General features: G+C 43.4%; 1 protein-coding gene across 2 annotated transcripts; it reads left to right on the top strand.

The window, feature by feature from the left end:
• The first annotated feature begins 385 nt into the window (after positions 1-385).
• On the top strand, positions 386-51,226 carry NDFIP1 (Nedd4 family interacting protein 1). Of its 2 annotated transcripts, XM_004280224.4 has the most exons (8): positions 386-653; positions 30,445-30,532; positions 34,216-34,346; positions 37,481-37,568; positions 38,540-38,664; positions 40,602-40,668; positions 43,818-43,923; positions 50,189-51,226. In XM_004280224.4, exons 1-7 carry the CDS (start codon positions 591-593, stop codon positions 43,919-43,921), a joined length of 666 nt encoding a protein of 221 aa, XP_004280272.1. In that variant the 5' UTR covers positions 386-590; the 3' UTR covers positions 43,922-43,923; positions 50,189-51,226. The 2 variants fall into 2 exon arrangements, with proteins under 2 accessions (XP_004280272.1, XP_033262442.1); XM_033406551.2 differs by lacking the exon at positions 43,818-43,923 and having other exon boundaries at positions 446-653.
• The last annotated feature ends 70,670 nt before the right edge of the window (positions 51,227-121,896 follow it).

Below are 121,896 nucleotides of genomic sequence, written 5' to 3'. Positions count from 1 at the left end.
GGGAGTGGAGAAGAACCGAGATTCTGCAGCCAGATATTAGGGATCAGATGGCTGCTGCGTGAGGCTGTCTCAACCTCCCTGGGCGCCAACGACCTCTGCAATGGGGCTGCGGCCCCCGTGTCTGGGGTTTGTGATGAGGGTTAGAAGTGACACGCAGGGGAAGCTCGGTGCTTGGAACGAGGGGCCCATTTACAGCGTCGCCCTCTCTGCGGTGACCTGGGAGCAACCGGGTTTCAAGCGGAACCGACTCCGAAGCCTCAGCCTCGGGGTGCGGGAGGAGGGGCGGAGCCCACCCGGGGCTGCGGCACCGCGGGGCGAGGCCTGGCCGGGCGGGCCGGGCGGCGCGAGTCGGGGGCGGGGCGGCGGCGCAGCGTCGTCGTCGTCGTCCCCGCCTCCTCCCCAGGGGCCGCGTCGGAACCTCGGTAGCCGCGGCGTTTACAGCCCAAGGAGAGCGGCGGGCCTGGCAGCGGCGGTGGCCACCCAGACCCACCCGAGGCGCGTCCCCGTCGGCCTCCCGGCGCCCCCAGGCCGCAGCGCCCGCGCACCTTCAGCTCGCTCGCTCGCCCTCCTTCCCTGCGGCCGGCTGCGCCATGGCGTTGGCGTTGGCGGCGCTGGCGGCGGTGGAGCCGGCCTGCGGCAGCCGGTACCAGCAGGTAAGCAGCGCCCAGTGTCTCCCCGGCCCTGCCCTACCCGCTGGCCGCTTCAGGCCTCCTCTCCGGCCCCGCCTGTGGCCAACTCGATGCCGCGGCTTGGCAGGCCGCGCTGGGCCTGGGCGGGCCGGGCGGGCCCCGGGCTCGAATTCGAGGCGGCCGCGAGCTGGGCCTGTCCCTCCGCCACCCGGGCCGGGACTCGGGCGGTGGAAAAACCTCCGCCCCGCAGTGTTTCTCGCATTTCCTACGGCGGGCGGGTCCCCGGGTCGGAACCCGCGACCCTCCGGAGGCGTCGACCAGGGTGCATTCAGTTTTCCTTTTTTCCACCTTGAATTTGATGTCACTGGAAAGAAAGAAAAAAAAAAGCGTGAGATGGGAAAGGAAACTGGGTGGAGATGAAAGATTAAAATCGCTGCTACTGCTGCCGACAGCTCTCCGCAGCGAGATGCGATTACTCAGGGTTTCAGAGCCTAGTCTGCTCGTCGAAACCCATCCCCCTCGCTTGCGTTTTAAGACAAAAGTCAAAATGAGACGAGGAACAAGTCTGCAGTTCGCAGTAGATTTGGAAAAGGCGATTAACTGGCGATGTCCCTATAATGTCGAGCTACGTTGCAGGCTGCAGGGCGTGTGCCTGAGTGTGTGTTTTCAGAGATTGGAAATGACGTTTAAAGAGATTGAATAGCATAGCTGGGGAGAAAATGTATAGGAGATGATTGGATTATTATCTCGGGTACGATTTATAAATTGAGGCCCTAGGGAAAACAGCTGCTTGTTTTACTCGCCTGTCTGTAGCCAGGTTTCCCTCGGAAATTCGGGAAGACATTTTGCAGGGTTTTTAGAGGTATTCAATCTAAGACATCGTAATTGTGGCAACTGAGCCAGCTGGTAACTGATGTTGATTGGAACTGCAGGTAACTGCTTACATTTTGTTTCAGATGCTTTCACTATAATTTGCATACAAATGGCAGTCGTGCTTTTATGAAATTAAATGTCCTATCATAGATGATCTACAGTTTTATGTTTTAGAAGTGAGGAAAACCAGTATGATTAAAACATGTAGATTAACCCTGGTGGGGCCAGTTACTGGGTTGTTTTGCTGTCGTCAGCCCTCTGTTGTAATTTCCTCCCTCCTACAGTCCGACTCCTGATATGACCGATTTTAAGAATTTAGCTTTTTGGTTTCATAAGCACGCCCAAATTGTGGCAGTGGAGTCTAGTCTTTAGATCTCTCACAGCCTGGGGTACATGCTTTTTTGTATGACCTTGGGCAAGGCCCTGGGTTCCTCCCTGCTTTAGTAAAATATGATTGACAGGTATCACTTAACTGTCACCAAGGTGTTCACAAATCACATGTACCCCATCGTGTGATTTAATTCATTCTTTTCATCCTGCCTTGGATAAGGCAAAGAAGCAAAAAGCTGTGGCTTTTCTTTGTACTGCCATCTTCTTGAGCTATTAGGTAATGCTGACATAACGCTAGAATACAAAAAATTTGGTGGAGTAACAAAATTACGTATTTCTCAGCGTAGTGTTTAATAGCTTTTAATATGCAGAACAGAGGTATGTTAAGGACAGGCCATCGTTTTTACTTTTTTAAAACTTATTATTTTGAAGAAATCTTCAAAAAAAAAAAGAATGAAAGACCTAATCTTCCTAGAAAAATTGCAAAATATGAAAGCCAAAAAAAACCAAAACCCCACACCAAAAACCTATCACATATAGATAACCAAAGTTAATATTTTGTGTATTCTTGTGGACTCATAGCTGTGTAAGTATACATGAGTGTGTACATGTACAGATAAGGAAAGTTAATATTGATTGAGCATTTATTATGTGCCAGTCATGGTACTAAGTGCTTTATATCCATTATTTCACTTAATCCTCACAAAACCCCTTCGAGGCAGGGTTTGGTATTGTATAGATGACAAGTCAAGACTCCCTAGAGGCTCAGTAACTTGCTCAAGGTCACAGCTTCTAAGTAGTGATTACAAGGATAAATACATGCTTACCTACTTAAAACACAGGCTTATGGCCCAAATATAAGCATATGCATTAGCAGATATATACATGTGCATATGTATTCTTTTATGTACCCATACATACATATACAGGCACATCTTTGTACATACGTGCAGTTCCAAGGGCCCCTGATTATACTTGCACACACTTTGTGCATATGTATGTTTACATACCCACATGTTCTCAAATACATGTGCATTCACAAATTTGCACGTGTATGTATTGTGCACATATATGTACAAAGGCACACAATATAGCTATATAATAAAATGGGTTCATATTTTAATGTCTGCAGAGCATGCAGTTGTATAGCTGAACCATAATTTAATCAATCGGCTATTGTTGGTCTCTAAGGGTGTTTATAATTTTTTTTCTGTCACTGAAGTTTCTTTTATATACATCTTCAACCATTTCCGTAGTATAAATTTCTAGCCACGTAAATGCTTGGTCAGAGAATATACATATTTAAAAGGCTTTTGAATTATGGAATGTTGAATTGTCCAGGTAACTTGATAGGAGCATGATACTCTTTGGTTGTCACAAAGGGCCGTTCTGACTTCTATTTGATCTGGTTAGTCAAATTGAGCCGGTCCTCTAGTGAAGTAAGTATAATGGAAAACTGTATGATTCATTCATAAATGCAAACAGTGGTTTTGCCTTTATGGCCTTTTGATTGGTAGAGCAATATGTGCACAACTTAGCATTACCACAGACTATACAGATAGGCTGGGCTCATAGGTTTCCTGTCGCTTTATTTTTCCCTTTTTGCATTTTGAAACTGAGATTGTGTGTCCAAACATTCTGAAGCACTGTTTCAGGAAGCTCTAGGTAGGCCCAGTGTTGAGAAACCTGTTGTGTTTTCATCTCTCTGAGGATGTTTACCCTGTTCATCCATTCCAAGCCTTCTTTGCCTCACTGTAATAGATCTTTGGCTATATCATGCATTTTGCCAAATACTTCCTGAAATGTTCTGAGATATTTGGATTTAAATCCATTGAAAGTAGGCAATGATGACACTGCCATATAGACTTAAAAATAGACTGCAGAGGGCTTCCCTGGTGGTGCAGTGGTTAAGAATCCACCTGCCAGTGCAGGAGACACGGGTTCGAGCCCTGGTCTGGGAAGATCCCACATGCCGCGGAACAACTAAGCCCGTGCGCCACAACTACTGAGCCTGTGCCCTAGAGCCCACGAGCCACAACTACTGAGCCCGCGTGCCACAACTACTGAAGCCCGCACACCTAGAGCCCATGTTCCACAAGAGAAGCCACGACAATGTGCACCGCCTGTGCACCGCAACGAAGGGTAGCCCCCACTCGCCACAACTAGAAGAAGCCCGTGCACTGCAATGAAGACCCAGTGCAGCCAAAAAAAAAAGACTGCAGAATGTTTACTTTTAGATCTGACTCCCTGTCTGCTAAAGAAGTTGCTCGCTTGTGGGCATCACTAATAAGTTTGTATTGTAGTTTGGTGACATTGTAAAGCAGTTTTGGGTAAGTTCTTTCAGGATTGTGAAGGAAGGTTTTGATAGATGAGGGAAAGAATTTCATCTCCGGCAGGCCAAACTTTTTCATGTTCAAGTGTTAGATGACGTCATGATCCTAGAGGAAGGAGTGAGTGGTGCCCATGTGGTTTTATTTTTTTATTTTTATTTTTTTTAGTTTCAGAAGACATTATAATTATATCATGGAATGCCCCTTAGGATGTCATGTCAAGATTTTGAGGTTATTTGGCGTATTTGTGGCCTGTATTGCCAATGATCAAAGAAAACTTTTATAAAAATACTGAGAAGATGGGTAGAATTATTTCTTAGAAGAATTTTTTTAGTTGTGGTAAAATATATATGAAGTTTTACCATTTTAACTGTACACTGTTTTTAAGTGTACAGTTAGTTCAGTAGTTGTTTTTTGCTTTTTGGCTGCACTGGTTCTTCGTTGCTGTGCTCGGGCTTTCTTCAGTTGCAGCGAGTGGGGACTACTGTTCGTGGCAGTGCGCGGGCTTCTCATTGCGGTGGCTTCTCATTGCAGAGCACGGGCTCTAGGCGGCGGGCTGCAGTAGTTGTGGCTCGTGGGCTCTAGAGTGCAGGCTCAGTCGTTGTAGCTCACGGGCTTAGTTGCTCCGCGGCATGAGAGATCTTTCCGGACCAGAGATCGAACCCGTGTTCCCTGTATTGGCAGGCGGATTCTTAACCAACCACTGTCTACTAGGGAAGTCCCAGTTCAGTGGTATTAAGTACATTCATATTGTTGGGCAGTCTTCATCACCATCCATTTCCAGAAACTCCATACCCCTTAAACAATAACTCTCTACTTCCCCCTCCCAAGCCCCTGACAGGCAACATTCTGCTTTCTGTCCATGAATTTGATTACTCTAAGTACCTCATATAAGTGGATCATACAGGATTTGTCCTCTGTGTCTGGCTTATTTCACTCAGCATAATGTCCTCCAGGTTCATCCATGTTGTGGCATATGTCAGAATTTTCTTCCATTTTAAGGCTAAATAATATTCCATTGTATGTGTATACTATATTTTGTTTATCTACTTTTTGGCCATTGTGAATAATGCTGCTGTGAATATGGGTGAACAAGTATCAAAAGAGTCCCAGCTTTCAGTTCTTTTGGATATATTGTTGAATTTGTATAATTTGTAGGTTTTACCATATGAACCAACAATTTGTAGAATTGTTTGTTCATATGGTATTGCTATTTTTAATTTTTTGAGGAACTGCCATACTGTTTTCCATAGAAATGCACTATTTTATATTCCAACCAGCAGTGCATAGGGATTCCAATTTTGTCACATCCTCATCAACACTTGTTATTTTCTGTTTTGTTTTTGATAAAACCATCTTAATGGGTGTGAAGTGGCATCTCATAATGATTTTGGTTTGCATTTCCCTAATGATTAGTGATATTGAGCATCTTTTTATGTGCTTGTTGGCCATTTGAATATCGTTGGAAAAATGTGTATTCAAGTCCTTTGCCAATTTTTGAATTGGGCAAATTCAAAAATTCGAATTTTTGAATTGTTTGCTTTTTGTTGTTGAATTGTAGGCATAATTTCTTTTTTTTAATTGAAGTATAGTCAATTTACAATATTGTGTTAGTTTCAGGTGTACAACATAGTGATTCAGTATTTTCGCAGATTATACTCCATTATAGGTTATTACAAGACACTGGGTATAATTCCCTTTATGTGAATATTCTTGTTGCTACCTATATTATATGTAGTAGCTTGTATCTGTTAATCTCATACCCCTAATTTGTCCCTCCCTCCTTCCCTCTCCCCTTTGGTAACCACAAATTTGTTTTCTATATCTGTGAGTCTGTTTGTTTTGCATATACATTCATTTGTATTATTTTTTACGTTCCACATATAAGTGAGATCACACAGTATTTGTCTTTCTCTGACTTATTTCACTAAGCATAATATTCTCTAGGTCCACGCACTTGCTGCAGATGGCAGTATTTCATTCTTTTTTGTGGCTGAGTAATATTCCATTGTATGTATATATTAAGAAGATAATGGTGTATGTGTTTGTGTGTGTGTATCTCACATCTTCTTTATGTACATTTTCAACTTTTTACTATGAAAATTTCAAACATGTACAAAAATTTAGCGTAATAAATCCTATGTACCCATCACTCAGCTTCAACAATTATCAACAAATGGCTAACCTTGGGACTTCCCTGGTGGTCCAGTGGTTAGGAGTCTGCCTTCCACATATACAATGGAGTATTACTCAGCCAAAAAAAGAAACGAAATTGAGTTATTTGCAGTGAGGTGGTTGGACCTAGAGACTGTCATACAGAGTGAAGTAAGTCAGAAAGAGAAAAACAAATACCGCATGCTAACACATATATGGAATCTATTAAAAAAAAAGGTTCTAAAGAACCTAGGGGCAGGACAGGAATAAAGATGCAGACGTAGAGAATGGACTTGACGACATGGGGAGGGGGAAGGGTAAGCTGGGACTAAGTGAGAGAGTGGCATGGACATATATACACTACCAAATGTAAAATAGATAGCTAGTGGGGAGCAGCCGCATGGCACAGGGAGATCAGCTCAGTGCTTTGTGTCCACCTAGAGGGCTGGGATAGGGAGGGTGGGAGGGAGACGCAAGAGGAAGGGGATGTGGGGATATATGTATGCATATAGCTGATTCACTTTGTTATACATCAGAAACTAACACAACGTTGTAAAGCAATTATACTGCAATAAAGACGTTAAAAAAAAAAAAAGAATCCACCCTCCAATGCAGGCGATGCAGGTTCGATCCCTGGTTGGGGAACTAAGGTCCCACATGCCACGGGGCAACTAAGCCTGCACACCACAACTAGAGAGAAGCCCACGCGCCTCAACGAAAGATCTCGCATGCTACAACAAAGATCCCGCGTGCCACAAGTAAGAACCGACACAGCCAAATAAAAAAGCAAACAAAACAAATGGCTAATCTTTTTCATTTACACTCTCTACCATTATTTTGGAGCAAATCCTAGAAATCATGTCATTTTGTCCATAAATATTTCTGTGTGTAAAAGATAATGGTGTGATATTTTAAGCAGACATTATCACATGAGGAAATATGTCATGAGAGCACTTTTGTAATTTGTTATGAATGTGGAACCAGGATTTGTGAGTGTCAGGAGCTGCAGATCTGCAGCTATCCATTGTATTTGACTCACTCTCTATGAGGTGCTCTAGGAAATCCTCGCATCATCTAAACTGATGCCACCCACTGGTTTGCCTGCATATAACTTCAAATTACTTTATCCTGGACACCAATTATATTACATTACATTAAATTCGATTATAAAATAAATCCTACCATGAGAGTAATTTTGTATTTTGTTAATTAAAAAAAAAAGGAAGACGAAGAAATTCAAGTGACAGTCTCTGATTTACTTGTTCTTAGGGCTTTAAAATAATTACTTTGGTTTCTTAATCATTTATTCTTACATTATCTGTGAACAAGTACAGCCGTTTAGTGGAATCATATTCTTGTAGTAGTGGATAATGCCCATTTAGTTAAAGCAACTTTTAACACTTTAATTAGAGATTACTGCTGAGAATCAACTTGGTGATCTTATCTTTATTCTCAAGTCATTTTTGCCAGTATGCCAGGCAGTTGGTGAATACCATGTATTGAATCTGTTGAATTTTACACATTCCAGTTGTAATTGCTTCTCGTGGCTGTCTAGATAGAAGTACAGTGTATGTTGTTGCTTTCACCAAGTGTAGTAATAAAGTGAGTGTTATCAGACATCACTTTGCACATCCTTCTGTAACAGTTAGGCTCATTTTTTCTGAATACCACAATTTATATTAAAAGTTCTAAATACCAGCTCTAAATATTGATCCAATTTAAGAACACTAGTGAAATATTTTCTGATTAAAGCAGTTTCTTTCACGTGTATTATATATTTCTTCTCCCCTAGCAATTTAGTATAATTTTGACAGTTTCTCTTTTAAATTTGTGTATTGCAATAATATCAGTTAGTAGTAAATCAGAGGCTTGAATGTGATTTGGAGGTCTTTCTGGAGATTGGATATTTATGAATAGACATACAAAGGTTTAGGGAGGGTTTCTGTTTAATAACAATTTCATTTTATTTGTCATTCAGTGTTTAAATGTGGCTTTAAATGTTAAACATTTCTTGTGATAAAATAGTACACAGATACATTCTTTATATACTGGAGTCAAACAGTAACTTGTAAAGGAAAACTTGACTTCCCTTCTAGTCTCTCCCCAGAGGTGTAACTGCTTCTCAGGTTTGGTGTGCGTTCTTCAGGCTTTCTTCCTTTCCTTTAAAAAAAAAATGTTAAAAGTGTTAAATATTTAAAAATAAACTTTACTTTTTGTAACTTTTTAGATTTTCAGAAACATTGGAGATAGTGCAGTTTCTGTATACCCCAGAGCCAGTTAACCCTTTAACATCTTATATTAGTGTGGTACATTTGTGACAATTAATGAACCAGTATTGATATGTTGTTATTAACTGAAGTCCATACTTTATTCAGATTTTCAGTTTTTATCTGTGTGTTTTTTCTGTTCCACATTACATTTGGTCAGTGTATCCCCGTAGGCTCCTCTTGACTGTGACAGTTTCTCAAGTTTTCCATGTTTTTGATGACGTTTACAGTTTTGAGAGTATTAGTTATTTGCAGGATGTCCCTGAATTGGGATTTTTTTTAAATTTACTTTTAATTAATTAATTAATTATTTTATTTTATTTTATTTTTGAGTCTTTGTTGCTGTGCGCGGGCTTTCTCTAGTTGCAGCGAGTGTGCGCTACTCTTCGTTGCACTGCGCGGGCTTCTCATTGCGGTGGCCTCTCTTGTTGCGGAGCACGAGCTCTAGGCGCGTGGGCTTCAGTAGTTGCAGCACGGGGGCTCAGTAGCTGTGGCTACTGTGTAGTTGTAGCACACAGGCTTAGTTGCTCCACAGCATGTGGGATCTTCCCGGATCAGGGATCAAACCTGTGTCCCCTGCATTGGCAGGCAGATTCTTAACCACTGCGCCATCAGGGAAGTCCAGGGATTTGTTGGTTGCTTTTCTCATGATTAGACTAGAGTTGTGGGTTGGAGGGAGGAAGACCACAGAGGTAAAGTGCCATTTTACATCATGTCATATCAAGAATGCATACTGTCCCCATGACTTACCACTGTTGATGTTGACCTTCATCTTCTGGCTGAAGTAGTGTTTGTCAGATCTCTCTACGTAAAATGACTCTTTCCCCCCTTTTGTACTGTGCTCTTTGGAAGGAAGTCAGTGTGGTCACTATGCACAGCCTATACTTAAGGTTTGGGGAGTTAAGTTCCACCACCTCATTGAGTGCAGTGTATCTACATAAATTATTGGGAATTTTTCTGCATGGGACATTTGTCTCTTCTCCATTAATTTATTTATTCAGTGATACTAGTATGAACTCATTAATTTTACTCTGGGTTATAAGCCAACACTATTTTATTTTGTTGCTCAAATTGTTCCAGCTTTGGCCATTGGGATCTCTTTCAGTTGGCACTTGTATCCCTTTGACAGAGCTCCATCTTTGTGGTTTTTTAAAGCACTTCCTTACTTTTTGGCACCAGGTTCACCATGTATATTTTCTGTGCCATCCTGGAATCAGCCATTTCTCCAAGGAACCCTGGTTCCTTTTATTGGAGAATGATGTTAGAAACCAAGATCTGTGCTCATTGCTGCTGGTGTGTCATTGTTTCTAGGCCTTCTAGGCTGACAGAGTAAAGAAATATATGTGTGTGTGTATATCCATAAACATTTCATATGTAACCATCTATCTATATTAAACTGACTCTAATCCATTACTACATGGATCACTCTAGCCTCCTCCCCTCTCATTTTTAAACTTCTACTCCAGCAATGAGAGACCTGGCTCCTCCCACCTGCCATCCATTTACTTAATTTAACTTCAGTTCTAATGTACATGCGTAAGTGTACATGTGTAGCAGTGTCAGAATTGTTAACTTACACCCCTGTGGGAAACAGTTTTATCAACTAGAGGACAGGGCATATGTAGTTTCTTTTGCCTTTAGTCTTATAAAGACTACTCATTTCCAAAGTTACTTAGGTACTTATGTCAGCATCTTTTCTTCTCACCCTCTTTAATGAGGTGGTTTCATAAATTTATAATACAGTTAGATTGTTTTGGCACATTCTGCATACCATCCTGGGAACCACCAACCACCTAACATTTTTTTTTAAATTTCACATACATTAAAGTTCATACATTATTTCACATACATTAAATTTTTTTATCGTATTCACATACATTAAAGTTCACCCCTTGTGCTATAAAGTTCTGTAGGTTTAGACAAATATAGGTTTTGACAAATGTATAGCATCCTTTTTGTTTTTGTTTTTCAAACTACTTTTAAAGAAAAATGATGAGTGATTTCTCATTCTTATTTTGCAAGTTTTCCACTAATGATCATGTTTTGCTTCTTTTTAAAAAATTCCTTAAAATTTTTTTTATTTGGAAGTAAATAAAAACTGGAGGACTAGTATAAAATAATACCATATAGTATGTATTGCCCAGATTCATCGTAAACATTAAGATTTGATTAACAATGACTACAATCCTATAAAAATTGAAAGCACTACAGGTAAAACTCAAGTCCTTTTAACCACCAATCCTTTCTCTATGGAACTCAGTGCTTATTTTGCTGTTTACTTTGTTATTAATTTTAAAAATTTGTTTTGTCCTTGTTAAATTTAGGTGAAATTTTGTGGACTGTGTAGTCAGGAATATAGTGTGCTTAGTATTTTGAAGCTTTCATTTTAGGAGCTTTATGATACAGCGTCCAAACTTTTCATATAACTTCGTGTTAAAAAGCAGTTTTTGAAGGGTGTGATGTACACTTCAGTATCTGGAAGGCTCAATTTGGACATTAAGTAGAGACTGATTCAGGAGAACAAAAAAGGACTTTATGAAAACATCTAATCAGTAATATATTGCCTGACTTCTGCAATGAAGTATGTAGTTGTCTTATGACTGTGGGCTAGAACTTCAATCTCTTTCTAGCTTTATTTTCTCCTTTCATAAAATGATATAGTAGTTAGATTAGATCATTTTGTCTCCTTCCAGCTTTATGATTGATTGTTTTTATTTATAGAAGTTGGTGGCTTTGATCCAAAGAGACAGCATTCTATTGATGATTTAGCAAATTTCTTTTATGATGAATAATTATTTTTGAAAATGATGTCAGTAAATATATATGCCCAGTAGATTTTTTTAAAATTATGCATGGTTTAAAAAATAGAAAAATCTCCTTAATATTATGTTTTAAAAGAATGAGTCACTGGTGAGTACAGAGTACTGTTTTGTAATTTCCCACTAGTTAAAACGTTCTGTTTGTAGGTCTTTCCCTTCTGGTCAGCTTCAAACAAACATGGTGTATCATGACAAAAAGTTAATGATATGGAACTTTCCTGGTGGCGCAGTGGTTAAGAATCCGCCTGCCAATTCAGGGGACACAAGTTCGAGCTCTGGTCCAGAAAGACCCCACATGTCACGGAGCAACTAAGCCCGTGTGCCACAACTACTGAGCCTGCACTCTAGAGCCCGCGAGCCACAACTGCTGAGCCCGCGTGCCAGAACTACCGAAGACCGCGCACCTACAGCCCGTGCTCCACAACAAAGAGAGGCCACCACTATGAGAAGCCCGCACACCGCCAACGAAGAGTAGCTCCGCTCACTGCAACTAGAGAAAGCCCACGTGCAGCAACGAAGACCCAACGCAGCCAAAAATAGATAAATAAATTAATTAAAAAATAAAAAGTTAATGATGCTTTTAGAAATCAGAAAAGTTAATCAATAATTTAAATTTTTTTCAAATAAACTGTTTTTAAGAGCAATTTTAGGTTCACAATAAAATCAATAATCTTTTAAAAGGAAGAAAATACCAATCTTAAAAGTTTTTTTAGCTTTTTTAAAAGAAACTGGCTCTTGATTTCTAGTATTCTTATTCACTGCTTTTAGCAGTTGCATTTTCACAAGTTTGGAAAATCTGCTCATGTTATTATAGAAATAGCATAAGAAGTATGAATTGAGGGTTATCTGCAGCCTTGGGGATCTTACACATGATTGATTGTTGATAGGAGATTCTTTTCAACACTTGTCCTTGTGAAGCAGAATTGCATTTTCAGATGTAATAGTATTTTAGAGTGTACATACTTAAAATCAGTTCTACTCAGTCATGCATGTGAGGGTGGGTAGCATTAATGCTCTCAAGCACATTGGTCCAATTTCATTTTAGGTGAGAGTTAATTGAGGTGATCACAGTTATGTGATGTTGTAAGCTTTACAGCCATCTTGTCACCATTCAGCTCTGGCCAAAATGACTAGCTGAGTCGAGGGGGAGAAAAGGCAAATTATGCTGGGCATGAAAGGTAATTATTGGCTTATTAGCTTCACCATTATTTGGAAGGTTAAAATATCTTATTTTCTATGTATCAGTTAGGTTTAAGGTAATCCAAATGCCATTTTATATTTAGGACTTCCCATTTTAGTGAAAATATTTAAGTAAGAATCTGTAATTGTGTTTGAAAGGATCTCAGCAATTTCCGGCGTATACCTTTTTAAAACTGATTTTGTATTTCTCTTAGCAGGTTGCTTTAACTATTATTTAGCTGTACCTAGTTACTGCTGTAGTTATTTCTAAGAAGTGAACTTTTTTTCCCATGAGAAAAATATAGACTGACTTTCAAATGCTACAGCGATATTACAAAAGAATATTTAATAATGAAGGAAAATTTCACCATGTAGTGAGTGAAAAAGGTTATAAGATGATTTGTATTCCCCCAGAAGGCTGGAAGGATATCTGAAAGATGGGATTGTGGTGGGTTTTATTTTCTTCTCTGTATTTTTGTCAGGTTTTCTCCTTGTGAGCCTAGGAATCTTAGAAAAAAGAATTTTTAAAAATCGCTGTGTGCTGTTTATTATTATGAAAATGTTACTTTTATGCTTGTCTTATGTATAGAGTATACTTTTTTCCCCCCAAATTTGTATCTTGGTTTTTAAAGTGTCAAGCTTCCATTCATCAAAGACTTTTCATCTTGTGAGCCATCTGCAACCTGCGTAATAAGGCATTTATGAAGTGCCAGCTTGTGTGTTTAAATATTATGGAATGCAAAAGGATGTGCCACGGGCCTTCCTACTTAAAAGTTGACTAAGTGCCTGTAGAGTGCTGCTTTGTTTGTCCTCATTCCTTCGCATCTTGCCTTCCTTTTCTTCTTTCCCTTACTTTTAGTACCCAGCACAATTTGATGCATATAGTAAGTATTCACTAAATACCTGTTGAGTGACTTCAATCCATGAGAATGTATTATGGTATTGATACAATATTAATTATATTAATTCAGAAAATAAGATAGTAGATAAAAGGCATTATCTTGAGATGGAAGAGATCACCTACTTCCAGAGACTTCTTAGGAAGCTTCTGAGAAGATGTAACTTGAGCCTGGCCTTGGAGGATAGGTAAGAGGTAGATGGGGGAGACCAGGACTTGGGAGAAGGGGTGGAGTTGGACTCTCATGATTTTTTGTTTCCCTGGGGAACTTGTTTCACTTCGTGGAATACATCACCTTCTCTGGCCAGGAGCTCTCCTGTTGCTCTACTTCCTCTACCTGGAATGCTCCCTTCTTCCCAGCTCCCCTCTCAGTTTAGGTAGTCTGTCCTAAGGGGAGTTTGAGTACCTCCCCTCTCCCCCAGTTAGGTTAGTTTCCCATGAATACGAGATTACTCTTTCATGACACATTTTGTAATCACATTTTAATCTTTTTAAATTTATTTTTCATATCTTACAGATAGTTATACTTACATATAGGTTAGAGTCAGATCGATCTTACAGGCTTATTACCCAACACAGCAGTCTCCTGCTTACTTGCCTGCTTCTTAGCGCTTTCTTTTGCTGTTTCGCTGTTATCTGTGAAGGTAAAAAACATTTATAGGCTGTTACTTCTTGATTTTTCAGTTTTCAGGGTTTAAAAATTTTTTTAATTGACTTACCACTAGGAGATTTAAGGATTTAGCTCTCTTTTACCACCCTCCCACAACTGCATGTACTCCCAGTTCCTGTCTCTCCATTTTTCTAGTATAGTTATATCCACAATGTAGTTAGATCAGTATTCAGTATTTACAGTAATATGTTGTATGCTGTGGTTACTTTTCCTTGCCTGAAGTACCTTATTTTCCCTAGTTAACAACAATTTTTTTTGTTTGTCTAATTTTCTACGTATATATCATAAATTGCTTATAACATGAATTCACCCTTAGACTCTCACTTAATAATCTTAATGGTTTTTGGGGTTTTTTTTTTTTAGATTTATTTTATTTATTTATTTATTTATTGGATGTGCTGGGTCTTCGTTGCTGTGCGCGGGCTTTCTCTAGTTGCAGTGAGTGGGGTCTACTCTTTGTTGTGGTGCGTGGGCTTCTTATTGCGGTGGCTTCTCGTTGCGGAGCACGGGCTCTAGGGGCGCGGGCTCAGTAGTTGTGGCTCGTGGGCTCAGTAGCTGTGGCTCGCAGGCTCTAGAGCTCAGGCTCAGTAGTTGTGGTGCATGGGCTTAGTTGCTCCGTGGCATGTGGGATCTTCCCGGACCAGGGCTCGAACCTGTGTCCCCTGCATTGGCAGGTGGATTCTTAACCACTGTGCCACCAGGGAAGCCCCTCTTAATAGTTTTTTGATATTTTCAAACACATCAGTTATTTTATTGATTTCATTGTTGGGGTGGTGTGTGTGGCTCTTTCCTGGTTTTTTGACTTGTTCTAGAAGGCTGTTCTCAAGGTCTGCTGTTTAGTTGTTATCCTAGGGATTTCCTTTTCCAACTTTTTAAATTGAAGCCCTTTCCCTTGATTCACATCTTTTTTTTTCTTGGTTTATTGTCTCATATCCATGGAACATACACTCCAGTATCTTTCTGAGGAAGAATGCATGGGGGTTAAAGTTTTGTTTTTTTTTAATCTTCACCCTTACTTCGACTTCTGGGTTGGAAACATTTTCCTTTAGAATTTTGAAAGCCATTTGTTGCATTGCCTTCTAGGTTCCACTATTAGGAAGACCGAAGCCAGTTGTGATGTCTGATTCTTTAAATGTGGCCTACTTTCTCTGTTTCTCTGGAAGCCTTTAGGAGCTTCTTTATGTCCCCAGTGTTGTTAAATTTCACTATGTTGTACCTTGGTGTAGATCTGTTTACATCTGTTGTGCTAGGCACTCAGTGGGTCCTTTTGGTCTAGAAGCTCATATCCGTTAGTTCTGGGAAATTTTAAAAAGTGTTTGATTTTTTTTTCTCTGCTTTAATTTTTTTTTCCTTCTCTCCTTGGATCTTGGATCTTTTGTACTGATTCTTTAAAATTGTTTATTTATTTAATTTTTAAAATTTTATTTATTTGGCTGCACTGTGTCTGAATTGTAGCACGTGGGATCTAGTTCCCCCACCAGGGATCGAACCCAGGCTCCATACATTGGGAGTACGGAGTCTTAACCATTGGAGCATCAGGGAAGTCCCTTAAAAATTTTTTTAACCTCTTCTCATATTTTCACCTGTTTTTCTCTACTTTCTATGAGAGATTCTCAATTTTATATTCTAACTCTTTGATAAAATTTTAATAATCTGTTATTTTTAATTTTCAAAAACTCTTTAATTGGCCCTACCCCCTATTTTAGTAGCACACTGTCCTCGTTTTATGGTTTTAATTTTTTTTCTCTTATTTCTCTGAGATTACAGAAAGTTTTTTTCTTTCTTTTTAAAGTTCACACCTTCCTGCATAGTTCTTTCCTCCGTGTTGCATTTATTCTCTTTGCTTTGGTCTTTTATGACCTTTTAGTTAGAAGTATGTGGTGGTCTCTGTCTGCTTGGTTAAGAGTGCACAATCAGTAAAGCCGTTTGGAAGCTCAGTACGCTTGATGGAACTTCTTGCGGGGGCTTCTTGCCTTCTAATCTAACTAGGCTGTTTCTTCGCGTGACAGTGTTTTTAAATCTTTCTTCTTGGGCTGGTCAGTTTCCCCAGAGAATAGGCCTGACTGTTACTGTTCTGGGAGCTGATTGGCGGAGGAAGACTGGGATATCTCAAGGTTTAGTACATAAACCTCTCACTTAATCACTCTTTTCTGATATGTTGTTCTTTCTCCTAAGCTCTGGTGTCTCCAGTCCAGACCTCTCCACCTCATTCTCTCCAGAGAGAGTCTTCTAATGGGAATTCCCAGAGCTGTGTTTGTTTAACTGGGTCTCCGGGCTTCCCTGGTGGTGCAGTGGTTAAGAATCCGCCTGCCAATGCAGGGGACACTGGTTCGAGCCCTGGTCCGGGAAGATCCTACATGCCGCGGGGCACCTAAGCCTGTGTGCCACAACTACTGAGCCTGTGCTCTAGAGCCCGTGAGCCACAACTACTGAGCCCACATGCCACAGCTACTGAAGCCTACGCACCTAGAGCCTGTGCTCCGCAACAAGAGAAGCCACCTCAATGAGAAGCCCACACCCTGCAACCAAGAGTAGCCCCCGCTCGCTGCAACTAGAGAAAGCTCGTGCGCAGCAACAGAGACCCAACTCAGCCATAAATAAATGAATGAATGAATGAATGAATAACTGGATCTCCAACTTCCCTTTCTGCTTTTAAATCTCATTTTCACTGTTATTTCCGCTGGTACCTGCTACCACTGATTCTTGAGCCTTTAGAGGGTATAGTGCAAGACAGGTTGATTTTCTGCTTTCTGGGTTAGGATTCAGGTTTCTTGGGTCTGCTGTGTACATTGTTTCCTGTCTTCCTGCTTCTAACTTGTGGGATTTTATTGCTGCTTCGTCTCCTGTTAATCGATTTTGAATTTTTTTTGGCCTCAAATTTAATAAAACTTTAATAACATTTACATTTGAGAGGATTTTGGAAGGTATAAGAGGCAAATGTGTGTGTTTAATCTTTAGCTGGAAAATTATGATTGTAATTACTTCTTTTGATGGTCTTTTCTTTGGTAAGCTTTAGACTTAGTGAGGTAAAAAACATCAGTCATGGCTGACATGTTCTTTGAGTGGTGTTAATTATAAAATGCAAGCAATTATACACTTGCATATTGGAACATTCTCTGATAGGGTGAAGGGACAGATATGAAATGCTTAATGAATCTCCCTCTTGGTTCTCGTTCTTGCAGGAGAAGGGGACCTCATGACCAGGCCTAAGTTAAGGCAGCCTCTTGAATAGAATCCCTTTCCCCATCCGTAATCTCTGTCTCAGTATGCTGTATTCCAGGCATCATCATCATCATCACATAATAATAATAATAATGAGCAAGCATAGCTGAGAGAGCTCTGGTAGCTCATGGGGCTAGCAGAGCCAAGCAGGCTGCAGTCAGCGTGAGTCTCTGGATTCTAGGCATGTCTGTCACTTTCTGGGGCTGTACATTTGACTTTACTATCTTATTATTATTTTTGAAATTATAATCATGCTTATTTTTCAAAAATATTTCTTTATTTTTGTCTGCGTCGGGTCTTAGTTGCGGTGCGCGGGCTTCTGTCTGGTTGTGGCATGTGAGCTCAGTAGTTGTGGCGTGTGGCCTTAGTTGCCCTGTGGCACGTGAGATCTTAGTTCCCTGACCAGGGATCGAACCCATGTCCCCTGCATTGGAAGGCAGATTCTTAACCACTGGACCACCGGGAAGTCCCTTTACTATCATTTTAATGTAGAATATTCCATTTTTTGGATATGCCAATTGGTAGTTTTTAGAAGGGAAAACTTTCTAGGAATTAGTGTGATCAATCAAAATACCAATTTTCCTTCATTTGTACCACAAACATTTACTGAATACCTATTTGTACCCAATACACTATGCTAAATGTTTTATTTCCTAAGAGCTGAAGGTTGGAGAGGTCTGTTTCTCTTTTTTGTTTCTTATACTCTTGTTACCATTTCTTTTTAAAATAGGTAACTCTGGAACCATAGTGTCGATGTATGTAATGCATAGTACTTTATGAAGCATGAAGTAGTGATGGGGATGCCACCTGCTGTTGATCACTCATGGAATCATCATCACTGTCCCTTCCACAGATACAGCAGTCATCTGCATGTGGCTCCATACCTAGCCTTATATTATTTGGTGATTTGTAAAGTAATATGAATAAGATAAATGTGAACTAGTAAGTCAAGATGGCATTAAGATTAGCTGCTATTTCTTCAGGTAGGTTTCTGTTAAAGCTACACCTCCATGCTTGCTTGAGTCAACATGTGCTAATAAGGTATCCATGATATGCCACTCACTGTTAAGTGCTGGGGTGAATACAGCAGTGAACCATATGAAGGTCCCAGTCTGCAGAGGGCTCACAGTCTACACTGTTAACCCAGCAAGGGCTCGTGTGCCTGTGGCACAGAAAGCCAAACTCTGGCAGCGGGTATTTGCAGCAAAACAAGGGTTTATTTGAAGGTGCCAAGCAAGGAGAACCGGGCAGCTTATGCTCAAAAGACCCAAACTCTCTGATGGCTTTCAGGCAAGGGTTTTTTTTTTTTTTGGCTGTGTTGGGTCTTTGTTGCTGCACGCAGGCTTTCTCTAGTTGCGGAGAACAGGGGTTACTCTTCTCATTGCGGAGGCTTCTCTTGTTGCGGAGCACGGGCTCTACGTGCACAGGCTTTGGTAGTTGCAGCACGTGGGCTCAGTAGTTGCGGCACGCGGGTGCTAGAGCATGCAGGCTTCAGTAGTTGCGGCCTAGGAGACTAAAGCCTTTCTTTCTGCAAACAAGAAACAAAGGACAGGCTTCCCTGGTGACGCAGTGGTTAGGAAGCCGCCTGCCAATGCAGGGGACACAGGTTTGAGCCCTGGTCCGGGAAGATCCCACATGCTGCAGAGCAGCTAATCCTGTGTGCCACAGCTACTGAGCCTGTGCTCAAGGGCCCGCGAGCCACAACTACTGAAGCCTGTGCGCCTAGGGCCTGTGCTCTGCAACAAGAGAAGCCACCGCAATGAGAAGCCCGCACACCGCAACGAAGAGTAGCCCCCGCCCATAGCCCCCGCTCACCGCAACTAGAGAAAGCCCGCGCACAACAACAAAGACCCAACACAGCCAAAAATAAATAAATAAATAAATAAATAAATTTTTAAAAAAGAAACAAAGGACAAGAAGAGCCTTTTGTACCTGGGAAGGCCCCACAGGGTCCTGTTTGGTATCATTTCCCCCTTTTCTTTGATAGCCCTCAATCCTGAGAGGAACAGGGGCAGAACCAGAAATGAAATAAAGTTTTGGAGAGAGATTAATCATAAACTGAGCAGGGGAACTCAGTTTTAGGGGGACGCGGTTTCACGAATCCTCTGCCAGTCTCCTTTTCTCCCCTTCTGGAACTGTTAGTATAATTTACATACAGAAACATGCACAAATCATAAATGTGTATTGTAGTTCAGTAAATTTTCACAAGCTGAACATGCACGTTAACTAGTACCCAGATCAAGCAACAGCATTACCAGCACTCCAAAAGCTCCCTTCATGTGCCCTTCCAATTGTGCCCCTGCCCTGGGTGACCACTCAGCTGGCAGACTAGGTTTGCCCGGTTTTGCTCTTTACATAAGTGTAATCGTACAGTAAATGCTCTTGTGTCTGGTTTCTGTTGCTCAGCATTATGTTTATGAGATTCACCCTTGCTGTTGTGTGTTGTTACAGTTTATTCATTCACATGGCTGTATAATATTCCATTGTGTGAAGTTGTCATTTAGTTACCCATTCTGCTGTTGATGGGCATTTGGGTAGTTTCCAATTTTATGAATACTGTTGCTTTGAATATCCTGGTATGTCTTTTGGTGAACATGTGTGTTTCTGTCAGGATGTATAACTAGAGTATAATTGCTGGGTCATACAGTATGTATGAATTCATCTTTAGTAGATATTGCTAAACAGTTTTCTGAAGTGGCTCTGCAAATTTACATTCCCAGTATGAGAGTTCTGCCTCAACAACATTTGGTATTTTCTGCTTTTTTATTTTAACTATTATCTGTGGTTTTAATTTGCATTTCTGTGATGACTATTGAAATGCAGCACTTTTTAAATATGTTTATCAGCCATTTGGCTGTCTTCTTTTGTGAAGTGTCTATTCAAGACTTTTGCCCATTTTTCAGTTTGGTGTTTTCCTTTTTGTTACGGCTTTTTAGAAGTTTTTTTTTAATGTATTCTGGATATGAGTCCTTTGTCCAGAAAATATGTCTTCTATTCTGGGTTGTCTTTTCATTCTCTCAGTAGGGTCTTTTGAATGAATAAAAGTTCTTAATTTGAGAAGCACATGTGGGTGAACATCTTCATGTCCTTGTGCTCAAAAAAGCTAACGATAAATGAAGAAATTGATAGTTCACTTTTGAAGATCTGTAAGATGGATATGTACTGCTTCTGCAGGAACTTGCTGATAAAAATATGCCATCCCTTGTGATGACCCAAACACTAAGCTGACCACAGAGTAGAAAATACTGACATATGAAAAACAAGTAGAGCCCAGAAGAAACCAGTAACTGTACCTAAGAAAGAATTTCCTTTGGCATTTTATTATAATGGTATATAGGAATAGTGCTTCTGTCAGTAGATTTAATGGAAAAGTTATTTTGTCCATGTTGACAAATGTTGATCTTAATAATTGTACATAAAGCATCATTTAACAAATTTCATCAAGTTAACTTTTTAATATCCCAAATTATCAGCCTAAATAATACTATTATGGCTTAAAATAGCAACCAGTCTTTCTAGTAAATTAATGAAAAAATGGAATTGTTCTTTCAGGAATATTAAGGGGTAATAGTCAAATTGGTGTGATTGTGGCATGTAATAGTGCTTGGTAAAATTTCATTGAATGAAATCATTCAAATTTCTGACTATCCATGAGGAAGGCTGTTGTGGGCTATTGCAGAAGAAAAGGCAGTGGAGAGAATGGAAAGCATGAATCACAACATATTTACATCTAATTCTATTCCTGTAGGTTATGTATCTACATTAATAGCATTTACTTTTATTTTTGGCTGCACCGGGTCTTAGTTGTGGCATGCGGGATCTAGTTCCCTGACCAGGGATCGAACCCGGGCCCCCTGCATTGGGAGCATGGAGAGTCTTAACCACTGGACTACCAGGGAAGTCGCCACATTTACATTCTAAGTACTCTTTCTGCAGTACAGCTGTTTTTCAGAAAAGTTGTACAAATCAAACTAATTTAAATATATTGCTAGATAGGCATGTAGTTTGATGATAGCCTTGCATTGTACTGATTTAAAAGGGTTGACTTCTTTTGTAATTTTAATATTGCATTATATAATTGTTTTACCAGTCAGGATTTTAGGAGAGACATATATATGTATGTATGGTATATATGTATCTTAAATATATGTATCTTTATATATATGTTTTTATATGTGTACATTTACACATACATGTATATGTGTGTATTAGTGTGTATATGTGTGTATAAAATCTTAATGGAGACTAGAAACGTTCTGCATGCCAAGTCCAAAATCCTTTCAGTTCTGTTGTGAGTTTATAAATAGGAACAGATAATTGTAAAAAATTGTTCTTGAAATTTAAAAGAACCATTGAATAGATGCCAGTGTAGTCCACGTTCTGTTGGGACAATTCTTTTTTCATAAAGTGTTGCTTAATATATCCTTTTAAGTGGTGAATAATTAGGAGTTCAGTTTTGCTTTCATGATGATATTTTAGAGCTTTAACGTATCTTAGAAGAGGACAACATGTAGGGTTTTAAAAACACAAACAGTATTTACCACTCATGGACTAGATTTTATGTAAACTATTTTAAAATGAATCTGATCTAGCTCCTATTTTCATATTGTTTATTCTGTAAACAAAAGATGAACTGTCCTGTCAGAGGCAAGGGGAACAAGCCAGGTGTTTAGTCTCCAGTTCAACTTGTCTTTGCTAGGACGTTTAATTCCTCTCCAAGTGGGTTCTGGAGCGCTGAACTAAGAACTGAGTTTTCTTATGGAACCAAAAAGTGGAGAAGAGGTAAGAATCAAGTCATGGATTGGTTAGTACATAGTTGGATGCTACTTCTTAAAACATATTATGTTCAGGGACAGAGAGACTTACCTATTTGAAAACCATGTGATTGTTCCTTATTTCCCCAATCTTTATAAAATCATGAAGCATGGCAAGGGGTGGGGGGGCACTTATCATTAACCTGGAAGGTTCTTGGCTGTAGATTTTGCTGAAGCTAGGTGACAGAAAACACTGGGCACCATTTACTTGACAGTGCCTTGGTGAAGCCATCAGTAGTGAAAATACTTGGATGTAAGATGTGGATCCCAGGGGTTGGCAGGTTGATGGCAGCTTTCTGGTGCCACCCCAAAATCTCACAATGCCACTATCATAGCCATAGTTGGCTAGTTTAGTGCCTTCATGGATGAGGAGTTATTTCTCCTAGTGCCTTGGCTTCTTAATAAAGTTGGAGTTGGTGATGAGTGGCTACTATCTTGCCTTCCTCTTTTCTCTCTGGATGGTATGCCTTCACTTGTTATTTGGACCTCAGGTGAAAAAAAGAAGAAAAGCCATCAAATTGGTGATCATAGTTCGTAGCATTTGCTCTCATTTCTAAGGACTAACATAAATACTGAGTTAGAATATTTTCTCTCCTTCCAAACCAGATTATATTCATCAGTTGTACTTATGTATGTTAACGGTGATAACCACAAACATCTTTAAATAGAAAGCTTTACAAACTGCTGGCCTTTCTGAGGAGATTTACTGTAGTATACTTTTCACCTCTTATTGCCATTGTCTTTTTTTTTTTTTTTTTTGCGGTACGTGGGCCTCTCACTATTGTGGCCTCTCCAGTTGTGGAGCACAGGCTCTGGACGTGCAGGCTCAGCGGCCATGGCTCACGGGCCCAGCCGCTCCGCAGCATGTGGGATCTTCCTGGACCGGGGCACGAACCCATGTCCCCTGCATCAGCAGGCGGACTCTCAACCACTGCGCCACCAGGGAAGCCCTGCCATTGTCTTTTTAAAGCATTATTCTAATTACTTTGCTTTGGTGAATTTTGATTTTTAATTGTGTTTTCATTTTGCTATTAAGAGGATTTGCATTTATCTTTTCCCTCTGCCATGAGAGCTGCTGTTGGGGATAGTCTAAATCCGGTGGTTGTTTGTTTTTAAAGTTATCTTTAGGTAAACAAAGTAGAAAAAAATCATGATGTTTATTCTCAGCTCTTAAAACAGATTGTTAGTCAAACTACCTTTAATTTCTTGATCCTAATATTTTTCTTTTCAGGAAAGGAGAATATTAAGGAATTTTTTAAAAATCATGATGAGGTTATAATTCATTGTGTTATTTTTCTTTTTTCTTTTTATCCATTCATATATATGTGTTCCGTGTTAAGCTCTGGAGATATTTATGGGATCAGGACCTATCCCCTCCCATTAAAGGACATAGACATTGATGTAGCAAGGAAATACTGATTTGGAATAGTCAATTTTCAGTGTCATTTTAAATGAAATGTGCGTTATACAGATTTGCAGTTTTAGAAAATACTCTTTTTTTGAGATGTAATCCACATACCATAAAATTCATCTTTTTAAAGTGTACAATTCAGTGATTTTTACTGTGTTCACACAGTTTTGCAACCATTGCCACTGTCTAATTCCAGAACATTTGAATCACTCCCAAAAGAAACATGACACTATTAGCAGTCCGTCGCTCCCCTTTCTTCCCTTCCCCAGCACCTGGCAACCACCAGTCTACTTTCTGTCTCTCTTGGATTTGCCGTTTCTGGAGACATTATATAAATGGAATCATACAGTATGTGGCGTTTTGTGACTGGCTCCTTTGCTTAGCATAATAACGTTTTCAAGGTTGACCCAGGTTTTAGCACGTATCAGTACTTTACCGCCATTTTTTTTTTGTTGTTAGGTTGATTTATTCCTATCCATCCTTTTGTATGGATATATCATATTTTGTTTATCCATTCATCATTTGATGAACCATTTGACTATTATAAATAATGCTGCTATGAACATTCATATATAAGTTTTTCTGTGAAAATTTGTTTCATTTCTCTTGAGTATATGTCTAGGAGTGGAATTGCTGGATCCTTTTATAACTCTGTGTTTAACTTTTTTTTGAGAAACAGCCAAACTGTTTTCCGCAGTGGCTGTACTACTTGACATTCCTACCAGCAGTGTATGAGGGTTCTAATTGCTCCACATATTCAACATTTGATTTTTTTCCTTTTTTTTTTTTTTTTACGCGAGCCTCTCACTGTTGTGGTCTCTCCCGTTGCGGAGCACAGGCTCCAGACGCGCAGGCTCAGCGGCCATGGCTCACGGGCCCAGCCGCTCCGCGGCATGTGGGATCTTCCCAGACCGGGGCACGAACCCGTGTCCCCTGCATCGACAGGCGGACTCTCAACCACTGCGCCACCAGGGAAGCCCCCCTTTTTTCCTTTTTTTTTTTTTATGGCCATATTCATTCGTGTGACGAGGTAGCTTGTGGTTTTGATTTGCATTTCTTTTTTTAAAAAATTTATTTATTTTTGGCTGCATTGGGTCTTCCTTGCTGTGCATAGGCTTTCTCTAGTTGCGGTGAGCGGGGGCTACTCTTCGTTGCGGTGCACGCGCTTCTCACTCTGGTGGTTTCTCTTGTTGAAGAGCATGGACTCTAGGCATGCGGGCTTCAGTAGTTGTGGCGCATGGGCTCAGTAGTTGTGGTGCACGGGCTTAGCTGCTCCGTGGCATGTGGGATCTTCCCGGACCAGGGCTTGAACCCGTGTCCCCTGCATTGGCAGGCGGTTTCTTAACCACTACACCACCAGGGAAGCCCCTGATTTGCATTTCTTGATGACTAATGATGTTGAGCGTCTCATGTATACTGGCCATTTGTATATCTTCTTTGGAGAAATGTCTATTAAAATTAGATTGTCTTTTTATTGTTGAATTTCTCTTTGTCAAAATTACCTTTAGCAGAGAACTATTCTTTTTTTTTTCTTTTTTTTTTTAAATTTATTTCTGGTTGTACCGGGTCTTAGTTGAGGTAGGTGGGCTCCTTAGTTGCAGCTCACCAACTCCTTTAGTTGCGGCACACATGCTCCTTAGTTGTGACATGCGAACTCTTAGTTGTGGCATGCATGTGGGATCTAGTTCCCTGACCAGGGATCGAACCCGGGCCCCCTGCATTGGGAGGTGGATTCTTAACCACTGCGCCACCAGGGAAGTCCCAGGAGAACTATTCTTGAATGTAAAGAATTCGGTGGTGGTAGAATATTTTATAGTCAGTATACTATATACAATTAAAAATCTACAAACAGGTGGTTGCCAGAGGGAAGGTGGGTTGGGGGGCAGGTGAAATAGGTGAAGGGGATTAAGGGGTACAGAGTTCCAGTTTTAAAATATAATAAGTAAGTCACGGGGTTGTAATGTATAGCATAGGGAAAACAGTAAGTAGTGCTGTAACAACTTTGTATGGTGATGGATGGTAAGTAGATAACGGTGATGATCATTTTGAAATGTATATGAATATTGAATTACTATAATGTATACCTGAAAGTAATATCATATGATATTGAATGTCAATTATACTTCAATTACAAAAAAAACTATAGTCTATATACAATAGAAAATTTATAGTCCTCACAAACTTCAGCTGTTTCTGAACATCACAGTAAAATAGCATACTCAGTTGTTTACCTAAAGAAATGTGCTTGTTTACTTTCTGGTAATTATACTGTCTCATTTGGTGGGATTTAAAGAGTACACAGAAATAGTGGGTTGGTAATGAGAGGTTTAAAAAATTGCATTTTAAGTAAAAGTTTTAGAAATTAACTCTAAAATTAGAAGTGGTAAATAGCACTTAAAGCTAAAGTTTAGGCTTTTCTGAGACTGTTACTAACTTAAAGAAGGGATTTAAAACTTACCAGAATTTTCTTGCCGTTTAACATAGGACTCACCCAAGAAAAAAATGAGTGGTGAAAATACTTGTAACTTTATGGACTTATCGGATAAGTTCAGCATTATTTTCCACATATTTGTGTGAATTATGAGGCATATTTTGATACCTCTTCTCATGGATTTATGAGTTTTTGGTTTTTCTCTTTGTTGTTTAGTAGGTTTTCTTGTTGTTCTCCCATTCTTAGTAAATAGAATCCAAGAATGACTTTTACGTAAGTGCCTTTAGGTACTGCCGTCCTGTACAGTTGTAAATGTTGGCCCTTACTTAGGCTTAATCCTAGCCCTTGCTCTTCTTTGCTTAAAAACAGCTTATTTCTAAATTGGAGAACATCTTTAGAACTACTTATGGGAGGGCAATGAGGAAGCCTTCTTACTGGGGTGGGAGCTCAAATAAGAATTTAAACCTGTAGGGTTTACGTGTCTTTAAACTTGTTAATTCAAGTTTTCTTCTATTAGAACTGGAGCTATGTATGATTTCTATATGGGAGATTCTGTTGTCCAACTAAAACACCGTATACTTATTTCTAATAGCAACAATATGGATAGGATACAGAGGAAGGAAAAACATCCTTTATTTTAGATGTGCTGTATTTCACAGGCTAAATCTAGAGGACAAAGCATTTTAGCACTTATTTGTAGGTAATTTTGTTTTTTCAACCTGAGGGCTATCAAGGCTAAGAAGTACCATAGGAGATTGTGACATATTTATAAAATGGGAATGTGGAAGAGTTTTAGGGTTCTTCTGGGGAGCCATAACAGAGTCTGCTCAGAGTATAAGGAGGAACGCAGGTAATCAGGAAAGTGGGAGTAAGGGCACTGTCTGGGGAGTGGCAAAGAGAAAGACCATCTGAATTTTCACATGATTGAATTATTCCTTTGTCAGCAGTGGAGACATACTTTTGTATTAAACTCAGTAGTTTATATGGCATGTATAGGTAATTGTATAATTCTATTTGGAAAAGTCACAGTTTAAATCTTATTTGGAGGTAAGTAAAATTGATGAGAATTGTTAAAAAAAATTATGTGACCGAGAAGAATCCAGAGCCGCGAAGGTATTTATTATCTGTCACAATTACACAATCAGAGGACCACCCCCCACCCCCCGCAGTAGGGAGAGAGCAGAAAGTCCCACCACTTCTCAGATTTGTCTCTCAGTATCCCCTACAACCAGGGATCTGTAACAGGTAGGTTGCACTCAGGCTTCCACTGACCCAGTTGCTAGAAGAGACTGGGCATCTTTCCAATGCCAGCCCCAAATTGACAGTGACACTTATTGTCTTAGCCTTGGGAGAGCCTGAGGATCCCTGAACCCCAGGGATATGGCAGGGAGGGCTGCACAGGAAAGGTTCCCAAGGACAGAAAAGGAGAACCTTAAAAATACATTTTGGGGGACTTCCCTGGTGGTCCATTGGGTAGGACTCCGCGGTCCCAATGCAGGGGGCCCGGGTTTAATCCCTGGTCAGGGAACTAGATCCCGCACGCGTGCCACAACTAAGAGTTCGCATGCTGCAACTAAAGAAGCCCGCATGCTGCAACTAAAAGATACTGCATGCCACAACTGAGACCTGGTGCAGCCTAAGTAAATTTAAAAAATAAAGAAATATTTTAAAAAATACATTTTGGAACCAAGTAACCAATTTCATAGCCTTATAGGTAAGGCCCACTCTAGTTCTAGTCCTCCCCACCTTTCCCCTCCCCCCCGCCCCTGTTAGTGAGTGCCTGGCTTGTTTGGCTGGCAGAGCCAAATTAATGGCAATAGATGCCCCCAAAGTGTAAAAAGATGTATAGTTAGGGCTTCTGTTATATAACAAGTTATTATTCACACAGATGGTGGTCACTAAATACTTCTTGAACGTGATTGCCTCTTTCCCTCCCACATCGTAGTGTTTCATTTTAAACTCCTTTCTTGGTGGAACCTAAATTTATCACGAGCATTATAGAAAACACCAGAGTTGGGAACCCTGTAGAGTGAGGTCCTAGGATCATCCCAGTATGTGGAGCCTCCATAATCATAGTGGGTGTTTTTTGTTGGTTATGTTTTTTCAGTTAGAAATAATATTAGTATGATTAATTACTAATGATTAATTAATAATAATATGATTCTGAAGTGGTGAATTTTAATGGAGTAAAAATTTTCATCTGGAAATGTTTCTTTTTTCCTCATCAAAGAGAAAATGGGGGTTTCTGAGCCAATTGGAATTTCTTTGCTTTGTTATCTGTTACCCTGGTGTGGAATGATCAAATTTCACATTTCCAGGTTGCTAGGAGACAGGCAACCTATCTTGTAGATACAGGCATTAAAACTCCATTATGCTTTATTTCTTAGAATTCTGTATTTCTTAGAATTCTAATGCTTTCTTTCTAAAACCTGAATTATGCAGAGGTAACATGATTATTTGACCAAGCTCAGGAGATAAAAGAATTATCAAATCAAAAATATCAAGCTGGGTTTAAATAAAGAACATGACTGGCTACAGTAAGTTAAGGCAACGTTCTTGAAAGTGAGTCTGTTTCTGCCTCTGCTTTTGCTGCTGACTCTTTTTGCTGCTTTTTGCAACTTTTTTTTTTGCTGCTTTTTTGTACTTTTTGCAGCACACGAGAGTGGTTAGGTAGGAGTAGGCTGAGAATACCCTGTCTAGAGAGCTACAGATGATGTTAAAAGTGTTCCAAGTGAACATGGCCCCAGGAACTCTATTTAAATAATTTACTGATTTGGTCTCCCAGGAACATTTGGATTTACTGTAGCTATTTTGTCCTTTCCTTTCTTTTGAAAGGAAAATTCATCTTATGTTACAATGCACTTATTTTGGGAATGCCTTAGGTTTAACATTAGATAACTAGGGTTCAAAAAACTGTGCCCAGATGGTAGATGTTGATGAAAATTTGGGAGAAGAATTCATTTGAAGTTGAATGCTTGGCAGTATTAATCAGAAAGGTTTTGTTGGCTTCCGATTTTGAATAGCATAGAGATTGGAGGCTGAGATATTACTTTAATATCTACTTCATGTTAGGACAGGTCAGGCTTTTCTCTTTTTCTGTTTCAATTCAGGATAGAGTTCTTTGCAGCAGTTGGTTTAGAGGGGTTTGTATTTTACAACTGGCTCAATTGGCTCTATATATCTTGATGTTACACAGCTGGGACGCAGACCCCCAAGTCTGTTACACTGATAAATACTCTGTTAGTACTTTACAGATTGACTCCCATTCTCAGCCACTTCATCTTTTTTTTTAATGTTTTTAATTTTTTCTTTAAAATTCCTTTGTAAAATATAGACACAGAAAGCTACATAAATCATATATATTTATATAACATTTACTAAACATTAATGGAGTTGACATTCACAAAACCAACACCCAGATCAGGTAATAATACTTCCATCACCTCTGAAGCATATTCCCATCTGCCCACCAGTAGACTGACTCTTAGCCAGTTCATCTTTTAAATGAGCTGTAGTCGTGACAGTGGAAAAATTAAATCACATGTCTTTGTTTATGAAGATGAGTTGCATAGACTATATAGACTGGCAGTGGTAGGAAGACACTTTCAGTGTCAGTTATCTAAAGTAACTGGAGCTGTAGATTTGACTAGTGAGAAAGTTACTGAGATATGGAAGAGGAAGATGTATTGACAGAGGTTATATGTAGAATTAGGTGGAATTTTACGTTTTTGTAAATATCTCAATTATTTAAGATATAATTTCTATGCACAAACTGGATATAATGGTAAACTTTGGTTTTACTGTGATTTGTCTTTGCCTTAACAGATTGTTATTATTAGATTATTTTTCTAATGGAAAAAATTAAGTGATAAATGTTCATTACAAGAAATTAGAACATACATATACACAAGGAAAAAATCCCCTCTAATTGCATCTCCTGAGATAACCAGTGTAAACTGTAGATATTTATCTTTATAGACCTGCTTTCCATCACATATCTGTCTTTCAAAACCAAGTTATATGATTCATACGGTTTGGTAAACTTAGCTTTTTTCATGTAACAGTACAGCACGAATATCTGTTCAAGTCATCGAATTTTCTTCATTTTCATTTTTGTGGTTACTTAGTAATCCTTTGTGAGATGAACTGTAGTTTATTTAATAAGTCCCCAATGATTGGTATTTAGGTTGTTCCTAATTTTTGCTGCAATAGCATTTATGGCTACCTTTTTTGCCTCTGTCTGATTACTTCCTTAGGATAAACTCCTGGGAGTAGAATAATTCGCAAAGGATTTGCTCATTTTAAGGCTTTTGAAACACATTGCAAAATAGCTTTCCAGAAAGGCTATTCCAGTTTTCAGGTTTTCCTCTGTCTAATTGGCTTTATGATTGCATTAAAATGTGAAACTTTTATTTAGTTGCAGAATGAAGAAGAGCCTGGAGAGCCGGAACAAGCTGCAGGGGACGCTCCTCCACCTTATAGCAGCATCTCTGCAGAGAGTGCAGGTAGGTAACAGGGTGAGGTGGCTGCTGAGCTCTTGAAATGCATCAGCCAGAGGCTTTTGTCTGCTATGTATTTGTTGGTGTTTGTGTTTGCTTCAGCTTTCCTTAAGAAATCTTTGACATTAGTTTTAGTTTGTAGTCTGAGGTGAAAAAAAGTCACTGTTCTGAAAAACAGATAAAACCCCATTCCAATGTGGCTTTCTTACGGAACTCAGTTTCATCCCAACAGACTCTTAATATAAAGGAGGTAGAATTCAGGAACCAGGTGATCACCTGTTTTTTCTGTTGCTGTTCTTTTTGTAGTTTGCTCATTAGTTGTTTTGCCTTTTTTTTTTTAAACCAAATCCTGTTCTTTTAATCATTTTTTTTTTAGATGTTGGGGGTAGGAGTTTATTAATTAATTAATTTATTTTTGCTGTGTTGGGTCTTCGTTTCTGTGCGAGGGCTTTCTCTAGTTGTGGCAAGCGGGGGCCACTCTTCATCGCGGTGCGCGAGCCTCTCACTATTGTGGCCTCTCTTGTTGCGGAGCGCAGGCTCCAGACGCGCAGGCTCAGTAGTTGTGGCTCACGGGCCTAGTTGCTCTGCGTCATGTGGGATCCTCCCAGACCAGGGCTCGAACCCATGTCCCCTGCATTAGCAGGCAGATTCTCAACCACTGCGCCACCAGGGAAGCCCCCTGTTTTGCTTTTTGATTCTAGTACCTGTGACCTGGAATATAGTATGTTAGATTTCTTTTATGCTAATAAATTCTTAATAAAAAAACTAGAAGTCTCGCAACTCTTTCATTTTGTTTCTCATAGTTTAAAACCATCCTTAATTAACCTTTCATCTTCCCATCTTATACCAGCTTATCTTTATAGTTTGCACACGCATGTTTAGAAGGGGTGGGGAGGAAGAAAGAAAATTGCAGTAGTTCAGGACTTTTGGTAATTAGATCTTTATGATAACCAGTTCTACTTTAATTACTGAAAATTGACCAGTTTTGATGGAACCTCTTCCATATTCTCTGAAACAGTTGTGGCAGAGTGGCAAGTACATGGCTGATGGTTAGAAATAAGAGTGGTGCACACATGTTGGCAGGGGGAAAAAAGGCACAAGTCACTATTTTGTATACTCACTTTACCTGTTTTAATTTGTGGTGTATAAATTTGGACAGTCTAACAAATACTGGATTTTTGTTTGTTTTGAATGTACTAAATAAAATGGAAAAGATTGTCGTTAAACTTTTCATGGAAACTTAAAATTATGTGAGGTGTCTATATTGATGGATCCCATTTTTAAAAACTCCGTTGAAATAGGGAAATAAAAATGTTCTTGATTTCCCTCAACTTAAGGTAGTAAGGGCAGTTCCCTGGTGGCCTAGTAGTTAGGATTCGGGCTTTCACTGTTGCGGCCTGGGCTCCTTCCCTGGTCGGGGAACCCAAGGTCACGCAAGCTGCGTGGCGCAGCCAAAAAAAAAGTTTTCCTTAAGGTAGTAGGTATCAGTTTTGTTCATGTATTCAGAATTACTGTGGCTGTGGGCGAATTCAGATTGTACCCTTCAATTTGTAAATTAACTTTTAAATTAAAAGTAAAAAGAAATTTTTAAGGAAATTATATATACAGTGTTTTATATACACATACATGCATGTATATATGTGTATGTGTAATGTATGTAAAATAGTTATTTTGACATAGAGAAAAACAAATTTCTTGAATTGGATTAGGTGGCAGCTTTAGTTTCAGTAACACATTTTCCTAATTTTCGTCTAAAACCTTTGATATTTTATTTTTCCCATTTAGATAGATGGGCGTTCCATCTGGAATTGTTTTTTCTGTGTAGTGTGAGGTAGTGGTCAAGGTTGTTCTTCCATATGGATATCCATTTGGTCCCACACCATTTATTGAAAAAGACCATTCATTCTTCTTCCACTGCTGTAATGTCACCTTTGTCGTAAATCAAGTGAATCTGTGTGTGTGTGTGTGTGCCTGTTTTATGGACTAAATATTCTGTCCTTAGGTCTATTTATTCATCTTTGTGCCTGTGCTTAACTTTCTTAATTCCAGAACTTTATAATCTTGATATCTGGTAATTAGGTCCTTTAGCCTTTGTGTTCTTCAAGATTTCCTTGATACTTCTTGGCTTTTTGTATTTTTATTTACATTTTAGAATCAGTTTGCCAATTTCCATAAAACGGATGAAACAAACAAAAATTCTGCTGGAAGTTTAGTTGGGATGGCATTGAATCTGTGTATCAATTAACATCTTTATAACGTTGCATCTTCCAGTCTATGTTAAATCCCTCCCATTTATTAAGATCTTCTTTAATTTCTCTCAATAATATTTTGTGAGTTTCAATATAGAGATAATTAGATTTATTCCTAGGTATTTGGTGTATTTTGGTGCTGTTATAAAAGGTCCGTGTATAATTTTATTTTCTCTTTGTTGCTGGCATATGAAAATACAGTTGATGGTTTATATTAACTATATGTTCAGAGACTTTCCTAAATTCATATATTAATTCTAATAGTTTGTAGATACTCTTGGATTTTCTACATATGTAACTATGTCATCCATGATTAAGGATAGATTTCTTCTTTTCCAATCCTCATGTCTTATATTTTCTTTTCTTTCCATATTGTATCAACTAGTAGTACCTCTAAGATAATGTTTGATTAGAAGTGGTAATGGTGGGCCATTTTTGTCTGATTCTCTAATCTTAGGGGAGAAAGCTTTTAATAATTTACCATTAATTATGATATTTACTCTAGATTTTTCATAGAGATTTGTGAGAGGTTAAGGAATCATAGTTTTCTTTTACAGTATTCCTAATTTGCTAAGTTTTTTTGTTATTACTAGGTATGTTATCAATGCTTTTTCTGCCCATGTGAAGACAGAATTTTTCTCCTTTTTTCTGTTAATGAGGTGAATTCCATTGATTGATAATTTCAGTAATATACTACAGTAAAATTGGAAGTTAGTTATAATTAACCAAAGAGAAAAAAGAAAAGAGTTAATCTTGATGAAGTATAGGAATTTTTTCAGAATTCTTAAGTGTTTTCAAAAATTGTATAGAAATTTAATCCATTTGTAAATAGATCTTTTCTAATAATAGATATTGAATCTTTTATAATAGAAGTCAGTGAGAATGAAGATGCAGTATTAGAAAGAAGGAATGCAAGATTTCCCACGAATAAATAATGGTTGTGTGACTGAACCTGTAATCACCTTAGGCATGCCACAGAAAACAATACGTGGCAAAAATAATGTGAAAGAATCAGAAGGGCCCAAATCTGTGAGAAATGACTTTTCACTGTTTTCAAGTTTATTTTCATGTTTATAAATGGGAGGACACCATGGTACAGATTTCCAAACACACAGGTGAATTATTTTTAGCTTAAATTTTACCTTATTCCATTATTAATATTACATGCCTTTTGTGAACACACCACATAAACAGCCAAAAAAAAAAAGTGTTCAGAAGCACTTGGGAGGGCAAAGTGAATGTGGAATTTAGATAACTGAAAAGTGGATACATTTAAAAATCATTCCCAGTCTTATGTTCATCTTTAAACACCTTTTGAGTCAATTATTCTATATGTACTGTTAGAGTGGCTGGTTTTTGTTTGCCAGAGTTAGCAGAAATCCTCTTTTTCCTCATTTCAACTAATCTTCAGATTATTATGACTTCCTTTTTATTCTGCAGCATATTTTGACTACAAAGATGAGTCTGGGTTTCCAAAGCCCCCATCTTACAATGTGGCTACCACACTGCCCAGTTATGATGAAGCTGAGAGAACCAAAGCTGAAGCTACTATCCCTTTGGTTCCTGGAAGAGTAAGTCCAACTTACCATGTTACTTGGTGCTGGTTTATGGGAATTAAGTTCTTTGCATTATCCACTTTGTGATATTACTTATGATTAAATTGATTAGTAAAAGTACAGCTAGTGTTTAAAAGCAGATACATTTTCTTTTGGGATAATAAACTCTTATCTTTTCCTGAAAACGATGAGGTAAAAGATACAAATGAGCAGAAAAATCACTAGTCAAACCAGCTCATTTTCCCTATATCTCTCCTACTGCCATCACTTTCTCAAGTCTCCTGGCATGGCTGAAACATCTTGGAGCAGGAGCTGATTTAGGAAATACACCAACTTTGCCTTGATTCTGCACACTGAATATTTTGGTGTTAGGTAGATAGCTGCTAGGGAGTCTATGGAGAGAATAAATAAGTGGAACTTCATAGAATTAAACTCAGAAGGGCTCTAACAATCATCTAGATGAACCCCATGCCACCAGCGGTCCAGATCATGCCATCTGTGGAGGCACAGTGAATTCAGATCCCATCTGGCCTGATGTTAATTCATGGGAGTGGGGGTGGGGTGTGATGAAAGCCCATGGAGAATTTTGGACACTCTTGGTTTGTGATGTCAGGCCTATAAGTGATACAGTTGTGTTTTCATAAATATTCATTCAGGTTGAAGCTGATGCAGGTGGGGCCTTGGGTGAGATATTGAGAGAAAGGAAAGCAGGATCCAGTCCCCATAAATGTGGGGCAATCAAGGCTCCAGACCCTAGGCCTGGCAGGAAACTAGAGTAAAAGATAAGAACAAGAACAGAAATTCGGTCTGGGCAGTGCAATGACACAAGCCCCAGAAGTTCGGGCCTTAGGATAGTAGACTGTTTGCAGATCATATTTATACTATGAGGGGTGAAACTCATAAAACCACTGCTGGGCAGAAGTAATAGTTTACAAGCCTAGTCTAGGCTGATTCTACCTGGTGAAATGCATTCACTTCTTGTAGGTGCTAGGGAGAAACTAAGACCCCTCATGCAGCTCACTCTCTAAAGACAAAGCAGTCTTAATATAGTTACCATGCATTGGAAGCAAACAACGTGGTTGGTACAGTGCTTGATGCTTACATGTATTTTGTATGTTGTTTCCAGTCTTCACAATAACTTTGCAAGGTAGAGATTATATTATCCCTATTTTACAAATGCAAAAATTGAGGCCCAGAGAGATTAAATAATTTGCCCAAAGTCATATAGCTAATAAGTAGCATAGGTGAGTCAAACCCAGATATTCTAGACTCCAAAGTCCTTGTATGTACTCTCCAGACCTCTTGGATTATGGTAACTGTCCCATGAAATAGACCAGGAGATTAGCTCTGATTAATCACAGAACTCTTTAGAATGCTTTTGTACACATTTAAGAACTTCTTAAGGGGCTCTTTTATTCAGCCAACACGTATAGAACACTTTTTTATATAATGTGCTATGTATTTTGCAGTGGATAGGTGGAAGGCTTTGTATAAAGCAATGCTCCTGCCATACAAGAGCTTAAAATCCAGCTGGGGAAAAGGCCCACGAAGACCTATATCTAAGGAACAGCACAAGAGCAGTGAGCGTTAAGAACTGTGACTTTAACTTTGTGATCACGGGGAAGATGGGATTTGAAGTGGGCCCCGAGTTTTGATGGATAAGAACATTCCAGAAGGAAAAGCTCAGAAAGCAGATGTGAATCAGCCAGGTGCAGGGCAGGTTCTGTGGTTGTAGTAATTGGTTTTGCTTGAGCAAAGAGTTCGTGACCAGAACTGTAGGTTGTAGAATCTTCTGAATGCTAGGCTGAGGCATTTAGACTTACACGTAGGTCACACAGAATCTTTCAGAGTTTTTAAGCATGAGTATGATAAGACAAGTATGGTGTTTTAGAAACATTAACCTGGCAACAGTTTGTAGGAGGAATCCTGGTAGTAGAGATACCAAGGACAGAAAGAACAGCTAGAAGGCATTTGTAATATTATTAGGCATTACTTCATGTATTTTTGTAGTACATCTTTGAGTAGTTATGCAAAAAACAGAATTACTTTCTAATTTGGCAAAGCCTATTTATCCTACTAGTATGCATTCATAATACTAGCTATTTCGTATTTTTAAAAAGATAAAACAAACACATTCTTATATAAATTTCAAACAATAGAGGAAAGGTGTTAAGTTAGATGAAAGCTGCCACTGCCACTTCTTCTTCAGTTCCCATCCTTCCCATCCCCCAGGGGAGCCAGTTGGCAGCTTGTTAGGAATTTCCCAGTCCTTTCCCTGTGTAGGGCAAGTTTTGGTTCTCCCTAAAGTGTTTTTTTTTTTTTTCATTTGAGGAACCCTCATTGTACTGTGTACAAGTCTACCACTTTTACTTTTAAGCGTATATTCATTTATTTTTCAATATCTCAACACTTATCTACAATTAGTTGAAAAGGTAAGTTGCATATGTTGGTGTCATTGTTGGTCAAGATCATCTTCCTTCTAGACTTGCAACACTGTGTTTTCAGGTTAGGATGGAAAGGATCCTATCTGCCAACAAGATTGGAAGTGAGGTTGTTTCAGACCTATGTACCAATATAAACAAATGGTTATGGAGCAGTGGGCAGCGCTGTTAGACTCTTCACGTATGATGACACTATCTTCTTCCACCGCTCCACCCCACCCCACCCCAAGTCAGTCTCATAAAGCACTTGAGCTAGTCAATGGTATCTTCTTAATAGGCCCAGGATTACGAATATTCTGGGCTAAACAGGCCCTGGATTACTGATATTCTAGAATTTAAGCCAAATGTGTAAGAAAAATTTCTTTTTCTTTTCTTTATGTATATATTTCTTTTCTTTATATTTATATATATATAAAAGGAAGAGTGAACAGTTCTTTGTGAACTTCATAATTTTTGAAGTGTATTGTTAAAGAACTTGGGTTATAAAGTGAAAAATTCCTTTCACTGAGAAAAAATTATATCTTTTACTTATAAGACAAATGAAAATTTTAACGTATAGTTAAAGCCTTAATGCTCCTAGTTTTGAATTGAGCCGAAGCAGTATGTTTTCTCATTGGAACTCACTTTCATCCCTTTCTCTGTTTTTCTTGATGTCTTTCCTTTGCCTTGAAATAATTTATTGTGAATTTACCTTTTCTTTTCATTTAGGATGAGGATTTTGTGGGTCGGGATGATTTTGATGATCCTGACCAGATGAGGATAGGAAACGATGGGATTTTCATGTTAACTTTTTTCAGTAAGTATATACACACAGCAGAGCCACTTCCCACAAACCAGAGTGCTTTGGATTATGAGTGAATATGACTGAATTAAAAGAACTAGTTGAGTTAATACATTATATTTATTACATATATTTAATACATTATATTTATTTTAATACATTTTATTTAATGTATTACATTATATTTGATGCCTTTTCCTGAGATGTTCAGAGCTTAGTACACTTTTAATATCCTTTCTGTTTGTCTTTTATTTCTGTGAATACCTATGCAAAATATAATTAAAGCAGTTTTGGGGGTTGCTTCATTTTTACATGATCTAATAAGCTTCAGTCTTGCAGTCTTCAAGGCCCCTTAGCATTCCTCCTACTCATTCCTGACCGTGGACTAGGAATTAAATGCCTTCGATGAATTTTATTTTACAGGCTTCTATTTTCTAATACGTCAACGTCAGCCCGATTTTTCCCCCTTGATGTTATTTTGCATTTAGGTTTCCATATGCCTGACTTGGAAGTGAGCAACAATTTCTTTAATTTGCTGTATTAAAAAGATATGAAGCAAATGCAGTGCTTTTAGAGGTGACGTGTTACATAAGCTGTCAAAATTCGTAGAAGCAGGAGGTGAATGACTTGAATCAGTTTATTTGGGGGCACTAATTTAATGTTCAAATAATGTTTATTTACTCAGGTGTAACACATACAGTAAAGGGCACAAGTCATAAGTATTCAGTGTGGTGATATTAAGGCATTTTTGAAAGCGTATATAGCAGTAGATGTAATAATATAACACCTGATATCCAGAGACTGTGTTTTCTTGTTTGCTTTTGGGAGGAAGACAGAGGATGGATGTTTTGGGGAAGTGGGATAAGGGTTTTGGAGGGTGGGCTAAGCCATTTAAGCAGAAGCAAGTACAGAGGGCACCTTAGGGCACTCTTGCTCCTTGGGTAACAGGACATGTCTGACCTCTTGTTTTCTCTTGGCTTTTACAGTGGCATTCCTCTTTAACTGGATTGGGTTTTTCCTGTCTTTTTGCCTGACCACTTCAGCTGCAGGAAGGTATGGGGCCATTTCAGGATTTGGTCTCTCTCTAATTAAGTGGATCCTGATTGTCAGGGTAAGTTGTGCAACAGTAATGATAGTCTGTAGAGAAGCAATAAGTAGAATAATTTTGAATATTTGATTTTTTTTTCATCTGCTTTTTGGAATCACTTAAAAATGATTTTTGATTTGTCTTTGTTCTGGTTTCATGAAATTGAACCTAGATCAGTTGCAGTTGGTTCATGCACCCAAGTTTCGTAGTCAAATCTAGTGAATATTGGTGGTCCAAGGGCATCCATCTATCCTTGTTCACCAGCTGCTTTCTCTGTTTTTAATGTTTGTAATGTGATAATACATGTATTTGTTCTGAAATTAGTTGTTTTTATAATAAAAGAAAGACTCTGTCACCTCTCTCGTATCTCATCAAAAGCACACATTCCTCTCATTAATGCTACTGAAGTTTTAGTCTTTCTTCTCTCCTTCCCTCTCTTCTTTTCTCCCTCCTTCCTCCCTCCTATCCTTCCTCCCTTCCAGGATTGGTTATCAGTAGCATCATTGGTTATGCCATAATGTTTGGAGAGCCAAAACTATTTAACTGTTTAACAAGCCCTACTCCATTAGGGGCCCTTATCTCTAAGGTAAATTAGAGAGAGATCTTCAGGAGTTACCAGTTAGTTAGAATTGCATGAAGTTAATTTAAAGTTGTAAAATATCTAGTCTCTTAAAGTGTCCTCTGATTTTGGATAGGTTTACTGCCATGGTTAACTTTATATATAAAACCAATGTGTTTATCATAAATTGACATTAACTAATTAATGAGTGTTGACTGAGCATTGGAGTTTTTCAAAGTTATTTATTCTAAAGGAATTGTTAACGTTTTTAGAATTTCAGGTTCCTTTGAGAATCTGATAAAAGTTACATGCTTTTCTCCTAGATGGCTAATGTGTACTCACCTAAAACATGGACTTTAAGTTAAGAACTCAAGCCCTAAAGAGGTTTTTCATTCTTTCTCTATAAACCTTGTTATTTTATTAAGAAATAAAATACTGTATTTAATGCTCAAACTGTGCTAAAGTCCATACTGTGTAAAGCCTCCAATAGAAACAAGATCAAATTAGTTACCAATCTTTTTATTTTTACTAAACTTTTAATTGAATTGAATGAATCAGCTTGTATTAGTTAGGATGGCTTTTTGAGTAACAGAAAACCTAGCTCAAAATGGCTTAGAAAACAATGGGGAAACTTTATTTCCTGTGAAAATAAGTCCTGACATGGAGGTTAGTTAAATGTTTCACTGACATCATCGAGGACAGCTGACGGTCTGCTCAACATGTTAGTGTAGCTGCTCCACCCTCAGGGTTAAGATGGCCAAGGCAGTTTAAGGCATCACATCAGAAACACAACAGTGTTCAACAGAAGAAAGGGAACTATTTCTTCTCCTCCTTTTCTTCTTAAAAGCTAGGAAACCTTCTCAGCAGCCCTCAGTTCCATTGGCCAGAATAACATTATGTGCTAGTCCCTGGCAAAGGAATGTGATCATCATGATGTATGTGACAAAAGTTTTCCAAGGTCAAGACATGGCTGGAGGCATAGGAACAAAATCAGGGATCATTAGAAAAGAGGTCCGATAGTTGGGTTTGGCACTGGGTAAGCAAAATGAAAGTTATCATCAAGACATATTTCTACAAGGGAAAATAACGTGGGCAAAAAAAAAAAAAATTTTTTTTTAAAAACAAGCAGATTTGAGCACTTTCAAAACAAGGCGTATGTAAAGCCGAAAGCTATCATATTTCAAGATTGCTTTTCCATGAAAGAAAATATATTTACGTATATTATAGTCATTTCAAATCTGTACTGTAAAGAATACTTTCACTAACTTCTTAGAAATTTTTGTAAGAACTAAATGAATAGCATTAGTATACAAGACAAAATCTTGTGTTTTGTAAACTCTTAAGCTAAAATGTGAAATTATATCTGCTGAGGTGCTCTGAAGTATTTTGCTTTATTTTTCAGTTTTCTACTTACTTCCCTGGATATTTTGATGGTCAGTACTGGCTCTGGTGGGTGTTCCTGGTTTTAGGTAAGTGCTCTTAACAAAGACAAAGGAGAGGAAAGATTATGTTAAATTTTAGAAGTAAAATTACTTTTATTAAGCCCTCATCTCACTTACTATACAGTAATATATTAGCAATAGTAAGTATAATTTTTAAAATATTTCAAGGATTAGGCTCTTGTCACCATCAGAGTAACATAAATGTTCATAGAACGTCTCTTAGTGGTGATAAATTTCTCTTAACCCGTCCATATACACTTCTCACATTTCCTGTGTGGCCAGAGGGGCACACTGATAAGATGACTTTATAGTCCATAGATCTGTTTTCCCCTTGTGAGTTATTGCCGCAAAGCATTCACAAGCTCAACCCCAAATTGCTTATAGGTATATTGTAACCAGCTGAACTACTCAGGAGTATATGTGGCCTATATTCAGTTGGATCTATCGGTAGAAAACAGAAAATGTATAACCTTACTAGACATAACTTCTGGAAGAACCGCCAGAAGTTATGTCTAGTAAGAATTGGGGTTCCAGAATTCTTTAGTTTGCTGTTGTTGCGAATAAGAATTATTTTGTGATGAGAGGGAGGAATTTTTAAAAAAAAAATATACCAGCCATTTCAGGTTGTTGGTCTTCAGATTATACTTATTACTCTGAATTTTTATTTTAAAATCTTTTCTTCCAAGACATCTTAAAGCAAAGAAATGAGCAGTGTGGTGAATACTGTTGGTTTCCTCATTGTAGAGAAAATACATATGATACAGTAACAGACCATCATCACTGCTGTCATTTCTACAATAGCAGAGACATCCTGTAGCTGTTAAAGATGGTATAATTGCCTCACTCTGCTTCTGTGACATCATTTTCTCCTATCCTAACATGTCTCCTGTTTCAGGCCTTTTTGTTGTCTCCTTGATTAGGATCCTTGGTTCCAGGGCTGCTAATGGGTCTGGCTAGCATAGTGTAGAACCCATGCCTGACAGGTGCTTAATATATTCAGGACCTACCTGTTTTACCCAGGGTAATAGAGCCATGTATTGCTGACCCTAAATTTTACTTAGAAAATACAAGTCATCCATGATGTCATCCCCCACCTCCCCAGCAGCATCATCTGCTCTACTATTGGTCATTGGCATTCCAAGGAAAGAGAGAGAGTGATTTTTACCCCTTCCCTTGATTACTGAGAAACTTTTTTTAAAAGTGACCTACAGGAGAGTTACTTTAGAGGAGTAGTTCCTTGACTTGCTTATTCTCTAAACTGTACCTTTAAGAGAAAGTCTGACTCCTCATCTTCCCCCAAGCCGCCTAAAGTCCAAGCAAATCCTGAATAGACCAAAGAAGAGTCATTAAGCATAATTTTAGGTTGATTGTTGACAGCGTTGATAATTTAAAGAAATTTAATGAGCTGATTTCCTTCATATATTAAAGTTTCATGGGAGATGAATTTATAGTACTTTGTAATTCATCATTCTTGCTATCTTACTGCTTACTGATAAGCAAAAAGTAGTGAGACTTTGGATGTACTTAATGTATTTGGATCCAGTGTTTGGGTCATTTTTGGAACCGCTTGCAGAGAGAACTTTTTTTTTTTTTTTGAGTTTTTCCTGCAGAGAACAGGTCTGTACAAAGTTCTCAAGCTGGCAGCTCATAAGCTATAGCTAGCCTGCAGTTGTGGTTTGTATGTTCCGCAGTTATTTTCAGAAGTTTTTTGTTGTTGTTGTTGTTTTTGTGGTACGCGGGCCTCTCACTGTTGCGGCCTCTCCCGTTGCAGAGCACAGGCTCTGGACGCGCAGGCTCAGGGGCCATGGCTCACGGGCCTAGCCGCTCTGTGGCATGTGGAATCTTCCCGGACTAGGGCACGAACCCGTGTCCCCTGCATTGGCAGGCGGACTCTCAACCACTGTGCCACCAGGGAAGCCCCAAGAAGTTTTTTTTTTTATTATTATTAGTTGTCTTCGCATGAAAATCAAGAATTTTCATATAAAATACCTGCATTTTTTAACCTTTCAAAATTGAAATGTCTAGCAAAACTGACCTATATTCATTCCAACATGGCACCCATCCTTTGACTGGAGCTGGCTTGTTGATTTTGGTGCCAAAAGGATGATGTTGTGCTCAGTGCTGATGATTCTTGGTTACTGCCAAAAATCATTTCTATTTGAGTACAAAGAGTCTTATACTCCTTGAGTCTATTTTAAAATGTATCCAAAAGAAAGTGATTGCTTAGAGCTGGGGAGATGGGAGGAGGGTAGGAAATGGGGAATGGCTCCTTAGTGGGTACAAGATATTTTTAAGGGCGACAGAGTTCTAAAATTGGATTGTAGTTTTAACTGACTAAAAGCCAGTGAATCGTACACATTAAATGGGTAAACTTTATGGTATGTAAATTATATCTCCATAAAGGTGTTTATAAAAAATGTGTCTAAGACTCAGGGACCATCTCTGGAGGAGGAGGGCCGGGAGTATGTGAGCTACCATTGGAGGGGGCTCGTCACCTTCCCCGCTGACTCCTAAATTAAGAGTAGAGAAATACAGTTGAGAATATGAGAATTGCTGTAAAGGTAAGGGGAGCCTGACATCTAGTGGACAACATTATGTACTGTCTTTGGAAAAAAAGAAGCCCACAGCAAGAAAGGATGGAATTTTTTTTTTTTGAGAAAAACAGTTTATAACCTCTCTAAAAAGAGTATATTATCTTGGAATACTTTTTTGGAACTCAGAAGGTAGCTTTTGGGAATTACCTGGTGGTCCAGTGGTTAGGATTCCACCCTTTCACTGCTGTGGTCGCAGGTTCCGTCCCTCGTTGGGGATCTAAGATCCCTGGAGCCGTGGGGCGAGGCCGGAGTCGGGGCAGGGGAGAGAAGGTAGGTTTTGATAATGCTTCTCAATGAGGCTTCCAAATGTAAATGTTTGGCCCCATCTTAGTTTTGTTTCCTTTTTAGACCACTTAGATTCTGAATGTGCAAGAGAGACTGTTTTGGCTCTTGAGATTATGTATTCTCATTGAGAAGTGGAAAATTTGGTGTGGAAATCCTTTGGAAATTTTAGAGGCAATTGTGTTTTGATAGCTTTTAGCAGAAAAATGATGAAGAATTGGTATCAGAAGGGATATTTCTGGGGAGTGGACTTAATATGGGAATTATAAACTCATTCTTGACTTCTCTTTTTTAAATTAGGCTTTCTCCTGTTTCTCAGAGGATTTATCAATTATGCAAAAGTCCGGAAGATGCCAGAAACTTTCTCAAATCTCCCCAGGACCAGAGTTCTCTTTATTTATTAAAGGTATTAAAGAAAAAAACTTTATTGTAGTCCCAGTGTAATCATGTGATGCATTGCAGATGACTATTCAAGTTTAGAGTAGAGTGTACACCCTGTGGTAGGGGATATGGAGAAGGTAAGGAAGCCTTGTCTTTCAGTTTCTAGTTTAGTAAGGGGTGTTTCTATGAAAAAAACTATTAAAAAAGGCAAGTTAGAAAAACTGCCGAAGGAGAAAACATTATCTCATGTTCAGACAATGCAGAAGAGGCTCGACTGGGACTCAGGGTCCTAGATCTTTGAACCGTGAATCCCGAAGCTGCTGCTGCCTGCAGTTTTACCGGTTCCAGAGGACTGTAGCGAGAAGGAGCCTCTCAGGCCTGATCACTCAGCTCAGTTATGTGGGACCCTAAACCCCAGAGCTGACAGGACCATGAGTACTTTAGGAACTCCTTTTGCCTGGCCACTGACAAGCCCATCAAGGCTTCCGTCTTCTCAGGTTAGTCAGAGAGGCTTTCCTGATCCCTTTTCTTCAGGTTCCCATCCTAATGTTGCCATTCTGGTGGTAGTGTCAAACCCCAGGAAAGGAAGGGGAGGAAAGGGCCTTTTCCCTTGCCTGGAACAGGAGGACTAAGCCTTGCCGAGGCTCTTTGGTTCACCCGTGGTTTTCCCCAGAGGCTGACTCCATCTTACATCACTAGCTACAAAAAGGAGGAGTTAGGGAATCTTGGGAAAGAGTACACCAGAGAGAGGCCTCTGGTTACAAGATCTAACCTTCGTGGAGTTGACTCTTTGTTACTTCAGACTGTTGAGGACAGGTGGGACCAGGCTGGTTGAAGGCCTCAAGCAAGGATTTGTGAAGGTTGTAGCAGTTGAGATAAACCTGAAATGATAGGTAGGAAGTGTAAATGATCGTGGAAATTGTTGGGTGGGGAAGCATTTCAGAGTCACCTAAGGCCAAGCATTGAATAGGAATAGAGGCAGAGAAGTTACGGAGCTGGCTTAAGGGACAGCAGTGTGATTGTAGCATAAAGGAGTGTTGAGGATTAAGGCTGGAAAGCCAGGCTGAGACAGTGTTCTCAACTATCTTGAGCACTAAGCCCGTTTGCGGTGGAAGTGTTGAACTCATAGAGCAGCCCTTTAAACCCAGTGATGTGTTGGCTCAACACAAGGCTGACTCCATGTGAGCATCAGGTTGTTCTGTATTTGCTGTTGGGTTAGCATAGTTTATGTAAGTAATCATATGCTAAGAGTGTAGTTCTCAGTTTTGAAGATTTGCGGTGATCTTAGCATGCAGAGTAGAGTTCTCAGTTTTGAAGATTCGTGGTGGTCTCAGAATATATGCTTCTAGAAAAGAAAGTACCGTATTTAATTTGCCAGGTGGTGAGATGGTATTGAAAGTTTTTAAGCAACAGAATAATGTGATGAGAACTTCTTAAATGAAACAAAAATTTTTTCAAGCATGGCGTAATAGTAATAACTAATGTTTGTCAACTTTTTGATATATCAGATACTGTACTAAGCACTTTACATGTATAATTAAATGTTCTTACATAAGTAACAAAGGTTACAGTGACAGATAAGCTCAGATACATGCATGGTAGAGTATATTCATAAGGCATTTCTTATAAAAGTTAAAGAAAGCATGGAAAGAACTTAGGTTCTGTTGGTTAAAGTCAGTTTCTTCAAAGGAGCGTGGACTTTTATTTGAGAGATAATTTTAGCCATTAAGAATACCACTTGTGTGTATGATTTTTTTTTTTTAAAGAAAGGGAATGTTTTGTTGCATGTTTAAAATGTCCTGAGTGGTGTGTCCTGAATTTGAATTCAGTTACACAGTCTGGGCACAGATGGACACTGACACCACTGGCCTAGGTCCTAATGCCTGTGATGTGCCTGTGTTTGTGTCTAGGACATCCTAACTTTAAGAGGCTTGTCAGATATTTTGTGTGGTTTTATTGTAGTTAACCATTGTCATCTTTTTTCTTCCTCTACATATCTGATTATAATTTGTAGTTACTTCTAAGCCCTAGGTTTAACTCTTACCTACCATAGATTCAAAAGTTAATTCTTGGGCTTCCCTGGTGGCGCAGTGGTTGAGAGTCCACCTGCCGATGCAGGGGACACGGGTTCGTGCCCTGGTCCGGGAAGATCCCATGTGCTGCGGAGCGGCTGGGCCCGTGAGCCATGGCCCCTGAGCCTGCGCGTCCGGAGCCTGTGCTCCGCAACGGGAGAGGCCACAACAGTGAGAGGCCCGCATACCGCAAAAAAAAAAAAAGTTAATTCTTTGGGGTCACCACAGTTCTTCTTAGGATGAATGCTTGAAATCACCTGCAGATTTCCCCTAATCCATTGGTGCCCAACATATCCTGAGGGGACAGATTCCTCCTGCCCTCCCTCCCTCCCTTTCTTCCTTCCTTCACAGATTCTATAGGTCTAGTCTAATGGCTTTGACTTTCTAAATGGAATGAGGCCACACCTCTGTCTGTTCTCTTCATTCTTCAGTTAGAAGGCAATTGCAGGCTTTATTAGAGGATGCATACATTCTTGCTTCTAATACATGACAGGTTGACATGACAATACAGGTTGAGAGAAAGCCTGAACTTCTCAGTTTTCCTGTATTGTTAGGGACTTGGAGGGTTTTTTTGTTTATAAAATTTGTTATTATTGTTTTGATTTTCTAAAACTTCTGAAATGCTTTATGGGTATATTCTAAATGTAAAACAAAGCATCTTTAGGGTTATGAGTTGAAGTAGGCAGCCCTTAGTTAAGTAATAATGCTGTTGGAGGGGTAAAGGGATATTATAGACCTGGTGTTCTCTGTATTTTGGAGCCAGAGGCCTTACAGTGCTTTAGGCATTGTCAGAGACTCAGAGGTATATGAATAAAGTTCCCCAGTGGAGGGCATAGTAGGGTTTCTTTGCTTTCCTGTCTGACTTTGATATCCTAGTTGATTTGAAATTGTCCCAGACATGCCCAGAGGATTCAGAGCTCCAAATTAGGGGTTTAGGGACTTACAGCAGCATTTAGAATTTTAATAACTTCCTTACTAACTTCCAGTATCCCCAGAGGGAACCCAAAAAGCTGTAATATCTCATGGGACTGAATTTCCTTTGTCCATTTGACAGGGGTAAGAACTGTCCATCCAGATCCAAAAGTAGAATGTTTTCTTTCTCTAGTTCAGAGGAAATTTAGTTTAATTTAGTTTGAAGATGTACTAGAAAACCATCATTGTAAGGTGTGAAGATTTTCTTTTCTTTCACTGAGACCTTTTACTTTCTTTACTGGAGGTATCACTAGTTAAAAGCTAGCTGTGGGCTTCCTTTTTGCCAGAAAGCCACAGGTAGGGAATTTCTAAAATAACTTTGCCATAGAGAAAAATAACTCAATTCCCGTGCTAAGATCTGGCACTGTACTAGAAAAAAGTGTAAGAATAGTGACTTTTCTATTTAGGCTGCCCAAAATATAGTACACACACACACACACACACACACCGTGAAATGACCTCAAAAGGCCTTCTTTCTAACCAGCCAAAGTAGATATTACAAGAGTTGAACACTAAAGCTCACGTACTACTTTACGTGAGGGCAACTCTCAGGTTCCCTTTCAGAACTTATTTATAAGCTTATAAAGGAAATTTGGGTTCCTGCCTCACAGCAAAAAAAGCCAGAAGGAACTGCTAGAGCTGGGCACAGTGGCAGCAAGAAGTGAGTGACTGTGAGGAAGCAGGAAAAACAAAATGTTCCTTCTATGTTGTTTAAAAAGAAACAGTTACCTTTTAGAAACGTCTTTATCTGAAATGGTCAAAAATGTAAAATGTCCATACTTTATCTTATTTACCAATGAACTGGAAAACAAATTTTTATGGAGTACCACTTCTTTTGATGCTGCCAGATAATTGAGGAGCTAGTTATAGTAACTGTAAGGTGGTAACACAATTAACTGATAATCTAACACTACTGCAAAAGCACTTGTATATGTGAAGTATAATGGATCTTAAATTTGTTACTTTAACCACATCTGAAATAGGAGGGAAGAAAATTTGTAAGCCCTCGCGGCATTAATGAGATAGGGCCCTTCATAATTAAATAGTGATTGCTGTGACCTGGTGAGCTATACATATGAGGCATCAGATATCTTCTTAACTTTTTTCCATGTAGTGATAAGTGTTTTCATTTCCTTTTTTCTATAACCTTCCCCCTCCTTCTTAATACGTCTTTATTTTTAATTCACCTCAAGTTAGTTTCACTTATTTGGACTGTGTTGTAAAGTAGCAAGATAGTAGAAAATGTTTCCAGGGGAATTTTTGCTTAAAAAAAAAAAAAAAAATCACACAGTGTCCTAGAAGAAATTGTTGTCTTCCTCTTGAAATTAAATGATCTGTAGGCTGTTGGATTTCTTTTGTTTCTGAAGTGATCTAATCTAAAGTTGAGTAATGATAGCCACAGTCCCTAAAACGTGGCATTCCATCACTGTTTTAACAGCTTGTGAGTCAAGTTGATCAGAACAGGCCTCTGGGTCTTAGAGAGCAGTGAGTGCCTCTCTAGCAATCTTTTTCATTTGGAATTTGTATGGTGATTGAGATCACCCATTAGTAAACTATCTAGGACCTCTTAATGGATGTTTTTTTTAATATTATAGTTGATTTACAATGTTGTGTTAGTTTCAGGTGTACAGCAAAGTGATTCAGTTATTCATACATCTATTCTTTTTCAGATTCTTTTCCCATATAGGTTATTACAGAATATTGAGTAGTGTTCCCTGTGCTGTACAGTAGGTAGGACCTCTTAATGCATTTTTAATGTTTGTTGAGTGGCTCTGACTTTGAGGGATCTATTAAAACTAATTTGCCTCCGTGGAAGCAGCATGAACTAAAGAAAGTGGCCAGGTGAACTGTATCTGAACTGTATCTCATATTCTTGCAAAACTCTAGTGTTTTGACTTTATAGTAATCATTCTATCAGTTTTTATCTGTTAATGGAAAGTGATAAAACTGAATTTACTTAGGCTTGTAGTGAGTGTAGCTAGCCTCATTGAAAAATCTCTATTTGACATCTGTCTACCAATTTTCTTTTTGGTTCTACTTGCCCTTCAGGATTCCTTATATTCTTGTGTCTTTGTCCCTGCACATTCTGAAGTCTCCATGAAGAAAAGTTGCTCTTACGTCAATATCATTGGTTTATTTCAAATCAAACCACCAGTGTCAGTGAATTTGGGGTTTGGGAAATATTAAGTGTTCAAAAAGAACATGTTGATTTCCTTCAGTGTTGTAGCTTTTCTGCATCTTGCCAGCCTTTTAAAGACATATACAGTAGTCTAATTAGAAAAGATATAGAAGGGCTGCTTGTGGCTTTTACAGTAATTTGGAAAGATGGAAAAGTGAGCTAGGGGCCTATGTATGAGCCCATCCAACTCTCTTCCGGTATAGGGTATCACAGTGTAGTTTCTCAATAAATATTTGTTAAGCTGTTAATATATCTCTTTAGAGTATTTTTTTTAGCAGTGATATAGGGAGTTATTTGTATTTTTTCCATTATTTCCATGAGAACCAAACCAATTTATATGCCAAAACAAAAGTGCCTTAGAGTATTCGATGAAAACTGCATTTAACAAAATAGATGGACATCATTTTGAGAGTATTTATTTTAGTCATGTATATTGCTTTTTTAAAATTGGGGCTATATACAGTCCCCCCACCCCGAGATACATGCCCCAAAATACAGTCACTTTTTTTTCTAATTGATTGGAAAAAGTACTTGTGGTACCTGTGAGTTTATAGTTGTTTCCTAACTTTGCCCTGCTTCAAGTATAGACTGATATCACTGGCATCCTTATTGGAAATCTTCCTCGTGTGAGATTTGGCAGAATTGGCAGGGTAAACAGCTTCGAGTGTGTATGGAAAATTACCTATGCATTTGGATTCTACTGTGTCTTTGTCCCCAAATTTCAGTCATTGCTGTTGAGGTTAAGTGTAGGATGAAGTGCTACTTGAATTCTGTTCTTTTGTTAGGAGGTTTAGAGAGAGAGAGAGAGAGAGAGAGAGACCCCTGACCTCATGGGTTTTAAGAAAGCATTCAAGTTCTCTCTAGTTCTACAGTCCTTTATAACTTTAAGAACCAAAAATGTAACGTTTATTGAATACTATGATGTCAGTGTATAGTAATCTTAAAGCTATGTAAAAATGTACTTCTTGTGTCTCCAGACATCCTGCCTTCTTTTGTGACTACATCCTTCTTTTAGCCAAAATAACAACTTAACCAGAGTTTCAATATTCAATATCCTTCTCTGGCAGATGTTTTCTGGCAGAGGCCTTCCTGCATTTATGAATTCTCTCCCAAGAAGCAAGAGAACACCTGCAGGAAGTGAATCAAGAGGCGGAACACAGAGGAATAATCACCTGCTTTAAAAAAATAAAGTACTGTTGACAAAGATCATTTCTCTCTATTTGTTCCTAGATGTAAAATTTTAATAGTTAATGCAAAATTCTGTAATCATTGAATCATTAGTGGTTAATGTTTGAAAAAGCTCTCGCAATCAAGTCTGTGATGTACTAATAATGCCTTATCTATTTGTAGTCATTTTAAATAGCATGAGCCTTGTCCCTGTAGTCAGTAGGGGGCAATCTTGCTTTATTCATCCTCCATCTCAAAATGAATTTGGAATTAAATATTTTAGTGTAAGATATGTACAATGCTGGCCATTTAAAAAAGGGGTTTTCTCAAAAGTATAACTTTTGTTATGACTGCATTTCTGCACATAATCCATTTTGCTGTTAAAAATTAATCTAGAAATTTATTTAATTGTACTGTGAACACCTAGAAACAAAATCATAGTGCAAAATACATTTAAGGTGTGGTCAAGAATATGTTCTTAATTGGTAAATGATAAGCATTAATTTTTTATAGTCTGTATTCTAATTTTGCTGTACCTTATTCTGTTGTGTACCTAAGGGATTGTAAAGGTGTTATCACTGTATAAAATAGAAAGGACAAGGACAAATGCAGCATAATTACTAATAAAATGCAATTGGTGATACTTTCTGTGATTAGAATCCCTACCCCTTTTTTTTCTTTTTCTTTTGTCTCCTGATGATTAGGCCAGGGGCTAGGAGTAGGGGGGGGGTTAGGTACTAGGAGCAAAGAAAGAATTAGCTTGGAACTTTTGAGATGATCCCTAACATACTGTACTACTTGCTTTTACAATGTGTTAGCAGAGACCAATGTGTTATAGTGTAGAGTGATGTGCTTTCTACCAAGTGGTATTCACCCTGGTTTGGTATGTTAAAGCTGTAAATACAACAGAACATTAATAAACGTCTCTTGTGTAGCAACTTTTGCTGTGGATTAGTGTTTAATATCTTGGTTTGCACTTGTTAATTGCTAAGGCAGTTTTTTCTGATCTTCATATAGATTCATACAGAATCATTCAGTAAACAAAAAAAATTGGTCTTGGGCCAATTTTTCAGCAGGGGAAGTTTCTTTCATATCATACTCAATATATTCCTTAAAATATATTAGTTCTTCAAAAGATAATGGGTTAAAATAGGGAGGAATTGTAGAGCTCTTAAATCATTCTGGAATTCCCAATTATGCTTCATTTTTTAGACATAATCTCAGATAATTTATTTCCAATGTTTTCTGCGTGTTCCCTGCATTTGCCCTTTTTCTCAGGTGAACACAGCCAACTGGTTTAAGTCCTATGAGCATCCAGTTGAAGCTAAAAATGTCTCATTCCTCCTGATTTCTATTTTTGTCTCAATTGTGTTAAATTTAGAGACCAGTGGTTCTTACAATATCAGTCATTTGATAATTTCCACCTCTTCCACTTATTCAAAATATGAAGAAAAAAATGTAGCAAGATGGTCCAATAACTACACAAACCAGCACTAGCTTGGTATGATAGCTGCAGATATTCATTTATCTGCTGCATGTGAACATCCAGGATCAGCTTAGGAAGTCTCTTCAGGGGTGTCAGTATGTAGTGCACAGAAATGTACATTATTTGAAAACCAAGCAGGAAAACAGTGCCTCCTGGATCAACGTTTCAGTGATCATTCATTCTAACTCGTTTATTGATTACTATAAGTAATAGTATAGTATGTTTCTGTTTAAAAGTTACATTTTACAATAGATTAGTGGGGCAGGGTTTGAAAGTCTCTGAAGATTTTTTATATTTTGAATTAGATTATACCAACAATGTAGTTTGGAGGAGTTTATAGCCTATCGTGTTCTGTGTTTCAGAACGAAGATCTCTCTAAACAGTCTGAATAAATTTGGACATGTACAACAGAGAGAACTATTTAAATTATCTTACAGGACCAAATAGAGGGGCCCTAAATCACATGAACTAAAACATTGTAGTCTCACTTTGTGTTTATTCTTTAGGTCCTGTGCCTTATTTGGCTTTGTATATTTGAGGACTGAAATATTTGGAATTCTTATTTCTGCATATTTGGTGGTCCTTAAGACTCTGTCATATGTAAACCTACAGTTTGCTTTGCTTTAAAATTAATTAGGAAGGTGATTTCTCTCCTTTTAATGTTCTAAAGATTAAAGTCTCTGTAGATATATAAAGTTGGTACCATATGTTACCTAGAGTCCTTACTGTTAGGGTGGAAATGTTTATCCTGCACTGTTACTTTTTATTTTTGTCTTTCATTCTTTTCTGTCTCCCTTTGGTAGGTTCATTATTAAGAATAACCCTTTCAGATAAAGGAGGAGTGTTTAAATTATTTGAAAGGGGGTACTGAGGAACCACTGTTATTTGTGTAAGGTTATGGAATAAACTGGCTTTGACCTTGGGCTAGGGGACAATTGGGTCTCATCCATGACTACAGAGGTAGGTCCCTCATGTCTCTTACTTGTTGCTGCCATTTGGAATGATACAAACTAAGTAATCTGACTTGAGCTGTGTCCCACTGTGAGTCATTTGTAACCCGGATGAAATTTCTTTTCACCTTCATTATATTCTTATACTATGTTTAAAGGAAGAAATAACTCCTGAAAGGGAGTTTCAGGGCCAAGTGATAGTTCAAGTTAAGTGGTTGCCTGAGGTGGCAGGGTTCTAGGTGAGAATCAGGAAAAATACACACAGCAAATGGAGTGTTGGCCTCAGCTTTGAGTCCAACCCTACCACCTCTTCTGGATGTCTGACCTTCTTGAAGGGTTGGAATAGTAGATGTTGAAAAATCACTTGGTCCTGACGATGCTGGTAAAACACCGATGATCAAATTTTAACTTAAAACATGCCAAGAACAGACATAGAACTGTACGTTATGTACAGTATGAGGGAATAATTTATGAAAAAGCAGTGTGGCCCCTACTACCTACCTGAATCTGGTTCTTGGTGAAACCTCAGTGATGAATACAGGAAAATCATGTGCAAGATGTAGCTTAATAATTTTGAGGTTCTGCTGATGTTTTTTAGCTCTTTAGATTTTCACCTTTTCAGGCTTTCTGAAGATGATTTGAAGGGTGATGAGAGGCCTAACAAAATGCACACATGTTTCTGTAGATGGTTTGTGGGTTTAAAAAAATCTTGTTTCACATATCTTTAAGCCTAAATAGCATTTATAAAGTCTGTAAGGCCGATAAGGTGGATGGAGTGAGAGCGTTTGCTAAACCACCAATACTAAAGGTAGGTACTCGAGGTTTAACTTTCCCTTTGCATATACTGTACGCTTTTGTACAGTGGATGGTTGTACTCATTTAGAGCACCCACAGAAAGTGCTCTGTGACAGGGAACTTCTGTGTATTGGTTCTCTGTAGGCTCTGCTGCTAAAATGGAGGACATCTCAAAGAAAGACACCAAGAATTCTTGAAGGGGAGGATAAGTTCAGGTTGAGCGTAAAAGACTTTCAGGAGGAAAAGAGTCACAGAAACTAATTTTGTGTCATTCTAAAAAGGGGCTCTTTTATTACCCAGTTTACTCCTTACAACTTTCTTACTTACAACTTTATGGCCTATAGAAAGACCTGCTCTTTGGACAACCTAAATGGAGAGCTGTCCTCCTGAAGGACAGTTTCTCTGACTAGAAATTGGAAATAGTCCTATCTACTGCCTGGCATTTTGATCCCCTCAGCCCTCCAGTTATTCTCAGAATTTGTCACTTGTAGAATAGATACATTACTCAAGTTTTGGTTTGATGCCTGTTTTGCTGAAAAGTCTTGTTTTTTCTTTACCAAAAAGCATTGTGTTCTGATTTTGAGAGTTTTAAGTCAATTGGCAAATTAATAAGATGTAAACTGAAATGCAAATCTATTAAACCTGAGTATAGAATATATGAAATAAAGAGAATTCTCTTGCATTTATGCAGGATTTCATCCAGGTCAGAAACTGAGATGTAGTTGTATGAAACAGACATCTCCCAACCCTGCTTTGTATGTTGTTCATCCTGCTCTAAAGTGAATAGTTGTTATCATTTATGTGAGAAATGAAATGTTTCATAAGCTTTTTCCCATCCATATGTGATTGCAGGTTAATAGACAGCAAAACAGAGAAAAATGGTTTCCTTAAATCTTACAAAGATTAGTGCTGGAGTGCTGAGAAGACGGTATTCATTGTTATTCATTAGTTGACTGGAAGGTTCATCATTGGGTCAAAAACCTAAAAAAAAACCGTCTCAAATAGAGAAGGTGATTTCTTGCCGCAAAGCATCATCAGCTAAACTACAGAATTCAGGAAGTGCTGCCTTCTGACTCTGAAACCCAGCCTGACTCTTTTCTGAAATTCATCCCAAGCTGCACTCGTTTTTCACCATGCTAGTTAAGGTTTGCAGTCACATCCCCTACTGAGAGCTGCTTCCCCCATTTAAGCCCATTACTTCCTGAGTCAAGGAGAGAGGATTGGAGCAACCTATCATCATAACTCGGCTAGAGTTACACTTGATGAAACATTCTTTTTTTCATTTGCACAACAGTCCAAAATGCCTAAAATGTTCCCTTAAAGTGAGGTTTTAGAAAGAATTTTGCCATCTGTTTCCTGATTCCACATCTTTATTTTGACAGAACATTTCTCAGGCCGTATTTGGCAGTCACTAGGTTTAGATGTCATTCTGGTCATTTTAGTATGTTGTTTTTTTCTCTGATTATTGACATTGAGGATTTTTATATTCATGATTTATTTCCAGTTGGTATTTTAACTAGGATTGCAGATAAATTACTAAGCGAGCCACTGGATGGATCAATATTTTCAGCAACTCTTTTATCACTAGCATCACTTGGTACTTACTATATAGTTCTTTTAAAAAGTGGGCACTGGTGGGCTAAAGAATCAAAGTTAGCAGTCCATTTTTTCTAGGTTTGGCTCAATGACTCTCAAACCCTAGATCTCTATAAATCACGGTCATGTGTATGAGAAAAGCCCTTTTTGGGGTAGTTGTATGTATTTTCCCTGTGGCTGTATGTGTGGGATGCGTTTTAATCTGTATGTAGGTCTCCCAACTAATTTTGACCTTAAGCCCTTCTGTGATACAGCAGTTTTCAAGATTTAGGTATTGAAACTAAACTTATGTTTTTCTAATCCCCATCCTGTAGAATTTATAAATGGTCAGACTTGGTTCCTGCTGCAGTTACACAGAGCTTCCAAATAAGGATAAGGGGTAAGTACTCATCTCCAACGTTCACTTTCCATAGAAGAAACCTGCAGAGCATGTATACCTACGCTTAAAATTATGAGTTAATTTTTCATTAGGGTATTTTCATGGCATCGATTTTTGGGTGAAATGAAGAGTTATTTTGTCTTCATGTAGATCTTCTCAAAGCTCGTGGCTACCATAGTTTCTTCTTTTTATGGCAAGACTATGGGAAGGAATGTGTCTGCAGAGCAATGGGGAAAGGCCATAGGGAAAATGATTTCCAAATACTTGGCTGGCTAAGAGTGATTGTGGACTCTTCCTTGGAGGTCTTTAAAAGTAGGGTCGATCCTCCTCTGGAATGGTTTAAGGGTAAAGGAAAAGGAGTGGATTAGCAGGCCCCTTAAAGTCCCTCAGAGCTCTAGAGGTTTGTATGTGGCCCATGTCAGTGACAGATGGAACAGTAAGTTCGACAGATGTCACGTCTGCCATTCCCAGGCTGTGCTCTCTTTAATGTGGTGACCTTCTGTGAGCACTGTCCTAAATAGTCTGCAAGAGGGAAGGGAGTGTGTCTAAACTTCTGGGAAACCTAACTTGGGTGGCTTATTACCTACTGCTACCTTTTATATTAAGATCCAGTTATCAAAAAAGTTACACTTTGTCAGAATCCCAAAACAAGGACTCAAAAAAGCACCCTCTAGTTTCTGCAGTCATTTTCAACCTTTGTTATATTCTGAAGGAATTTGGTTTAGATGGCATTCCCTAATGTTACGTTTAAGAATCTTTTTCCTAAGGGACCGTGGGAGGAAGAAAGAAAGAAGATTAGGTGGGTAAGGAGGGCCCTGGAGGAAATGAAGTCTGATTTGTTAAGAAGAGAGGGGACCTGTGGAAGAGTGTAGCAAATCGGTTCCTTTTGTTCTTTGCTTCTGCTTTAATCCTTTAGACTCACAGGATAAGATTGCCAGCTAATTGCTAGGAGCCCCCTATAAAAGAGGATTGGCCTAAATTGGAGAATAAATTTAAAGACTGACTAAAGGTTTTTTTTTAAATCCCTCCTTTATTCGGGTCACTTTTCTTTAGATGTGATTATGTCTCCAAGAAGTGGTTGGATACCTTCTTGAGAGGTTTTCTTAAAAAAAGAAGTCTGAAATTCCAAAGACTACCCCCACCTCCACTGTAGGATTTATGTAAGCGTGTGATGAACTAAATTCACTAGACTGTAGTTTAAACTTAAAAAATAAAAAGACTAATGTGTTTTATGGTGGCATTTTTATACAAGCGGCTCATTGGTAGAAGTACGTTGACCATTTTAAAGTGCAATTTGATCTTTTAGGGTAAGACGTTTAAATTCTCTGAGTACAGACACTATACTTAGGACAAATTATTATGTTTGTAACTTGGTGCCAATCTCAATCGTGTCTTCATTGGGTGCTTATTTTCAAATAGTACCTGATCCATTCAAAAACAATATACTAAAAATTGTCACTAAAAACATATCAAATTTTAATAGTAAGGCATGGATACTTTTACTGCCTTTTATTTATTGCCGGGTGTATTTTATTAGAAGGAAAGGTAAATAAATGTGTTTTGCAGAAAATATGTAGTGCAAGTCAGCTCCAGTAGCAGTTATTATTTTTTAACTAGATGGTGGAGCATTACACACTTAGTTTATTAGTGACCTTCCCATAAAACTTTTAGGAACACAGGGCAAAACAGAGCTCCTAAGTTTACCCAAGCTGGCCCTCTAGAGCACTGCTTTAGTGACATCAGACACCTGAAGGGAAGCCAAGACACCTTCCTGCATCTTCACATCCCAAGTGGCCTTGGCTTCGCCTCCATCTACGTATTTTATTCCCCTCAGAAAGAATTACAGGTGAAATTTAGACAATCACCTGTGTGTTAGAAGTGATAAAGTCCACCTTCTGAAAAATATAGTTTCTGTATATTATACATACTTTTGATCTGGACTTTTAATTTTTATTTGTTGTAAACCACTGTATTGAGATAATGATTGAATACAAAAAGCTGTACGTATTTAATGTGTACAACTTGATGAGTTTGGAGATAAGTATACAGTGACACCATCGCCACAGTCTGTGCCGCGAACCTCTCCATCACCTCCAAAAGTTTCTTCTTTTGTTATTAGTATTATCTTTTTTTTTTTTGATGATAAGAACGCTTAACATAAGATCTACCCTCTCAGCAGGTTTTTAAGTACACAGCAGTGTTGTTAAATTACGGCCACTATGCTGTGCAGTAGATTGCTGGGACTTACTCATAATGGAAATGCTCCGGCTTCTTGAATATAGATGTTTTAGGCCTTCATTTGATAAATTAATTTCTATTAGCTGATTATGATGTGTATGACCCTGTGCTGGCTATAGGGTATGCAAGATTTGTGCATGGGAGCCCCTGGGCACAAGGAGGTTCTGGTGAGGGAGAGGGCAGGGCATAAGACAAAGTGCTTTCCTGTCCAAGAAATCATAATACACCATCATTTTCTCTGCCTTATTTGCATAGAGGTGTAAGAAGGTTTTTGCATTTTTCAAGTTGTGATGACCTGCCCCTAACTTAGTTTTCACCAGAAGAGCACCAAAGTCTTCCTAAAACCAATACCCTCCAAGGAAAGAGAGATTCCTACCACCTGAAGAAGCCAGGCCCCAAAGGCCTAGAAGGATGGATGGGAAAGCATCTCAGGGCGTTTGTGAGGCTGGGACCTGAAAAACCACTGCGAGGGGAGATGTGCGCATGTGTCCATCCCACGGGGCCGGAACCCTTGCTCCCCACTTGCCAGCTTTGTTGTCTTAGGTCATTCACTTGGCCTATCCAAACTTTGGTTTTCTAATCTGTGTTCCAGAATCTTTTCTCACGGGGCTGCTTTTAGTTCTAAATGGGATAATGTAGTTAAAGGGCCAGGCACTTAGGAGACAGCTCTTTACAGCTCTCCAGCCAGCTCCAGCCCTGGATCCAAGGGCAGGACGTTAAAAACCCCAACCTATCATTCAAACCCAGGCATTCATTTCCTTCTGAGGACCACATAGCTTTCATAAATTCTGCCTTTCCTCATTCCTTCCTTCGTCAAGGCTGTCGTTAGACCATCCCTGACAAATCAAACCGCTCTTTTCTACCTAAATTCCTGCTGCCCAGATGAGAGTATGACCTACTCTTGCTTTTCTGGTAATACCATCATGTGTTTCTGTAGGCCCTTATATTTATATCCATGTTCATTTGATCCTCACAGATTACTATAAAAGGGATCATTGCGCGTTCTTTACCGCCGAGCCACCCCGGCAAATAATTTTTCATCACTCAGTCACATCAAAACACTCTATAAAGCCAATAAACTCTGATTCTCATTTCCTGAGTTCTGTAGGCTGAAATTCTCGCCTCCTTTTTTCTTGGGCCATTTGTATTATATGACAAGATTTGCCGTACACTATCTTTGTGTGGATTTACGTCTTCAAAGCGTCCTTTGAACTTCTTATCCTTCGCTTGTTTCTTTCTGCGCTCGCCTTAAGTTCTTCGCTATGTTCCCTGCTCTTCACCAGACCTCCTTACCTGCCGCTCTGTACCTCCCCCTAACAAGGTTTCCAGTACTTTAGATCACTCTATTTGGCTTTGCCTTTTCCTGAACCAAATCCCTACCAGTCTCTTCCTGTCCCGCCGTAGAGAGGGCCATCTCCTCGGCGGTCCCCTCACCCTTTCCTTTCTCTACATCTTGCCTAGGCCACGGCAACTCTAGTTACTTTCTGCCTTCTTTACCTTCCTGCTTAGCCCCACCGGACAAGAAGATCACATGCTTTATTTTCCTTCCTGAGCCCGCCAGTTAGGATTCCTGAATGCCCCCAGGTAGGTGTTTCCAGCAAATCCAAGCCCATCCGGTACGCCTGCCTGTTTTCTCCTTTCATTTGGGACCTGGGGAGATTTGCACAGATGAGGCCTTTGTCACAGTGTCCCCACACTCGCCTCTTCTCCATACCCCTCTGTGTTAGTTTGGTTTGGTCATTAAACAGAAGACATCGGGGTGTCTTCCGCTCACTGTTCCTCCTCTCCCTACATGTACACAGATGACTTCTGCATGCAGCTCTGGAAGCTGTGGTCCCTATGGAAAAGTGCCTGGCAGTCGGCTAGCCCTCATCTTCACAATCCTCTCTATGTTCCTGAACCATCTTCCAAGAAATACTAGGATTCTGTGTTTTTATTTGGAATTTTATCTTCTAAAACTATGTTTAACCATTAAAAAATCGAATAGAATGTCTTTATTGAAATGTGTATGCAACCAGTACACATTTGTGCTCTCATTTAGAGACCTACGTGGAGCAAGGATTAAAACTGAACCTATAAATGAATTTATTCAATAAAAGCAATGTTTTATCTGCTTTATAGATGGGGGTTTCAATAAGATTTTGTTTACAAAAAGTGTTCCACAGCCGGAAAAAAGGTTTGAAAAGCACTGCCCCAAATCATCTCTCACTGTGCCTGAAACTATCAGACCGTCATACATTTTTCCCCCCTTGATCTTACAGGGGTTTCAAAAATACCCTGATTTTGCAAAAAAAAACCAAATCTAGAAATCAACTCTAATCCCACTACCCCCCAAAAGCAACTGTTTTGGGGGGTGGTTTCAGCCTTGTTTTTGTGGCTTTATCATTTTTACATAGTGTAGTACTAGCCACCAGTATAGTCTGGTGAGATGAGGTCTCTTATTAAGCCATTCTGGTCATGTTAGACATTAAAAAGAAATTTTTTACAGTCTTCTTGCTACAGTGGAGATTATCTTGCTTTGTCCTGCTTTTCGACGAGTTCTGATGAGTCCTAAATGGTTATGGTTTTAAAGCCAACTTTTCTGTAGTACTTTTTTTTTTTTTTTTTTTTTCCGGTACGCGGGCCTCTCACCGCTGTGGCCTCTCCCGTTGCGGAGCACAGGCTCCGGACACACGGGCTCAGCGGCCATGGCTCACGGGCCCAGCCGCCCCGCGGCATGTGGGATCTTCCCGGACCGGGGCACAAACCCGTGTCCCCTGCATCGGCAGGCGGACTCTCAACCACTGCGTCACCAGGGAAGCCCAGTACTTCTTTTTTTAAATACATATTTATTTATTTATTGTCTGCCCCGGGTCTTAGCTGCGGCACGTGGGATCTTCGTTGCCGCGTGTGAGATCTTCATTGCGGCATGCGGGATCTTTAGTTGCGGCATGTGGGATCTAGTTCCCTGACCAGGGTAGGAACCCAGGCCCCCTGCATCGGGAGTGCAGAGTCTTAACTGCTGGACCACCAGGGAAGTCCCTAAAGCCAACTTCTAATTCCTCTTCTTTCCACTGTTTGATTCCTAAGGACAATGACTAGGCTTTTGCAGCAATTATTACAAAGCCTTCCTATAATCTTAGTCTTTCACTCATAGGATGACCAAAACATTTCCAGTCCTCTGTTCATCTGAAATTTATATCCAATTCCTTGGCCCCAGGAGTTCAACCTACAGTAAAATTGCTGTGTTGCAGACGCCTATCATAAATACATAGTCATGGGTACTATTTATGGAGCATTTACCATGTGCTAAGTACCCTGCTTTATTCTTTATACACATTACCTCATTTAATCATCATCCCCAACCTTTGAAGTGGGTAGTACTATTATCCTCATTTTATACTTTAAAAAAGGGAGGCCCAGAGAGGTTAACCAACTTGCCCCTTAGAGCTCTTAAGTGATGAGGCTGAGACTGATTTGGTTGGTGTTGTCAGAACATGAACTCTTAGCAAAGATGCAGCACCTATCCTGGGAGTGCACCTGCCCCTTCTTGATCCGCAAACACTATTTCCCTTTCCCCCAGGCTCCCAGCCGCCAACTCCCCTTCACTGGAGTGGCAGTGGGGGGATTCTGGCCTGGAGGCACAGAACATCTACCCTAACACAGCCGTTGACCTTGGCCTCAGGCTCCCCAGCTCGTACCCCAGGATTCTTTAATCCCCCCTCTAAGCCAGTGAGGCAGGCCTAGCTGCTGATGTGGATCTTTCTAGCTACTGCTCAAATGAAGTGATTCCTGCAGGCTCTCAGAGACAGGACAAGACCCAGGTGTCCTTCACTCTCTCGCTCTCAAGTTACGCAGAATGACATCTTGAAACAGTATTTCAACACTAATTTCTTATTAATGGCTTACATTTATTCAGCACTTAGTGAGTCCAAGTGCTGTTATAATGCTTTTCATGCGTAATATCTTTTAATCCTACAATAAATCAGTAGTAAAAGTTCTGTTATCCCCATTTTACACTGAGGGAGCTGGCTCAGAGGAGTCGAGTGACTTAGGTGAAGTCACACAGCACACAAAGCAAGGATCCAAATGCAGGCACTCTTTTTTTTCTTTTCTTTTTTAGCTTACGAGTTTTGTTTTTATTTTGAAGTATAGTTGGTTTATACTGTTTACAATGTGTTAGTTTCATGTGTATGGCAAAGTGGTTCAGTTTTATATATATATTATATATAACATATATGTGTAACATAATATATATATACTTTTTCAGATTCTTTTCCCTTGTAGATTATTACAAGATATTGAGTATAGTTCCATGTGCTATACAGTAGGTCCTTGTTGTTTATCTATTTTATATATAGTAGTATGTATCTGTTAATCTCAAACTCCTAATTTATTCCTCCCTCCCCTGCTTTCCCCTTTTGTAACCATAAATTTGTTTTCTCTGTCTGGGAGTCTATTTGTGTTTTGTAAATAAGTTCAGTCGTATCATTTTTTTTAGATTCCACATCAAACCTGGCCACTCTCTTTTTTTTTTAAATAAATTTATTTATTTATTTATTTTTGGCTGCGCGGGGTCTTTGTTGCTGCTCGCGGGCTTTCTCTAGTTGTGGCGAGCGGGGGCTACTCTTCGTGGCAGTACGCGGGCTTCTCATTGCAGTGGCTTCTCTTGTTGCAGAGCACGAGCTCTAGGCACGCGGGCTTCAGTAGTTGTGGCTTGTGGTTCTAGAGTGCAGGCTCAGTAGTTGTGGTGCATGGGCTTAGTTGCTCCGCGGCATATGGAATCTTCCTGATCCAGGGCTCGAACCCATGTCCCCTGCATTGGCAGGCGGATTCTTAACCACTGCGCCACCAGGGAAGCCCCAAACCCAGCCACTGTTGACCACTAATCGAAACATCTTCAACCTCCTCTGCTTTTTTTTTCCCAAAGGTAATCCATGTTGATTATAGAAACATTTACTCTCTGATTTTGTAAAATTCGCCTTCTGTCAATAACGCTAAATCTGAAGTACATTTTTAACTTCTCAAAGTGCCACTAATTCACATGTGTACAGCTGTGAACCTTCATGGGAAGAGCATGTATTGTAGTCTTTGGACTGCTAAGAATAGTCCTGTTTTCAAGTCAGAGAAGGGTGTTTGAAGCTGCCCAGCTGATGTCATCTCTATTGAGCTATTTGTGAGAAATGTCTTTATTTAGATTTGAGAACTGATTACTGAAAACAAAAGTTATAGGTCTAATGTTATTAGTCTCCTTTTAAATTGAACTTTATTTTTTATTACTCGATATTTAGGTGAAGATCTGTTGCAAACCTGAAAGGACATAATCCATAATAGTTTTATTAGCCTCTAATAGACCTTTCCAAGAGCTTTGTAAATACTCTAAGCAGTGCTTCTCAAACCGTAACGTGCATATGCATTGCCCAGGGATCTTGTTAGAATGCGGTTTCTGGTTTAGAAGGTCTGGTCTGGGCCTCAAGATTCTGCATTTGTAACAAGCTCCCAGATGATGCCCAAACTACCCATCCAGAAGAACCATACTTTGAGGAGTGAGGCTCTTACCATCTTAATATTCAAGAAAGAAATTCAAATTCAGAATTTGAGTTTACAAACATTGTTTACTAAATAAACCAAAACTCAAATAGCCTCCGTACTCCAGCTCCATAGCAATCTGACTTCCTTGGAGTTTCTTTGGGCTTGACCTTGACTCCTTTTTTGGTTGATGTTAGTGCATGTGGGGAAACTCACCAGCTTCCACCTCCTTGCTTCTTTGTGAGCTGAGTCAGTCATCTCCTACTTACTGGTGTGATGTGGGTGGGTCATGGCTTGAACTAGCCCATGTGTCCTGCTTGAAGGATCTGCAGTCAGTTTTCTAGAAGACATTTTCTCAGTCTCAGTTGTTAAGAGAGCACTGTGAGGTGGGACAGGGGGCAGAACGATGTGGAGCCCTTAGGATTGAAGATCAGCTTGGTCCTCCCCGTGTGCATTTGTCTGATAAAATGCAGGCAAGGTTTGCCTCTCTCCCACCCCCACTCCGCCTACTCCAAGCCTTGGCCGTGTCCAGAATGGACTCCGGATGGCAGTTGCGGATGCTCAGAGCACAAAGAGTTTCTTGTTTGTGCAGGGGTCTATCAGTGTTTAAATAGAACGGACGGAAGCGCAGCCACACCATATCAGCAGCTTATCGGGGCCCCTGGTTTTCCATGTACATTTGCTGGTCTCTTGAGTTTACCCAGCTCCATTAGCACCGAGTTAAAAATTGCAAGGCCAGGCTGTACGGTACCGAGATAGGGCAGGAAGAACAAGCCGGTTACTGAGTGTGGTGGTGGTGCCGAGGGCGGTCCTTGATATCTTATTTGCATTCTGCCCATGTAGAGAGTAAAGCTGTGGTAGCCTCTGTGTTTAGAGGCAGCCTGAGAGAACCAAAATCTAGTTTAGGAATGCATCCAGGAGATGGGATGACGCCCGGCCTCCCTGGCGCAGAAGTAGTGGAGATACCTCCTGTGACCCTGGCTCTCCATCTTAGCTTACCAGGTCTGCAGTCAGCTCAGGAAGTGGTTAAAGGAGGTGGCAACTGTGAACACCTTAAAATTGTATGCAATTTTGGCATTTGCAAGCATGTCTGCATGCATATTTCTCTGGGAGCAGATCCATGACCCAAAGGCTAAATGTTCCTGTACTATTTGGGTTGCATCTTCCTGGAAGGAACTCTTTAGGACAGGTAGATGAGTAGCCTACTTTAGAAATGAATCCTTTGCCTCTATGAGCCTCACTCCTACTTTGAAAGCACTTGCTTATATGCCAGGTGCTATGCTAAAGACTTTATAAATATTACCTCATTTAATGCTCAGAATAATCTAATGAGATAGGAGTTTTCATTTCTGTTTCACAGGTGAAGAAACTGAATCTTAAAGAGTTGGAATTTGTCCAAGGTCACAGAGCTAACTGAACGATAGAGCTAGCATCTGAACCTGGGCTTTCTGATTCCATAGTCCTTAGCACCGTGGAAGGCTGTCTCTAGTGTTTTAATATACTTGTCTAGCCTTTGCATATACATTGGTTAATTTGTCTAACTGGCACAGACTTGTCCCAAACTTTGGTCATCTAAAAATTGGCTTCATGGATTTTGTCCTATTTCTATATCACCTATATTATTAAATTACTCCTTAGTTTAAAATTTTTATTATTATTCAATTTCTTATTACTTAGCCTCATCCTAAACAACATCCGTGAAATAACCACTGATGTGCTAATTTCATTTTTCTCAAATTCACACTAAAATAAATACATAGCCATTAAAATGAAAAATGTTATGCCCCTCCTAACATCATTTAAGGTACCCTCAAGGTATGGGCACTGCACTTGGAACAATCCTGATGTAAGATGTAAAGGCTGTCCCTATTGCTTCAGAACTGTGGGTGAACTAAAATAGCCTTTACACTCCCACCCCAGGCAGCCTTTCCCACCCAGGCCCGCCTCATGGAGCATGGTGCTGAGAGCCTCAGAGAGCTGGCTGGGTTGACTCCAGGGAAGAAGCTCTTCTGTGTCTTTCAGGGCCTGTTTTCATTGCACTAATGAGGCAGCAGTGCCAAGAAAAAGCGTATTACCTAGCTTGCCATGAGGGGGTTTCAGGATTGCAGAGACTGGGGCAAGAATCTGTACTCAATGCTGTGTGCTCCTCCTGAAAGGGAACTGTTGGGATTCTGGGGATTATGGAAGAAACAGCCTTGCCAGGGGCAGAATTTGGGTGGTTAAGGGGTCCCAGCCTCAGATGAAGGATGAAAGAGGCCTCTAACTAAACCCCATTTGTTCCCGTTTCCATTCTAACCAAATGTTCCTCCCCAAATTCCATCCCCTCTGGGCCGTAAATTAAAGGGAAATTTGGAGTCCTATTGTCTGAAGTTGTGTGTGCATTTGACCTACAATGCTGTGTCTTTAATATAAGCAGCTAAAGAACAATTCCTCATTTCCTGACTTCGCTGTTATGCCAAAAACGTGCTAAGACCCTCAGTGACCGAGCATCCTCATTTTTTCCCCCAGTAAAGTCTCAATTTACGTGTTAAACTTCCCGGTCTTGGACCTTTAGCAACTTTGTCACTTGGCAGTCCCTTCAACGGGCAAGTAAGACACAGGAGGGCCTGGGGGGTGGATTCCAGGAATCTGTCTTCTTTCCCCGGCCTCGAGAAATCACAGTGGGAAAGGTTCTTTTTGAGGACCAGCTGGTTCTGATCTCTCTGACTAGACCCACCTGTAGCGGAAGTGACGTTGGTCTGCCCCACAGCTGATCTGGTACCTTGATCATTCCAGTCAAGGATTGCCTCACGGTGAGTCAGGCTGTTAATATTTCAGTACCAAGATGTGAAAGCAAACCTGCAAAAAAAGGAAGAAAGAAAGAAAGAAAAGTCTGGGCTTCCCTGGTGGCGCAGTGGTTGAGAGTCTGCCTGCCGATATAGGGGACGCGGGTTCGTGCCCCGGTCTGCGAAGATCCCACATGGCGCGGAGCGGCTGGGCCCGTGAGCCATGGCCGCTGAGCCTGCGCGTCCGGAGCCTGTGCTCCGCAACGGGAGAGGCCACAACAGTGAGAGGCCCGCGTACCGCAAAAAAAAAGAAAAGTCTGCTCTTGGATTGGTCTGGGCATTTCACATTCTGACTGTCCTCATCCTTGTAGTTCAGCAGTAGCTGAATCGGGCTACTCCTCTGGAAGCTGCAGTAGTTCTGGTCCTGCAAACAAAATTCCAGGTCTCTGGGGGTGCAGTTCCTCTACTGTCTGTACCGCAAAATGGCATGGCCTGAGCAAGGATTCCCAGGTATGGGGCTGTTTAAAATGCCTCTCGCCGGCCTCCCTCTTCACATCCCATCTTCCACCGCCGCCCTCCTCCCCCCAGGAGCCAGTGGCTGGAGTTGACACAACACCAGGCGCACATGGAGCACTGCCAGTCGCAGGAGATTCCGAGGGAGATAAAAAACACATCTTTGACCACTTCTTTACCAAACAGACCCGAGATGTGTAATTAAAGGCCCCGGGACTCTGCTGGAAATAGGTTTAAACTTGAGGTAATCCCTTCTGGCACTTCCTCTTCCTAATAACCATCAACAAAAATCACACAAATCCACCTGGCTCCAGCCAGTAAGTCTGTAACCAGCAAAGGTCACGGGAGGAGCGATAAGAGAAGAAAGCGGCCACAAACAGCGTTACTGGAAACACATGTCGGGACGTGTTAGAAAGTGACTCCTGCCAGCACCATCCTGGCCCTGAGATGGGCCGGCTCTGCTGTCGAGAAACTCATTCTCTGCCACTGGGAAGGAATGTCAGTGACACGCACGGGAGGGGAAGCCGCGTTTGGGGAGCTCCGCCCAGCCTTCGTCTCTTCTCTCTGTAAGATGTGACTCAGCCACAGAGACTAGAGGTGAGACGATTCTTCATGGTCTTTTGAAGTTAATTTCCTCCTCTTTCCAGAAGTAATGCATGACCGTTATTGAAAATACTATTGATAAGCAAAAGGAGAAAGAAAATGATTTCCCCCAATTCCACCGTGCGGTGACTGCAGTATGATTTTGGTGCTTGTGTATGTATCTAGGTGTGAAATGTATATAAACACATAGGCGTGGGAAAGGTTTATGAAAAACTTTCAAACTGCATGACACTGTGCAAACTTTTTAGCCTGCTTTTTGTTTCAGTCTATCCCAAGCATCTCCTTTCATTGCCTGCGTCTCATCATTTTAAGTGTGGGTCGTATTCCATCACCTGACTATACCATAATTTACTTCAATAATCTCTTGTTATTGAATGTTTAGGTTGCGTCCCAATTGCCGTCCCTCTTCTCCCCCCTGCCCCCAAGCTATGTTGTGGAAACATCCTGAATACTGGGATTTGGGCTGAAGGGGTGAGCGTTGACTGGTTTGAGTCCTCCCAGGTGAGCTCAGCGTCCTCTACCTTCGCTTTGGAGGGAAGGAGACTTTGGTTTCTCAGAGAGAGTTGGACCCTCACTGGGTGGACCATGTTCGAGGCACCTTGAGGACAACACAGAGCAACCTTGCAGGAGGGGGATGAGAGCCAACCAGCCCCTTCCGCATGCAAGGAGACATTGGCTGTGGAGGCCCAGTGGGGGTGGAGTGGGGGGTTGCTGAGGGCAGTGACATGGAGAGCTTTGAGAGCTTGAAAGAACAGGAAGAGTCTTCCTTCCCTTCCTAGGTGCCTGTGCTCCTCTGGGTCCATGCCAGACCAAGGGTCGTGATGCTAAAACATACTTGGGTCACCGGGGAACTTGGCCCCCAAGGTTACGCAGACTGCTTGCCTATTTGTTGCCCCCATGTGTTTTCTACCTGTGAGGTCGGCAGCAGGGGATTGCAATTAGGGAAAACGCCAAGTCAGGACAAGCAGAACAAGATGAGCGGTGAGCATGTACAGAGCCCCTACTGTGTGTTGGGCCGGGGCCTTTTAGCTTCTCTGTTTTCCAGGAGAGGACCTTGAGGTGGAGGAGTGTTGAGTTGCTTGCCCAAAGCCATAGAGCTGAAAAGGTGGAGCTGGGGTTCCAGTCCAGGTCAGACTCCAGAACCTGCCCCAAACCATCCTGCCACACTGCCTCATTAGGAAGCATTTACAGAAGCTTTCTAGCTGGGAAGGTTTAGAGATATAACTTAATTATAGTTAACAGGACAAAGTAAAGTTGTAAAAAGTGCCACTGTTCAGTGGTATTTAGGCAACTAGCTTTGCACAAAAAGCTGGGGTTGGAGGCAGGGAGGGCAGGTCCTGGAAGTATCCTCGTCAGAATAGTTTTATATGAATTTGTCATATAAACAACAGGAAGTAGGACTAATGCGGCTGCACTGAGTGTTGGCGTCTTGGGCTGGGATGTAACTTCAAGTGTTTACTATTTTGAACTGAATTTTCTAGTTCAAATATCTTCGAGTATAAATATGTAACCTCAGAATTGTTCCATCTCAAATTTGAGTACACGTTCAAAAAAAAGTTGGAATATGGCTTTAAAAACAAACAAGGACAGAATTCCAGGTTTCTGCTTGTCCACATTTTCTTCTGCCTTCGGATCTGGCCTGTGACACTAATAATTTTGACCTGTTTGACCAAAATGAAAAAAAGGCTTTGGAAGGCAAGAATGTGCTTGGCGGTACGTGTATGTTGCAGCATTTAAAAGCTGTGTCGGTGAATAGCATACGGTGAGGAAAACTGAAGTCATTACAGCCACGTGGGAGCCTGGAGATCGTGTGTTTTCAGTGCCATCCCTGGGAAGGAGGGAGGAAAATGTGGCCCCGAATGAAATGCCAGCCCACAGAGGCATGGACGTTGTGGGGAGGGAGATTTCCTTGGGAGAAGCTGCTGTTGCTAAGGTTTTTGTTTGCCCACCCACCCCCTCCGTCAGGAAGACAGTGGCACCAGGTCTGGGAGGGGTTATTTGCCTACTTAGGGACTCTTGGGGGAACCCACGTCCTTGGGGCCTGAGCACCTGGACGCTGTGGCCTGGCTGTGTGCCATGCTCTCGTCCCACTGGAGCCCAGAGGACTTGCTGAGGGTGGGGGGCAGGCCTGACCCCGGAAATGGTCTTAGCAGCATCGCTCTGCACACAAACAAGCCTTTATCCTGATGGGGGTTGGGGTGGGGACTTGTACTGCTATCTCCGTCACCTTGCCCAGGTCTCAGGGCTGGATTGGAGGCAGCCGATCCCATCTGCCTGGTGAGTCCCTGTCACCCATGGAGAAAATTGGATGGCCTAGCAGCCAGGGGCTGGGGAAAATGGGGACCAGCACTGACAAGGTACCCATCAGCCTAAGGACAGAACAACCAGGCGGGGCTCAGGGCCTGGAGGTGGCCTTTGGTCGGAGCAGATTCCCGAAGGGCCCTTAGCATCTGTGTGGGGCTCTGGCAGAAGTGACAGCACATCCTCCAGCAGCTGGGGAGGAAGTCAAGGGAACCCAGGCCCCTTGGAGGGATTCTGGAATGACTGGGGTGGGGGAAGGGCAGATAAGGAGGGGGAATTCGGGCCATCTCTGCGCACTTCGTCACACTTTCCCACCGCATTCGGCATTGCCCGCGCCCTCCCTGTGCCGGGCAGCACTGCAGGTATTAAGTGCATAAAGATAAGACAAGATCCTGAGCTTAAGGAGTCCGTAGCCATAAACTGCAGAGGCAGAGAACCCTCTCTAAATACGTCCTCACACGCATGGCAGCAAGAGGAACCAAGTGCGAAAGGTGCTGCTGGGGGAGGTACCACACAGTCCGCTTTGTTACTCCTAGTTACATTGCGTTTCTCAGTGTTGTCGCCACAAACGGCTCGGAAGTGCCTTTAGGCCAGAGGCCAGGTTTCTGCCGCGACTCCTGCGTGAGCCTCACCCACTTCAGAGTTCCTGGTAAACGGGGGTCAGTGCTTCCAAACTGACCGACCAACCTTGAACCCTGTGGCAGGAGTGATGTATTGGGCCGGCCAAAATGTTCATCCGGGTTTTTCCGCAGGATGGTACGGAAAAGGCCGAACACAGTTTTTGGCCAGCCCTCTGTTTGGACGTGACAGCCCCGCGGTCTCTCTAGCGGAGGAGACAGATTAGCTTCCACGGCTGGTTAACTCAGGCTCTGCTTTCTGAAAAATCCATCGCACGTCAGCTGAGCTGCTTTGGGCAAGTTACTTAACCTTTCTGAGGCTGTTTCCCTCACTGTCAGTGGAGGATGATGCTGACCTCACGTGATCTGAAGGGCTGGCTGCCTTAGTTTTGCGCCCGGCTGTGTTGGGCACTCCAGGCAAGGCTCGGTTTCTCAGGCCTCCAGCTCTGAGTCTCTCTTTCTAGGATCTGCCTCCTCCCTTCTGCTCTGAGCCAGATTCTCTGCAGGTCCAGAAAGGGATTCATCCTAGACGTTTGCTTTTAACGAAAAAAGGAGAGTTAAAAAAAAAAAATGCTTCGACCTCCTATTGGCTTTTTGGAAGACATAGGGTCTAACTAAGAGTAAAGACCGAGGGACAGTGTGTGACCAGAGGAGAGTTAGTCTTTATTATGAAAAGTAGAAAGTAGAAACGAACAGAAAAGTAGAAAGAATAACAGTGGTGTAAGGAACACCCACCACCTAAATTTTTTTATTGTGATAAAGCATCCATAACATAAAATTTACCATTTAACCATTTTTAAGTGTAAAGTTTGGCGGCATGAAGTACACTCAGTGTTGCGTAACCGTCGCCACCCTCCCATCTCCAGAACTTTTCCATCATCCCGTACTGTAACCCCGTATCCATTAAACAACCACTCCCAACTCCCCCCTCACCACTATTCTCCTTTGTCTTTATGAAGTCAGCTCTACTAGGTACCTTACAAGTTCACCACCTAAATTTAACAACCGCTAATATTTGGTTCTATTTGTCATATCTTTTTTCCACTGGTGTATTTTAATGTGTATTACAAACATCGTGACATTTCCCTAAATATTTCCCTATACGTCTCTAGGAAGTAAGAATATATTCCTAAGTTACCTTAGGACCGTGTATCACAACTTATAAAATTTGCATTCATTCTTTAATATCGTATAATACCAAATCAATGTTCAAATTTCCCGAGTTGTCCTAAGAATATCTCTTACAGCTGGTTTATTTAAATTAGGACCACAAATTGTATCTGGTTGTTATGGCTTTTAAGATGCTTTTATTCTAGAACTTCACTCCCCACCTCTCCACACCCTTGTGAGATTGGCTTGTTGAAGAAACCAGGCAGATTCTCTGTAGAGTCCCACCTTCTGGATTGGTCTGATTGTTGATTGTGGTGATGTTAACTCCTTTTCCATTGGCCTCTTTTCCCGTAAACTGAAGTTAGACCCGGAACCTGATTAGGTTCAGGTGTGGCCACGCTGCACACTTCTTATTGCCTAGAATCGGGAGGTGTATCTTGTCTGGTGGTCCTACTGTGGGTCCCTCTGTGCCTGGGACAGAGATTGATTGGGGGGGGTAAGAGATTCTTGCCTGATCCTGCCACTGTCATTTTCCACGCTGCTACCAGCAAATAATTTGTGAGGTGGACTTTGGTCCCACGTTGAATACTATCCAGTTCACCGCAAACCAGTGCATCCGTTGATGATCCCTTACTGAATCAGTTATGTCACTGGTGTTGCAAAAGGTGATTTTCTAATTTTTTGTTCCTTCTACGTTTATTACCTAGAATCTGTAAAGAAGAGCTCTCCCTCCTTGCGTGGCACTATCTGATTACCCTGAAATACAGTGCTTTCTGAAAAGATGGGATAAATGCTAGATTCTTTCCTTATCATGACCAATTTTCAGAGTGAGGAGTGGGGGAAGTGTTTAGCCTTTAAGGGGCTGAAGATTGAATATAATGAGGGGTTAAGGTTTTCTCTTCCTTTGTTTTCTCCACTGGGATCTCTCAAGTCTTCAGAAATGGGCTGGAAGCACCACATGGGGCCAACTGCCCTTCCTCAGCAGTGGAGTCCTCCACTCGGAATTTTCCCGTTGCAGGCTAGTTCCCTGGGTGGGATCGGGGGAGGGGTGCTTCATTTCCAGGTCCTGTGTTTGCTCCATTTTTTGGAATGAGCTGGGAGGGCCTTTGGAGTTGGGGGGTGGGTAGTGTCATTATTTCTCGGGGGTTCCTCCTGGCTCTCTGCTTGTGGGAGACCATAGATTTCATCAGCTTCTTCCTGAATGGTCAAATGTTTCTAGCTTTTATTTTTGCCCCCTTCATATGATTAACAAGGGACTGAATTGTTATCTATCCATCATCGTTCACCTAATATTTATGGAGTGTGGTCTGTGGGCTTCAGCCTCTGGCTAACTCTGGAGGAAGTGCCCCTTAAGGAATTCACTGTCTAATTGGGGAGGAAAGAGATACACGCAGGCAGTGGAGTAGAAAGCAGTGTCAGCCCAAATAGACTTGTAGAAATAAGCTCCAGTGGATTGGCCTGATAGCCATCATTTATTGAACACTTCTTCTATACTACGCACTTACCTTTAAAATCCCTAGAAGGTAGGTAAACGTTATCATCCTATATTTCGGTGAGGAAACTGGAGCTCACAGAGGTTACATAACTTACCCAAGGCCTCACAGCTCTTGAATCCAGGAGCTCAGCTCTGTCTGAAAGCCCATGCTCCACTCACCACATCATGGTGTTCTGTTACCAGCAGTTAAAAGACCCAGGGATTTAGAGAAGGGAAGAGACTAACTACAGGTATTATCCACAAAATATTTGTTACTTTGGAAATTTAAACTTTTCCCTTCTACATGTGACTGTCAAAATAATATTGTGCTAGCAATGTATTAAATATATTATAGCCGTAAAGAAAATATTTGTAGGAAAAAATATGTCCATGATCTTACCACTTTAATAAGTGCTTCCAATCTTGCCCTTGGGTATGGGTATTCGTACATGGTGTTAATCATAGTGCATATATTATTTCATGGTTTTTTGTTTGGCTTTATATGTATTATAAACATTTCTATGAAGTCATTATATTTATGATTTTAAAGACTGGGTAGAAGTTCATGGGGAGGATGGAGCATAACTTACTTGACCCATCTACTCTTTTGGGTCTCATCTAGACACTTTTTAATTTTTTTTAATCAGAAAAAGCCCAAGGGAGGGTGTCTGTGCAGTTTTCTTTTTATCATTTTACGATGTATTTCCTCAGTAAATTCCCAGGAGTCGGTTACCTGGTTCACAGATGTAAACATTTTTGGTTTTTTGGCACTTGATATATTTTGCTGAATTGCTCTTCAGCAGGACTATATACCATTCCTTGCTACCAGCAAACGATGGGGTGCCGTTTCTTCCCCAGCCTGGCCAGCATTGGGGAGGCTCTTGGCTTGTGTTTTACTTTCTGCTGATTTAAAAGGTATAACGTAGTCCTTAGACTTCTTTTTCTAAATATATTTATTTATTCATTTATTTTTGGCGGCATTGGGTCTTCATTGCTGCACGTGGGCATTCTCTAGTTGTGACGAGCGGGGGCTGCTCTTCATTGCGGTGCTCAGGTTTCTCATTGCGGGCTTGGCTTGTTGTGGAGCTCGGGCTCTAGGCCCGCGGGCTCAGTAGTTGTGGCACACTGGCTCAGTAGTTGTGGCTCGCGGGCTGTACAGTGCAGGCTCAGTAGTTGTGGCGCACGGGCTTAGTTGCTCCGCGACATGTGGGATCTTCCCGGACCAGGGCTTGAACCCATATCCCCTGCATTGGCAGGCAGATTCTTAACCACTGCGCCACCAGGGAAGCCTGGACTTTTTAATGTATATAAATACATTAAATACATTGAATACTTGCCCACCATTTGTTCACTGTCTTTTATTACTTCTATATGAATTGTCTATTCCTAAGCTTTGTTCGTCACTTCTTGGGGCCTTTATCATAGTTTTCTGTTTTATATGAGATGTTTACTTATATGAGTCAGGTCCAGACAGGAAATAGATGGCGCATTCAGCTGGATAGTTTGCAAAGAGTGTAATAAAGGGACAGTTTCCAACGGTGTGAGCAGGGTTTGAGGAACCAACAGGACAGAGCATCGGCCTGACCGACCACTCTGACACCTCAAGAAGCCAAGAGGAAGCAGGTACCACTCCCCGATAAGGATGATATGCAGAGGGGGTCCCTGCCAGGAGCTGTGGCTTTGAGGGAGGGACCTGGCCAGCTCAAGATGACTGCAGGGAGGAAGCCAGGAGAAGAAGCCCCCCACCTCCATTCCGCCCTCCTCCTCTCCTCTCCTGCTGGTGCCCTGAGCTCGGACCTCTGACCCCCTACACCTCCATTTCCCAAATTGTGAGATGGCTTTAGGAGGTCCCTGGATAAAGATTTTTAAAAGTTTAATAGTCATGTGTTAACATACACACATTAAATGCTTATATCTTATTTATGTAAAAACATATTTATAAAATCTATTGTTTCACAAATGTTTCTTTTTGGTGTAAGGCTAAACTGTAGATTTAAGTTTAAAAATGGACTTGCTTTGGGGGACTACATAAAATAAAAGAGTGTAGGTGCTACAGGGGCGTGGCAAAACTGACTGAAGTTTGGGGGAACGGGCTTCCCTACAGGGACTCTCCCACAGCATCTGATTCTTTGATCTCCAGTTACACACACACACACACACACACACACACACACACACACACACACACACACACACACACACACACACACACACACACACACACACACCCCTGAGATAACTATCCTGGAAGGTCAAGGATTCTTGATCACCAATGGTCACTTGTCCCTGATCCCCAGTGTTACAGAAGGGATGCAGGAATGCAAGGGAAGGTTGCTGAGACCCCATCCCAGAGTTTCCCTTACCTAACTTATAGGGGAGCAGAAGGGGAGCCCTGCGTCTGCTTGAGTTCATCAGGGTGGGCTGCCCCTAAGTTCCCACAGTCCTGAAACTGAACCCTGGGCTGCATTGTGCTCTCACAGCAGAGCCAGAGGGACGGAGAAAAGGGGAGCCTGGACCCACATTCTGCTCTGGGGGAGGGAAGACAAGTACCACCCCCTTATTCCGGCTCTCACTTCCCTGGAGCATGTAGGTGCACCCCAAAGGACGATACCCAAAGGGACTCTACCTGGTCATCAGTGGCTAGTCTCCCTCCCCTTTGCCACCTGGGAAAGTTGGTTAAAGGCCCTGTTTCCCTGCACCCACCTCTCGGAAGAGGCAGTACTGACAGAGTCATTCAGTAGCACAGGCCACTTAGAATTATCTGTCTTCTCTTTTGGGGGTGTCGGCCCCACCCAAAGAAGGCCCCTGACATGCACCTCTGTTTAGAGCATCTACAGGAGAAACCAGAGGACTTCAGGCGAAGGACAGATTACATTATGATTTATTATGTATCTTATGATGTCACTCAGAGAAGTGGTTTGACAGAATCTTTTTTGAGAAGTGGAAAAGTTTGAACGGTGATTCCAGGTTTGGAGCCAGGCAAACTTGCACTCTGGGAAGGTGTTCCCTGCCCTCAACCACATAGGTAGAAGGACCAGATGTCCCAGTTTGCCAGGGGGCAGGCCCAGTTTATGCCTGTTTGACCCCTTTCATTTAAAAAGGTATCTTGGTTTGGACAATAAGTTGTAGCCACCTGAACTGTAGATACCTATGACTAGCCTCCAGATAGAACACAAAATTTGGGGGTTGGAAGGGATTTCCCATGGTTCTTTTAGTTCATTCTGTTCCTGGAAGACAACAAGCAAGCCCCCCAGCCCTTCCACGGAGGGGGACCCCCATGCCTCCCTCCCAGGTGCTGGATCCAGCCCTTTACAGGCGTCTCGACAGGAAGGTTCACCACCACCACGTGCAGCACCACCCGCCAACCTTGTCCTCTCTACCCAGAAGTCTCTGATAAGAGAGAGAAGAAAAGCTGGGACTTCTGGGGGAACGGCCTCTTGTTCTGACAGGGAGAAAGCCCTTGGCCTTGACGACAAGCCCAGGAAGTAACTTGTTCTGCTGGCTTCCTTGGCATAAAAGCAGTGAGCTCGTGGAGATCCCCAGAGGGGAGGCCAGGGAGTGGCCTGCAGGAGACCTCAGGAGCGGCAGGGCTGCGGCTGTGACCCTGTCTGCGGGGTCAGGGTCGCCACCACCCAGAGCCCAGCTGGCCTGGAACCATCTCAGCCCGACTGGCACCTGCCCCCCGCCCCGCACACCGGCACCTGCTGAGGGCAGGAGAGGAAGCCACCACTGCCTCTCCTGGGGCCTGGACCCGTGCCCGGGGCTGTCTGGGGCACCAGCCCAATTCTTATCTTCTTCTGACTGCACTTCAACCCCATTGGTCAGCCACATCCCGGGGAGCAGATGGGACCAGAATGGGCACGTCCCTGGGTTGGGGGGGTTATTTCTCCATTTTACTATTTGGGGAAGGATGTGTTTGATTTTACTTAATTGTAGGACATGCGTTATGTTCGTGCTGTGGGGCGGACAGGTGACCGTGCTAGGTGCTGGAAGTACAGGTGGCACTGGCTCCCGACCCTCGCTTGGATTGTCTTGGGTTTGCGGCACGATGCTCAAGGCACAGAGAAAGGAGCAGGTGCTCTGCCTGGGCTGGGGTGGGGGAGGTTCCAGAAAGGAGCAGCATTTGAGCACAGCCTTGCAAGTGGGGAAGGGCTTTCCAGGCCAAGGAAAGTGCTTGAACGCGGGTCCGAGGTGTTCTGAGGAATGGACGCAGCTGGGCGGGCTTGGAAGCTGACACGGGTTGGAGAGATGTGCTGAGAGGTGGGGTAAGAAGACCCTCTGGGGTCTCACAGACTGGCTGTGTGGTGTTGGGCAAGTTATTTCACTTCTGTCAGCCATAGTTTATTTATCTATATAACGGGGATAATATAACCTGCTTTTATTCTTCTGAGACTGAAAGGATATATTGGATGTAAATCAACCAGCATGGTGCCTGGCATAGAAATGCTCACAAAATGTAAATTATTGGCACTGTTTCTACTGCTAATAATTAAGGTTGACTGTTCTTTTCTAAAACGTATCTCTTGAGTCACTGGAGTGAGAAGCAGGTCTGGACTTGTGCTTTCATTTAGGCAAATACTACCTGGTAGGAGATGCTGATGGAAGAAAGCTCACAGGGCTGGCTTGCTCCAGGCTCTGCTGCCATCTTTCTCTGACAGTTGCATCAGGCCAGCACTGTGGCTCTTGATGTCAGTAAATGCATTTCTTAATTAATTTTTATTCCACAGATATTTATTGCAAACCTACTATGTGTCAGGTCTTGGGTCAGATGTCTTAGTATGAATATGTGGGTAATAGGTGACAGGGAGGCAGAGAGAGAGAGAAGAAACCTCAGTTCTTTCCAAAACTGATTTTATAAAATGAGAAATGTGTTTGGAGGCTATAATTTAACTGCTTTTTGTGACCCTGTACCTGGAAACTTGGTGGGGGGGGGGTAGTAGCTTCTTTCTGTGTGTCTCTTTCATTGGACTGTGGATGCCTCAAGAGTAGCCACTGTGGGGACAGATCACATTTGTCCATTTGGTCGCTCAGCAGATACTTATTGAGCACCTACTGTGTGCCTAGCACTGTTCTATGCACTAGCTGTTTAAATGGTCTTTGAGCTATGAAGAGTTCTTTCAAGACCATAATGATTACCTCTAAATGATCACTTTTGTTTTAGAAACAACCAAGCCTACTTTTCCCTACCTGTTCTAGCTCACACAGTCTTGGGAAGAGAAAGGAGGAAAACCCGTGGACCTGTATTGTTGTCCGTGCTCAAATCAAATGCCTCTCAGGGGAGTGATGGGTGGGAAAGGGGCTGGAGGAGGAGGGGCCTCAGCTTCTGTTTTGCTCTCTCTGTAGAGATGGGGGGTTTCCCTAAAGGACAGCCTATGGACTCCCCCCTCCAGGCTGTCAGCGTTTCACTCTCAGTGGAGTGATGGTTTCCGTCTGTTAACGGAAGGAGCATCTACTCTCTCTCCCCTCACCTCCCACACGTTTTGAACCCAGTCTCTTCAGGAGGGGGTTTATCCCCTTGTGTTTCATTGGAGCAAATGGCTGCCTTAGACACGTGAAGCAGACTAAAGAGTGATAACAAAACTAATTTAATAGTAGCAGTCGCCACCGTGTTTGAGTCCTTATAATGTTCCAGGCATACATTCATATATAATGCTTTTCATACGTTATCTCATTTAATCCTCACAACAACACTGTCCAATTCGTACCATCATCCGCAGTTCACAGACAAGGAAAATTGAGACCAAAAGATGGAGTAAGTAAGCAGTCCACGGTCACCCAGCTGTACATAGAAGAGCTGGGAGTTGAGCCCACTTCTCTCAGGCTTCAGGTGACTTCACCCATACACCATCCTGGTAGAGGGGTTGACTCACTTCTCTCCCGACCCTTCGCTTCTCTCATCCCTCCCTCCCTCCTTCTCTGTCTTAAAGGTACTTCGGTTGACGAGCCAGGCTTAGAAAACCCCAATGAGCTTTCTCTAGAGTGGGGTCGTTGATAGCAAGGCACCCACACTGGGGCCACAAGGGTTAACTCTGGCCCAGTGCTTCAGTGGTGAAGGCCTTGGCCTTGGGAGGCGGCTATTAGTCCTCCTTTCTAATTAAAAATCACCACCACTGGCTTTCCTCCCATGCTAACTAGAAGAGTGTGTGTATGTGTTTGTGTGCATAGCTCTTTATCTCCGTTTCCTGTTTCATATTTAATTCGACATTTTTTCCAGTTTGTGGATGTGGAACACGTGTAAGGTTGGGCCACGGTCTGTTAGTAATCATTCCCGTGTTTGGGGGCTGGCTTGTTCCCACTGAGCCTGACCAGCGGCTTGTGGATCCTAACCTTCCCGCCGCACATAAGTTCCTTTGTCCTGATCACCCTGGTTTCTGAAGGGACTGCCTTTGGGGCAGTTTTGCCTTGCACATTGCTTTCTGGAAGATCTGGGATGGTTCTTGTGTATGTGGGGGCAGGGGTGGGGAGGTAGCACGGAACGCCAGTTCGGTAGATAAAGATGGAAGGCTCTGGGAAAGACAGCCCCCATCAGTGGTCAGTTGGGTGGGGTTGGGGGCTGAAACGCAGCCCCAGATCTTTGTCCTTCGTCAAGGCTAGATACGAGTCGTGGTGAATTTTTTAAAAGTATTTATTTGTTTATTTATTTGGCTGTGCCAGGTCTTAGTTGTGGCATGCGGGATCTTTAGTTGCGGCATGAGGGATCTAGTTCCTTGACCAGGGATTGAACCCGGGCCCCTGCATTGGGAGCGCGGAGTCTTAACCACCAGGGAAGTCCCCGAGTCATGATGAACATTAAGTGTTCACCTCCTGACCTCTCTCTGAGGTTGGCGAGCCTCAGCCAGTCTGGTCTGGACTCTCAGGCAGGGCTGCCCCCGCTCAGCAGCATGGCCTTGTGGACCCCATCATGGAGTGTGGGGTGGAGGCCCCGGGAGGGGCGGGTGGCTCTGGGGACTGGGGGCCCTCCGCTTTCTCATCAGTGCCTCCTGAGCCAAGCAGTGGGTCCGATGAGACAGATGGAAGTCCTGTTGAGCCTTAAGTGTCCTAGGGACCCTCCCCGCAACATGCATGAGAGTTGGGGTTCAGAGCCACTGTCCAGGGTCTTGCTCAAACGCCCTGGTCTCCCCCGTGGTAATAGTTCTCCTCCTGCTAACTGGAGCTTCCCCACTCGCCTGGGTGTTTCTGAGCCCTGCATTTTTTTTGTCATTAGCCTCTGATTGCTAAGGATTATCTCATGTAGAGAATGGAATCAAAGCAATTGGAGAATGAGGGCTGGGAGGACGCTTACCAGTCGGTCTGATCTGGGAAGAACAGAACCTGGGGTCCTTGGAGACTTAGAATGTGCTTGGGGGCAGAGGGGGAGTCTTGGGCCCCTGATGCTGCACAGTTCTGTGTGGTGGACACACGTGCATTTTCTGGGGAGAGGGTCCCTGGCCTCCATGAACTTGCCAAGGTGTCTGGACTTCTCCAGAAAGGGAAGCATCACTGGTCTAATCGCCACCACTTCACCAATCACCTCACCAAAGGGTGCTGTAGAAAAGTCCCAGAGGAATACAGTGGGGGCTGGGGCACAGAGGGGGGCAGGGTCTAAATTCTTCTAGACCTCATACTTTCAGGTGACGTTTGCTAACAGGTGAGATACCTGTCCCCTCCCCTCAGAAGGGTGGATGAGGTAGAAATAAATAGTTTGTATTTCTTTGCAGACGGGAGTAATCCATTTTTATTATTCGCTCTTAGCTTTGAGGATGTACAGTGAGGAGTCTCCATTATAAAGAATTATAACCAGCCCAGACTCCCTGGCTTTGAATACTCCATTATAAAATGCAGTTCCTTTTGTCACAATATTCTTATCTTCTGTTTGTTTCTGAGCTGAACAGAAATGCCCTAAGCTCCACCCCAGCTGTAGATTTTCTAGACCAAAGGCTACTGTTTTCTTCCTGCAGGAACCCTGGGGTGTTTGGGGGTTAAAAGGCCTGGACCAGCCATGTGTGTTTAAAAAACAAGGCTGATTCCACAGCCGGCGGCTCCAGCCTGACTCCATCCTGCTGTTAATGGAGGACAGAGGACCACTTATAGCTTCCTCTTCACCCCATAACAAATAACCCAGTGCTCCCCCAGGCCTTCCTGTGCCCCCCACCCACACTGCCCTCCTGGTGGTGGCAGCAGCAGGCCTGTTCCAGTCTGTTTTCTCAGCAGGCCCTGCTCCTCTCTGTGATAAGGCCATGACTAACCACTTTAGCCTGGGATGGCTAGGCTGGGATGGCTAGGCTGCCTTGCGTCTGTCTGGTGTTTGGCTACTCTAGAGCCTCCTGGGCAGGGTGGAGTCCTTTGTCCTGTAAACAAAGCTTGGTCCAGGTTTGAGCACAGGCTTGTGTGGTACCTCTTCTGGGCAGGCCTCCTTGCCTGCTCTAGCCCAGGTGGGTTACCTCTTTTTGTTGCATTCATTTAACACATGTTTGTTACGCCTCCTTTAAAAAAATTCCTTATCACAACCTACAGCTACACAGTTTAGCTAATCATCATCATCGTCATCATTGTTATCATCGTTCCTGTTTACTGGAATTCAGTCTGTCCTCAACTTGGTAGTAAGCATCTTACACGAAATGTTTTGTTGACTCAGCACAAGAATCCCATGAAGTTGGCACCATTGGTATCCCATTTTACAGACATGGAAACTGAGGCATTTTTGTGTTCCCCTTTCTTAGCTTTTATCACCCTCTGTGGTCCATTATGTGTTTATTTGGTTACTTGTTTCATATCTGGCTCCCACATTGTATCATGAATTCCACGAGGGCAAGGATTTCCCTTCGGAGGTGTTGGGGGCCTGGCACGACAGTGTCCGGCACCCAGGAGGTACTCAGTAAAGGCTTGTTTGATGGTTGAATAAGATGCAGGAGGCTGTCACTTGTCCACAGCCTCCCAACTCATCAGCGGTGAGGCTGAGATTTGAACCTGTGAAGCAGTGCCTCTCAGCTGGGTGAGTCCTTGTACCCAAACAGACCTTCAGCTCCTTCAGGCAGGGCCAAGGTCTTCCCTGAAAGTGCACCCAGGCATTGGAGTGGGACCCACCTGGGTTCAAATACTGGTTCTACCACTCAGTTGGGTGACACTTGGAAAGCTGCCTGTCCATTCTGAACCCAAGGGTCCACACACCTGAAGTAGGAAAAATAAGGCCCACCTGACTGGGTTGTTGTGAGAATTAGAAATAATACATGGGTTTCCTGTTTATCCTAAGCTTTTAACCAAAAGAAATTTTTGATCCTTCTTTGACCCTCAAACACATCTTTCTCTCCAGAAATAACTACTATTAATGGTTTGGTGTGTATGCGTTTACGTAAATAATATACATTTTACATAAAATTATTCTAGGCATGTTCTTAAATTTGCTTTTTTCATTAGCCTCTATCGGGGGCCTTTCCCTGTGAAAAGGGAACAACGTGGGGAATGTCAGGGACCCAAGTCATTGTCCATGGTTCCTTCATGGTGCGTATCACACGGTCATTCATTTAGGATAGAAAATCCACCAGGGGGAGGGATTTGGGGATCCAACAGCTCAGGTAAAGCCAATTCATTTCATCTCAGGACCAACAGTGGCAAACAAAAAACTGCAGGTAGACTAAGAATAATTGCCAATGATCCCAAAGCCTGGGTTTCATCGCTGGTTATCGTTGGTTTTTCTGCATTCGCAGGGTGGGTGGGGACGAGGCTAGTTGTGACCCCTTCTCCAGCCCTCTTGCCCTGAGGGACGGTGGCTGAGTGGACAAAAGGCCCAGAAGGGAGGAGGGCAGGAGCTGGTAGAGTGGCCCCTTTCAAAATCCAGTTACAGGATTAGAATTTGTAAAAATGGATTATTGCAGACTGTCTATACAGGTTTAGGTCAAGGGTCTATATTTTCTCCAACCACAAACTTACACAGTTTGGAGAAGTGAAATGTCCTTCTTGGCCCGGCTGGGCCAACAGCCCTGGGATGGATGTATTAATAGTTCCCAATGGGGTTATTAGCCTCCTGTTAATCCCTTTATGGTTTACTTTTTTGGTTTTGTTTTGTAGAGAAAATTCAGGTTAAATATTTCTTGTAGAGGAAAGGAATGCTGCTCCCTCCTGCCTCTCCTGCTTTGTTGCTGTTAGTTGTCTACTTGGCAATAGCATGCAAACAGGATCAACTCTAAGCGGTACCAAATGCTCTATGGGCAGAGTCTATCGCCCGGACCCTCTGGCCCAGCAGCCCTGCTCACCAGCCCGGAGGCATCCTTCCTGAGAGAGTCCACACACTATTTCTTTTTCATAGAAAAATGTCCCACATATACATTACTGAATGGTGACTTATTTTTGTTGTTCTTTAAAATAAAACAACTAGAATTGTCCACAGCAGTGACTTCAAACACCCCTCCCCACTCCCCCGCCTCCCTGAGCTGAGGCCACAGAGTTAGAGAAACAAATCCCGCCACACCTCCAGTCACACTGCCTCTGGCGGTGTACACACATCTGCGTGTTCTCTGCCCAACGCTCTGCATTCACCAGGCCGCACGCTGAACAGCTTCCTAGCTCGTTTGATCAAGAAGTGGTTTCGCTCAGCATTATTTGACAAGATCCGCCCCCCCTCCCCCCACCTTATTTGCTGTCTGGGCTCCGAACACCCCCCAGTTTCCAAAAATAAAGCCCATCCTCAAAGGTGAAGACTCACCACCACCGAGGCTGCACCAAAGTTGCTGGCTCAGAACCTGACGGCCCTTCTGAGAGAAGAGGCCAAGAAACATGGCAAACGGGGCAAGACTCCACTGGGGAAGCTTTCGTGTCACCCCTGCTGTGTCCCAGGCCTTGTGTGTGGCCCCGGGGATACAGTGATGAAAGATGCCCAGCCCCCTTTCCCAGTAGCGCTTAGTGCAGTCCCGAGGGGTGGGCATGGGCGTGGCTGTGACATAATCACTCATGTGGGTCTCAGTCCCATGGAGATGGCTGTGAATGATGTTCATTCTAGACATAAAAGTTCTGCTGTTCGTTGGAAAAAAAAAAAATCACTCTGTAGTCCTGTGCCTTACAGTGCAGCAAGCAGAGAGATGTGGAAATAATAATGGTAATAAATAACTGCTGAGCACAGGGGTCAGGCCCTGTCCCAAGTGCTTCTAAGCCTTATCTCACTGATGCCTCAGAAGAGCCCTGTGAGGTCGCACTCCTGTGAGTGTCATGCTCATTTTACTGGTGAGCACTTGACCTCAAAGAGAGATGGGAGCTCCAGGGCGTGAAGCCGGGGCTCAGTGGAAGCAGCGTTTCACACCCGGTCCTTCTGCTTCCCGTGCCCACACCTTAGGCCCTGTGCGGAAAGCACTGCCCACCTGGCACTGTGACACGTCTGACCCATCCTTTGGCAATTTGTTATGAAGTAGAAGTTGTTTTTTTTTGTTTGTTTGCGGTACGCGGGCCTCTCACTGTTGTGGCCTCTCCCGTTGCGGAGCACAGGCTCCGGACGCGCAACCACTGCACCACCAGGGAAGCCCAGAAGTATTTTTAAAAGTGAACAACTAACTGTTTCCAAAAGAACCTTGATTCCTTGTAGACAGATGCATACTAAGGAGCCCGATTTGTGTTCTATCAAAAAGAAGTAACATCGTTATTTAATAAAAAGAAACATCTTCATTAGTTTGTAGTAGGGCCATAAATTTTGTTCACACCACTTTCAGATGTGCAGAGAAAGTATATCTTTTTTTTAATAGTACAATGTATTAAAATTTTTATTTAAATATAGTTGATTGTCAATATTATATTAGTTTCGAGAATACAACATAATGATTCAATATTTTTTATAGATTATGGTCCATTTAAAATTACAAGATAATGGGAGAAAGTTATAGCTTCTTTATTTAAGGTTATAACTGGTAGAAGCCCCCACCCTACCCCTACCTGCTGGGTGGCAGAAAAAAAGCCAGTGCAGCCCAGTGTAGCTTATGATGGAGTCTGACTTTTTTTTTTTTTTTTTTACTTTTTATTGGAGTATAGTTGATTTACAGAGTCTGATCTTTTAAATCGTCTCTTGAGGGCTTCCCTGGTGGCTCAGTGGTTGAGAATCTGCCTGGCAGTGCAGGGGATACGGGTTCGAGCCCTGGTCCGGGAAGATCCCACATGCCGCGGAGCAACTAGGCCCGTGAGCCACAGCTACTGAGCGTGCGCGTCTGGAGCCCATGCTCCGCCACATGAGAGGCCGCGACAGTGAGAGGCCCGCGCACCGCGATGAAGAGGGGCCCCCGCTCGCCGCAACTGGAGAAAGCCCTCGCACAGAAACGAAGACCAAACACAGCCAAAAAATAAATTAATTTTTTAAAAATACATACCTCATTGTAATATTAAAAAAAAATAATAATAATAGTCTCTTGAGGTTTCACTCAGTCTCTTCTCCCTGGTCTGAGAGGCTGTGCAGGGAGGGGCTTGGGGGAATTCACAGTCTGGGGTGAGGGTTTCCTCTGTCCTTGTGCTTGCCCTTGGGTGTGAGCTGGCTGGTGTCACAGAGGACTGTTTGGGGCCACTCCTGTCGCTGGGTCACCATGGTGTCTGCTGTACGTTTGAGTTCATTCCTACTCAGCTCAGATAGCGGCTGTTAGGACATCCTGCTGACCAGTGTTACCCTCAGTAGACCCTCCTGTGCTTCTGCTTGGTCCTCCATCTGCCCCTGGGCAGGAGTTCCACCCTTGGCCTCTGGTTCTTTACTCGGTGTGCCCGCCGAGCAGGAACTGAGAAAGCTCCACAGGCCCCCCAGACCCTCTCCTCTGGCCAGGCTGCTTGGCCCGCTCTTCTGTATTGGAAACCCTTCCAGAGGCCACATCAGAAGCGGGGCAGGAAGCTCCCCTGCTCACTGTGCGTTCTTCGCCTGACCTAGCTCCCACCTCCTCTCTGAGAGAAAATTGAGAAATACACGCCTACACGTCAACCTCTTGATGTTTCTGCTTGCTGTCCTCTCCCCACAGTCCTTTGGGCGAGAAGGGGTGGGCTTTTCCTTCCTCTCCATTCTATTTGTTTTCCCAACTCCAACCTCATGGCTACGTCTTAATGGCCAACGGCAGCGAGGGATGCCTATGCACAGCAGCCGTTTTCTCCAGAGAAATGATCATTTCTAACTTCCTCAGTCTTTTCCTTTCATGTCCTTAAAGTGGGTGTTTGTCAAGAGTTGTCTAATCACTTTTGACAACCTCCTTTTCACTCCTACATTGGTGAGTTACTGCCCTCCTTGGCGTCAGTGATTTTGTTCTCGGCCATAGAACCTCAGAAAACACCAAGACATCAGAGTCATGTTTAACGCCTGGTGTCTGGAGCCTTGCAGCATACTGAGTGTGTACCTCCCTGTAGGGTGGATGGGTAAACTGAGGCTTAAAGAGCTTAAGTTCTCGAATAGATCACAATGAGAGGAGCTAATAAAAGAAGGTCATGGTAGATGTTGAATTTGAGATAACTTTTCCAATATTAGATTTTTTTGTTCTTCCGCAGACTTACCACATGTTTGTTTGATGTTTGGCTTGTCAAGTTCAATTTTCACTTTAGATAGGTAGGCTTTTGTTGATTAAAATTTTTTTAAATCATTTAATTTGTCAAATATTTCTGTATTCATCTGTTTTGAGATGCAGAGGCCTCTTTTATAGAAGAGGGCATATTTTCAGAACCAAAATGTTCCTGGTTCATGGATGGATCTAAGTAGGTCAGTATTTTATGGTACCCCTTTGACTCCCAAATTCAACCTCACCTGGACAAGTCGGCCGGGAGCACCACTTCCTGAAATGTGTCCTTAAGCTCATTGTTAGTAAAGAAGGCACAATGGCAGAAGGTGTGTGTTTCAGGTCAAAGAGGCTGGGGAAACAGGTTAAACAGAGTTAACCGGGCTTCTTAACCCCTGGGCTTCTTACACCTCTCACCACACACACCATTGTATTAATCCCAGGAGGGACTATCATAGATATTAGTATGCCCAAACTGATTTTTTTAAAAAATTGAAGTATTGTTGCTGTATGGTATACCTGTCACACAAGTTACAGGTGTACAATACAGTGATTCACAATTTTTTAAAGTTATACTCCATTTATAGTTATTATAAAATATTGGCCACATTCCCCATGTTGTACTATATATTGTTGTAGCTTATTTTATACCTAATAGTTTGTACCTCTTTTTCCCCTATCCCTATATTCCTCTCCCCAATCCCATCTCCCCACTGGTAACCACTAGTTTGTTCTCTGTATCTGTGAGTCTGCTTCTTTTTTGTTATATTCACTAGTTTGTTGTATTTTTTAGATTCCACGTATTAGTGATATCATACAGTATTTGTCTTTCTCTTCTGACTTATCTCACTTAGCGTAATGCCCTCCAAGTCCATCCATGTTGCTGCAAATGGCAAAATTCATGCTTTTTTATGGCTGAGTAGTATTCCGTTGTATATGTACACCACGCCTTCTTTATCCATTCATTTGTTGAGCTTAGGTTGCTTCCATATCTTGCCAATTATAAGTAATGCTGCTATCAACATTGGGGTACATGTATCTTTTTGAATTAGTGTTTTTGTTTTTTTGGATACACACCCAGGAGTGGAATTCCTGGGTCATACGGTAGTTCTTTTTTAAGTTTTTTGAGAAACCTCCATACTGTTTTCCACAGTGGCTGCACCAGTTTACATTCCCACCAACAGTGTAGAAGGCCTCCCTTTTCTTCACATACTCGCCAACATTTGTTATTTGTGTTCTTTTCGATGATAGACATTCTGACAGGTGTGAGGTGATATTTCATTGTGGTTTTGGGTTTTTTTTAATTTATTTATTTTTGGCTGCGTTGGGTCTTCGTTGCTGCAAATATTTTGCAAATATTTTCTCCCATTCAGTAGGTTGTCTTTTCACCAACTTATGTTTTGATGAGCATTTCGTGGGACTAATGTTGCATGGAACCCTCTCTGGAAAGTGCTGACCTAGACTGAACCATGTAGAGGAAAACAAGGAACTCATATTATCTTCGTATTTCCTTCTGAACACAATCTGTGATCCCTGAGTCAAAGAGGGAGCCTGCAGGACCAAACGGTGTTCATGGTCAGTGCAGAGCTGAGGGTCACAGTGCTTTATTGTTTGGGCCCAGCAAGTTCTCTTCCACAAACAAACCAGCACCAGCTTCCTTCCACCTCTGACAGATGCAAGTCGCTCCTGAGGAAGGTGTTGGGGTTATGCCGCTTGGCTTGGAGGTGGGAGAGGGTCTCTTCAGTCACAAGAAGTAAATATTCTTCAACCTTTCCCTCACCCATCCCTACATCAAACACGACAGCTCTCCTCCAACCAAAACAACACTCCAAAAGGAACAGGTGAGGGGAAATGGACAGGAGTTGCAAGAATCTGCCTGACACTTCCTTCTCTGCCCTAGTACCATATTGCTTTAGACCACAAATATGATCCTAGCCGCGTTCGATTTGAATGACAACGGGAAGTAGTTGGAACAAGATTCCACCTCTGTTTTGTTGTCATGTAGCCCCTTTAGCCAAGGTCTTAGAGATGGTAGAATTAACAAGAGCAGGCAGGTATTAGCAAAATTAGCAGTTTGGGTTGACTCTCTAAGGTGGTGGGCTAACAGCAGTTGAATGGCTCAGTTAACTTTTCTAAGGGCTTCAGGAAGGAGCTAGGCCCCATCTCCCAGCTACACTGGACCTGTAGATTGGGTTGGCTTTTCTGGTGCATAAGGACAGCCTGAATGCTTGGGATGGGGGGGTGGAGGGGTCAGGCTGGAAGGGCTCTGAAAGACTCTATAGATGAGAACAAAATCTTGCCCACCTGGGAAAGACCTCTTGGGTTATATACCACCCCCTAGCAGATTTATATGTCTGAGGTATGAAGCCAGCTCTTGCAGAAGCAATGCTATAAAAACAAAGCCACAGAGGGTATAAATTTGCTGACTGCACAAGCCGTAAATCAGTGGTGAGGGGGTCCAGAGCTCTGAAGAGGCCCAGTGCCTGCAGAATCAGAGGACAGCCCAGCTCACGGGGCTTCTGCTGGGCCTGTCATGTCCACTGCAGAATAACCAAAGATTCCCCCCTGCTTCCCCCACCAGCCTCTGTTTTGGCAACTTAGATGCTGCTGACAGAGCCTGGTGGCCTGTGGGGTTTTTCCATTTCTGAAGGCCACCAGCGCTTCTCGGAGCTCCTGCCATGTGACCCTGGCTGTCCTAAATCATTTCCTTATTGCCTCATATCTTAGTCCTCTTCAGAGATTGTTGGCTTAAAGATATGGGTTGTGTCTTGTATGTTTCTGTGTACTGCACAGCAGCTACTCAATCCTTTGCCTTTAATAGATGAATAGGTGACACTCTTGGGGAAGGGGGTGTCTGACCTGCCCATTGATCCCCTAGTTACTAAAAAGTGCCCCCTCCCTCATCAAAAATGGGTGCAGGTGCCAAGTTTGTCCTGTGTAACCCTACTCCCCTATAAGAGGTAGATTTCTGACTGATGCTTGACCACTCAGTTTATCCCTCCTGGGAATTTGGGACCAGGAACCAGGCACTGGTTGGTTTCCTCTAGTCTTTTGAATGGGGCCTGTAAGGCAGGAGCTGGGGATCATCACTGCCGTCTTCTGCCGTGTGAATGGAGAACAGAGGAGGGAGGTCTGCCAAGAGCGGAGAGTGGAGCAGATGTGCAGAGAGCAGCATTGACAGGCGACTATGTGGCCAGAGAATCAAAGAGAGGGGAAGGGAGCCTGCCCTGGCTCCCACTGGCTCTCCAGGTCCTGGTTTCTGCCCTTCATGAGACCTAGATGCTCCTCCTGTCTTTGGGTTCCGAGAGATATACCTGAATCCTTATAAATTCATCTTCTTTGCTTAAACAAGTTTGAATGGGTTTCTGCTTCTTGCAACCAGAGAACCTTAACTAAGCAATATGAAAAATAAGGTATCCTTGGTTGAATTCCCAAGATATTTCATCAGCACACCTTTCTGGCTTCGCTTATAGAATATATCCAGAATATGACCATTTCTCACCATCCCCAGGACAACCGAGTCTCCATTATCTCACTTGGATTGTTGCAGCAGCCTCTCCACCGTCTCCTTCCTTTCACTCGTGCCTCCCCACCGTCTGTTCTTCACCCAGCAGCCAGGGGGCAGAACGTCCTTCCCTTCCCTTCCCTCCTTTCCCTTTCCCTCCTGTGTTTTCCCATCCTTTTATGAATAGATTGGTCCTGAAGCCATTAGGTGGGACAAAGCATGATAGGTGCCTGGTGCACCTGGGGAGAGCTGCTGTGGTCCAGAATGAAGTCAGGGTCTGAATAGAGTAAGGAGGGGGTCTGTGTAGAAAGACTGCCTGGCTTGAGGCATCAAAACCCAAAGGGACGATAGGGTATCCAAGGAGGAGGCATATCAGAGCCTTTGAAAGGTGAAAAAGGTGTCCAAGTGGTACAGGGAGCACCCTCATGTAGAAAGATGGGAAGGCAGACCTGGGTGGGAGAGGAGGGTACCTACAGGGAGGTATATACCTACATAATAGGTATGCCCTGTTATGGGGTTTTAGAGTCCAAATAGAGTGAGGAAGGTGTCTGTGCAGAAGAGGGGCCTGGCACGAAGGTTCAGAGTCTAAGCAGAGTGAGGAACGTGCCCATGTGGGTGGAGGTTGTACCAGCGTGGGAGTCAGAGGGTAAGAAGGGCATCCAGGGGAAAGGATGGTGATGGCAGATCGGTGACATCAGGAAAAATGATCGAATGATCGATGATTAGGACTGATGAGAGCCAGGTTTCTCAGTGTCAGAGAAAAGAGTTACAGTTATGGAGAGGGATAAAACTTAAGTGAACCCTGTGTTATTAGACTGGAATTGGAGATGTCTATCAGAACTCATGGCTTTCAACACATAGATAGGTAGGTAGGTAGGTAGGTAGATAGATAGATAGATAGATAGGTAGATGTAAATATCCACTATCTCTGACCACTGAGGGGCTGGGAATAGTGACACCTCAATAGCAATGAACACACCTAGCACCCAGATCTTGGTTTCTAAATATCATTTTCCACTATCAGGAACTAGAGCTCCTTGGAGAAATGGTTGATACCGAGATTAGGGCATGGAAAGTACAAGAAGAGCCTGGAACATCTTCTTGTGCCAGAAAGCAAGGATGTGCTCAAAACTTGGTGGGGAAATGTCAAATGGACACAGAAGCCAGCTTGAAGGGGCTTCTACTGGCCGAATCTGGGACAATTTGAACCACAAAATAAATAATGATAGTGATGAATTGTAACCCGCTGACTGAGTTAGGAAACCCTGATTACATACTAATATAAATTAGAAATGAATATTTACATCGTTTTAAATATTCTCTCCACAAGCTATTTTTAATTTCAAAAGGGAAAAAAGTAACTCTACAGTGAAGTCTGGCAGACATGACATTAATCAAATGATCAAAGTGAGCATCGCTGGCAATGGGACAAATTGAAATCATGCACCACCGGTAGGATATCAATCAGCCTTACTTCTCTGTATTCTTGCTAAAGATGCATAACCAGAATCTAATCATAAGGACCACACTGAAAGACATTATCCAAAATAACTGATCAGTAATCTTCAAAAGCGTCTAGGTCGTGAAGGCTGAGGACCTGTTCCAAATTGAAGGAGGCTAACCAGACGTGATGTCAATGTGTGATGCTGAACTCTCTCTGGGCCACCAAGGTTCAGCTGATCTAAGCCAGGCTCTCTGGTCTCGGCTCCAGGCTGTGGGTTGAGTCCAGGTCTGCACCATGTGTCCCTCATCCTCCTTGGATTGTCAGGTCCCTGAGACACATTCTTTTCATGGCCAAAAAGGAAGTCATGCGCAACCATATTTCAGATTTCATCTCACTTCATATCTGAAATGTCTAATTGGCTAATGCAAGTCACAAGGCCCAGAGTCAAGGGTGGAAAGGCACATCCTGCCCTCCGTGAAACCACGGCGGAGGTCTGGGTGGGTGCTACTGCTGTTGTGGACCAGTAACCCCACCTCCCACACTTACTGTGTGCCTTAACGCTTTTCCAGGCACACTACATGGCCTGTGAGTCCCCATGTCGCTGTGTGTTAGTGCCACCCACGCTGCTGAATCCCAGGAAGGTACTCCCCCTGACTGATCAATGGCTGCTGAATGTTTTTCTATCCTTGTTGAGGAGGAGACTAAAACTACCCTGTGAATGTTCCCTACCTTTGTTGGTTCCAGGCAAAGGAGGCCTCCCTGCAGTTTGGATGTATCTGCTAAAATGTAAAATGTGCCAAATTTTGGAGTCATCAGTTTCATTTCTCTATCCTAGAAAATAATCACAGATGTGATTTTTTAAAAAGGGGCATGGGGGCTTCCCTGGTGGCGCAGTGGTTGAGGGTCTGCCTGCCGATGCAGGGGACACGGGTTCGTGCCCCAGTCCGGGAAGATCCCACATGCCGCGGAGCGGCTAGGCCTGTGAGCCATGGCCGCTGAGCCTACGCGTCCAGAGCCTGTGCGCCACAACGGGAGAGGCCACAACAGTGAGAGGCCCGCGTACCGCAAAAAAAAAAAAAAAAAAAAAAAGGGGCATGAACAAGGGTGCTTCTTTAAATAAATCTTTTTTTACGTGGGCCTCTCACTGTTGTGGCCTCTCCCGTTGCGGAGCACAGGCTCCAGATGCACAGGCTCAGCGGCCATGGCTCACGGGCCCAGCCGCTCCGTGGCATGTGGGATCTTCCCGGACCAGGGCACAAACCTGTGTCCCCTGCATCGGCAGGCGGACTGTCAACCACTGTGCCACCAGGGGAGCCCCAAGGGTGCTGCTTATAGCATGGTTTATAAGAGCAACGAAGAGGAACTTCCCAAAGGTCCTTCTGCAGGGAAAGAGTTGAATAACGCTGGCATTTCCATAATAGTTCAAAAGAATGAAGTATAGTCATGCGTTCTTATCAGTTTAGTTAGAGAAGTGGAACCACCAGGGGGTACTGGGGGGGTGTGTGTGTGTGTGTGCGTGCGCGCGCGCGTGTGCGCGTGTGTGTGTGTGATGGGGATTTGACTTTACGCAATTGGGAGAGCTGGTTGAACAGTCTTTGGGAGACTGTAGTCTCCTCATCTGATGCAGGAGCTTGAAGTCCACCAGGCAGGCAGGTAGAGTTTTAAGAATGATATAAATAAAGTGGGGGGAGGGCTTCCCTGGTGGCACAGTGGTTAGGAATCCACCTGCCAATGCACGGGACACGGGTTTGAGCCCTGGTCCAGGAAGATCCCACATGCCGCGGAGTAACTAAGCCCGTGTGCCACAACTACTGAGCCTGCGAGCCACAGCTACTGAGGCCGTGTGCCACAACTACTGAAGCCCTCGCACCTAGAGCCCGTGCTCCACAACAAGAGAAGCCATCGCAATGAGAAGCCTGCGCACCGCAACAAAGAGTAGCCCCCGCTCGCCACAACTAGAGAAAGCCCGTGCACAGCAACGAAGACCCAACACAGCCAAAAATAAATAAATAAATAATCTATTTTTTAAAAAGTGGGGGGAGTGAGGACCAGCGGGAGTCCACTGAAATCCATGTCAGTCTCAGCACCTCCAACTTCTTCAAGAGAAGCTGATGCCTTTCATCACAGAACCAGACATGGGAAGGGCAGAGCAGCCACAGGCCAGCAGATAAACGGCATTATGAGTGACCCGAAACCCTGCTCTCACCTTTCAGGAGTAAAAAGGAGCATGGTCACTGTGTGACATGTGCCCTCCAATCTCAGCAAAACTGTCTCCTAGCCCAGCCTAACTGGAAACACACTGGGAAGGGAGATCCTGAGCCGGCCTTCAGCCTTGCCAAACCCCTGCATTACAAACCACCACGCTGCAGGTGGGGAAAGATTTCCAAGACAAATCGATGTGTGAAAAATGCAAGTTGCAGGGCATTATGGACAAATGTTTTAAAAAATAACTTCCACAAAAATTATTTCCATCTGTACACATATAGGTTTGTACGGGCATAGAGGCAGATTGGGAAAGATAAACCCTGACTGTGGTCACCTCTGGAAGGGGATCGTAACCAGGGAGGGGGGTGTCAAGGGGCTTTTGAGTTTATCTGGATTCAAGTGCAATGGAAAGCAAACATTAAAAAGAAAAAAATCCCTTTCTGTGTTAGTCACTTTTCAAATCAAGGGGGCTTTACTTCTCTACGAGGGCTCCAGTTTTTAGGTCTTTGAAAATAAGCAATGAAGTAGATATTTCAGTACTCTATGAGGTATATATAGAGGATGAAAGTGTTAATCCAGTGTCCTGCTATTCTCTATTTTCCATAATTAACAGAACAGTGAGGCTTTACTGGTTTGGCCCTTTGCTCCCGAGTGGTAGGGGAACCCCAGGGATTCTGCCTTCAGTCAGTCTGGGCTGGGGGACGGTGTGAAAACCCTGCTTATAACCTCTCCTGGGCAGAAGTCATCATCAGTGATCAGGTCGCATCCTAATGCCAGGACTTCCTTCAGGGAGTTGAGGGGGCCAGTCCCTCTCCATTTATTTTTTTCCTATAGTGATGTTGAATAGCCAGCTGGCACAAATTCTTTTTTAAAAAATTAAAGTATTTACAATGTTGTGTTAGTTTCAGGTGTGCAGCAAAGTGATTCAGATACATATATATAGATACAGATATACTTTTTCAGATTCTTTTCCATTATAGTTGATTACAAGATATTGAATATAGTTCCCTGTGCTATACAGTAAGACCTTGTTGTTTATTTTACACATAGTAGTTTGTATCTGCTAATCCAAAACTCCTTATTTATACCTTCCCCCCTTCCCCTTTGGTAACCACAAGTCTGTTCTCTATGTCTGTGAGTCTGTTTCTGTTTCATAAATAAGTTCATTTGTGTCATATTTTAGATTCCACATATAAGTGATATCATATGGTATTTGTCTTTCTTTGTCTGACTTACTTCACTTAATATAATAATCTCTAGGTCCATTCCTGTTGCTGCAAATGGCATTATTTTATTCTTTTTTATGGCTGAGTAATATTCCATTATAAATATGTACCACATCTTCTTTATCCATTCCTCTGTCAGTGGACATTTAGGTTGTTTCCTTGTCTTGGCTCTTGTGAATAGTGCTGCTGTGAACATAGGGGTGCATGTATCTTTTCTCCGGATATATGTCCAGGAGTAGGATTGCTGGATTATATGGTAACTCTATTTTTAGTTTTTTAAGGAACCTCCATATTGTTCTCCATAGTGGCTGCACCAATTTACATTCCCACCAACAGTGTAGGAGGGTTTCCTTTTCTCCACACCCTCTGCAGCATTTATTATTTGTAGACTTTTTAATGATGGCCATTCTGACTGGTGTGAGGTGATACCTCATTGCAGTTTTGATTTGCATTTCTCTAATACTCAGTGACGTTGAGCATCTTTTCATGCAGCTGGCACAATTTTTGAGAAGGTACCTGTCCCAAGAACTTTGCTAGTGTTTCAGGTTCCCCCCCTGGAGAAATATTGGGAGCCCTCTCTCTGAAGATGGTGCCCACTGCTCTCTGAGGGGTTTTTTCATGACCAATAGTCTCAGCTACTTTTCCAAAACATGAAACTGATAGATAGCAAGTGTCAAACATGTCTCGTTCACTAAAGGGGATCATGTCCCCAGGCCCAGGGGACAGCCTCCCCCATGGAGCTCCCCCATCCAAGCCTCTCACTCTCCTGTCTTCTGGGAAACCGTCAGGTGTTTTCTCCCTTTGGGAAAGTCTTTCCCTTCTTTTACTTTCCCTTCTTTTACTTTCCCTTCTTTTATTTTCTGTTGAAATCCCATGTTTCAAGTTTTGGGGAAGAAGTTTCTCATCAGCTAAAATGGGCTGGAGTTCTCCTTCATCCCCCAGATTTCCCTTCGAGGCAGGACTTGCTGTCCAGCTGCAGGGCTGTCAGCAGGCAGCTCCCAGCTCTCGCGTCCCTCAGGATCTGCCTCTGCTGCTAGAAGCTGTCCCACCCAAGGCTGTGCCCTCCCCAGGGTGGCCCACGTCTAGTGGCCGGGGGAGGTAAGGGTATAAAGGCCTGACCACTTCAGCCTGACAGGGATAAATCTGGTACACCATTGGCCCCAGGGCTTTCCGCCAGGTTGGGTCTGCATTGCAGCTGGACTTTCCCCTCCGCTGCTTCTGCTTCTGCCCCCTTCCTTTTACAGGTGTTGATCGCTAATAAGCCTCTTGCACCCCAGACTCCACATCTGCATCTGCTTCTGGAGAACCCAACCTGTGACAGTGGGTCCAGGGAATGGTTCAAGAAAGCAGGCGATAAGGTGGGGTTTGGAGCGGGATCACTTATCCCAGGGCTGACAGCAAGCAGAGGTGGAGCCCAGGCTGCCCCTGGGATGAGGTGGTGGCCCACTGTTAACTCACCTGGTGGTGAAGTGGAGGATGCACTAGCAGGCGTGGGAGGTGTTGCAAGGTATGGAGTTCACAGAGCTGTATGGATGAAGGGATTGGATGGCTATTACTAAGCCCCACTGATGCTGTACAGAAAGATAATAGCCAGCTGATTCCAGTAACAGGCAACTGAAAGGCAAGTGTGAAAGCCTGAAGGCCTCTCTGTTGCATACAAAGATGTTCTAATCTCCAGAAGAGGGCCAAGACCCAAGCCAGTTCAGTGGCTAACCTTCAAAGAAAGTGAAATGCCCAACCAAGCAGTTCTATTATGCCAAGGTCAAGACCCTAGAACCCTGACAAATGGGATGGAGACGTCTCAGGTGGGTGCCCCAGAAGATTGTGAGTCCCCAGATTCTGCTGGACGTTTGGAGCCTGCAGAAGTGGCCCAGCCCTCCCTCGTAAGGGCTAGCACAGTGCTGAACAACAGTGCAACGGCCTCTCCCCTAAAGGCGCAGGTACTTCTAGGATCTGTCCTCACCTTCCTTCCTGGCCACTAGGCCTGAACTTACGGTTAAGTTGAGCATAACCCAGTGAGGGATGTTATGGGAGGAAAGGGCCCGTCCCACCGGGGCTGCAGGACCAAGCCAGGCAGCGCTTGGATGGGTCGGGAGAGTGTGCATGGGCCTGGATCTTAGGGTGTCTATCAAAGGACCAAAACGTTAACATCGAACAGGAAAGAGTTTGACTTTGGTGTGCTCTCCTGAGATGCAGGACCCTGGAGGTGGTACTAAGTCACTCCTAGGATGTTCCCAGAGGCATGGAGAAAGTGACCACCCCTGCTAAGCAAAGTTGAAATGCCAAGTTACCATGGCAGATGATGGAGGAGGGGGTGAAAAGGCTTAGAGGGTAGGTGTGCTGAAATAGAGCAACTAAGTACAGCCAGAACACCTGCTTCCTCATCTTCCCCAGGAGGGCTCAGAGGACACACCAGGCGCCAAGAGGTAAAAAGGATATGCTGGTGAGAGGGGCCCCCGCATCACTCAGAGTTCAGTGTTGGCTCTTCTCTGTAGGCTGGGGCTGAGGGTAGAGTGGCTCTTTGAGACTTTGTCTCCCCGATAGCTGTGGTAATGATAGGACCCCCAAATAATAGAGGTGAGGGGACAGTGCTTCAACCTCCAGAAGCCAGGGGACCATAATGATCATGATGGCTGGCAAAACTGAAGTGGTAGCAAGGGTGCCTGACAGAAAGTTATGGAGGTGGTTGGTATATCAGTGTCTCTGGGGCAAATAGCTAGGTAGTTAGTAAGGGTACTATTCAGCTTGTACCAGCAGAAGAAATCAAGGACAGACAAATTAGAGATTGGGGTCCAATAAAAAGATACCATCTTTTGCCAGGTTTCCAGACCTAAGCCAGTTTTTAGACCTTAGTCAGGAAGCCCCTGACTAAGAGGTGGCTAGGTCTCCCAGAAAGAAGAACCCTGTAATGCTGTGACATATAATATCCCCATCCTTCCTTCAGAGGGACCTGTGGCCATTTATTCAAGTCACTGCACTGGGGAACTGGGACTACCTCGGTATTTGAGGACTGTTGGAGACAGGGTCTGAGTTGACATCAATACCCCAAGACCTGAAGTGTCACCATAGTTTTCCTTTGAGATGGGACTGTAGGGGTCCACATAATAAACGGAGTCCTGACCAAGATCCAGCTTACGATGTGTCTACTGGGTCCTGCCATTACCAATGGGCATTTCCCCCAACTCCCTACCCTCTTGATTCAAAGTTTCTTGAGAATAGGCCCAGGGGGTTTTTTGTTTTGTTTTTAAATTAATTATTTATTTGGCTGCATTGGGTCTTTGTTGCTGTGCGTGGGCTTTCTCTAGCTGCGGAGAGCGAGGGCTACTCTACAACTAACCCGTTGCGGTGCACAGGATTCTCACTGCGGTGGCTTCTCTTGTTGCGGAGCACGGGGTCTAGGCATGCGGGCTTCAGTAGTTGTGGCACGCGGGCTTAGTTGCTCCGTGGCATGTGGGATCTTCCCGGGCTAGGGCTCGAACCTGTGTCTCCTGCTTTGGCAGGTGGATTCTTAACCACTGTGCCACCAGGGAAGTCCCAGGCCCAGGGTTTTTAAATTCCCCCCGCTGTCTGGCCCAATGCCTGGCATGCATTATGGGGTAGGGACCTACTAAATACTAAATACAAGCTTTTCCTGACCACTGCCTACTCGATACCTCCCCTGGAGCTTAAAGCTTTTAACATTCATTCTTCACATTTGGAGCTTTAAGCCATACTGACCTTCCTTATTATTTTTTTAAAGTTTTTATTTTGAAGTAATTACAGACTTGGAGAAGTTGCAAAAATAACCTCTCAGTGAGCTTCCCCAATGGTAGCATTTTACGTAGCTATAGTATTACATTGACAAACCAGGAAATTGATGTTGGTGCAATACCATTAACTAGACTACAGATTTTGTTCAAGTTTCACCAGTATTTTTACCTGCACTTTACATGCACAGGTCCCCTGTGATTTTAATTTGCATTTCCCAGTTGACCACCTTTTCATGTGCTTGTTTCCATCTGCATAATCTCTTTGGTGAAGCATTTGTTGAAGACTTTGCCTGTTTTCTAACTGGATCCTTTATCTTCTTACAGTTGAGTTTATTTAACAAGTTCTTTTTATATTCTCGATACAATTCCTTTGTCAGAAATGTGATTTGCAAATATTTTCTCCCAATCTGTGGCTTGTCTTTTCATCTTCTTAATAGAGTCTTTCACATATCAAAAAGTTTGTTTTGGGACTTGTCTGGTGGCGCAGACACCTGTGTCCCCTTCCTTGGCAGGCAGATTCTTAACCATTATGCCACCAGGGAAGTCTACAACCATCGTTTTCACTCCCTAAATAGACTAAAAGTAGGGACCACATCTTATGTCTCTTGCCATGTCCCTCTGAACTTAGTATTCATTCATTCATTTAACAAACATGAATTGAATACGCATTCTGTGCTCATTATCAGGAAGTGCTCATTATTAGGAACTCACTAGAATTATGCTAGGTGCTTAAAATAAGCTCCTGTGCTCATGGGGCTTTTAATCTAGTGGAGGACAAAGGTGATACACAATCAAAAAATATTTAGTTAACATTGTGATGAAGTGATCAGAAGGAAAAGAAAACCTTACAGAGGTAAAGACCAATGGGGAGAGAGGCCCTCCGAAGTGGTTAGGGAGGAGCACTCAGAAGGAGGTTGCCCTAAGCTAAGACGTTCAGTCTTAAGATCTGTGATACCATCGTGACTGTGATCAAGAAAGAGGGGAGAGAAGCCCTAACACTTTTTTGATCCATCCATCTCTATGCCCTCCAAATCTCACAGCTGAAAAAAGGCACCTGAAAGTAAGATATAAAATGAATACAGGGCTTCCCTGGTGGCGCAGTGGTTGAGAGTCCGCCTGCCTATGCAGGGGACACGGGTTCATGCCCCGGTCCGGGAGGATCCCACATGCCGCAGAGCGGCTAGGCCTGTGAGCCATGGCCACTGAGCCTGAGCGTCCGGAGCCTGTGCTCTGCGGCGGGAGAGGCCACAGCAGTGAGAGGCCTGTGTACCGCAAAAAAAAAAAAAAAAAATGAATACAGTACAACTATATCTCCTGACACAGAAAAGTATCCCCAACCTATTGTCTGGTGAAAAAAAGCAGTTTTAGAAAATTCTGTAACATTGCCCCCCTGCCTCTCCCACATACCATCCTTTAGCCAGGGGAGTTCCCCAAACTCCTGATTTCTTCCCCTTTGTCAGAAGTTAGTAACGGGCAGTGAAAAGGCTCCATGTATTTGAGAAAGTTCCAGCTAGTCTCCTTTGGTTACTGACCCTCTGAGCTATGTCGTGGAATCACCCACCCCTGCCGTCCTCCACTCTTTCCCATTCTCGAGTCTACCTGGCGAGAAAGCAGCTCACAGGGCTGATGCTGAGACTTGGGAGGCTGTGGCGCCTGGTGGGCAGGGAGTGGATTCCCACCGCTGCCCTGCACCAGGCAGAGCCCAGTGGGAGCCTAGCCCACGGGGATGCGGGGGCACCCCCAGCATCGGCCTCCTTCTCCATCGGTTGTCTGCAGCCCAGCGTGGTTTTGTGGTTCCCCTTGGATTTTGGATGCTCATAAAACTAGCTGCCAGCTGCCTGGCTGCCACGTGGGTGAGGCTCTGCGGGAAGAGTGCCCTGCTGGGGGCCGGGTAGGCCGAGAGGGCCCAACACAGCTGGCCGGAGAGCCTTTTGGTCAGCCACCTGGAGCCCTTCTGCAGGCCGGGGAGGAAGACCCAAACTACCAACTCGGGGCCTGCTAGCAAATGAGGAGGAGATGGGCAGGATTACATGGCAGTGTCTATCCGAGGTCCTCCAAGGCTCCCATTCCCCTATCCCCTCGTGGCTGTACCCCTCTCCCGGCCTGCCCTACGGCACCCAGATCTCCAGAAGCCTGGCAGCACTTAACACAGGCCTGGCACAGAGGGGCCAGCACCTTTCCAGGGCATTCTCAGCCTATGAGTGTTTTGGGAGGCACAGAAGTCTGGGGAGTGAGGCTTGAACAGGTTCTTTTTCTCCTGTGGGTATAGTTGGCCAGTAAGAACTTTCGGGCAGGGATCAAAGTTGTTGCTTTTAATATGGGGGGCAATCGGATCTTTGCTAGAGGACGTCACAGGGCCTCCCTTGCTTTGCGGGGGGAGAGAGCAGTGGGGTCCAAGCACCTTGGTCCTGGCACTCGGGGAATGTGGCCTGCCAGCTCTGGGGCTCAGGGGGGCCTGTTCCAGCGCTATGGTCTCTGGATGATTAAACCTCGTAGTTGCCCTGGATACACAGGCTGAACCTCACTGAGCCCAGGTACTTATTACCTCTCCCACAGGCTTTACCTGGCTGAGCCAGCAGCCTCGGCTCCTGGCGTTTGGTCTGCTCACCCAGACTCACTGTTCTGGAGAGATGTCCCCCAGCTTCCGTCCACAGACAGAGGAACAAAGGCCACCGAGGCTGGGATGGGACTCAGTCTCTTCTTGCACTTGACTCGTCCATCACATGTGACGTTTTTTCCCCAAACCTTGCAGTCTTGTCTGGCCCTGAAGGGAGGCCCTTCCCCTCCTCCTTGGAAACCAGAGATGCCAGGATCCCTGAGAATGGCCTGGGACTGCGGTACGGCCTGCAGGCCACCCATTGTGTTCATGACACGTGATCTGCCTGTTTCCTTTATCTATTTTAAAATTTTATTTATTTTATTTGGTTGCATGGGGTCTTAGATGCGGCTCGCGGGCTCCTTAATTGCGGCTCACAGGCTCCTTTTGCGGCACATGTGTTCCTTAGTTGTGGTATGCGAACTCTTAGTTGCGGCATGTATGTAGGATCTAGTTCCCTGACCAGGGATCGAACCCAGGCCCCCTGCATTGGGAGCACAGCGTCTTAACTGCTGAGCCACCAGAGAAGTCCCTGTTTCCTTTAGCCCTTCACTACAGTGACTCTGATCCCAGAGGCCATGATAACACCCAAGTCTCCAATAAGCCTAAGGGAATTGACCTCAGTACCAGACTGCCTGAGTTCAAGTCCTGACGCCATCACTTACCTGCTCTGTCATCTTGGACAAGTCACATGACCTTGCCGAGGCTTAGTCTCCTCTTCTGTGTAATGGGAACAATAATGCTACCACCTGTCATGAAGATTAGGTAAGATAATGTATGTAAAATGCTTAGCACAGTGCCTGGTATATATTAATTGCTCATTAAATGGTAGTAGTTGTTTCTGTCACCCCTTTCCAAATTTACCCATCTGGTGTGAGGATTGTTCTTTCTGCTCAGTGACAGTGGCTAGTAGAAGTTAACTTACTTAGCTGGTTAAGATATTAATAACACTGGAGTACTTACACTGTTCTAAGCACTAGATATCTATTTTCTACTTAATTCTCCTAAGGCCTCTCTAGGACAGGTACTATTACTATACCCATTTAAAATGAGAAGAGTGAGGCACAGAGAGGTCGAGTAAGTTGAGTTGGCTGAGGATACACAGCTAGTGAGTGGCAGATCCAGGATTCAGAACCAGGGAATCTGGCTCCACAATCTACAGACACACTTCTTCCCCCAGAAGACACAAGGCAGTGGAAGAATGTGCCTTAGACATGCATGGAGTGATGGTCAGGCTGGGCTTTTAGTGCTTTTCCTATCACCCCAGGCAGGAAGCCACCATCTCTGCTTAATGCCTGGTGTGTCTGCAGCATCTAACTGTTTGCAAGGCGTTTTTCACACACCTGCAATTTACCTGCCCCTTCCAGCAACCAGGCAGGCAGGCAGAAGAGAGTAATTGTTATTTCTATTTTACTGAGGCTCAAAAAGGTGAAGCAACTTGCCCAAGGTGACCCAACTAGTATAAAATTACAGGTCTTCGGTTTCTGAATGCAAATTCTTTCTCCCATATCATCCTGCCTTTTGTTGATGCCAAGGGCGAGTTCTTATACCTAAAAAACATAATATAATAATAAAATCCTGGAACTGAATCCCTTAGAGCCAGGCAGTTTATATTTGAGTATGCTGGAGCATCTCCCGTGATGGAGAGCTCAGTACCTGTGAAAGGCACCTGGAGAGTGGATTCTGGTGGTACACAAGGAGGGGGTGGCCAGGGCCGCAGCTGGCCTTGGGGATGAATGCCCCATGAGTGAGGCCGTGCGGGACCGAGCCTCTCTGAGGAATGGCCCTGCAGCCAGGCCCATGGGGGCTCCTCTAAGCCCTGCCCCAGGGCCCTCTCAATCCTTCCTCCCGAAAACCACAATCCCTCCCTCGGAAGGGAGCCCTCTCTGCACAGACTGGTTAAGGATTATTAGCCCTTAAAATTCCTTCAAGATGAGTTGGTATTTATTTCCCTGCAAAGCTTATGTAACCGTAAGAGGATACTGGGGCTGCCAAAGCTGTCTGTGGTTTGGATAGGGCTTGCAGTGGTTTCTTCTGGGAGCTAAATATTATAATGAATGATCTCATACTATCATTTTCTTTGGACCCAAGTCGTGCTTGTCCCAGCGGTACCCGGAACTACCTCCCAGGCCCCTGCTGTTTTCATTCAGGCCATTACCTGCAGGTAGGGTGAAGGGGACAGGGGGAGCAAAAATTAGTCCCTTGAGATGACTTGGCCACTTGGCTTCTTCAGGGAGGCTCAGGTCTGGGTCTTCAGTCACGGCTGGGACGCTGGGTGGCCCATGGTGATTGAGCTGCCAGGGAGATGACAGGGAAAGTCCAGCCACCGTCTGTTTCAATCTGAGCTTTTGTAAGGAGGCAGACTGGGGACTTGGAACAGGGACGGGTCAGGGAGAGTGTGACTGCTGGGAGATCCCAGGCCAGTCCCAAAGAACCGCCAGCGCTGGGCAGCCTTATATTGGGATCCTCCGGTTGCTTAATTAAGAGGTACCATTTATTGAGCACTTACTTCATACCAGGCGCCAAACCTGTACTTTGCCTGCATTCACATGGGGGAGGCCATATAAGGCAATGGGTTGTAGTATAGACTGTAGTGACAATGGCTTGGTCTGCATCCCAGCTCTGCCACTTGCTGGCTAGTTGACACCGGGCAATGATGTAATTTGCCTGTCCTCATCTCTAAAAACGGGGGTGATAACAGCTCTCCTTGTGGGGTTGTTGGGAAGATTAAATGTGATAATTCAGACAAAACTCTTAGCACAGTGTCTGGCGTTAGTAACGAACTCCAAAAAATGTTAGCAATTATCATCATCATCACCTCACTTAATCCTCATAACCACCCTTTGGGGTGGGGATTCTTGATCTCATTTTGCAGGGGAAGAAATGAGGTTTACAGAGGTCATGTGCTCAAGGTCATGTAGTTAATGAGCTGCAGGGCTGGGATATGAAAGCTTGAAGGCTTCATTCCTAGTGTCCTCTTGGCCTGAAGTCAGTAGAGGTGGGGTTTGCTGCATTGATTCCTTCCTTGGGGAACTTGAAAGCTGCCCCATGCAGGGTGAAGGGAGGAGAAGAGCTGGATTCCTTGGCCATGGACATCTGCCCTGGGGAACAAATGGCTCTTGGAAAAGCCTGAGGAGCCCATGAGATCTTGAGCTCCAAGAGGGTCTGGGACCACGTTGGTCTTATCCACCATGTCCCAGCTCTGAGCACTGTGCTTGGCATATGGCCAGCACTCAGAATCCTTGTTTGAAAAACTTACGTCTGCAATAATCCTTTAGGTACCATCGTTTAACAAGTGAAGCCTGGCTTTTCTTTCTGTTATCAGTAACCTCTTTGACCTCCGTGACATGATGCACTCAGCAGCCACTGGAGTGATCAGTTCCCCCTGGGAACACAGCTCCTGTGGACAGAAGTTGGCAGTGGCAGTCAGAGCTCCGGGGCCTGAGAGAGACCACAAGAAGGAAGGCATGATGGGAGCTTTCAAAGCTCTGGTTGAGTGCCTTGAGTTTAATGGGTATATGTAAACCACCTACCAGGTGACTGCAGTGTGCTTGGGGGCTGCAGATGCAAGCTGAAGAGAAAGATATGTTCCCTGCCCGCAGGAGGGCACAGCCTGGTGGGGAAAGGATGGCAAAGGGTAATCAAATGAGTCACTGGTAATTATAAATTATGATAATCACTAAAAATTTTTTTTAAAGCCCCTATGTACAAACATAGAGAATAACAGGGAGGTGGAATTCTTTTTTCAGAGTCGTCAGGGCAGGCCTCATGGAGGAGGTGACATTTGAGCTCCTTAGAAAACATTTTATGACCTCAAATGGGACTCAGTCTTCTTTCCCCATGGTCGTGAGGGAATTTGAGGCTCTAAGGCCCGAAGCTGGCGCCAAAGCCTAAGTAAAGCCACGCTAAGCCGTTTCTGAAGGCTGTGCTGGGCCACAGTCTCATGAGAAGAGGTCCTGTCCCACCCAGGAGCTGGGAATAATTAACAGTGAAGGGGCTCAGAGAGGAGCTTAATTAAAGAAAGGAGCAGATGGCTCTAGCCAATGGGGTTAGAGGCGCCATACGTCCCTGTTTCCTGAGGGCATACATGAGGCTTGTTTGCAAGAGTTTTTCCATGTTTATCCACTAGGTTTGGGATCTTCTGAAATGTTTCAAGTGTCCCTAACAAGAAGGCAGCTCTGGATTTTTTTTTTTTTTTTTTTTGGTGGCGTTGGGTCTTCATTGTTGCGCTGGGCTTTCTCTAGTTGTGGTGAGCGGGGGCTACTCTTCGTTGTGGTGCGTGGGGTTCTCATTGCAGTGGCTTCTCTTGTTGCGGAGCACGGGCTCTAGACGCGCGGGCTTCAGTAGTTGTGGCGTGTGGCCTCAGTAGTTGTGGCACGTGGGCTCAGTAGTTGCGGCATGTGGGCCCTAGAGCACACGGGCTTCAATAGTTGTGGTGCGTGGGCTCAGTACTTGTGGCTTGCAGGCTCTAGAGCGAAGGCTCGGTAGTTGTGGCGCACAGGCTTAGTCGCTCCACGGCATGTGGGATCTTCCCGGACCAGGGCTTGAATCCGTGTCTCCTGCGTTGGCAGGCGGATTCTTAACCACTGCACCACCAGGGAAGTCCCCAGCTCTGGATTTTTGCTTTACTGCTTTGTAAACTATTTTCAATTCTAGTGCTCTCTCTTGACCATCCCCGCCCACATCCAACATGTCCTGTGGGTTCTACCTCCAAAGTATCTCTTAAATTCAAAGTATCTCTTAAATATCTCGTTTCGAGCTCCATCATTCCTCCCACCCCATCCTGGCCCCTATTGTCCACAGGGCCATCTCCACGTGCTGCCAGGGTTGCTTTTAAAGATATTGATTTTGGGTTTTTTTAATCTCTTTCTTATTGCAATTTGGAACCAAATAATGAAAACCCCTTTCCACGGCCTGGGAGGCCCCATGATCTGACCCTGCCCCCTCTCCATCTTCATCTTGTACCCTGTGCCCCCTCACCCCGCAATGCCCTTCCCCTACATTCAGGGCCTGCACCAGGCTGCTCCCCTCTCCCCAGGACTTTGTCCGATTACATCAGGTCTGCGTGCCAGTGTCACATCCCAGCTGGATGCATGCAACAGAGACAGTTATGGACGCCTAGGCTTCAGTGCTCAGTGGTTGGAGGCAAGCTGCTCTGTGAGCCTCAGTTTCCTCTAAACATGGGGCATTAAAAAACTACCTTTGGCAGTAGATGTTTAGTAAATGGTAAAGTCTCGTTCCTACTTAGGCTGAAACAAGAGTGTTCTTGGTGTTCTTTATACTTTACACTTTCCAGGGCATTTTCCCATTCATTACCTTATTTAAAGTTGTTGAAACCTGGCCTTTAGGTTGGGTGAGTACTGTGATCTCCTTATCAACTGGGAAGTGGCCTCAGAGAGGTTAAAGCCCTGCTCAAGGTCACACAGGGAATGGACCGTGAATCTGGGACAGTGATGACAGCCATACTTGACCTGAGGGTGACAATGTGGAGGGGCCAGAGGAAGATGGTGAGGCCCAGTCAGCCAGCATCTAGCGGGCAGAGGAAGGGGAAGAGCTTTGCTTTCAGGTCAGCCCCAGCCCATCTTCCTGGCTGCAGGGAGAAGCTCAGAGTCCCACTCCCCCGCAACCCAAAGCTCAGGTTCTTGCGTCCCATTTTCCACAACTTTCACCCTCTCTCTGATCTTCTCCCGGCCACTTGTCTCGCCACTGATCGTGGCTTCCCCAGCCTTCTCTTTCCAGTTTAATCAGCCCAGGATAAGCCAGGCAGTCCCTACCCAACTGGCAGTATGGGGAGCTTGGGCCAACGGTGGGACTTGGCTGGGGGTGGTGTGTCAGTCACTGGGCAGCATAAGCTCCTTCAAACAGCTTTTCTACGTCCTCCACATTCCCTGGGGCCGGGGGTGCTTTTCCTAAGAGGAGCCCAGTTCCTTCCAGGTGGGGAGCCAAAGGAAGACGGTCTTAAGGTCTTTAACTTCCGGAATTTGCATTCTTGGAATGAGGACCTTGCCCAGCTAAGGAGTAACAGTACCAGCGATACCCGTGATGGAGGGAGGTTCAGCAGAAAGGAGAGATTTTGCTCTGGGGCTGCCGTTTTTTTGTTGTTTGTTTTTTGTTTTTTGCGGTACGTGGGCCTCTCACTGTTGTGGCCTCTCCCGTTGCGGAGCACAGGCTCCGGACGCGCAGGCTCAGCGGCCATGGCTCACGGGCCCAGCCGCTCCGCGGCATGTGGGATCTTCCTGGACCAGGGCACGAACCCGTGTCCCCTGCATCGGCAGGCGGACTCTCAACCACTGCGCCACCAGGGAAGCCCTGGGGCTGCCGTTTTAATGCTCTCCCAGCTGGTTGGATGGGTGCCTGCTTCTTAGGGCTCGGGGGGGGGGGGGTAGGGTGAGAAGGTGGCGGGGCAAAGTGGATGGGGGGAAGGGAAGCTTCTCAAAAAAGATCCAAAGGGCTGTGTAGTGTAACTACATGGGAGGAAGCTGTCCGAACCCCAGCTCTGCCATTCACCGGCTGTTTGACAGTGTTATGAAGTGGCTTAACTTTGCCGGACCTCAGTTTCTTCCTTTATATAAAAGCAGGGATAACACTTCCTTTATTAAGTAGGTAACTTCTGTCTGCCTCCTGTGTGCTTGACCCTGTGCGGTGAATAAGACAGACAGGAGACAGGATCTCTGCCCTCATGGAGCTTGGGGCTGGGGGTCAGGGGGTAGGGAGGGAAGCAAACAAGGAATACACCAACCATAAACACACAAGATAATTTTGGGTCATTCTCAGTGTCAGGTCAAAAGCCAAAAGGGAGTGGGAACAGCGAGGCAGGCCTCTCTGAGGAGGTGATGTTTGACCAGAGATCTGGAGGAGAGAAGTCAGTTCTACCCAGAAATGGAGGAAGAACATTCCAGGCAGAGGGAACAGCAGGTGCAAAGGCCTTGAGGTGGGAACCATCTTGATATGTTTCAGAAACAGGCAGTGGCCACCAAATGTATGATGTAGTGAGCTAGTGGGAGAGTGTTTTGAGTAGAGGTGGGGGAAGCAGGCAGGAGATCGATCTTGTGGGGTTTTCAGGCCACGATCAAGAGTTTAGAGGCCATGGGATGGTTTTAAGGTAAGCAGGGGAATGACGTCATTGGATTTGTATTTGAAAAGCTCACCCCCTTGAACTTTCTGAGCTTCATTCTCCCCGTCTGTTAGAATGGCTGTAGTAATACATATCTCATAAGATTACTGAGGGGATTAAAGGACATGAAAGCAACAAGCAAATTGATTCACACATATTAAATGCACAAAAAATGTTAGGACCACCATGTAACGACCTTGCGGAGGCATGCGGCTCTCTGCTTAGGAGTGGGGTGGCTCCTGAAGGGTTAATCCAACCTGTCTGGGGAAAAGCTATCCTGCTGCGCTAATGTGATGGTGAGGGATACAATTCAGGCTGTTTATTTTTTAGAGATTTGGCACTCCTATTAAGCAATCACCCTGTTTATGTCACTGCTAATTGAAGTAAATTGCTTTCTGCAATCAAATGGGGAAGTTCCCCCTGCCGATCATGAAGGGACTTGGACTCCGGTTCCTGATTTCCAGTATTTAGTCTGCCTTGAGTCCTACCCTTTAATTAATTGCACACATTCCACTGATTTCCTTAAACCTGCAGTTGGCTTGCTGTTGGGTCCGCAATGCATTGATTTTGAAATTGCCCTCTGGGATGGGAAGTGTTCCCTCCCCTACACCCTTCCCCCAGCCTGAGCTGCCTAGGCCGGTGGGGCTCTGGGGAGGGGGCTTCTGGCAGATGTGAGAGGTGGAGGTGAGCAGCAGGTGTGACTGCTGCAGGTCCCGCAGTGGAGAACTTCTACAGTGCATTAGAGCCAAAGCCTCAGATAAATCAGGCTGGAGGCTGTCTGGGGCAGGGGTGGGGGCACAGATCTCCGCTCAGCAATCTGCTCTACCTCCAGCTCTTGTGAGGGGCACGGGGCGGGGGGGGGGGGAGTGAAGGGGAGGCAGGCAGAGAGTAAGCGCCCTAATGAACCCTGATTCTCCTCGCTAACCCGCCACCACCACACACACACTGTCGTGCGCACAGGCCTGGCTAGAATGGGGACCTGGGGAACACAGTGGGTGTGTGGGGAGTTCACCATACGACAATGAGTGGGACAGAGGCTGGGACCTGGGGCTGTGGAGGATGGGTGGGAAGGAGCTGGAGGGGCATCCTAAGGAGGGGCGAGCGGCGAGTTCCGAAGCCCGTGGCCCAGCCCCCTGGAAGGGCACCCCAGAGCCTGCTCCTAGCCTCAGTGGTCGAGGGCAGAGGATGGGGAAAAGAATTTGATGCTGGCGAGAGCTGTCAGGTTGCATGCCTTTGGAAGTCCTTCTCCCAACTTTTGCTGGGCAACGGAGAAAGTAGGCAGAAAGTATCCCCCATTATTCTTCCTCTGTGCCAAAAGGAAAATAGAGGGCCCCAGGATTCAGTCCAAGGTGAGGTATTTTGGATGCTTTACCTGAGGTGTGAAGGGTATCTCTTTAGGGATCCATCCTGTGCCCCTGCAGAAGGCAGCCTTCCAGCTCAATGGCCGCTGCCTCCGGGAAGTCCTGCCACACGCGCTCCGCAGGACCCTCCCTCTCAATCCCCACGGCGCTGCATGCCTCTGGGACAGCTCGACCCTCTTCTGCCTGTAACCGGCCCTGTATTCAAGTTTCTGAGACTCTGCTAGGTCTGGGGATAAAGACTCAAATCAGACACACTCCCTGAGTCAAGTAATCAGGAGCTAATTACACCAGCTATAATAAGTAGCATTTCCTGAGCACTTACTGCGAGCCAGGCCCTGTGCTAAGTGCTTTATGTACATTGACTCATTTATGCATTGACTCACTACACCCAGACAAGGTAGGGACTCGGTATACTGAGTCTGCAATAATAAAATCAAGGCTGAGCCACTCTGGAAAACTGTGTGGCAGTTTCTTAGAGAGTTAGACATCAGTTTACCATATAACCCAGCAATTCCACTCCTAGGTATATACCCAAGAGAATTGAGAACAGATAGCTACACAAAAACTTAGACACTAATGTTTATGGCAGCACTATTTATAATAGCCCCAAGCTGGAAATTATTCAAATATCTATCAGTTGATGAATGGATTAAAAAAAAAAATCTACTCATACAGTGGAATATTATTTGGCAATAAAAAGGAATGAAGTACTGATACATATTATAATGTAGATAAACCTCAAAAACATTATGCTCGGGCTTCCCTGGTGGCACAGTGGTTGGGAGTCCACCTGTCGATGCAGGGGACACGGGTTCGCTCCCCGGTCCGGGAAGATCCCACATGCCGCGGAGCGGCTGCGCCCGTGAGCCATGGCCGCTGAGCCTGCGCGTCCGGAGCCTGTGCTCCGCAACGGGAGAGGCCACAACGGTGAGAGGCCCGCGTACCGCAAAAAAAAAAAAAAAAAAAAAAAACATTATGCTCAGTGAAATAAACTAGACACAAAAGGCCACGTATTGTATGATTTCATTTATAGGGAACATCCAGAAAAGGCAAATCTATGGAAACAGAAAGTAGATTAATGGTTGCCTGGGGCTGAGGGTTGAAATGAGGATTAACTGTAAAGGGGCACAAGGGATTTTATGGGGTCATAGAAATACCCTAAAACTAAAAATTATGGTGATGGTTGCACAACTCAGTAAATTTACTAAAAATTATTAAATTGTATGGTCGTCAAATTGCGAATTTTATGATATGTCAATTACACTTCACTAAACTTGTTTTTTAAAACTTGAGGCTTGTAAGATCATGTAACCTGTCTAAAGTGACTGGCTGTGAAACGGTGAAGCCGGAACTCCAACCCAGGCAGCCGGGTTACAGAGACCACATTCTTAACCACTGGACAGTGTTGCTTCCCTGAGATAGCGTTTATCTCGGCCTTGCAGGGGGAAGCTCACACAGGCCTGGGAAGAGGCAGGCATTCTTGGAGTGTTTCTGGAGGAGGTAGTAACAGTGGGTTGGGTCTTGAGGTCTTGTGTACAAGTTCATCTTCTCTACCAGGAAGGCTTCTGGGCTCCCATCTTTGACCCTCACTTCCTCTTAAGAGCTGGATCTCACTGAGTAAACAGAAGAGGGAATGTCACAGAAAGAGGAGAATGACACCCGCCATCCTCCTGGCATAAGGAAATCCATGTTGGGTACTAATGCAGCCTCTGGGGCGGGGTGCTTAGCTGGAGCTGGCAACAGGCTGAAGACTCAGGCTCAGGCCTGCTGACATCCAGGGCTGAGTTCCCCACAGGCAGAACCTGTCCTCTGCCCCTGCACAGGCTGACAAGAGGGAAAATTTCAGTCCCCTTGGGAATTCTTTCAGGGGCGCTCCTTGCAGGAGTGTATTTGAATTAGGGCTGGGAAAGCAGAGGGAAACAAAGGTTTTAAGAAACCTTTCCAAACCCCTTCTGGTCTGGTCCTCACCGACTTAGTCTCTGTGGTGTTCAAAGAGCAGGGCGGTTGGGAGCGGCCGCCAGTGCAGGCACTAAGGGGCTGTGTTTTCTGCAGAGAATAAAAAGTCAAGAACGAAACTGAAGCAGAGGACTGCTCGCCATACACCAGCAATTCTAAACAATGTCCGTGATAAACTGTTCCTTCCCACGGGGCAACCTGCTCCTCTGCCCTGCCCTGGTATGCTACTGCCTGGTCACATTGATTTAGTGGCAGGTTACACAGACTCATTACAAACTGGCTTAAGCCAGAAGGGTCATATAGTATAAGGAACTGGGCTCCCTCATGCAGAAGCCGGTGGGGAGGCCTCTCTTTTTCCTCTGGGACCCTGAGACACACCTCCGGCCTCTGTGTATTGGCCTCACTGTTCCCTCTCTACACGCTGGCTTTCTCAGCTTCACTAAAGTGACACGTCCTCAATTTCAGCAGCCAGCGGAGACTGACCCACCTGTCTTAGTTCTAGTGCTGAATTCCTGGGAGGCAGAAATCCAATGGGACCAGGGTGGATCCTGATTAGGTCGCGGATCCTAATCTAATGCCCAAAGGAGGAGGTCCTGAAAACCAGGGCTTTTAGGACCCATGTGGGATCCCTGTTTCTACTCATCTGGATGTGGTTTGAGAGGAGTAGGACAGCTCTTGGTCTGAGACCCCTATGAGTCTGTCTGTTTTTAAATATATCCATTTCCTTATAATATATACTTTTTCACTTAAGTTACCTGAGGTGGATTTTTATTTCTTGCAACAGGACAATCCTTAACCAAACCAAAACAAAACCCACATAACTTGATGGGCAAAAGGGACCACATAAGAAAGACAAACATCCAGTCTACAAATAACAAATGCTGGAGAGGGTGTGGAGAAAAGGGAACCCTCCTACACTGTTGGTGGGAATGTAAATTGATACAGCCACTATGGAGAACAGTATGGAGGTTCCTTAAAAAACGAAAAAAAGAACTACCATATGATCCAGCAATCCCACTCCTGGGCATATATCCGGAAAAGATGAAAATTCTAATTCGAAAAGATACACGCACCCCAATATTCATACCAGCAGTATTTACAATAGACAAGATATGCAAGCGACCTAAGTGTCCATCAACAGAGGAATGGATAAAGAAGATGTGGTACATATTTACAAGGGAATATTACTCAGCCATAAAAAAGAATGAAATAATGCCATTTGCAGCGGTATAGATGGACCTAGAGATGATCATACTAAGTGAAGTAAGTCAGACAAAGAAAGACACATATCATATATCACTTATATGTGGAATATAAAAAAATGATACAAATGAACTTCTTTACAAAACAGAAACAGACTCATAGACAGAAAAACTTACGGTTACCAAAGGGGAAAGGGGAGGGAAGGAGGGCTAAATCAGGAGTTTGGGATTAACAGTTATACACCACTATATATCAAATAGATACTTTACAACTTTGTAAATCAACTTCAATTTAAAAAAAAGAACAAGCAATTTAATACTTTTGAAAACAAATGGAGTGAGGATACTGTACAATTTTACCAAATCACTCTTTCTATAATTTTCAATCTATGGAGATAATATATTAACTTTACTGAATCCCTGGAGAGTTACCTCATATTTCAGATTTGATTGTGGCTATAAAAGAATAAAATGATACATAAATGTATGGAACAAAAAGAAAGGCAAACATGTTTGGTGGTAAATAGGGTCACGCTGCGGATTGGGGCAGCTCAAATGTGAATGGGGCACAGGTCTCTCTGTGTGTGCTTCAGAGTAGGGAGTTGTCCTTTTTCTCGGAGCTCTTGGCCTATTTCACAACTGCTTAGAGAAAACTGAAGGCTCTCTGAAGGCAGGGTCGTGTGTCGCTCCCCCATCTTACCCTATTCTTTCCCATGGACATTCCATTCTCCCAACCAGACAGCTCTCAGTAAGGAATTCCTCAGTCTGGATTTTTCTAATGGTCGGCGAGCTTGTCTCCAGCCCTCCGCCACCCCTCCTACCTGGCTGGGGAACTGGCCTCTGATTGGCAGGTCAGAGTGCAGGCTCTGAGAGTCACTTGGCATCACAGCCCTCCTGAGGAGATGCAGTAGGGGGCCAGCATCACCTGTAAAGGATTCTTACCAAAAATGTTTAACCGAATCTAATCCAGCCTCTACTTCCAGGGTACAGAAATAAAAGGAATACAGAAACAAGATAAGTAACACCATGAGGAAACAGATGAATCAAGAATACAGAGCATTCCATAAGACAGCAGGCCTGGACTCTTCACCAAGCTGATATAATTTTTTTTTTTTAAATTTGGCAGGACAGTTCTAGATTAAAAGGGGCTAAGAAAAAAAAAGAAAAAAAAAAAAAGGGGGCTAAGATACATTAAACAAAAACAAACGAAAACAAATAAACAAAAATACATAACAACTGCATGCAGTGCATGACCTTTAACTGGCTCCTGGGTCAAATAAAGAAATAAGTTAAAAGATGTTTTAGGGAATACGAGAGAAATTTGATTCGAAACTGGTTTGCTTGTTATCAGGAAATTGGTGTTAATGTTCTTTGGTGTAATAATAGTAGAGTGATTAGGAGGAGAGTGTCCGTATTTTAGAAGGTGCATGAGGGAATATTTGCAAATTATCTTATATTTTTTCTAAATAAAAATCTACAGGGCTTCCCTGGTGGCGCAGTGGTTGAGAGTCTGCCTGCCAATGCAGGGGACACAGGTTCGTGCCCCGGTCTGGGAGGATCCCACATGCCGCAGAGCGGCTGGGCCCGTGAGCCATGGCCGCTGAGCCTGCACGTCCGGAGCCTGTGCTCCACAAATGGAGAGGCCACAACAGTGAGAGGCCCGCGTACCGCAAAAAAAAAAAAAACACTACATATTTACATATACTTATAGACAAAATGAATATGACAAAGTACTTACAGTTATTGAATCTGGGTGGTTGATATAAGGATGTTCACTATTTTATTCTTTCCACTTTTCTCTATATTTAAAAATGTTCATAATGAAAAGTGGGGAAATAAAAATAAAGCAGTAAGATTAAACTTGAATCCATTTAATAAGTATGGGTCTCAAGCCAATTACATAACCCTTTTGAGACTCAGTTTTTTCCCCTGTAAAATGGGGATCATAGCAGCACTCACCTCCTGGGGCCGTTGTGAAGATTGAGACCATTTACGTAATGCCCTTAATACCGTGCTTGGTGAATAAGTGTTCAGTGTGTTGACTTTATCCCCACAGAGCAATAACACAAAGGAGCACCAAGAGGCCTCTTTCCCTTCTAGCTTCATCCTGGGTCAGATACTGGCTTCTCAGTCAACCAGCAAATCCTTACTGAGGGCTGGGCTGGGTGTCTTTTTGCTTGCCATTCCAGAACCAGTGTCTCCCTTCTCTACCTTGCCGTGTGACGTGGGGGATGGACTGGGGCGGTCTGCACCTTGGGCTCACTTCCCTCTGGTTTCTGGTTGGGTTTGGCCAATGGGAAGCACCAGCAGGAGGCTGGGGGGAGAAGGGAGAGTGAGCTGGGTTGCCTTGGTGGGCACTCTCCCCTCCCCCTGCCTCTTCAGGCTCCCCCACTATGACTCACCCTGGGACACTGCACTATCCTTTGTTTCTTTCCTTCAAGTTTGTAAATTGAACTTTTATGAAACTTCTCATTCCTCTGGTTGGAGCGGACCCCTATTTCCTACCAGAACTCTGACTGATGCAGGGTCTTCTACGTGCCATCCACTTTGCCAGGCAGACCCTGAGGGATGTCACAATTAGTAAACACAGTCCCATGCCTTCTGCCACTTAAAATGTCTTCATTTCAGGCCTGTCCCCTTGGGGTTTTCTGAGCTGACACCAGATTCCCTATTCCAATGGACTAGTGTACACAGAAGGACAAGCCAGCACCCCTAATTCGCCTCCACCCCCTAACACACTCACAGAGAAATCCAGTGTGGATCCTGGGATTCCCTTGGCCAATCCCAGATCTTCAGGTCAACAGGGACATGATGGCTCTGCCCACTTCCTCTCGGCCCTGTGTGTCTAGAAGCCAAAGAGCTCAGTGGAAACTCCTTAGGTATCTGAGGCACACTGACAACAGGCAAGCAAATGTGGTAACACTTATGAGGAGGCTGTGTGCAGTGTGAGGCTCCAGTAAGTCAAGTTCATGGGGAGAAGAACTCGGAAAGCACGTTCGTCTAAGACAATAGGATTAGATCACGCTCTCCTCGGATGTTTCCTTGAGTCTTTCAATATCTGCATAAATGGCCCCCAAATGAGGCTAGGATTTAACATCTTTGGGGAAGCTGGGTTTCGTGAGTTCAGGGCCTTGTTTTATATCTACTCTGAGAATGGTTTTCCACCCCCACTGCAAACATGAACAGGTAGACATCACTTGTGGGCAAGATTTATTTGAGACAGTATGGTCACCAGTCCCCAACCTGGCCCTGCCCCTACTGCGTTCATTGAATGATTTCAAACCTTCTTGTGTTCACCCTCTTGGGAAGGAAGGTCTTCAGGAGGATGGGACCTGCCTTTTTGTCCCAACACCAAAGGAGATAGTTGATGAGACTGAGTCATCTTCCAGTTTGGTAGCTCAGAAAGGGTCCTCTCAGAGGGTACTCTTTTCTCTCAAACAGCCCAATGACATAATTAAAAACCTTCCTGGGTTGTACTTCTCAAGGACCCCAGAAATCTGAACCATATGGAGAGCGTTTTCATTTGGATCCTGTCCCCTGGCTCCATGCACTGGCTGCAAGGTTGCGATTATAGCTCCTCAGTGTAAGCCTCTCCGAGAAGCTCCTCTGTGTTTGTGGTGAGCATATGGACAAATGGAAAATAAACAACCCTGTGAATTTCTGGGGTGGGAGCTGGCTCACAATAAGATGTTGCAGAAAAGGGAGCAGTCAGGGCAAGTGGAACTTTAGCAAGTACACAGTAAACCAGAGCAAAGATTCCTTCCCTAAGACAGCTTCCCCATGGAGGAGTGGTGCCATGAGCTCACCCGATGTTAACTGAGCATTTATTTATTACATGCCGGACACTGGGCCAAGCCCTTGACATGCATCTTCTCACTGGATCCTCACAACAACCCCTGTGATAACTAAATTTTTTTTTTAACAATAATGCTTATCTCCATACTAAACCCCTACTTTTACAAATGAGGAAATTGAGACGTAGAAGGCTAAGAAAAATCCTCCTAAGGTTATATAATTTGCACATGGGTAGAAACAGGCCTTGAACCCAGGTCTAGTTGGCGTCAAAAAACCCTACCCCTAACCACTGCCACACCGCCGGCCAGGTTGCCGAGGAGACACTTTCTTGCCACATAGACCTGGCACACAGGTGAGAGCAGAAAACGAGGACATAAGCTTCATAAGGACAGGAATCTTTCTTTGGTTTGCTGCTGTATCCCCAGTACCTGGCACGTATTCATGAAAAACAGTGATGACTACAATGGAAGAAACTGATTTTGATTAGCAGTCTCTACCCCACGTGGTTGTGGCCCTGGGACTGTGGTGTGGGGTCTACAGACTGGGGAGATGTTTGGGTTTTAGCTCTGTGGGTCGAGGCTGCAGGTCTGCAAGAAGGAATGTTGCAGAGAGCTTAAAGGCAAGCAGGGGCTGGCAACAGGTGACAGGCACCAGGGCTGGGGCCCCTGCCCTGAGGTTCCTGCCGATTGAAGGTGAAGTGGAGGGTGGGGGCAGGGAGAGGAAGAAGGGATGCTGTGGGAAACTCTAGGGGAGGGAGGGGGGAGAAAACACCAGTAGGGAGGTTGGAATGCCCTGGTTGTTGCTGCTCCAGCAGGTCAGACAGACTCCCAAGGCACCTCCTTCCTCCTGCGCCTTCTCCCATTGTTGGGCGGTCTGAGTGAGAACAATGGGAATGGAATCCTTCTTCCCCTCCCGCCTGGCAGGGCCTGGCCCGCTTCCTCCTCGCCCCACCGAAAGGAATGCTTTCTTGTCCTGGCTGTGTGGTACCCGCAGGCAGGAATGGCGCTGGGGGCTCCCCAGGGACGGAAGGCTTTGTGGCTTGAGCTGATGACAGTTGGGGTTGGAGCAGGGAGGGAGTGGGTGTGGAGGATCTTTTCAGAATTCCTCTTGGGTTTCTTGCGAGTGTTTCTGCTCTTTTTCCTGACTCGTTATGGGGTCTCCGCTCTGGAGCGGACCAGTCAGGCAGATCTGTGAATGAGAGATGGAACCAAACAGCGCCAGCCCTTGGAGACAGGCCAGCTGTGCCTGAGCGCTTCCCATCCTGGGCAGGGCTGCGAATCATCTGAACTCCTGATCCCTGTCCTCCCGATAGTCTAGAAGCTGCTGCCTTTTGTGTGGAAACGGCTTCACTGCCACCCTTCTCAGAAGGCTCTTAGACAGACGTGACTTACCCTTCATCTCTGCCAGTGTTGGCAGCAGTGGGGTGGCAGGAGTGGGGAGACTGGGGTTTTCATTGCAGGTCTGGAAGGCACAGAAGCTGCTGCTTCTCCTCTTTCCCTGCATGTGATGGTCTCGAAGCACTTGTTTAACCCCTCCCTCACTTGGGGAAGGGGACACCCATTCACCCACCGGCTGTGAGTCTGACCAGGAAGCTCTCAAGCACTGCCCTCGAGGACCAGATTCTGCCCTCTGTTATCATCTCCCTCTCCAGGGCCCAGGACCCTTGGGGACTCTTCAGATCTCCTCCTGATTTTCAGAAAACCTCCTGAAAATCCTGAGGAATCCACTGTGGACCGGGGTACCATGCGTGTGGAAATGTGAGGGCTGAGCTTACCGAGGTCAGGGAAGGGTGGCCAGGCCCTCGACGTGTCTGATGGAATGCCAGCTAATTCTTTCTACAAGTATATTGGAGTTGGGGACAGTGGGCTGGGGGTGGAGGTCAGAGGGGAGTATCTGTCTGAGTTGGGGGAGCCAGCAGAAAAAGGTGAAAGTACATGGGCTTGGAAGGCTTGGTTGGGTGTCTGGGTTCCAGTCCCACCACTCTGCTGTGGAACCAGGGGAGAGAGACATACTGATGAGACACAGTGATGAGGGCTGGCAAGCACTGAGCTCTTCAGGGTACCAATCACCATCCTTAGCTCCCCCGGCTGCCAACCTTCTGGGGAACCGATGGAGGCAGAGGGCTGGGGTGTCTCTGCCACCATAGGCAGACATTCACTTAATCCCACTGTTGTTTACTGAGCTGCTGCCCCCAGGAAAGAGACCCTCTGTGTATCCCTCTTCAGAGAATAAACCTCCCGGGGTCCACCAGCCTCAGGGAGAGGCAGACCCGGGACTGCACTGAGCGAGGACGGAAGGAGTCCGGCTTCCACATAAATAGCCTTTGAGCGCATTCTCCAGCTCATAGGCTCCACCTTCGCCCCCACTTCTAGGGATACTTGGGGCTGCCAACCCTGAGTCCTCTGCAGGGATCTGCGTGCAAATTATATGGCAACTCAGCCCTCCTGGCTCTGGCTTAGGAGTCAGCTTTGCGGGGCCTGCTAAGTTGGAAACCACTCATCCATCTGCTTTCCAGCTTTCTTTTTCTTGTTGTTGCTGGGTTTTTGTTTATTTTGGTTTGCTTTTTTTTCTTTCTTTTTTTTTTCTTCTGCTGTCTCTTCTCCTATTCATGTTGTCCTTCTGGGTTTATGTCTTTCTTAAAAAAAAAAAAAATCCCTTCATCTTATTTTAGTGAGCTTTGGGGTGTTAAGTGCATGTGTTCTTTCTTCCATTTTTAACCGGATGGAATTTATCCAGTCAGTAGATTTATCCCTTTATCAAACACTGAAAGCTTTCAGGTTTTGGGTAACGGAAAATGTTGTAAGTCGTGACCCTTAAACACATTTCAATTTGCAAGAAACGAAATTGAGTTATTTGTAGTGAGGTGGATGGATCTAGAGTCCATCATACAGAGTGAAGTAAGTCAGAAAGAGAAAAACAAATACCGTATTAAGCTGGGACAAAGTGAGAGAGTGGCATGAACATGTATACACTACCAAATGTAAAATAGATAGCTAGTGGGAAGCAGCCACATAGCACAGGGAGATCAGCTCGGTGCTTTGTGTCCACCTAGAGGGGTGGGATAGGGAGGGTGGGAGGGAGGGAGACGCAAGAGGGAAGAGATATGAGGATATATGTATATGTATAGCTGATTCACTTTGTTATACAGCAGAAACTAACACACCATTGTAAAGCAATTATACTCCGATAAAGATGTTAAAAAAACACACACACACGTTTCAATTTGCAAATTAATTTTGCAAATAAGTCAGTGTGTTTTCTCTGTCTTCTCCAAGCTCCCAAGGCTTTTCTCTGCAAATCTGTGCCTTCATTTTGGAGGTCAGAGCCTAGCACAGTATCAGCCCTTCTTGGAGCTTGGTGCGTATGTGTCAGGTGATGGACTGAATGACTTATGATCTAACTAGCCCATGTCCTGTGGCATCTTTCGTCTGAGGAGAGCATACCGACAAGATTCATTTCCATAAGCCTATACTTTCTTTGTTAATTCATTTTTGTTATAAATAATATCAAAGGTATCAAAAAGTCTATGAAAGGTACACGTAGAGTGTAGAGAGAAATAAGAAATACCGTTGTACCCAGCGTCCAGCTTTTTTTTTTTTTTTTTTGGCCACACTGCGTGGTATGCAGGACCAGGGATCAAACCCGCGCCCCCTGCAGTGGAAGTGTGGAGTCTTAACCACTGGACCGCCAGGGAAGTCCCCCAGCATCCAGCTAAAATCCCATGACTTTGCAAGCTGCTAGTGCCTCTTCCCTCCCAGAAATAATCGTAGTCACTATTTTGTGTTAGTCAGTCATTTGCTATTTTCTATAGCTTTACTACCTGTGCGTGAAAACCTAAACAATACATTGTTTCCTTTTGCCTATTTTTGAAATTTATATAAATGGAAGCATATATCTGTAGTTTTCCCTGACTTCTCTCACTCATTTTTTGGAGGTTCTTTCAAATTGACCCATGTAGCTGCAGTTCATACATTGGGCTGTAATGTTCCCTTGTGAGATAACACCAGAATTTATTCCTGTATTCTACTGTTGTTGGACGGTAGGATGGTTTCCTTTTTTTACTCTTCTGAGCAATAGAGCTGGGGCTACAGTGAGGCAGAGAGACCCTATATTAGTTTCCTTGGCTGCCATAACAAATGACCACACGTGGGGTGGCTTGAAACAAGCAAAATGTATTCTCTCACAGTTCTGGAGGCCAGGAATCTGTTATCATGATGTCGGCAGGGCCACACTCCCTTTGAAGGAGAGAGCCTTTGCCTCTTCTAGCTTCTGGTGGCTCCAAGTGTTGCTTGGTTTATGGCTTGTGGCGGCATCACTCCAATCTCTGCCATCTTCACTTGACTGTCCCTCTTCCCTCTGTGTCTCTCCTCTCTGTGTCTCTTATAAGGACACTTGTCATTAAGTTTAGGGCCCATCCAGATTATCCAGAATGATCTCATCTCTAGATCCTTATCTTCATTATATCTTCTAAGACCCTTTTTCCAAATATGGTCACATTCATATGTTTCAGGCCCCCTTTTGGGGGGCTACCATTCAACCCACTGCAGACACCAAGGGTGTGATATTAGAGTCAACGACCTACACAACCCTTGGGGTGAATGGCACCTTACCTTTTGTGCGCCAGGAGCCTCTCTTTCTCCCTCAGGTCCTGGCTCTACTAAAAAACCCTGCAATGAACCTCTGTGCACGTCACCTGGAACCCTCGGGCAGGAGTCTGTCTAGGGTACATAGCACAGGAGTGGAATTGCTGGGTGGTAGAAAGTGTGCATGTTAATCTTTGTTAGAAAAGGTCTAGCTTTTTTCAAAGTGGTTGTACCAAGTTATGTTACCATCAGTGGTGAATGGCAGTTCCCATTGCTTCACATCGTCTCCAAGCCCTGGGCTGAGTGACTTTTTAATTATAGTCAGTCTGGTAGGTGTGAAGGAGTACGTGTGCTAAGACCAGGTGTGAAAGGGTATCTCATCAAGGTTTCCAGTGTGCATTTCTCTGATGACTAATGAGACTGAGCATCTTTTCACATGTCGGTGGGCCATTTGTGTTTCCTCTTCTGTGAAATGCTTCCTTAAGGCTTTTGCTCATGTTTACAATTTATTTTTACTTTCTCTTTTTGATTCATGAAAGTACTTTATATATTCTGTATATTAATCCTGTTAGTGAAATATGTCCCAAATATCTTTCCCCAACAAGTTGTCTTTCTGCACTCTTTTTAAAATGTAGTTGAATTTATCAGTTGTTTCGTTTATCATTTAGGCTTTTTCTTCTTGATTACAAAATCCTCCCTATCCTTGAGCATGTAGAATATTTCTCTAGTCACCTTATAAAGATTTTACACTTTTTTTTTTTTTTTTTTTGCGCTGGGTCTTAGTTGCAGCAGGTGGGCTCCTTAGTTGTGGCATGTGAACTCTTAGTTGTGGCATGCATGTGGGATCTAGTGCCCTGACCAGGGATCGAACCCGGGCCCCCTGCATTGGGAGCACGGAGTCCTATGCACTGCGCCACCAAGGAAGTCCCAAAATTTTACACTTTTGTATTTCATATTTAAGTCCCAGAATGGATGGGCCTTTTTTTTTTTTTTTATATGGTGCGATACGGGGATGCAATTTCACCTATTTGTATTTAATTCACCAATTGTCTGGACACCATTTCT

Source organism: Orcinus orca, chromosome 3 (assembly GCF_937001465.1).
Source record: "Orcinus orca chromosome 3, mOrcOrc1.1, whole genome shotgun sequence".
Classification (NCBI taxonomy): Eukaryota; Metazoa; Chordata; class Mammalia; order Artiodactyla; family Delphinidae; genus Orcinus; species Orcinus orca.
Note: the sequence above shows the minus strand (reverse complement) of the source record. Positions and strands in the feature narration are given on the sequence as shown.

What these genes read in the sequence shown, in the direction of transcription:
- NDFIP1 (XM_004280224.4), top strand. Translation starts at nt 591, where the DNA reads ATGGCGTTGGCGTTGGCGGCGCTGGCGGCGGTGGAGCCGGCCTGCGGC. An exon ending in GCGGCAGCCGGTACCAGCAG is followed by an intron (nt 654 to 30,444) that starts GTAAGCAGCGCC and finishes ACTTTTATTTAG; the next exon opens with TTGCAGAATGAAGAAGAGCC. An exon ending in TCCCTTTGGTTCCTGGAAGA is followed by an intron (nt 34,347 to 37,480) that starts GTAAGTCCAACT and finishes CTTTTCATTTAG; the next exon opens with GATGAGGATTTTGTGGGTCG.